The sequence below is a fragment of the Rhinopithecus roxellana genome, chromosome 14 (assembly GCF_007565055.1).
Source record: "Rhinopithecus roxellana isolate Shanxi Qingling chromosome 14, ASM756505v1, whole genome shotgun sequence".
Taxonomy (NCBI): domain Eukaryota; kingdom Metazoa; phylum Chordata; class Mammalia; order Primates; family Cercopithecidae; genus Rhinopithecus; species Rhinopithecus roxellana.
The window spans coordinates 21,823,407-21,967,585 of NC_044562.1; the positions used below are offsets into that span (position 1 = coordinate 21,823,407).

Here is a 144,179-nt window from a genome sequence, read left to right on the forward strand (position 1 = left end):
TCCTTCATGGTTTGGTGCTGTCCTTGTGACAGTGAGTGAGTTCTTGTGAGATCTAGTTGTTTAAATGTGTGTGGCACCTCCACCTCCAACTCTGCCTCTTGCTCCTGGTTTTTGCAATGTGATATGCCTGCTCCCACTTTGCCTACTGCCATGGGAAGCTTTCTGAGGACTCCCCAGAAGCCACACAGATGCCAGTGCCATGCTTGTACAGCCTGCAGAACTATGAGCCAGTTAAACTACTTTCCTTTATAAATTACCCAGTCTCAGGTTTTCTTGATAGCAATGCAAGAATAGCCTAAACAGGGCTCCAACCCTGTAATTCCCATCAGCACTGCCCTAGTAGAGCCTCTCTGTGAGGGCTCTGCCCCTGCAGCAGGCTTCTGCCTGGGGACTTAGGCTTTTTCATACATCCTCTGAAATCTAGGTGGAAGCTGCCAAACCTCTGCATTCTGCATGCCTGTGGGCTTAACACCACGTGAAAAACACTAAGGTTTATAGCTTGTGCCATTTGGAGTGGTGGCCAGAGCTGTATCAGTTACCCTTTGAGTTGAGGCTGGAGCCAGAGCTGCCAGGATTCTGTAAGCAGTGTCCCAAGGCTAAACAGGGCAGTGGAGCCCCAGGACTGACCCCTGAAACCATTCTTTCCTCCTAGCCTCTGGGCCTATGATGGGAGGAGCTGCCTCAAAGACTTCTGAAATGTTTTCAAGGCCTTTTTCTCATTGTCTTGGCTATTAGCACCTGGACCTGGCTACCATGAAAATCTAGCAAGTGGTTGCTCCATAGTCCACCTGCATTCCTCTCCTGAAAATCTGAAAATAATTTTTCCTTTTTTACCACACAGCTAGGCTGCAAATTTTCCAAAATTTTACACTCTGCTTCTCTTTTAGTTGTAAGTTCCAACTTTAAGTCATTCCTTTGTTTCCACATCTGATCATAGGTTGTTAGAAGCAGCCAGGCCACCTCTTGAGTGCTCTGCTGCTTAAAAATTAATTCCATCAGATACCCTATGCTATCACACCTAAGTTCAACCTCCCACGAATCATTAGGGCACGGATACAATGCAGCCAAGTGCTTTGCTAAGACATAACAAGGGTGATCTTTACTCCAGTCCCTAATGAATTCCTCATTTCCACCTGAGACCTCATCAGCATGGTCTTCACTATCCATATTTCCATCAGCATTTTGGTCACAACCACTTAACCAGTCTCTAAGAAGTTTCAAACTTTTCCTCATTTTCCTGCCTTTTTCTAAGCCCGCTAAATTCTTCCAAACTCTGCCCGTTACCAGTTCCAAAGCTTCTTGCACACCTTTAGGTAACTTTATTGCAACACCCCACTCTTGGTATCAATTTTCTGTGTTAGTCCATTTTGCATTGCTATAATAGAATACCTGAGACTGGGTAATTTATAAACAAAAGTATTTGGCTCACAGTTCTGTAGGCTGTACAAGCATGGCACCATCATCTGCTTCTCTTTTGGTGAGGTCTCAGCAAGTTTTACCCATGGTGGAAGGCACAGGGGGAGCAGTCCTGTCATATGGTGAGAGAGACAGCAAGAGAGAGAGGGAGGGCCCAGTCTCTCTCTCTCTCTCTCTCTCTCTTTTTGACAATTAGATCCTATCTGAACTCATTACCATGGGGAGGGCACCAAGCCATTTATGAGGGATCAGCCCACACATTCCAAACACCTCCCACTAGGCCCCATCTCCAACATTGGAGGTCACACTTTAACATGAGATTTGGAGAGGACAAATACCAAAACCATATCAGTTTGACAACCCCAATTTTTTTTAGCTTTCAGTGGAGTTAGGAAAGGACTATAGGCTCATATCTGAACACATAACATATATGCAATTTTAATATGAACAAATAATAACTCAGATCTCATTTTCTCAACTATAATGCCCAGTTTGGGGTTTGGAACTATGATTACTCTAACAATGCCAGGCATTGAACACTCTTCTAATGATGTCAGTCAATTATACAATAAGAAATGCAAGAACAATTCTTGGCTTCACAGCTGGTGGTGAATTGCGCACTGGTCCTATCCTCAATCATCAGTGTTGATAACCCCAAAATTACTTATCTTGTCATCAGTTCTTAAATTAATAAGTAAAAAAAAGTAAAGCATGTTCTTACAGTAAGTACATTCAGTACATTTTTTATAGAGAATGTAAAAAAGCTTAGAAAGATATATAGCTTGCATGAAAGTTCTCTGAGGCCAGCTGTCTCACTCTAGACACATCAGAAGAGCCAAAAATACCTAACTCAGAGAGTAGTGTGGCTGCCTGAAAAACAATAAAATCTCTTTCTCTAGAAACCATGGTCCCTCTTCCCCAACACACACAAACTCACAACGAACCACAACCAAATATCACAGGCTCCCATGGATGCAGAGGCATTCTAATCCTTACCCAGATGAAGATTCCACAAATTTAGGATTTGAATCATGTTTGAAAAATCACAATTTTGGGACTAGCAATTCTCTTAGTATTTTACATCCATAAAATTGTACAATCTTCCACCCAAGGAAAGTTTGAAAAAAAAAAAAAAAAGGAGAACTAAAAATGAACTACATACTAACAACAAACACACAGAAGCAAAGTTAAACTGATAATATTTACAATTGCTCCAAAATAATGAAACACTCAAGTGTAAATCTAAGAAAACAAGAACATAATCTGTATCCTAAAAACCATAAAACACAGAAGAAACAAATCAAAGAAGACCTCAATAAATGCAGAGTTGTATCACATTAATAGGTTGGGGAAGACTCAACATAGTGAAGACATCAGTCCTTCCCAGATGGATCTACAGGTTTAACGCAACTCCCAATTTCTAGCAAGAGTTTTTGTAGACACAGACAAGTTTATTCTAAAACTTGTATGGCAAGGCACAGGATCTATAATAGCTAAAACAATTTTTGAAAAACAAATAATAAAGTGAGAAGAATCACTCCACCTTAGTTCAGGATTATTATTCACATATAGTGATCAAGACAGCATGGATAAGAAGAGGGCCAGGCACAGGGATCAACGGAACAGAATAAAGGCTCTAGAAACAGACCAACATAAATGTGCCCAGATAATATTTTTTTAACAAAGGAACAAAAACAATTCAATAGAGGAAGGATTGTCTTTTCAACAGACAATGTTGGAGCAATTGGACATCCATAGGCAAAAAAACGAAACTCAACCTAAGTCTCACATTTATACAAAAATTAACTTAAAATTGATCATGGATTTAAATATCAAACTATAAAATATCTAGAAAAAAAAAACAAAGAAGAAAATATTTGGGATCTAGGGAGTGGTTCTTAGACTTAACACCAAAAGCAGGAACCACAACAGGAAAAATTGATAGAATGGATCTTACCCAAATTAAAAATGTTTATTTTGTGAAAGACTCTGTTGAGGGGATGAGAAGACAAACTACAGACTGTGACAAAATGATTACAAAGAGGACATATGGCTGGCAAATAAGCACATGAAAAGTTGTTCGACATCATTAGATGTTAGGGAAATGCAAAGTAAAACCACAATGAGATACCACCACACAGCTATCAGAAAGGCTAAAATTTAAAACATAGTGACCACACCAAATTCGGGTGAGGATGCAGGCAAACTGGGTCGATCACTCATACATTGTTAGTAGGAATGTAAAATGGTGTAGCTAATTTTCCTGCCACATTGACACTGTAACACACATGCCTATTTATAAGACCTTGAAGTTCTTGAGGGCAGAAACCACGTGTTTTTTTTGGTTTTGAATTCCCAGGTCCTTTCACAGTATATGGCATCAATAAATATTTGATGAGTGAATGACTTCACCCTCTTTCCAGAGGATGACACCAGATGGTCACATCACCAAGAATCCATTTAAAGCCATTTAAAAGGCCAGCGATGATGGGTATCGAACGGTGTATTATGTAAGGTATATGGGCCAGAGACAGAAGACCTAACACTTCCCTTCTGATTAAAGCATAAAATTCAGCTGTGTCACTAAGTTTATGGCCTAAGACATTCTACACAGAAAACTCACAAAACAAAGCAGCAAAGCTGCAAAGCTACAAACCAAAAGCACAATTGAATCTTACAGGAATACTTTGAGTTAAAACTTTTTTTAAAAAGGCACAACATCTAAAACATCAGAGAAAAGCAGGCCTCATAATAAGAATACAATGAATTTCATTCAAAATAAAATCAATGGTTTTCAAAAAGGATGTCTAAATGACCTCTGGGAGTCTACCAAGTTTCCAGTAGGTCAACAGAACAGGTGATGGAAACTCAAATCATAAAGTCATCTTAAAAGCAGATACTCCTTCTTGTAATTCCTGTGACTTCCCAATTCATTTAGAGTATTTGTTGTTACTGTGATTTTTATTGCTTGTTACCCAAAAAAAACTTTAATTAGATACAAGCAAAACTGAGTTACAAAACCAAACAGAAACCAGGCCAAATATGTGGGCAATGAAAAGAAAACCTTTGCAATGAAGTGCCTAAAATGTCTAATCTACTTCATAACTCCCTCCGTTTAACTGCCTCAATAGTTTTCAATAGTCTGGAAACTCAGCCTCCAGAGAGACTTGCCCACCGGTTGCCTCCCACCAAGCCAGCAGTGGCAAATGATGCCCATCCTGGGACCAGCCTGGAGCTCCTCTGTTCAGTTCAACCACCAGCCTCTTGATCCTGGTAAAAATGTTTCACCAGCAAGACCAAAGCAAGAACAAAGAGACACAGCTCTTTCCTGGGACCCAAGGTCTTCAAAATGGCTTTTGACTATTTTTCAAAGAGGACATTAATGGATATTCTTTTCTCTTTGAGTTATTCTGACACAAAATGGAATAAAGAATTAGAAACTAAGAGCCATTTAAGGGAACATAAAATACAGGTGTCTGGGCAACACTGCCAATCCACTGGGAGCCAGCACGTGGTACCAAAATCTTCATCAAACATTTCTCAGTGCGAGCCATGGGATATGGGGCTGAGCACTTTTGCCCAGAAATAACCAGCTCTGCAATTGTTCATAAGACTGTGGGAACACTGTGTGGGAGGCTATAATTACCACCGGAAGCTCTAAGAAGCCTTTTGAACTTGAGGTCAGAAAAGAGCCTGGGTGTTGTAAGGCCAATGAACCAGGATGGATCAGAAAGATATGAGATAGGTGATGTGTACTCGAGTGTGCAGAGAGGGCATTGAAGGGTCACATAATATAGAGCCTTAAGGGCAAGTGACCTGTTTCACCATTTGTCTTTTTCTTAATACGGAGTTAGTGCCTTGGAAAGAACATGGAATGGGAGTGGAAGGCAGTATGCTCTGGTTTTGTCCATATCACTGTGCAGCTATCTTCTTGTCAATAAGTCACTAAATCTCCATTTCTAATAAGTCTGAGCCTCCATTTCTTCCCTTGTAAACACTGGAGGTCAGACTCTCCCAAGGGTTCTTTCTAGTTCTCAAATTCTTAAGTGAGTTCAATAATAATACAGAATGATGCATTTTAACTAAAAAGTATTCCCTGGTTATATGCTTATTAAGATTTGTCTAAAGAGGGTAGAAGGGATTATTTTTACTTGATCTGGATTGAAATTTTCATTTTTATGCCCTTGATACATACAACTGATGTACAAAGTGGTTTTAGTCAAATTTCTTTTCATGGTGAGAGCTTAAACAGAAAATGCTAGAATTATAACGTCAATTAATATAAGCATATAGGCCCTAATCTTACTCTTAAAAGTTAGTCTAGACCTAAAAGAACTTTAGACTCTGAACTTGAAAATAAAGCCTATGTTGACAGGTACGAATAGTTAAATGGTTAATAATTGAATAATAGTTAACATTTATGGAGGGTATACATACATCAATCTAATTTAACTCTGATGATAATCATGAAATATCATTATCATGATCCAAATTTTACAAATAGAAAAACTGAAATTCAGGGAAACTAAACAAGCTGCCAAAAGTACAAGTCTTCAGAGGTATGGAGCTGGAATTTGAGTCAAGATTTGAGAGATTTTACAGCTCACAGTCTTTGTTCCTGTACTTTGTTCCTGGTGTGGTAAACACCAGCAGAGTCACAGAAACAGTGGGTTCCTGGATAAACAAGGGCAAATGACAGGGTGGGGACGACTAGGCACCTGTGTATATTTCAGCAGTAACTAGCTAGCATTGTTCATTCTTTTTGGATAAGGAGAATCAATTTGTCAGGAAATATCTGAAAGACAACTGAACTCTTAATTTGAGCTGTGTCAGCTTACTATTACATAAAAAGTAGCGGAGAAACAGACACCAGGTTCTAAACTAGGGGAGGATGATTTTCTATTTGTACCTTGGCTAGTCTTCGCCCCCTTTCTTTTCTCAGTGCCGTTTGTATCTTCTCTTCCTCCCCCGACCTGTGATATAAGACGTTGGATTCTTTCATGACAAAAACATTTCATCTGGTTTCTTGATCCATGTTATCCTGCTGTTCTATATGAAATCCTAGAATAATCATCAACAAAGTGCTGGAACATTATCCGTGATGACGAGGCTGCTCACATCACTTGAACAAGTGGATCATACTGGGTAAGTGGCTGATGGCAAAAGCCATTTCAGGAAGGAAAGCAGTAGAACCACCAGCAGGGAGAACAGACATCAGCACTGGGAAATGAGTCATAGGGACCCAATTTTATGATCCCTGGGAAGAGAGTCAAAGGAATTTTATTTAAGATACCTGCATTTAGTTCACTCATTCATTCACTTGTTAAATTGCTAAAAATAAGAAATAAAAAGAAAAGAAAAAAAAGGAGCGAGAGAGTGCCTACGGCCTGCTGGCTTTGTGCCAGAAGTTTAGATTAACCTGCATTGTTCAGTAAAGGAGAATAAGTATTTGAATATTTTTATCCACACATACGGTTCTTTAGTGTACAATTCAATGGTTTTTCATACATTTGCAAAATTCACTATTTAATTTCAGAATATTTCTACCATCCCATAAAGAAACCTTGTTCCCATTAGTAGTCATCTCCTATTCCTCCATCCCCACAGGCCCTGGAAACCACTGCTCTACATTTTGTCTGTTTGGGTTTGCCTATTCGGAACACTTTGTATAAATGGAAACATACATAAGTGGCCATTTGCATTTGGCTTCATTCATTCACTTGTTTTCAAGGTTCACCCATGGTGCAGCATCAGTTATAGGCTGAATGATATTCCATTGTGTGCCTACACCGTGTATCCCTGGATGGACATTTGGGTTGTTCCCACTTTTTGGCTCCTGTAAATGCAGCTAGGAACACTTGTACATACAAGTTTCTGTATCAACATGTGTTTTTATTCCTCTTGGGTATATACCTAACAGTGCAATTGCTGGGTCATATGGCAACTCTGTAACTTTTTGAGGAGCTGCCAGGCCATTCTCTAAAGCTGCTGCCTCATCTTGCATCCTCATCAGCAATGTATGAGGACTCCAGTTTCTCCACATCCTTGTTAATGCTTGTTGCCATCATCTTTTTGATGAGAGCCATCCCAGTTGGTGTGAAGTGGTATCTTGTTTTTGACTTGTACTTCACTAATGACTCATGATGCTGAATATTTCATCATGGGCTTATTGGCCATTTGTATATGTTTTTCAGGGAAATGTCTATTCATATCCTTTCCTCATTTTTTTTTTTTAAGTTTGGTTGTCTTTTTATTGTTAAGTGGTAGAAGTGGCTCCATACAAAGGTATAAGAAGGAATATATTACACATTATATTAACCCAAGTTTCAAATACAGACTTAAAACTAATATATAAGCATAACATCCTTGCTTACAATTTGGATAATTTATAAATTGGTATTTAGGAAATCGGGCACCATTCACAGTTATTATAAAAAAGAGAGACATAAGAAGTGCTAAAATCTCAGGCCAGGCGCAGTGGCTCATGGCTGTAATCCCAGCATTTTGGGAGATTGAGGTGGGTGGATCACTTGAAGTCAGGAGTTCGAGACCAGTCTGACCAACATGGTGAAACCCTGTCTCTACTAAAAATACAAAAATTAGCCAGGAGTAGTGGCACACACCTGTAATCCCAGCTACTCGGGAGGCTGAGGCAGGAGAATTGCTTGAACCCAGGAGGTAGATGTTGCAGTGAGCTGAGATTACGCCACTGTACTCCAGCCTAGGTGACAGAGCAAGACTCTGTCTCAAAAAAAAAGAAGTGCTAAAATCTCAACAAATAAAAAACAAGATAGATAGTAAAAAAAAAAAAAAAAGTGACAAATATATGTAGATTTCAATACAGGAGAATAAGCAATTTCTCAACAGCCATGACATTGAGTTATCTATTAAGCTCTTCGTAGACTGTCCACATAACTTTTCCAGTGATAAGCAATTAGATGTTTAGCAGTCATCAATACTTGATTAATGAGTCTTCATATAATATCACAAATCTTTGTCTAGTCAATTTCAATAACCCTATTTTCTCAAGATGCCAAGACAAATGCTATGTGTATTTATTACAATAGCTCATCAGGAAGGTAAACTATTTCATTTTTAAGATGGAACATCTTCCAGTATAGTCTTCAATCTTTGACATATTGAGCTATCTTGGAGTATTAGCAGAAATGATTTCAAAGTTTTAAAACGGTAGTTTTTCTCAATCATCTCAAATGGATTTTTATATTTAACCCTATAGATAATTCTTAATTACTCCAAATGATTGGGTGTTTCTGCATCATATATACTCTCCAGGTCTTGGCTCCCAAGTGAGGCCAGAACAGGTAAGACAGGGACTGCTCACTAGGATGAACAGGGACATTCATTGCAGGGCCTTGTCAGAGTGAGACGAGAGTCACCCCAAGAGTTCTTGAGAATGCACTAAACCAAGGACAACACGGCTAGATGGAGGCCAAGATCAAAGCCAAGAGAAACTAACTCGTGTGCTAAACTAAAGGCCATGGTGAAGATAATAGCGGATGGAAAACCCCTCCCTCACTAGGACTAAGTTCCATAAAGATAAGGGTCTTGCTTTTTGTCTTCACTGTTGTTTATCCTAGCCTGTGGCACAATATACCATGAAGAAATACATTGTATATCTTCAGCAAATATTCATTGAGTGAATAAATAAATGTAAAGTTGGAAGCCTGAAATGGGGTGGGGGCCAAGCTGAAAGAACAGAGCATTCTTACCTATGTGTACGGAGGGTCCTGGGGAGAAGTGGCCAAGAGCCCAGTCCCTGTGTGCTGGAACTCATGCAAGTAGAGCCCTTGGTAACATGTGGGAGCAGAATTCACCACTGAGCACACAAATCTACATTTGAAAGAGCAACTACCAATTATCCTACCACTGACATATAAACATGACTTCTCACTATACAGTAGTGCAGCCATAATTGACACAGCCTAAAAATTGTTTGTATAAACACATTTTTATGTTAGTTTATGTGTTCTCTTTTATTTCTTGTGAAAAACAAGAGGAAGAAGTAGGGTTGTTAGATTTAGCAAATAAAAATACAGGATGCCCAGTTAAATTCGAATTTCAAATAAACAATAAAGAAATTTTTGGTATAAGCATGTCCAGAATACTGTATGGAACATAATTCTGTTTATTGTTTTTCTGAAATTCAAAGTAAACTGGGTATTCCATATTTTATCATAAATTTGCCCAAAAGGAAAAGAAGGCTCTAGCCATGTATCGGCCCCTACCTCCTGGCAAACAGCAGCTACTAGGCTGTGCTTAGGATCTAGATGAGCTACAAACACCTAGAAGCGGGCTTGGGGCTGTTAGGGCAGAGATCCCTGGGTTTCTGGTTGCCTGGGGTGTGGTCTACAAGAAACACAAGCCAGAGAGCGGGTGATTTCATGGATTCCTTCCCCAATGTGGGCACATGAATTGAAGAAGAGGGTCAGAATTAAGCCCCTTAAAGCTCAGGACACATGGCAAGAGTCCCTCTTGCCAAAATCTGTGGGTTCTCTGCATGCAAACTAGGCCTTCTTTGGAAATGCAATCAATTTGGTCTTAGAGGAAAGGTCCTATCCTCTCCTGCCCCACCTGCCCCTCCCTGCTGGGACTCATTCTTTGGGAAATGTGGCCAGTTTCAACTATACCTCACAACACTGGATGAAAACTTCTCAAGTTATTCCACCTGTAATATTCTTATCTCCTTACTGTTCCAAGTGCTCCCTCCCAGACCTAACCTTGCACCACTTCTCTTTTGTTAAACCTTTATTGCTGACCTGTAGAATCTGCTTTCCAGGCTCAAGTTCATTACATGCTCAGGGACTTCAGGGATGCTCCCAGCCTATACATCAATATTCCATCTTCACACTGCCCTCCACCCACAACCCTCTGCAGAGTTCAAGTGAAATCTGACCCTACTGTCTTCTCCAGTGGAAAATGATCATGTCCTCACACTGCATATACTCCAAGATGGGTGCTCCTTTCCCCATTGCCCCTGCCAGATTTTATTCCTCATATAAAATTTCTACCTTCTCTCTCTTGTCATCTATTACCTCTGGTAATCCTCCAATTCAATGGTGATTATCACCTCTCACCACCACCACCATCACTGAGGCTGATGAGCAGTAGATCCCCTATATCTTTGCATAGAATCCATCAGGCACCCTAACCTTAATTCCTTAATATCCTTAACAGACCACACCTCCACTGAATTTTAGCTACCTAATTATCAAGGTCAGATCTTAAATTTGTCATCACTTAGAATTACATTACAATTTCAAGTCCAAACATACTCCTCCAGACAACTTTTATCCTTTTAAATACTTCCATTCAGATATTCATCTGTTCTTTAATACCATTAGAAGAGCTCCTATCCATTTGAACCTTCTATTTTTGGCTCAATGCATCCCTTTAGTTCTTTATTCTTTCCTCATTCATCTTTCATTCCTAGGACAATCATTTCCTTTCCAATATCCTCAGCTATCCATTTCTTGCACATACCCAGCAAAACTCCAAACCTAGATTAATCCAAGTTCTTGTCTTTTCTGCATGTACTATCAGAGAAAAATTACTCAAGGACTTAGTAGTGCTATACTTTATGGCCTTAAGTCTTAATTGCATAGGAATCTGTCCATCATTTTTTTGTATCATACTCTATAATACTTTTCCACTGTACAATTGCTTGTATCAAAAGACTAGAAAATAACCTGTGCCCTCGATTCATCCTTTTCCCCCAGGTAACTCCTGGCAACCACTGATCCTTTTCTTCTTTTTGGGATTCTGAGTCTTTTTGGACTCTATAGCTTTCAGGAGAGCAAATTTTTAGCCATTATTTCATCAAATAGCTTTTCTTCTCTCATCCCACTCTTTTTTCTTCCTAGAACTTAATCACATATAAATGAGATCTTTTGGTATTATTTCATGGGTAACTCAGGCTTTTTGTTTTAAATCTTTTTCCTTTCATGGATCATTTCTATTGATCTATCTTCAAGGTCTTTGTTATCTCAAATCTACTGTTAAATCCATCAAGCAGTGTTGTGTGTGTGTGTGTTTTTGTTGTTGTTGTTTTTTGTATTTCAGAGACTATTTTTCAGCTTAATCATTCCCATTTACCCCTCTGGTAGTTTCTCTAAAATTTCTTTTCTTTTTTTTTTCTTGAGACTGAGTCTCACTCTGTCGCCCAGGCTGGAGTGCAGTGGCGCAATCTCGGCTCACTGCAAGCTCCGCCTCCCGGTTTCACTCCATTCTCCTGCCTCAGCCTCCCGAGTAGCTGGGACTACAGGCGCCCACCACCACCCCGGCTAATTTTTTGTATTTTTAGTAGAGACGGGGTTTCACCGTGTTAGCCAGGATGGTCTCAATCTCCTGACGTCATGATCCGCCCGCCTTGGCCTCCCCCTATCCTTTTATTCATTGTTTATATTTCCTTTACATGCTTAAACAGTTATGTTTACTGCTTTAAAATCCTGTCTGGGTTATTTCTGTGTTGGTCTCTATTCATTACCTTGTCTCTTGAGTATGGCTCAAATTTGCCTATTTCTTCCTATACTTGAGGAGTTGGCAAACTGACCTGCTGGCCAAATCCAGTAATGTGGCTCATTTTAATAAAGTTTTATTGGGACACAGTCATGCCCATTTGTTTACATATTATACATGGCTGCATTTATTCTACAATGGCAGAGGTGAGCAATTGCACCAGAGGCCTAAAATACTTGTAACATCTAAAATACGTATCTGAACTTTTTTTGAGTGCAGCTATCAGCCTCTGGTACACCTAGTAGTTTTTTACTGAATCTTGAACATTGTGTTAATTTGTTGCCAAGACTCTGGATTCTATTATATTCCTCTGAAAACTATTGTTTTGTTTTACCAAGCAGTTAACTTTGCTGGACTCAAAGTCCAAACTCTATCATTCCTGAGATTAACATCAGGAGAAATCTGTGTTTCTTTCTTTCAGCCTTGGCTGGGCTGCTTGGAGTATGCCTTGTGTATACCAAATTCAGTCAAATATACAAGTAGAGTTCAACTACAGTTCTTTTTTGTCAAGCTTTAGTTGTTTCACGTGAAGTTAACTGGGGCCTGTGCTCAGGCAACAAGCTATAAAAACAGAACACTCAGTGCTCTTCCCTTTTTCCAGTGTCAACTCTCCCTCCAGTTTCTGCCTGTTATTTGTTGCTCTCCAGTGCTTTTGTTTTCAGTATTTTTCCAGAATTGAGAATGGGTTATGGGAGGCCTGGTCAGAAAGGAATTACTCCTCCATTACCTGAAGCTGGAAGTTCTTCTATAAACTAAGTGTCTCCTTGCCTCCAGTCTTATTCCTGCAGCAAATCCATTCTCCATTCTGCAGCAAGTCCAAAGTCATATTTCTAAGTTGCAAATCTGATCATATTCAACTGCTTCAACACTTCAGTGCTTAATCACTCTTTTCCTTCACTCTGCTCTAAAACAAGTCAAAACTCCTAAAAAGAAACAGCAGCCTTTCAAGACCTAGCTTCTATCTGTGCAGCCTGGTCTCTTTACCCCCAGTTTCCTTCCATTCTTCCCTCCTTTGAAATTCTTCTAAAGCCTCATTTCCTACAAGCCCTAGATTTTTGCACTAGGTGATTTCAATAATTCTTCCTCATTTTTCTAGCCTTAACTCTATTTCCTTTTATAGCAAACCTCTCTCAATGCTGTAGTTTGGGTTAAATGCCTCTCCTATGTGTATTCACAACGCCTGAGCTTCTATCAGTTATTTTATTGAGCACTTGTTTTCTCTCTCACTACACCATAATTTATAATTTCACATTTTCCATTAGAACTTGGGACAGGCACTGTGTATTATTTACTGTTAAATCCCAGGACCTAACCTGGTTCTTGGTTCATAGTATATACTTGATGTGCTGAAAATAACATTTTCAAAAGGTATGAAGTGATAACTCTTTACAGGACTGTTATATTACCAGTGCCAACTCTTATCTTGCCATGGGTTGATCCAAAAGCCATTCACTCATTCAACCTACATCTATTGAGTGTTTAGCACATGCCTAGCTAGCCCAGTGGTGGTCAGAGTAATCCAGAGGTAATCCAGAGCCACTGCCATGAAAGAGTTCACAGCCTGGTTTGGAAGCAAATGAATAAATGAATCATAAATATCATACTAAAGCAGAGGCATGAATAAGTAATTAGAAATAACAGTTGACGGTAATAAAATTACATTTGGAATTAACATTGGGGAATGAATAGTTTCCAAGCAGAAAAAATGTTGCATTTACACAAGCAATTAAATGTGCTCAGGACATAAATAGGCAAATCCAAAAAGTGCAACTAGAACAAGCAAATTAACATTTGGAAAAATAGCTTCTCTAGCAATTTAATGACAATGAGACACTTTTTGCTTAAAGTAATGCCTAAGGCTACTTAAAAAATCCATAACTGTAAAAATTGAGGAAAATGAACATTCACATTCTAATGGTGGGAGTATAAACTTAGTAAAATGTCTTTGGAGGGCAATTTGACATAAGGTAAAAAAATCTTGAAAATATTAATTCTAGTAAGTCCACACCTGAAAACCTTTCACAAAAAGCAACACTATATATACACATATGTATACACACACATTTATGCAGAACGGTATTTAATAAAATATCATGTGTAATAGTGCAGACTGGAAATAGTAATGTTTAAATTACTGCATATCCGTTATACTATTCAGGCATTAAAAATCTTTTCCCAATATTTAATGACACAGTGTGGTTAAAAATGTATATATAACCATATAAACCATTTTACATTTTGGTGCATAAGATATACATACATAAACTAACCAAAAGTGAAATTATGGACAATTTAAAATTTTTATACTTTCTGCATTTGCCTAATTATCTAAAGCAGAGGTCAGCAAAGTTTCTCTGTAAAGGCATACTTTAGATTTCGTGAGACATAGGTCTCCATCACAACTACACCTCGTTGTAAGGCAACAGCAACATAGACAATATGAGAAATGAGCGTGCCTATGTTCCAATAAAACTTTGTTAGGTGGCTAGCCAGATTTAGCCAGCAGACAGTACACTAGTTTACTGACCTCTGATCCAGCATGAAAGTGTATTAGTTTTACAATAAAACATGTCAGTATTCCTTTTAATGATTCCAGAATACTAGGAAAATGGAAAAAAAATGGAACCTATTTTTAATTATCCCTCCATGTGACGGCGTTTTACCATGTTGGCCAGGATGGTCTTGAACTCCTGACTTCAAGTGATCTGCCCGCCTCGGCCTCCCAAAGTGCTGGGATTACAGGCGTGAGCCACTGCACCTAGCATGTGTTATTCTTTTAAAACAAGTCATAATCTCCTTTTGGACAGGCCCTTTATGCTTCTCTTTATCCCTTATATGCTTTATGAGTTGTCTATTCTCAGGAAGTATTTGCTGCCTTTAAAAAATAAATAACTTCCTTAAGAATTTATGGTGAATCCAGGATCAAACCCTTGTAGCTAAGACACGACACCATGCATGGGATTGTAACACATTTTGAGGATTTTCTGAAGCAATCAAATGGGCAACTCTTTCTGGCTCTTTAAAACTTCCCACTAAACCATCAAGCTCATCCAGTGAATTAGCATTTTAATCCCTGCAGTTACCTCACATAGATGACTAAATTTCAGATTAGCAATAACAAAGTGCTTCTCCAGGAGAGGCTGCTTGGACAGTATAAGCATTCTAGAATACTGGCATTTTTGGTGTCTTGTCTGCCCACCAGGCTACTGCCCAACAGGCTACTCTTGGACTATGCCTTCCCCCTTCCCCCCCACCCAGTCTCCTATCTTCCACCCATCCTACTACCTCTATCAGCACCTCATTATAAGAGCTCCCCCTGTCGCTTTTAAAATACATACATCCATCTAACTTTCTTCTAGTTGTCCTTTATGTCTTTTGTGAACTTTTGAAACTCTGAAGCTGAAATCATTCTATGCGGCAAGAGATCATACCACTGTTGTTTAGCACCCCCAACTTTTTTTTAAAGACAGGGTCTCACTCTGTCACCCAGGCTGCAGTGCAGTGACGTGATCTCAGCTCACTGCAACCTCAGCCTCCTGGGCTCAAGAGACCCTCCCACCTCAGCCTCTCAAGTAGTTGGGACTACAGGTGTGTGCCACCATGACCAGCCTGTTTAGGCTTTTGAAATAAGCTTCATATCCCTGACTTCTAAATTTCCATGAGAAATGTGTATTATCCAATAAACACTGGACTTTCTCTCTAGTATTACTCCTAATAACTTTCCCCCAAAGTTAAAAAATTGTATCAACCTCCAATATTTACACAAAAACTAAACCTGAGAAATACTATGACAACACACAGGTTTCTATTTTCGTAACAGTGGTTTAGTAAAGGGTTTCTCAAGCATGAATTCCAAGTTGCAAATTACAGAAAAGATTGCCTTTGGTACCAAAAAAATGAAAAAAAAATTACAGAAAAGATGGACAGATGTGACTGCACAAATATAAAATTCATGTAAAAATAAATCAGAAAATTGAAATATGCAAAATATACAACGTGGTTTTCCTACAAAAAGGTCTAAAAACAATTTTTAAAACATGAGTATACGAGGAAAGAGTAAATCTCATGAAAAGGTAATTCACAAAGCATGAAAAGATGACCAACCTCACTAGAAACGCAAGCAACATGAAATACTCGGTAACACCTTCGACCTATCAAGTTGACAATTAAAAATAACCAGTGTTATCAATATTCCAGAAGAATAAACATCCTCAAAAACTTACAAGAACCCAAAGTTGGAAAAACTTTCTAGAGGACTATATGAATTAAAAAGAAATACCCACTGTAGGGATTTATTTATGTGGAAACTAGTGTTGGGCAAAGATACTAAAAGAATGGCTCATGACCAGAAACCACCTAAAGGTTCCATTAGACAGAGGAGGACAAACTATGACCTGCAGGCCTGGTTTTGTAAGAAAAATTTCACTGGGACAAAGCTGAGCTCACTTACATTTTGCTTACAGCTGCGGCTGCTTTTGTTCTAACAAAACAGAATCCAGTAGTCAGGAGAGAGACCGTATCACCTGCAAAGTCTGAAAATATATACTAGCTAGCCACTTAAAAAGTTCGCAGACCCCTGTACAGGACTAGTGAAGAGATGTATGCTCTGACCAGAGACAGTCATATACTGCAGTTACTACACATGCTCTTGCACACTATTTAATGATAGAAAAAGGTACTATTAAACTTTTAAAGCAGATAAGTTACACAAATTGTACACAAGAAAGCAATTATACAGAATGTATATACACACAAAAAATAGGGGAAAAAATATACACCAAATATTTTGATACCAGTGATCTCAGGGTGATGAGGTCAAGCATATTTTGGTGGCAGAGGGCTCTCTTTAAAAAGTTTTGTAAAAATGCAAAACAGACGTGCAAAGTGAATGCTTTAAAATTTCAAAGGTAAACAGGGTATAAGAAAAACAGCTTTAAACACCATTTCTTTAGTATCAGGAACCACTGCCACTCTTCAGCCAGTTTCCAACATCCGGGCCACACCTTGGCCAGCAGGGTGTATGATACATGTATCCTCCTCCTCATTGCTGCCACTCCTCTGAGCTACTGCTCAAATGTCGACCAGCACCAAGAAGTATTTCAGGTGTCCTCAGGTGCTTCTGTCATCTGCAGAGCCTCCTTCCTCTTCCAGTGACCGACTTCATGGTGATGGTGAAACCTGTGCTCTTTCCACATTCCTCTTTCAGTTTCTTCTAGAGGAAGTCTACTGCCTTTGCATTTATCTTCATTGCAGGGCACTGCCTAATGACTTCACGTGTGTGAGGTTTATAGCAGCATATTTCTCTACTACTTTTTAAATAAAACACTCTGCATAAACTCCTGACTCCTAGCAACACATGTATAAAACTGAACACACACAAGGAACTTAATTCAAATGTACTTTCACAGAATTTTTTTCTCAATCTCCTTTTTAAGATTTTGCAGATTGGTTTTAGTATAACAAATTAATAGCCATATACAAAAATGATTTGCCTAACATAGAACCTAAATCAGTGCCTCTTGTTCTTGAATTTGCATACAAATCACCTAGGGATTTTGTTAAAATGCAAATTCTGGTTTATTACCCTGGGATGGGGCCTGAGATTCTGCATGATTAACAAGCTTCCAGGTGACTACATCCAGGCTGTAGGTCCTCAGACCACATTTGGAGTAGCAAATGACTTTAATCATCTTTAATGCCTTAGGTGAAATAATATACACTATACAGAATTCCAATCTAATACTACTTCACACTAATTTTAAACACAACTATTATTAACTCTTATACCTTTTTCCATGTTCTTCAAGCCAGAGATCTGCAAAGGAAGTATTTTGTATTAAGTACTTACACCGACACACACACACACACACACACACACACACACACACACACACACACATCCCCACACCCACCATCCTTTAATCAAATGCCCTGAGGAGAAAACCTGTCCAATGTATTTTCAGATACCTGCTTGTCCACCGATACAGCAAAACCCCAATATACAGGCCTCTTTTCTTCTTGCCTCCTTCTCACTCTTCCCCCTTAGTCTTATGTCTACTGCTCCTTCATAAATCTGTATTAGGTCGGATTGAGATGTCTTTACTCTCCCACAGCCCCACTTCCCTGCCCTTGGTGTGGACTTACATATACATCACACCCCTCTTCTAGACGACCAGTTCCTTCAAGGCACTGTGGTGGAGTGGTTCTGCATACCTACTCTCCAGCTGGATTCAAAGCTCAGGTCTGCCACTTACTTTACTTCAGCAAGTAAACTATCATTTCTAAGCCTGTTTTGTCTGGTAAAAAAGAAATCGTACCTACATATAAGACTGTGAAAATTACAGGAAATACTATTTAAAAATCACTTAGCAAAGTAGCACCAAATATAAGACCTACTAAATGGAAGCTACTACGACAATGACATGCAGCATTTAGTGATTTACATGAGCAGTTCTCAAACATCACTGAAGTCAAAATTGTTCTGCATTTTCAAGTATTATTTCTTAATAAGAAAAAAAAAATTTAGTATCTCTGGCCTGCTAGAATTTGCAAGTTTCTCTAACATTTCTTAGTTTAGAATACTAGAAATCTTACCTGGAAGGCCTGGTAATTCCTCTCTTCTCTCCTTATTTGGGAGACCTACCTGTCAGGCCTCTGAGCCCAAGAAGAGCCATCGCATCCCCTGTGACTTGCACGTATACGCCCAGATGGCCTGAAGTAACTGAAGAATCACAAAAGAAGTGCAAATGCCCTGCCTTGCCTTAACCGATGACATTACACCACAAAAGAAGTGAAAATGGCCGGTCCTTGCCTTAAGCGATGATATTATCTTGTGAAACTCCTTTTCCTGGCTCAAAAAGCTCCCTCACTGAGCACCTTGTGACCCCCACTCCTGCCCGCCAGAGAACAACCCCCCTTTGACTGTAATTTTCCTTTACCTACCCAAATCCTATAAAACGGCCCCACCCTTATCTCCCTTCACTGACTCTTTTCGGACTCAGCCTGTCTGCACCCAGGTGAAATAAACAGCCATGTTGCTCACACAAAGCCTGTTTGGTGGTCTCTTCACATGGACACGCATGACACTACCCATATACAGTAAGCAACTAAAATAGAAAGGCTGAAAGAAACAGTACTGTTCTAAAATCACGTGTTCTAAATTTATATTCTTCTCTGGTAACTTTATAGAAATTTAGTCTGAATTGATACTGATAACCGTAAACATTTTAAATGTTTAAAATCCTTCAAGGATTCCAAATAATTTTACTTAGTTCTTTCTTCAAAACATTTATAAACCTTAAAAGTTAATGCAGAAAATAGGGCAAATAATACTTGAATACAGGATGGTTGAGAAACTTGCAGAGCTGGCAGCAACACACACCCCCACACCCCCACACCGCCAATACAGATTCAAGCATATCAAATCCCATGCAAAACACAAAAACAAAACATCCACATTCAGACACATCACAGTGAAACACACCAAAAAAAAAAAAAAAAAAATACAACAGTCATTTCTGTGTGTTTTACATACAGTGTAGGGTGAAGAAACAAGCTTTTAAGTCTGAATAACAACCAGTTCAACCGGAGAATCTGAATAAGTTATCCTTCACTGATTTGTAAAAAAAAATGCTACTAGATGGAAGTTTAGGAGTTATCCAGATTTTTCGATCTCTAGATTACAGATTAAGTTATTCAGCCTAAAAGTTAAATAACATCATTAGCAATAGAAATTCCAGTTTGTGCCTCTGTAATCCCAAAACAATGAGATATAATGAATAAAAATGCAAATTTAGTTAATCCAATGCCTTAAAATAAACTTTTAAGACAATTTACAAATGAGAAAATGCAAGTAGAAAATCACGAAAAAATCAAACTCACCAGTAATCAAAAAAAAAAAAAAAAGAAAGAAAAAGAAAAAAATAATCCCCTGAAATTAGCAGTCATTAAAAAGAACTGGAGTAAAAATGGCCCAAGTGCCCTTTTTGGTATTCCATAAATTAAAACAATCTCTTTAAATAGTAAGTTGAGAAAATGTTAATTCTTACAAGCCAATAGTGTAATTTACAAATAGTTAATTCCAAGACATAATCCAAATGAAAAGTTAAAGTGAGATATTCAATTAACATTATGAAAAATGACAAATGACCATAAAATCTACATTACAGTACAGGAGACATATCAATGTCCTTAAGATGTACACTGTTCACTCAGCAATTCAATTTCTAAGAAAACATGACTCCAAATCATGTGTACGGGTAAAATAAAAATAAAAACAGGTGAAATTCCTAATGCTGAAAATTGGAAATATCAACATCTGTCATGGAGATTATGAGAACTCCATACAATGCAACTTCATTGGAAGAGAATCTGCGTCTATATTTGACACTGAAAGAAAACCATGATATATTGAGGAAAAGGTTACGAAATAGAAAGCATGATATGCCATTCTGTAAGAAGTCTTTATACTTATCCATAAAACACAATCCAGACATACTTATACCTACATAAGATTATAAACTTTTCTCTATTTTCAAATTCCTTACAATAAGTATGTATTTTCACCATCAGAAAAAATAATAAATGAAAATGTATTTTGTTTGGAAGAAAACTGGTATGCAGGAAAAATTCAATATTAATCCATTTATGCCGGAAGCTGCAAAATTCTTTTTGTGAAAAATTAGACCTTGGCAATGACCTTGAGCAGTAGGATATATATAACTCCCACAAGCTTAGCGTTCCAATAATGGAACACTAGGCATAAATGGGTTAAAAATTAACTGGTTATGATTACAACAAAATATTTCACATTGGCAAGAAGCAAATGTGAAAGGAAAAAACCCCAAAGTTGGAACATTTGGTGTAGGAAGGCTGTGAGTAGTCCTTACAGTTTCCAATAGTGCTTGTGAAACAGGTGTTTTTTAAAAAGAATATCCATACTCATTAAAACTGCTAGAATGAGGAGTTTCAAAGTAGGAATACAATATTGACTGGGAAGATTAATTTTAAAGTCAGAATTCTACTCCTGCCACTTAGTAATTAGCTGTGCAATCCAGGCCAAGCGAACACTTGTGTTTTCTTCTGACAAATACTGCCTTAAAAGGTTTTTGTATCCATTAAATGGGATCAATTATATGGGATAAATGGCACAACTTGGTGATTTAAGAATCGTCAAAGTTGCTGACACTTGGCAATTTTTATCTATAAAAACGTTTCATATGTTCAATCTAACAGCTATTATTTTTTAATTATTTTTTTTTGAGACAGAATCTCACTCTTGCTGCCGAGGCTGGAAGTGCAGTGGCGCAATCTCAGCTTACTGCAACCTCCACCTCCCTGGTTCAAGCGATTCTCCTGCCTCAGCCTCCCAAGTAGCTGGGACAACGGGCACCCGCCAACCATGCCTAATTTTTGTATTTTTAATAGAGATGGGGTTTTAACATGTTGGCCAGGCTGGTCTCAAACTCCTGACCTCAGGTGATCCGCCCGCCTCGGCCTCCCAAAGTATTGGGATTACAGGCATGAGCCACTGAGCCCGGTCTAACAGCTATTATTCTGAAATGTTTAATTCCAATTTCCAAAGCATTACTAATTTAAACACATATTCCAAATGGCTGTGGAGAATCTTGTTTTGAAAGAGATCTCATTTTAAAGTTGGAAAAGTGGAATTATCTGAATTTCCCAACCCAAAGCCAGTTAACGGCAGAAAAGAACAGGGGCAATTTGACTCTGGTTATAGTACTTTTCACAGAGCCCCAAATCTGTGAAAAAAATACGAAGAAAAATAATTTGAGTACTTTCTCATTAACGAGGCTAAAACAAACACTAGTTCTCTCCTTCTTGTCCCCCACCCTCGGGTGGTGGAAATACTCACTGATTCTAAGGAAACAAAATTTTCTTCTGTGTTCTGGTGATGGTTAGTGAAAATAATTTAAACAAGATGTACAGAATAACCAAGATGGACTCATAACAAATAATAGTCAGTGACCACTACAGGGAAATAAGATTAGGGATGTGACAAACGCAGTTCAGTATTTACCTTCTAAATTTCAACAGTGGTAAGGTAAGTAAAATCCCATTACAATGTTTTCTTAAAACCAACTTACATCAATGTGTACTCAAGAAAAAAAAAATAAAAATCCACCTTTGAAGAAAAAAATATTGCAAATTAAATAACAAATAGATCCTGATTTTTAAAAAGGAAGACTTTTTAATAAAAAAAAAACAAAAAAATGGCAAAAGTTATTAATTAATGGAAAACAGGTTAAGCTGGAAGTAAATGCATGAGCTGCTTTACAGGAATGCATAATGTGAGTGATGAAAGGAAAAAATATTATTTCAATTTTCCAGATTTGACACTCATTTAAATGAAAGAGGCTATTTCCAAATGGTACACAAATTCAGAAGTCTTTATTTTGAAAAAAATTCTTCCAACAGTATTTCACAATGAACAAGAACTTAACCAAATTTATCTACCATACTAAAGTATTTCAGAAATGAATATTGAAATCAGCCTGTAAGTTTTCATCCAATATTTAAAACCACCTCCTGAACTAAAATTGGTCTTCAAAAATCATGGTGTATTAACATTTTCTAAACATGCCCTGCTGACTAGAAGGTCCTGTTACTCTTTCTTTTGAACTTCTCAGTAAGTTTCCTTGTTCGCTATTCCTAGGATTTAAAGTGCAAAGGTACTGTCTATCAGCTATTAGGACAAGTATTCTTCATTGAAAATAAACTTTTGCAGGAAACAAATCCTGTGCTTGACTAACAGCAAAGACATGTTAAGATATTTCTGGGCTCTAAACCATGAGGAATCAGAATCAGAACTTTCCGAGTAATAACTCACATTTTTTCTAAAGCACAGGAAGCTAATTTTGAATAATGAACAAACGTGGTTGTGCCAAAACAGATTTTGCCATAGTTAATTTCCACTTTCTCTTCTTAAAAATAAGGTATAGTCTAAGCTAATATAGATAAGGAAAGGCACATACCAACAAACCGCAAAACAAAATATAGCCCCAAGCCATGCACTTTATTTAGAGTCATGAGTAGGGACAATGAAAAAATTAAGGTGCACAATCTTTCAATGAACTGACTGCCTTAATCATTTAATTTAAGAGCATAGGATTTTTCATATATCTTCAGAGAGTCAATTAGAGAGATTTTTTTTCTTCTTTAAATGGAAGAATTTCTTAAATGGAAGCACAAGATCATACCTACTACCTACACAGCTGGTGAGCCTCAAAATAGAATGATGTCTACTTTATTAATAAAGTTTCCAGTCAGGCAGAATCAAGAGTAATCTTCACATATGCAAAAGGATATTGTCATTGTAACAATATATTTAGTAGAAAAGTCTATAAACAAATGTTCTCCCAAAGGGACATCCATATAATGGAATCCTGGAGACATTAAAATAATGAGAGCTGGATGTGGCAATATGGAAAGACAACCAAGTTCAATAAGAACCAAGTCACAAAATTGAACATTTAAAATAAGGAAGAACAGGAAGAGGCATATATATAGGGAACCATATATAAAATGAATAACATTTCTGAAAGACTATACAAGAATACAAGAAATTATATACCTCTGGGGTGTGAGAATAAGTCACAGAGGGAGACATACTTTTTGACTTTATGCCCTTTGTGTATACTGCATAATTTTTAGAAATCATAAGCATGTAACATACAAAAAACCTTTAAAGTCTTTAAAAAACCTGATTGTAACCAAAGCATTCTATGAAACATTGACTATATAAGATTAGTTTACAACCCCTTGCTGCCTTTAGTTAATGATCATATAGTCAAAATTAGAAGGCTCCTTGGCATTTGCTTCCTCTGTCTCTCCACTCAAGATTGAGGGAAGATGCTGAGAATTTAGAATTCAAATTTTATGCTCATTGCTTAAATTGTAACTTGGATAACATTTCGAGATTTCAGAGAACCAATAAAAAATTAATCTATGGGCATTTTAATCACCATCTAAAATATTTTATCCAGGATTACTGTATCTTTTTTTTAATAAAAGCTCAAATCACAACACTCTCTTTTCATCAGCCCCTACAGCCCTGTGTTGGACAAGCACAGATTTCAAAAATACACTTAAATATACACTGAATTTTTATCCACTAGAATAAAAGAAGCAGAATGATATGCATTCTTGGCAATAGTCTTCACTGGAAAATACCACTGTCAGCCCAACCTTATACAACTGACTTCAAAATCAGACTAAGATGTGGCATAACAAGAGCCATTTCCTACCTTCACTATATATTCAGGATTTGCCAACTCAAAGGCCTTGAAAAGCATGTGAATGTTTGAGACTAAGAAAAACTGTGAGTGGTAAGCTAGTGGTCACCTTAAGAGCACATGCCCCATTTTAAAAAGTTGGATTCGGAATGCAACATTTTAAAACACTGTGCTGGTCACACAAAATAGAACTGCAGACAGAATTCAGTGTAAGCCTTGAATGTGCAACCCCTATAAGAGCACAATAATTGGACTTTTTAAAACCAAGGTTCACAAAACTTGGGTCTTTGCAGATTAAATACCTCAGTGCCCAGTATATCTCTAAAAATAAACAAGTGTCCAAATGCTTGCCAAATGAATTAACAATATAAAAGCTCTTCAAATACTGGATATAATCATCAAATGACCAACACATTTAATTAATGAGTTGTGAAATTTTATGTCCTTTGCTGTGCTGAAGCTGGTTTGCAAAGGCTTGGGAGAGCCACTGGTTTGCTATCTCTTTCATCAAACTGCATTTAATGACATCAGATTGGCAGGAAAAATCACCATGAAGACAGTATTTATACTACAAATATTAGTAAACACTACAAAACAGGGCCTTTTATCTTTCATGAAAGATGGTTGTTAAACATTCAGCAGCAGCACAACACTGGATTACATCATGGTTATATATTCATTTGTTCACAACCAACCACATGAAAAGTTTAATGTCACCAAGTTTTAAAATATAAAAAGAAAAATTTAACTACTAATGAGGATGAATACAACAGGTTAATTTAATACAAAATTTAATACCACTTTTTAAAAACTAAATTTTAAAAGTGTATAGGCCACAAACTGTATCAATAAAGGTGGAATGCTTTACAAAATCGGAGTCTGTGATACTTCAGGTGAGTCTTCAATTTAAAGCACGTTCCACTAGTTACCATATTAATTTACTTCTAAAGTTAAAAAAAAAAAAAGAATAAACTATACTGATTTCATCAAATTATGAAAGGAATTCAAGTGATTAAAGTTTGTTTTAGATATACAAGATATAGAACATAACTTGTTCAGAATTTCAAAATATTAAGAATGCATTTGTATATAAATGTGACAGCATTTGAATCCAAATCTGTTCCCCAGAGTAAAAGCTGCCACTAGCTTAACCTCTCTATGCTTTGCTTCTTTCATCCTAAAAGTACGGGTCCACTTCAGGGATTGTAAGAGATGAAATATGAAAATCGTTTTGCAAATAACTATCTCATACACACCCCATAATACCACTGCTATTATTACCTTGAAGTAGCGTTAAAAAGTCTGCAATTTCAGTTTTTCTCACTAGCAAACAAACAAAAAAACCCAGGGAGTAGTATGTTTGCCCTACAAGTAAATATTGTTCTAGAAATACACAAAATTAAAGTATAGTGGTTCTCAAAGAGTCTGGAGACCCTTAAGGGCCCCTACAACACTTTCTTTGAAAGGGTGTGAAAGGTCAAACTATTTTCATTGTACTACTGAGACATTATATAGTTTTCATTCTCATGATCTCACAAGTGCACAGTGGAGGAGGGTGTGTATGCTGTGTAATTTTTAATTTAGAATGCAAAAGCAGTATGAAAATTTCACTGCTTTTATTAAGCCAGATTTTTTTAAATGCATAAAATGTAAAACAATGTTCCTGTTCTCATTAGTTTTTGTTCTGGAAAAGTCATTTTTATCAAAAATGTTATTTATGTTAGCAAGTTATTAGTTTATTACTGTTATATTAAAACAAATATGTTTTTAAAATATCTCAGTATTAATTTTAATACAGTAAATTCTCAGAGATATAAGCTACATCACCAAAGCTGTTTGGGGATCTTCATAAGCGTTATGGTCCTGAAACTTAGATGCTCCAGATATGTTGGTACCGTGGTAAAGCAGCAGCCAGGTCACCCTCTCCACGCTGCCAATTGAAGGAACTGTACTTAAGTGGGTGTGTGTGTAGGGGGCAGGGAATCTCACAGGTAAAGCATGAAATGTGCTTTTACAAATTAACAGAAGGAATTATTTTAAGGAAGAAAGTGATAACCAAAACTCTATTTTCACAAAAATAGTAAAATATTCTCTATTTCAAAAAATGAGGAAAAAATGTCTTTACATTATGTCAGAAGATTGCCATCCTGAAAAAAGATCTTTGCTGAACAGGGATACCTGCAGATACCTGAACAGGAAAAACGATCTGACTAAACCAGTAAGCCAGGAAATCTGAAGGTCTTCAGCCTTGTTACCTTCCAGGATTTTTTCTCCTTTTCAGTACTCAACATAATTTTGATGGTCTATATAAAACTAGAATAAATCTGAATGTAAAAGTCTAACGAAAGCTGATTTTCTTTAATAATAAACAGTGAATATCACGAGAAAAACCACTTTAAAGCTACCTCTCTTCTTTTTATTTTTTAGAGATAGGATCTCACTCTATCACCCAGGCTGGTGTGCAGTGGTGTGACCGTAGCTCACTGCAGCCTCCAACTCCTGGGCTCAAGTGATGTTCCCACCTCACCTCCAGGGTAGCTAGGAGTCACAGGCTCTTACACCAACATACCCAAGTTGGGTCTCTTCTTAAACTAAACATTTCTATTTTATAAGCGATAAAGTCAGTAAGAGCTCCCATTTCATTATAAACTTCAATAGTTACCCAGAAAAAGAAATAGTCTTTAAAATTATTTTGATAACAACCATTTAATTTACTACTCAGGTGGAAAGCCTGGTAGGTTATTCGGGTAATGGCCTGTAATTAGGTAGCATAACTTTGTACACATGAATCAACTGGAACCCGATACAATCTAAAACAGAAATTCAAATATATTTTCCCTCAATGAAAAGGGCTGAGGAAGTCCTCCAAAATGTAGAGACATTTCAAGTCTACATCAACACACACCTGGACCTGGGCAGCATTCATTTAATTCTAAAAGAAGAGGCATACCGCTCAGAAAAGGGGCAGAGATTTCCCAGTCATCCTGCTTATTAAAACGGTTCAGATAAACCACACTTTCAGCTAGATGTACACTAGACAGCAATGTTTTAACAAGTCTAAAACACTATACAGGTTTAAAAATACTATAACAACTCATTCATCATTGCAAAAAGGCATTCAACATGAATAAAATGTTTGAGGAAACTGATGTTTACCTCTTTTAATACCAAAGCTTTAAAAAAAGTTTTAATCAATTTAAGATAAAACTTTTAAAATATGTACTACATATCTGTGTATGCAATTTCACCTTTACTTAATTACCTAGAGGCATAATAAAGAACGATCATCAGATGATGTAGTATAGTGATGTCCTCTAGGCCTGCGAGTGGTCCTTACACTAATGGCCTTGGACAGTGTATGCTCCTCAGAGATTTTTTCAGTCTCCTTCCTTTCAAGCCATCCCTTCTAAACTGCCAACAGTCTGGACAAGCAAATAATCAAATTTATTAAAATCTCTCATATAAACAAATGCATAAGCTCTAACACACAGACTTTGTGACTTATATGGGTTGCTCAGAGGCATTTTTTTAAAAAAACGATTCCAAGTTTCTGAGTTGTGTTCGGTTTTCACGAGACTGCCAGATTACCTCTAGATGAAAGAGGCATTACTGTACATAGATACTTAAACAAGTTCATTTGAATATTAACAAAAAATAACTAAAATTATTATCTCTTCCTTTAAAACAAAGTATTCCATCACTTTTTTTTTTTTTTTTTTTTTTTTGAGACGGAGTCTCGCTCTGCCGCCCAGGCTGGAGTGCAGTGGCCGGATCTCAGCTCACTGCAAGCTCCACCTCCTGGGTTTACGCCATTCTCCTGCCTCAGCCTCCCAAGTAGCTGGGACTACAGGCGCCCGCTACGTCGCCCGGCTAGTTTTTTGTATTTTTTAGTAGAGACGGGGTTTCACCGTGTTAGCCAGGATGGTCTCGATCTCCTGACCTCATGATCCGCCCGTCTCAGCCTCCCAAAGTGCTGGGATTACAGGCTTGAGCCACCGCGCCCGGCCCAGTATTCCATCACTTTAAGGTAACACTGAGTTCCAGTTTCTTTCCCCCAAAAAACAAACATAAACAAATATCCTACAGATAGTATCAGTTTGCCCAAAAAAAGAAAGAAAAAAAACTGAGGTGCAATAATGTCACAGTTAATGCATGTCAACTTCCAATACATTCAAAGACAAGATTTTTTTTTTTTTTTAAAAATCAATAGTTAAAATAGGCTTTCTGCAGTCTGAGAATTCAAGATACTTAGAAAAATTTGTAAATACACATACATGCAAATTCTTCATATATACAAATTTCACAAAATTAATAAGCTGCAAAGAAATTAGAAGGATTATGGTAAATCTGACAAGCTACATTTAAATGCTTTACCACTGGCATATTCCTGAATGTAGCAGTCATAGTAGTTTTAATAAATTTTCTACATGGCCTTTTTATAAAAAGTCACTAAGAAGTCTTTTAAGAATTCAAGATGTTCTCAATTCACTACTCATATTTAAGGCCACTTTGGTAAAGGCATTGCAGCAAGAACACAAAAACAATAGCATATTTTATAATATTTATTTTTTTCACCTGCAAACTGTAGCAAAACATGATCAGCTTTATTATGCAGACAGGTATCCCTCTACATTTTAAAAGAATTTAGGCATGTATAAATAGAAGAGCTCTTTAGAAAGGAAAAATTCAAGAATGAATAAAACCTTCCAATTTTGACTCTGTAACTTTCCAGTAGCAATGGTTAAAATGATTTTAGGTCATTCATTCCAAGATATATGACAGCACCTTAAAAGTGGCTGATCTATTTCCCCAGTAACATTTCTCACATAACAATGTGTTAAAGTTACAAATACTGATATGCACAAATAGCTAATTTCTAAGAAAAATATATACAGTACTGCAGCATAATGAATGTGGTATCTGCAATAACTTAATATTAGCCAATTTTAATATACATGATACCGCTACCCTTTTCTGCCAATTCACAGGTTAAAAGGTGTTACTGGAGCCCTCGGTTTTGCACATATTACCTGGTGTTTAATACACAATGCAGGCTTTTTAAAGACTTCTCTTGTGTTTAAAGCTAAGATCAGTGAAACAAGACAACAGTGCAAGAGGTGGAGAGATGTAATGTGACCACATAAAAGTTCGTTCCAGTAAATTGTCTATATAAGGCTATAAGAAAGGATTGGTTGATGAGCTTCCTGTTGGAAATTGTCCTGTTGGTGCACCAGTCTAAAGGAAAACATAAGACAAATAAATAAAGAGACAAAACTGGTGCATGTACAAAATACAAAAACATTAAACTGAACTTAATTTTATTTAATTAGACTTTCTGGTTAAGTATTATTTTTTAAATTATTGGCAACAATATTTGTTATTGGCATTATGCTATATCAAACTACTATGTGTCTTTCATATCCATTATTTCACACAGTTCTTGTAATAGATTCTAAAAAGAACGTTAGAATGGTCTTAGAAAAGCACTTGTGATTCAAACAAAACTTCTGACTCTTAAGGCCTCTTTTTCATGTTCACTAATTCCTAGGGCCTTTCATAAAGTGTTATTTTGACAAGAAAGCAGGTAAGTTTCATATTATAAAATAGTTGATCTACTGTCAATGATTTGCAACTAATTTTTTTTAAAAGGTCAGAAAAGGATCACACATAATGGCTCTGTGTCAATTTGTACAATCTTATGATGTCACTCATATCAATAGAACACCAAATACCATCTAAAAGTATTAATATTCTGCTAATCCTTTTTTTATTTTTTTATTTTTTTTGAGACAGAGTCTCGCTCTGTTGCCCAGGCTGGAGTGCAGTGGTGCAATCTCAGCTCACTGCAAGCTCCACCTCCTGGGTTCATACCATTCTCCTGCCTCAGCCTCCCAAGTAGGTAGGACTACAGGCACCCGCCACTGTGCTCGGCTAATTTTTTGTATTTTTAGTAGAGACAGGGTTTCATCGTGTTAGCCAGGATGGTCTCAATCTCCTGACCTTGTGATCTGCCCGCCTCGGCCTCCCAAAGTGCTACGATTACAGGCGTAAGCCACCATGCCCGGCCTTACATCCTGCTATTCCTTATTTGAAAATAAGATTTAACAACTTATAAAGTACTTAATTTTAAGTTTTGCTTACCATAAAAGGATTACTAGATACTCCAGCAGCTGCAACTTGACCAAAAGGGGTTACCACTGGCTTTGTTTGTCCAAATGCTGCAAAACCTGCACCTTGTTAAAATAGAACCATCAATTACAACCTACATCTTCAAGAAACAATCTGATGCTTATAAAGCCTCATAATAACTTCCAGAGAAATTCCTACCAGAGCAGCAAAAATAAAACGTCAAAGTTAAGTTGTTAGGCCTCAAGCTCTTTCAGATACCAAAGACAAACTTACTGCAGCATGTCTTAAAATAACTTTTTTCTTTTTTTTGAGATAGGATCTCACTCTGCTGCCCAGGCCAGAGTCCAGTGGCACGATCATGGCTCACTGCAGCCTCAACCTCCAGAGCTCAGGTGATCCTTCCACCTCAGTCTCTTGAGTAGCTGGAACTACAGGCACATGCCACCATGCCCAGCTAATTTTTGTATTTTTTGTAGAGACAGGGTTTCACTAGGCTGTCCAGGCTGGTCTTCAATCTCCCGGACTCAAGCGATCCACCTGTGTTGGCCTCCCAAAGTGATGGGATTACAGACGTGAGCCACCACACTCGCCAACAGAACTTTCATTCAGCTCTTTCATTCTAACTTGTCTCAATAACTAAAATTTATAGGATTTTGTTACTAGATGAGCTTGTGACTATTTGGAACAGGCCGTGCAGACAACACAATGATTTCTACGTAAGTATCACAGTATTTGTAGGAAATATTTGTATTACTTAAGGCTCTTCCACAGTCCATATTTCAGAACTTTTTCTTTTTTTGAGACGGAGTTTTGCTCCTTTTGCTCAGGATGGAGTGCAATGGCAGTCTCAGCTCACTGCAACCTCCGCCTCCTGGGTTCAAGCGATTCTCCTGCCTCCTGAATAGCTGGGATTACAGGCATGCACCACCACGCCTGGCTAATTTTGTATTTTTAGTAGAGACGGGGTTTCTCTATGTTGGTCAGGCTAGTCTCGAATTCCCGAGCTCAGATCTGCCTGTCTCGGCCTCCCAAAGTGCTGGGATTACAGGCGTAAGCCACCACGCCTGGCCCATATTTCAGATTTTTAAATAACCACTTACTTTAAAAAAAAAAAAAAAGAAAAAAAGAAAACATGTAGTTGTGATTCAAGAATCCTCAAATCTATGTACTTCAAACTTGAGCAAATGACAGAAATAGGTAAAAATGGTTGAGTTAATCCTCTTGTCTCTTCCTAAAATCAAATAACAAACTCTAACTACAGTATAGTTATCAAATTAGAAAAGTAGTCTATTTCACACACAAAAAGGTACACATTTCTGTGAAGAAAGGAAAAAAAACCCCAACATTCTAGGTCTATAAATTCTCCTTTTAAAATCAACAGGCTTGTAAGACAAATTAATCAGAAAAAGGCAATAGAAATTCTGAGAATGACAGGATACTCTTTACATAGTCACTGATTTCCCATAAATTGTAACCTGCTCACAAAAACTTATAAAATCACTTAGCTTTCTGAGGTTCAAATCACCAAAAGCTTTTATTTTTGTGTAGTAAAACTCAGTAGATAATAGTATAGTATTCTTTAGAAAAGTCTTTCTGCCCAAGCACACAACATTATGATATAAAAAGGATACATATAATGAACTTACAGCTCGCCAAATGTTAGATCTTACCATTGGGCTGTTGAGAAAAAGCTGTCTGTTGAGGGAAAGCTGCTTGGGCTGGAAAGGCAGGCTGCTGGAAGCTGCCACTAAAGCTGGTGGGAAGACTGTAGGGAGCAGGAGTGCCGAATCCTGTGGGCATGCTCATGGATGCAGTGCCAAAGGTTGCCGCTGACAGAAGAGAAGGGCTGATCAGTTACATACAACAGGACATATTCAGTTTCTCACAACATTGTAAAAAAGACATCATTCACCTTGAAAAATACTAAGATGTACATTAAAGGCAGGGTTAATTCCAAAATTCCAACAAAGTTAACAACGAGTTTTAGCACTACACAGTTTAACATAACCTGTAGAAATTTTATTCTTCTAAAACACAATGACCAGAATGAAACTACCAAAGCTGTTGTTTGAAATCCCAAGAAAATTTCTCAAATTATAAATTCAAGTCTAAACAGTAGTCTGTTTTTTAAAGATTATGCAATTAATATGTAAACTAGTATACATTTTTGTTCTTAGTTTTGTTTTGCTATATGCAGTAAAATAACAGCCAAAATTTTATCTACTGAAGTATCTGCCATAAAGTAATATGTGTTCCCGGAAAAAAGTTTTTAAACCGCTGAAAAATAGTTCACTAAAAAGAACAGGACTTATAGGACAAACAGGGTTAGTTAGAGGCAGACCACTCAGAACCTATGCAGCTTTGTAACTACAGCCAGAGAAGGAGAGATATTCTCTTAACAACACTAACGCAATTAAGAGGACATGTTCCTATTAAATCAATTCCATATATATATACTCACACACATGGATTCCCACCCACTTCTGGAAGGTAAATGAAGACAGCTTTGGAAGACTGAAGGAAGGTTAGGGCAACTGAGCTATCGAAATTAGTGTGAAATCCGCAAAGATTAGAAATGAAATAAGCATTCTTAGAAAGAATGCAGAATAAATGGCCATAGTATTCACTACTACTGTATTCTTCCTTGGCTTGCCATGCCTAGCTGGTATTACTTGGTGGACAGAGTATTATCACGTTGGGGAAATGTGTGTGAACACCTGCTACATATGTGGAATGCTGCTATCATTTCCCTACTTACTATTCACTTACAGTATGTTATTTATTACTAGTGAATATTACAAACAGAATCTCCAACTATGTGTTCTAGGAAGGGTCTCAGTAAAATAAGAGCCAATAATGTTGCTTTAAATATAGACTACCAGTAATTACATAATGAAATATTCTAAGGATGATGCAATGAAAATACCATGAAAATTCACGAAATTTCCTGATTTTAAAAATTTACCAATTTGTTCATTGATTTAAGGCACAGAAATTAAACACTAAAAAATGTTACATGGAATGTCTTTTATTTTTAAAAAGCTGAAAATCAAGTTACAGATGTTGCCCAAAGTAATCCCTGTAGTTGTAATGTTTGTAACAATGCAATTCTGCTCAATGAACCTAATTAGAATATTAAAAAACTACTTTTTTATTATTGATGTGAAAAAAAGGAAAAACAGGCCATTGGGAAGCAGGTGAATTAAATAATAATAAGCACACTGCAAGGGTAATGGGAGGGCTTCATAACAGACAACAATGCACTGACATAACTGACAAATCACTTTAAAAGAGCACTAAAAAGCAAAACTTGGATACAGTTAAGCAAAACCAAACTCCATGGAATAATGCAGTAAAATGGTTTGGTGTATCAAAAAGGCATGACTCAAAGTACCATGAATTCAAACTCAAGAAAAAGAATCAAAACGGCTATTAACATTCTAATATGACCACGTAGGTAAGCAGTAATGCTTTTCAGCATTTACACATAAATCACTAAAAAATTTCCATGTAATTTTAAATACAATGTAATCCCAATGCCACACATCCATGCCCACTCTATTTTAAAACATGGAAAAAAACTTAATTCCACATGCAGGGATCCAGAACACTAGCAGAAGCTTCCACAAGCAGGTAGACAAATTGCCACACAAATCTAGATATTAATTGTGGCCACCTACCAAAATGAGCGTGAGGAAACACTTGAGAATGCATTGCTCCAGAAAGGCCTTATGGAAAGCCATAAAGAGACCAACGTCAATTAATGTATGGATAACTATTGTTAAAATAAAAGTATATTTGTTTCATTAAGAAGTTGTAAAATTCGAGCGTACTGTTGCTAAGGGGGTAGCATAATACATAACAAAAACACATTCACAAAATAAGCCTTTTAATTTCAACTATATTCATGACACTGTAATATTTATACTGTTTGAAATAAAGGGGAGATTAGAATAATAAATAAATTAAGAAACAGTGATGAAATTTTTTAAACAAATAAGCATCAACTTTTTCATAGTCATTAAAAAACACTTTGTAGGCATCATAAGCTACATCCAAATACGCTACTCATAGCATCATATGAGACTATCCAGCATCTACATTTAGGATCAAAACCAAGTCTTGGGGGAGAGCGCATGAACAATGCTAGATTGTTTTATTTACAAATCAGCACATTAACTAGAAATACACAAATAACTCAAATGAACTAATTAAGTATTACAAGGGAAAAATTATTAAATATTCTAGTTCAAGAGAAAGGTAAGCAGTATTTACAGGTTAAAATACAATGGCTGAAAGAGAGAGAGAAAAGAAAAATGCATCTTGTACAGATCTTACTCACCTGGTATGTTGAGAACAGACAGGTTATATATAAATTAACACAAAGTAAACTTAAATTGTTAAATAATAGAATCTTTTGTTTGTTCGTTTTAACAATCTGAAGTAAGATTGTACCGACAATGTATTTCCATTGATTTAAAATTAGAATACTTTTAAAACTGGCATAAGAATGATTAAAAAATTGAATGGTTCTGAGTTGTGGTTCTGTCATTTTCTGGTTGCATGATGTTTCTTTATTTTATAAGCTTCAGTTTCCTCATTTGCAAATGAGGTGGAGGAATAGAGATAATAGTATCTATACTTCACAAAGCTGCTGTGAATAAATGTAGCAACAAATTAAAGTGCTTTGCAATAAATACTCAATGAATGTAACTTTCTTGCTAACTTAAAGTGTCACTGTGTTCCAAATACAAAAAAAGGTTAACTGAGGGAGAAGGGCCTGTGAAAGATAAATGTGGCCCGTATATTTATCTACTTTCTTTTTTTCTTTTTGAGACGGAGTCTTGCTCTGTCGCCCAGACTGGAGTGCAGTGGCGCAATCTCAGCTCACTGCAAGCTCCACCTCCTAGGTTCACGCCATTCTCCTGCCTCAGCCTCCAGAGTAGCTGGGACTATAGGCGCCGGACAGCACGCCCAGCTACCTTTTTTGTATGTTTAGTAGAGACAGGGTTTCACCGTGTTAGCCAGGATGGTCTCGATCTGATCTCAGAATCTGCCTGCCTCGGCCTCCCAAAGTGCTGGGATTACAGGTGTGAGCCACTGCGCCAGGTCTTATCTACTTTCTTAAAGCACTTTACAGGCTGGCTTGCAGCAGTACTGCATTAATGACATTAAATTGTGTTTATTCCAGCATTTCTCATATGTGTTTAGACACAGAACACTTGTCCATAGAATTTTGTTAACAATGTTACAGGAGACATGTTTCACAAAATGCACTGGCAAAAACTGACTTTTAGCCAATAGTGACTGTTAACCAGTATTAATCACTATACCTCAGCCTGTAACAAAGATGCCCCCACAAGCTCTGGTCCTGAACTGCTCTAAACTTTTTTAAGACTTTTTATAGCTTTCTGAAATATAATTCACATACTACACACAACTCATTCACTTCAAGTATAGAATTCAATGTTTCTTTAAATATATTCACAGACTTGTACAACCACCATCACAATCTAATTTTAGAATATTTTCATGCCCCTCAAAAGAAACATGATACCTATCAGCTGTCACTTCCCATGCTGCCCCACCACTAAAACCCAGCCCTCGTCAATCATTGATCTACTTTTTCTTTCTAATTCTGGACATTTCATACAAATGGCACCACAAATATGTGGCCTTTTGTGACGAGTTTCTTTTGCTCAGCAGAATGTTTTCAAGGTCCATCCATATTGTAGCATCTATCAATGCTTCATCACTTTTTATTATCAAATACTTTGTCATAGTGTGACTATTCAACATTTGGCTTCATCAGCTGACGGGCACTTGGGTTGTTTCTACTTCTTAGCGATGATAAATATTGATGCTATGAACATTTGTGTACAAATTTTTGTGCAGATGTATGTTTTCATTCCTCGCTGGTATATTCCTAATAGTGGCACTCTGCTAGGTTATATGGTGACTCCATGATGACCATTTTGAGGAACTGCCAAAATGTTTTCCAAAGGGTTGTACCATTTTATATTCCCACAAGCAATATATGAGGTTTCCATTTCTCACCTCCTTACATTGTTCATTATTGTCTTTTCTTTTATTGACCATCTGTATGTCTTCTTAGGGAAATATCTATTCAAATATTTTGTTCACTTTTTAATTGGGTTGTCTTTTTATTTTTATTGTTTAGCTGTTACGAGTTCTTTATATATTCTGAATACAAGTCCTTTATCAGATGTAGGATTTACAAATATTTCCTCCAGACTGCTATCAAGTTTAATATTTCTATTGTGTTAATTTTTACAACTTTCCTGTCTTTCTTGTTTTAATTACCAAATTGGTAATTTTCATTTCTGGTTCCTTTTTAAAATACCAATTGTAGATTATTAAATATTAGAGATGTCCAAATATTAAGAGTTAACTGAGAGGCTGAAAGCACAGGGAGAGCAAATCAGCAGCAATTCTATAAACAAAATATGTCCTTCACAGCCCAAGGTAACTTTCCACTTAGGGTTTTTTCTTTGCTTTTGCTCAGCTACCTCCAACCCTTTTTTGTATTAATCCTCACTTCCAGAGTATGCTAGGCAAGTGAAGTGAGCCTTCTAAGTATTCAGATACAAGGAATAGTACATAATATTAATTTGGTATGTTTCATCCATGTGAAACTAAAGTATAAATATGGAGGCAATTGTACTGGAACAAAAATAGTGTTGGTGCAGAAGCATTCTGGGTATTAATTTAAGATCAGCCACTACGGAATTATGAAACTTTAAGGCAAATTCATTAATCTTAGCAAATCGGTTTCGACCTAGGTAATAAAACAAAGATATGAGGGCCAGATGCCATCCAACAAGCTCTGCATTTCGGTAAGTACCTTTCCTTGGGGAAAAAAATCTTTGAAACCATTCATTCATTAAAATAAATGCTAGGAAATAATAACTATTCATTCAGTGACAAAGGAGAGACCTAAGAGTTATAAAAATTTCCTACTATTTAAAAATTATTTTACCTCTATTAAGGGCTATGGGGGAAAAAAAAACTAAATATCATAGAATCGGAAAATTAAGCCATAACAGGCTAATCTCCTAATGAGAGTTACTATGCAATATTACAGTTTTGTAAAAAGCTAAAGCCCCAGAAGGGAGTTCCAAAATGGCCGAATAGGAACAGCTCCAGTCAATGGCTCCCAGCTTGAGCGACTCAGAAGACAGGTGGTTTCTGCATTTCCAACTGAGGTACTGGGCTCATCTCATTGGCACTGGTTGGACAGTGAGTGCAGCCCACAGAGTGTGAGCTGAAGCAGGGCAGGGCATCCCCTTACCCGAGAAGTGCAAGGCGTCAGGAAATTCCCTTTCCTAGCCAAGGGAAGTTGTGACAGACAGTACCTGGAAAATCAGGACACTCCTGCCCTAATACTGCGCTTTTCCAATGGTCTTAGCAAACGGCACACCAGAAGATTATATCCCATGCCTGGCTCGGCAAGTCCCACGCCCATGGAGCCTTGCGCACTACTAGCTCAGCAGTCCTAGATAGAACTGGGAGGCGACAACAAGGCTGTGGGAGGGGCGTCCGCTATTACTGAGGCTTGACTTGGTAAACAAACCAGCCAGGAAGCTTGAACTGGGCGGAGCCCACCGCAGCTCAATGAGGCCTGCCTGCCTCTATAGACTCCACCTCTAAGGACAGGGCATAGCTGAACAAAACGCAGCAGAAACTTCTGTAGACCTAAACGTCTCTGTCTGACAGCTTTGAAGAGAGCAGTGGTTCTCCCAGCATGGAGTGTGAGATCTGAGAATGGACAGACTGTCTCCTCAAGAGGGTCCTTGATCCCCTAGTAGCCTAACTGGTACACACCTCCCAGTAGGGGCCGACTGACACCTCATACAGCCTGGTGCCCCTTGAGACAAAGCTTCCAGAGGAAGGATCAGGCAGCAATATTTGCTATTTTGCAATATTTGCTATTCTGTAGCCTCTGCTAGTGATACCGAGGCAAACAGGGTCTGGAGTAGACCTCCAGCAAACTCCAACAGACCTGCAGCTGAGGGTCCTGACTGTTAGAAGGAAAAGTAACAAACAGAAAGGCATTGCATCAACATTAACAAAAAGGACATCCAAACCAAAACCCCATCTGTAGGTCACCATCATCAAAGACCAAAGGTAGATAAAACCACAAAGATGGGGAGAAACCAGAGCAGAAAAGCTGGAAATTCTAAAAACCAGAGTGCCTCTTCTCCTCCAAAGCATCACATCTCCTCACCAGCAATGAAACAAAGCAGGATGGAGAATGACTTTGACAAGCTGACTGAAGTAGGCTTCAGAAGATCGGTAATAACAAACTTCTCCGAGCTAAAGGAGGATGTTCGAACCCATCACAAGGAAGCTAAAAACCTTGAAAAAAGATTAGACGAATGGCAAACCATAATAAACAGCATAGGGAAGATCTTAAATGACCTGATGGAGCTGAAAACCATAGCACGAGAACTACATGACACATGCACAAGCTTCAGTAGCTGATTCAATCAAGTGGAAGACAGGGTATCAGTGATTGAAGATCAAATGAATGAAATGAAGAGAGAAGAGAAGTTTAGAGAAAAAGAGTAAAAAGAAACAAAGCCTCCAAGAAATACAGGACTATGTGAAAAGACCAAAACTACATCTGATTGGTATACCAGAAAGTGACAGGGAGAATGGAACCAAGCTGGAAAACACTCTTCAGGATAGTATCCAGGAGAACTTCCTCAACCTAGCAAGGCAGGCCAACATTCAAATTCGAGAAATACAGAGAAGGCCACAAAGATAATCCTCAAGAGGAGCAATGCCAAGATACATAATTGTCAGCTTTACCAAGCTTGAAATGAAGGAAAAAATGTTAAGGGCACCCAGAGAGAAAGGTTGGGCTACCCACAAAGGGAAGCCCATTAGATTAACAGCGGATCTCTCAGTAGAAACTCTACAAGCCAGAAGAGGGTGGGGGCCAATATTTAACATTCTTAAAGAAAAGAATTTTCAAACCACAATTTCATATCCATACAAACTAAGCTTCATTCCAAACTAAGCTTCATAAGCGAAGGAGAAATAAAATCTTTTATAGACAAGCAAATGCTGAGAGATTTTGTCACCACCAGGCCTGCCTTACAAGAGCTCCTGAAGGAAGCACTAAACATGGAAAGGAACAACCAGTACCAGTCACTGCAAAAACATGTCAAATTGTAAAGACCATCGATGCTAGGAAGAAACTGCATCAACTAACGAGCAAAATAACCAGCTAACATCATAATGACAGGATCAAATTCACACGTAAGAATATTAACCTTAAATGTAAATGGGCTAAATGCCCCAATTAAAAGAGACAGACTGACTTTGGGAGGCCGAGGCGGGCAGATCACGAAGTCAGGAGATCGACACCATCCTAGCTAACACGGTGAAACCCCGTTTCTACTAAAAATACAAAAAAATTAGCTGGGCATGGTGGTGGGTGCCTGCAGTCCCAGTTACTCGGGAGGCTGAGGCAGGAGAATGGTGTGAACCCAGGAGGCGGAGCCTGCAGTGAGCCAAGATCACGCCACAGCACTCCAGCCTGGGTGACAAAGTGAGACTCTGTCTCCAAAAAAAAAAAAAAAAAAAAAAAAAAAAAACACACAGACTGGCAAATTGGATAGAGTCAAGACCCATCAGTGTGCTGTATTCAGGAGACCCATCTCACATACAGAGACATACATAGGCTCAAAATAAAGGGATGGAGGAAGATCTACTAAGCAAATGGAAAACAAAAAAAAAAAAGCAGGGGTTCAATCCTAGTCTCTGATAAAACAGACTTTAAACCAACAAAGATCAAAAGAGACAAAGAAGGCCATTACATAATGATAAAGGGATCAATTCAACAAGAAGAGCTAATGATCCTAAATATATATGCACCCAATACAGGAGCACCCAGATTCAAAAAGTAAGTCCACAAAGAGACTTAGACTCCCACACAATAATAATGGGCGACTTTAACACCCCACTGTCAACATTAGACAGATCAATGAGACAGAAAGTTAACAAGGATATCGACAGAAAGGTAACAAGGATATCCAGGACTTGAACTCAGCTCTGCACCAAGAGGACCTAATAGACATCTACAGAACTCTCCACCCCAAATCAACAGAATATACATTCCTCTTAGTACCACACTGCACTTACACCAAAACTGACCACACAATTGGAAGTAAATTACTCCTCAGCAAATGTAAAAGAACAGAAACTGTAACAAACTGTCTCTCAGACCACAGTGCAATCAAATTAAAACTCAGGATTAAGAAACTCACTCAAACCAAACAACTACATGGAAACTGAACAACCTGCTACTGAATGACTACTGGGTACATAACGAAATGAAGGCAGAAATAAAGATGTTCTTTGAAACCAATGAGAACAAAGACATAACATACCAGAATCTCTGGGACACATTTAAAGCAGTGTGTAAAGGGAAATTTATAGCACTAAATGCCCGTAAGAGAAAGCAGGAAAGATCTAAAGTTGACACCCTAACATCACAATTAAAAGAACTAGAGAAGCAAGAGCAAACACATTCAAAAGCTAGCAGAAGGCAAGAAATAACTAAGATCACAGCAGAACTGAAGGAGATAGAGACACAAAACAAACACTTCAAAAAAAAAAATCAATGAATCCAGGAGCTGGTTTTTTGAAAAGATCAACAAAATTGATAGACCACTAGGCAAGACTAATAAAGAAGAAGAGAAAAGAATCAAACAGACACAATAAAAAATGATAAAGGGGATATCACCACTGATCCCACAGAAATACAAACTACCATCAGAGAATACTATAAACACCTCTACGCAAATAAACTAGAAAACTTGGAAGAAACTGATCAATTCCTGGACATATACACTCTCCCAAGACTAAACCAGGAAGAAGTTGAATCCCTGAATAGACCAATAACAGGCTCTGAAATTGATAATAGCCTACCAACCAAAAAAAAGTCCAGGACCAGACAGATTCACAGCCGAATTCTACCAGAGGTACAAAGAGGAGCTGGTACTATTCCTTCTGAAACTATTCCAATCAATAGAAAAAGAGGGAATCCTCCCTAACTCATTTTATGAGGCCAGCATCATCCTGATACCAAAGCCTGGAAGAGACACAACATAAAAAGAGAATTTCAGACCAATATCCTTGATGAACATCGATGCAAACATCCTCAATAAAATACTGGCAAACCGAATCCAGCAGCACATCAAAAAGCTTATCCACCGTGATCAAGTTGGCTTCATCCCTGGAATGCAAGGCTGGTTCAACATACACAAATCAATAAATGTAATCCAGCATATAAACAGAAACAAAGGCAAAAACCACATGATTATCTCAATAGATGCAGAAAAGGCCGTTGACAAAATTCAACAGCCCTTCAACCTAAAAACTCTCAATAAACTAGGTATTCATGGAATGTAGCTCAAAATGATAAGAGCTATTTACGACAAACCCACAGCCAATATCATACTGAATGGGCAAAAACTGGAAGTATTCCCTTTGAAAACTGGCATAAGACAGGGATGCCCTCACTTACCACTCCTATTCAACATAGTGTTGAAAGTTCTGGCCAGGGCAACCAGGCAGGAGAAAGAAATAAAGGCTATTTGAAAACTGGCATAAGACAGGGATGCCCTCACTTACCACTCCTATTCAACATAGTGTTGAAAGTTCTGGCCAGGGCAACCAGGCAGGAGAAAGAAATAAAGGCTATTCAATTAGGAAAAGAGGAAGTCAAATTGTCCCTGTTTGCAGATGACATGACTGTATATTTAGAAAACCCCATAGTCTCAGCCCAAAGCCTCAGGATACAAAATCAATGTGCAAAAATCACAAACATTCCTATACACCAATAGTAGACAGAGCGCCAAATCATGAGTGAACTCCCATTCACAACTGTTTCAAAGAGAATAAAATACCTACGAATCCAACTTACAAGGGATGTGAAGGACCTCTTCAAGGAGAACTACAAACCACTGCTCAATGAAATAAAAGAGGACACAAACAAATGGAAGAACATTCCATGCTCATGGATAGGAAGAATCAGTATTGTGAAAATGACCATACTGCCCAAGGTAATTTACAGATTGAATGCCATCCCCGACAAGCTTTCTTCACAGACCTGGTAAAAACTACTTTAAAGTTCATATGGAACCAAAAAAGAGCCCGCATTGCCAAGACAATCCTAAGCAAAAAGAACAAAGCTGGAGGCATCATGCTACCTGACTTTAAACTATACTGCAAGGCTACAGTAATCAAAACAGCATGGTACTGGTACCAAAACAGAACAGAGCCCTTAGAAATAATACCACACATCTACAACCATTTGATCTTTGACAAACCTGACAAACACAAGAAATGGGAAAAGGATTCCCTATTTAATAAATGGTGCTGGGAAAACTGGCTAGTCCATATGTAGAACGCGGAAACTGGATCCCTTCCTTACACCTTGTATTAAAATTAATTCAAGATGGATTAAAGACTTAAATGTTAGACCTAAAACCATAAAAACCCCAGAAGAAAACCTAGCCAATAACATTCAGGATGTAGGAATGGGCAAGGACTTCATGACTAAAACACCAAAAGCAATGGCCACAAAAGCCAAAATAGACAGATGGGATCTAATTAAACTAAAGAGCTTCTGCACAGCAAAAGAAACTACCATCATAGTGAACAGGCAACCTACAGAATGGGAGAAAATTTCTTCAATCTACTCATCTGACAAAGGGCTAATATCCAGAATCTACAAGGAACTTAAACAAATTCACAAGAAAAAATCAAACAACCCTATCAAAAAGTGGACAAAGGATATGAACAGACAGACACTTCTCAAAAGACAACATTTATTGCAGCCAACAGACACATGAAAAAATGCTCATTATCACCGGCCATCAGAGAAATGTAAATCAAAACTACAATGAGATACTATCTCACACCAGTTAGAATGGCAATCATTAAAAAGTCAGGAAATAGGTGCTGGAGAGAATGTGGAGAAATAGGAACACTTTTACACTGTTGGTGGGAATGTAAACTAGTTCAACCAGGCCGGGCGCGGTGGTTCAAGCCTGTAATCCCAGCACTTTGGGAGGCCGAGACGGGCGGATCACGAGGTCAGGAGATCGACACCATCCTGGCTAACACGGTGAAACCCCGTCTCTACTAAAAAATACAAAAAACTAGCCGGGCGAGGTGGTGGGCGCTTGTAGTCCCAGCTACTTGGGAGGCTGAGGCAGGAGAATGGCGTGAACCTGGGAGGCGGAGCTTGCAGTGAGCTGAGATCCGGCCACTGCACTCCAGCCTGGGCGACAGAGTGAGACTCCGTCTCAAAAAAAAAAAAAAAACTTTCATACTCTAAATAAAACAAGCAAAATAAGGCCCTTAACTCTAATGACAGAACCAACTCAGAGGTATAGTCATGAAAGGAAAATAACAGGTCTGATTTACGGAGCATATGCTGTAATGTGAAGACCATACAGGGTAAATGTGCATCATCTAATTTTACAACAAACCTGCCAGCAAGAGAATACTGTTCACATTCTATAGAGAGGGACAACATGAAGGCTCAAAGAAGTTAGGTCAACACGATTAGGCTCAGCCAAAGCGTAATTTGAGTTTCCATTCATCAGTTCTTAAATGAAGTTATAATATCTATAAATATCTCAATAGCATCTTGTGAGCAAGTTTATCACAATAAATGTTTGAACATTCCCCTATCATTCTTACCCCATTCAGTAAAAGAACAAAATTCAAAAGGCTTTCTTATGGTCAACCAGAAGTAACTATAAATCAGAATTCGAACACGAGTTTGGCTGGCTGTACTCAAAATATGTCCAATTAACTTTTTTGGGCCTGTTCCCTCAGCTGTCACACAATTAAAATATCTATTTAATACAGCTGAGTGGATTAAATGAGGCAATATACAAAAACCCATTGTATCATGAGACATTTTACAAACTCAGTCCACAAAATGAAAACAGTTTGCTAAGAAACAGAAACACTGCACATATCACACACCTAATGAAGATATTATACAAATGGAAATTTAAAACAATCATTTAATTCATTTGAATTAAAACAAACTATTTTTTTAAAGTTAAATTTTGTGTGAAATTCAAATACTTGTTATCAAATATCTATTATGTTAGTTACCAACAAAGTGAAGACATTTATGTGAAAATAGTTACAGCTCAAATTTCTAATACTGTGATTCTTAATCTTGTCAATGACAGAGAGATTTACTAAAAACTAGTAATTCTTAATGGTTTGATTTGATTTCAATGTTACAAGTACCTAATCTCTCAAGATTTCATATCAACATTGGCTGTAACTGGAATTTAGGCTTTAGTTCTAAATTACTGTGACATACACACAAAAAGCATACAAACTCTAGATTTAATGGATACCCAGCCATACGAAATGTATCCTGCTGACATTCTAAGATATTGGCAAATATCTCTGGTGTTTAAGGTAATATGACAAAAATCAAGAGGTATGATGTGAGAAAAATGTGACTGGCTTACAGTATGAATCAAAAAGAAAAAAATGGAGAAAATAAAGAGAATTAAGGGAAAAAATTATCAAAAGAGAAAATATTCAGTATTATACCCACAACTGAATCAAGTTTCCACAACTTAAAAAATATACACACTTGAAAGAGATATTCACTAGAAAAAGACCTAATAATTAAGAATTCACATAATAAAGTCATCTGATACAATCTCATAGGGAAAATAAAAACTTCTCGTAAAATGGTTCCATTAAGACTGCATGAATTACAACCAGTAATTCTGAAACTAGACCACCAAATATGTCTAAATTGCTCTGTTCAAGTCCCATCTCTGTCATAAACGTTCTGTGGAGTCTCATCTCCATGTCTGGGCTTCCCTACCTGAAAAATGAAAGCTTTAACTAGAAAGGGCAGACACTAGATAATTTCTAAGGTCCCTCTGAACTGTTAAATGCTAGGATTTTATGAACTTTCAGCTAGAATTTGTCTTTATGGACAAACTCCTCTATCCATCTGCCATTCACTTCACTAAGAAAGAGGCCCCATTTTCTGGTGTTCTTCACATGGTATCTTTGTTGATAAACACCTTCCCCAAAGCTTACTGTTCTACTGACTGTCTCTTTTTCTTACCTGTTGCTCCTCTGGCATTGGTCTGAAATGGATTTGTAGAAGATGCCACAGAAGGACCAGCAGCAGCAACAAATGGATTTGTGGAAGGCGTAGCTTTAAAAAAGTATAAAATACACTATAAAATCCTAATACATTTTATATTTAAGATTTAAATTATTTGTTCACTATATTTATCAAGACAGAAAACTCAAGGATTCTGGTAACAAATCATTGCTTTGACTCCTAAGAAAATGCTACACAATATATACTTGGGTTCTTTATAAAAAAAACACAGTATATATACCAGAAGCACATACCTCCAAATGGAGCAGGCACACTTGATGAAGCAGGCTGTGTCTGTGCAGAAGCACCCACTGGCACTGTTCCAAAAACATTGCTGAGAACAAATATTGAAAGAGTTCATTTATTTTTTTCTTAAAAAAAAGAGAAAGTAAGGATAATCGATCTACAGGGTAGCCATAAAATAATGAACATATCATGTATCATAGCATCAGTTATCAACACAAAGAAAAATTAAGACATTTAAGTGTAAAGATGTAATAAAATAAACAATTGTTACTGCTTCATTAAGAATTGTCATAAAAAAATAAAAAATACAAGTAAAACTGAATGCATAGTGGGGAGGAATATGATTACTGCAACGACTAGTACAGTTTGGTGCCACTATCTTAATATTCATGTTAAGACACCAGCAAAAACCATTATTCTAAGCAAACTATCACAAGGACAGAAAACCAAACACTGCACGTTCTCACTCATAGGTGGGAGTTGAACAACAAGAACACATGGACACACGGTGGGAAACATCACACATGGGGGCCTGTTGGGGGTAGGGGGGCTGGGGGAGGGATAGCATTAGGAGAAATACCTAATGTAAATGATGAGTTGATGAGTGCAGCAAGCCAACATGGCACATGTATACCTACGTAACAAACCCGCATGTTGTGTACATGTACCCTAGAACTTAAAGTACCAAAAAAAAAAAAAAAGACACCAGCAATAGCAAGTTTTACTTGCCATTGTTTTTGCACCATTAATGCAAATATCAATTAATGAAAAGGTAAACAATCTCTCAGAATTATTATAAAGAAAGTTTTAATCTCACAGACCCCATGAAAGGGTCTCAGGTACCCCAAACATTCCATGGATCACACTTTGTGAATCCCTGATGTACTGTAATGTAATATCAATAAATCATGTATTATATATCACGTATGTTTCCAGACTTTATGTTTCTAGAAGTGTTACAACCCTAAGGAAAATAAGCTACTAGGATAACAAAAGAAAGTAGTAAATACAATCCACAGGAATGGAAAACAGAGATGAATAAAACACTGTTACAGGTAAATCTCTTGTATTTCTGAGACTATTTTCGCAACTCTAAAATAAAGACTAGAAGAGTTTTTTACAAGTGTAATGTCCTTAAAATGTGTTAGGCTTCCTACTGCCAAGAATTCTAACAGATATATATGAACATAATAGCAGATGTGCTTATTTATAAATACAAGAATGACACTAAAGAGATATAGAATTGATTTTGGGCTTTGGTGCAAACACTTCTAAAAACCTGTATTTACGACTAAGCCTATAATATGGTACTTTCACTGTGTAATCTTCATGACTAAAAACTGTATTTTTAAAGTATATTATTTGACTACTAAATGGATTCTCTGCTGAGTACAATCTGTAAATAACTGTCCATTTTGAGATGTGTACATGCTCTCAAATACGGTTTAGTGTTCAAAGACAGAACATAACAAAACGTCTGATTCAATGAAAAGATAAAATTATGCCAATTATTCAAGGATTATATTTTAATTAGCAAATTAAATTCAAATTCCTCAAATTTACAGAAGTATTTAAGAACTTTAAAATTATACCTTGAAACAGTCATTTTTCAACTTGATTATTCAAAGTTGGAAAAAAAAGATAAAACACAAAGCAGGAGGGGCTAGCTAAGACAAGGTACCTGCTAGCATTACTTGTGGAAGTATACGCATTACTGGAGGTGGCTGCGGAACTGAAAACGCTGTCTAGTTCTGCCAGGGCTGCATACTTGTCTGAAGATGCACTTGACTGACTGGGAACTGAAACCACAGAACCAACAGGAGCTTTACCTGTGGTCCCAAAGCCACTTCCCTGATCACCACCTGGGAATGAACAAAATCAGGTTACACCAAAGATTTAGTTACACTTTCAACTTATCAACCACATTTGCCATGAAACACCAGTAAACTTAAAATGGATTTAGAGTTAAGCAGGATTCCAAATCATTAATCTAATAAATAACCTGGACCATACAGGACAGGATTAGTTGTTATACATACCACTGTGGTAAAGACAGAATATGTCTTTTAACAAAAATTAAGACTCTGTACCAAAAAAATTTGTCTACATTATGCATAAGCAAGAAACTCGCACAAGTGGATCTTGTTCACGTGACCATACAAATTCATATAATGCTGGACCTAATGTGAACAGTCTATCAATAGCATCATTTCCCTCAGTACTCTCCATGAAAAAATTAGAGACAGTAATAGGAAACATTTATTGAGCACTTACTATGTGCTAGGCACCGTTCTAAATGCCTTACATGCAATAATACTTAGAACACAACTCCATGAGTTTAATGCTTAGAATTATCCATTTTGGAGAGGAGAACAGGCCCAGAGATCAGAATGGAGAATTCCTTTTAGCAACACACACCTGCTATTCACCACTGCCATATGCATTTTTAGAGGCTACTAGCCTTAAGATAAAACTGGATACAAGACTATACTATAAAATTCATGAATTCCTCAAAAAAAAAATATAAAACCCACCAAGATGTTAACGGAAAATTGTTCAAAGTAAATACATCACAGAAACCACCAAATAACCCTCCATTCAGCTCTGCCAATGGGGTTTCTTGGCTCCTTATTGCCAAAGAAAAGTAAAGCATGCCTTCTAGGACAAAATAAAATTTTTCTCAACTAGTAAGACTGAAAGTTTACAAATCAGTTCCTATGTCTTCAGTTTTGTAGTTGATATTTCAGGTACAAAATGTGCCAAGTGAACATTTTACTCAAAATGACAGTGCAGACAAAATTTCTATACAACAACTGAGAAAAGTGTAACATGTTCAGATTTTAATAAATACAACCAAATTAAGAGCACAAATTTGTATTTGTTTTGCTTAAAGCTTGATACCTTGCCCGGCACTGAAGATATTGTCTAAATTAGCAAGTGCTGCATATTTGTCTGCTGTCTGTAAACCAGCTTTGTTCGTTGAAACTTTACTAACAGCTGATGCTGTTTGATGACTCTGGGAAGTATTGAAGGTTCCAAAATCAGCACTGGAGGATTTGGGGAAGTTATCAAAATGAGCAAAATTAGCATTTACTGATGCAGCACTTCCACCTGTAACAGAATAAACAGAGCACTTGAAATTTCTAAGCTTTTCGTAATACCCTCTCATAGACTGTATGATCATTTCTTCCTAAATTAAATGTCCTATAAGCAATCTTACAACATTAAAATCAATGACTGGCAATGGCTTTCAACTGCAAGTGATGTTTTCTAATTTGTAAAAGTAGAATTTTCAAAGGCCTTGGCAACATGTAAAATAACATGTTTCTGTTTATTACCTACCCTGGAATGAAGAATGTAATTCATGGCGGAGGTAACTCCACACTACCTGGTTTGAGATTCAGTTACTTTCTCATCCAAATATACTATGGCCTTTTACTAGTTCTCCCTAAACAGACTGCAAACAAGATGCAAAGTATCTTACTCGGAGGATTTCAAACTTTTGTGGCTCCATGGTGAAACAGTTTAAACAAATCCCAGTGGTAGCAATTAACAATATGTAAAATGTGTTAAGGTGATCCAGAATTTCTTAAAAGATGGTTATTGACATTTACACTTACTTCACTTGAAGAGCTACTATTTAATTCCATATAATAGTTAAATGTGTATACAATATCATGATGTCCACCATAAAATCATGCTGTACCATGTAGTTCAAGGCATTAAAACTACAGTACATAATACATTATAGCAATTTTTGACGTTATAAACCACAATTCACCTAATGGTCACTATTGTATATATCCTGTTAAATCTTTAAAATATGTTCTCTATTATAAAGACCTCCTTAAAGTACTATCAAAAGACTAAAACCAGTATATTTCATTCTATGCTTTTGATCCTACACTTTTGGGATATTAGTTCTTTATTTCTAAACTTTAGTTTCAGAAATCAAAATAGTATATATATACAGTTATATATTAAAGTGATAGAAAAGACAACTACAGATAGATAATTTTAAAACAGAATGTATGAACCTCTATTAAAAAAACACGAACACTTTCTATCAAGCAGGTTTTTATACATTCTAAAAGAAATATATACTGATCAAATTTCTTTCAGGAGTTAAACCATGGTGTTTTCAATTAAAGGTAAGTAATACATGTTTGTATGTAAAAGACTGTGACCTGTTACAAGGAGCTGGCAAACAAAGTGCATACTAAACTTTCAAAATTTATATAAGAATATTATTTCAAATTATTATTAAACCAAGTAACTCTCTGTCTACTATTGTGTTCTCTAACTCTGAGTTTAATAAATAGAGTTGGAAGAGATTTTTATGAAGGATTATCACTAAAGAATTATCAACGATCTATAACTGGAAAAACCCTTGAAGTATAGCAAAAATATGCAAATTAGTATAAGATGCCTATTTGACAACAGAACTTACTGTGGGTAGCCTGAAGAGGAAAAGCTGAAGTAAATTCACCAAAACTGCAGCTAGATGAAAGCATTCTAAATGCTGGACAGCCAGAAATTATGTAAATGATGAAAGTTAAAGGGAAAAAAAAAAAAACGAAAGAAAACTGAAAGAAAAGGCTTTAAGACAATACAGAGTTAAAAGTTGAAAGAAAACTAATCAGCCAAAAATCTAAATAAGGGTTCAATGAGTTTCCGGAAACAGCACAATTTATGGAAAGAGTATTCAATGTTTAAACACCAATTCCTGCACAGAAAACTATTTCCAAGTTTGACTGAAGTGATCATTAACGTACTCTTGTCTAATAAACATATAAACATTTTTCTCAGGCTTCTTGCTCTGAAAATTACTTACATTTTTAGTTCTACAGAAGCAATCAGCTTCCTTTATTAAGAAGTATAATGTCAGCCTAAATCAATGGATTCTATGAACCTTAAAAAACTTACAGTGCTGGCTGGGCACAGTGGCTCACATCTGTAATCCCAGCACTCTGGGAGGCCAAGGCAGGAGGATAACGTGAGGCCAGGAGTTCAAGACCAGCCTAGGCAACACAGTGACACCCAGTTGCTACCCCCACCCCCAAAAAAAATTTCAGCTGGGAGTGGTGACATGTGCCTGTATTCTATCCTGAGGCAGGCACATTGCCAAAAAACAAACAAACACAAAAAAAAAGAGAGAAAGAGAAATACTTATAGTAGTGTCATGCCTCTGTCCTCTGTGCATGGTAGATCTAAGGAAGATTCATGTGCAGGAAAAGGAGGAGAATGGATGTTGTCAAACAGACAATACACCAAATAATGCAGAAAAACAAATGAATATAGAAAAAAATAAGAGTTCAGGTTTCCCCAGAGCTTTTTAAGATAGAACCATTTTAAAGTCAGGTAATTACAGAATTTAAGTTTAGACTAATTTTTCAAAACTACACTTAAAGAGAGTTTTGTTTCGTGAAGTAAACATTTAAGCACAATGCTGGAGAAGCTCTACCTGTAGTTTGGGGCTGAAAAGGAGAGTGACTTGCTGTGGGGAAACCTCCAAAATTACTCGAACCACTAGACTGTCCAAATGCATCAAAGTTTGCAAAATCTGCATTTGCAGAATTCTGAGCTGTAAATGGTAAGGAACAACATATGTTAATGAATATGAAAACTATAAATGAAAATACATGACAAATGAGTTTAAGAATTATATGGAAAAGTTTCTATGTATCCAAACTCACTTTACAGAGAATTCACTTAGAAATCAGATTTTAAACCCTACCAGCATTTAACCCAATTACAGGTAATTTACTAAGTAGTAACCAGGAATTTCCAAAAACACTTCATGCAGTGATAAATTTGGACACAATACTCTGTATATGACCTCAAGCATAGTACTATAAAAGTGACTCCATTAACAAAGGAAACTATTTCAGAGTACTGAGTTACAGTACCGAGTTATAGGAAAGCAGACAAAGATGTAGAAAACATTCTGGAAAAATTCACTGATTAAAAATGGTAATCAACTATGTGAATCTGAACAATAATTGAAATACTTAAAATAATAACACAAAGATGGTTTAATTAAGAAATAAAACTTTTTTTAAGTTTACAAATGTCTCACCAGTCATATAAAAATCTAAAAAAAGCACAAGATCACCAAATAAATGGAAGATATTCATATTCTATTAGAAGCCTGCAATTTTAAACTCATTAAAATTTAAGGAACAATGAATGCTAGTATAGAAATTACAGCATATAATTCAGAGCCCCAAACATTAATCGAATACCTATTAAATATGGCAAGAGAGGACTTTGTAGTACTTGTATCCATTTTTACGTCTAGGTACTGATCTATTCACTATCTTCAACAATCGATTATAAATGCTGCAGAATAAAACTTTGGAAGACAAAACTTTGCAAATTCAACACTAAAATACAAAAATTACAATCTGGACACTCAAGCAATCTCTGTACAAAGAAATCCAAGCTAAGCAGAATGTAACACAATGGTAAAGCTGTTTCTTAAATAATCGTATTTCAAGAAGTCAACTTAGTGTGGAACTTAAGACCCCAAACTAATGAGCCTGAGTCTTGCTAAGAGTTGTCATTCCTCTTCAAATAAAAACACATATTCATGAGACAGGAAGACAGAGAGATCACAGGATGCAAACTACCAGCCCTCAGCAAATTCATCTGACAGATAAGCTTTGTTTCATCTGTACAGTACTTAACATTAAAAAAGAGGGCATTTCACAATAAACAAAAAGACTTCTAGCTTCTCTTATTTAAAAAAAAAAAAAAAAAAAATCAATATATCTAGTATCCTAAATCCCTATTTCCATGTGGTAACAGATTAGAACATCCCCTTTAAAAAGGGCACCATAGTTCCTTAAACACACATGATACTACTCATTTGTGTTACCTGAGTTGCAAGGCAGTTGGGTTTAGATCCTACAGCATAGAATGTGACAAAAATCAATTACTGTTTATAGTGCACAGGTTTTGTGATATGATGTTTATCATCAGGCAAAATAACTACTAAATTCAGTAGGTGAATTTTATTTCTAGCTTCATGCATATTTCCATAGAAGATGACTTTTACTGAACCCAATAATGACCCCACCCAGCAACACACATCCACAAATACTATACCTCAGCCTGAATGCTCACATGAAGAGTAAAGGCTTCCAGCTTTTAAGTCACTAAACTACCTACAAAAGAAAAAGTTTCCCTACAAAACAATGCTAATGAACCAGACTGGCATGTGTGAATAGTTATCATTTGCCATTAAAAGTTCCATCAGTCGTATCAAACTGTTCAGGATACAATTTTCACCTAATATTTTTTTAAAATTAACAAGAATATCAGGATGAGAAGAAATTGGCAATCAATGACTTTATTTGTAAACTATATATGGAAAAATAAAGATTCTGAATGCCTGGAAAGGCTCTGGAAAAAGACATTTCAGTTAAACCATGACCTAGTTTTTACACCTAAAAACTACTCCAAGGCAAAATGTCAAAAGATGTTATCAACCATACATATTAGAAGGAAAAATAAATGAGTAATTCAGTAGTTTCTTCTTGTAACAGGCATATATATTTTATTCTCCTGTAATGAAACCAAAAGTCAAATAAAGTAAAGAAAAAAAAAGGTAATCTGAGCCGTCATTTGTAAGTAAGAACTTCAGACTAAAAAGCAACTCCTCTCAGGCAGCCTGACTTGCAGCCTACAGGAGCTATTTCATTCTTTCTTCGCACAAGAAACAGAACAGTTAAGATCAGTTAACTGCTTTCTATCAATCTGATCAAAATATAAGATTCTTTTCCTTTACTGCATATCCTACGATTAAATGATGGCTATTGTTTTCAAAGTGCAATTTAAGGAAGTTGTTGAAAGTATTAGTGCAGCCATGGTACAAATTAGTCTGTAGAGTTGCAGTCTAACCATTTTTGGCTAACAGGGCTACAAAGAAAAGTCCAACATTACCTGTGAAGACTCACAAATTGCATTTCAAGAGAGAAAAACAAAGGGAACAAATAAGTTGCAATTTACAGAAGAATTTGGTGGTTATCAGTAATTTCGCATTATATTTCAATAATCCTAAAATGGAGATAAAACCAGAATATATTCACAAATTACAAAAGTTTTACTCTATTTACTGGTTCTCCCACCAACCCTTTTTACCAGCATTCAAATGCAAGAGGTGAAAAAAGAGAGTTGGGGTTCTTTTTGGTCAGAAGGGGAAATGGCTTCTTATCTGGAGGGTTATGGGGAAAGAGGTTCTCCATGTTTTCTGGGATTTTGCAGCTCAGGTTAACACAGGAGAAGGGAAATCTACCACAACTCCAACAACTTAAGCAAAAGAAAACCAAAATTTCTTATCTTTCTCAGTATAACCTTTCCTGAAAAAAGAGATCTATGTCATCCTCTCCTTTCTAAAGCAAATACACACGAGACATATAAAAATTACACCACAATTCCCTTCTAAAGCATATCCTTAGAAAATGTTTTAATTAACATTTAAAATGAAAGGTTCCCTTATTGCTTGCTAGAAAGAAATGTGGCTGGAGAGAAGTTTTTCTACAAAATTTCAAACTATCCCAAACAGCACACTTTGGAGTGTGATTATGTATAAAATGCTTCATATCATCATTATCCAAAAAGAAGCCAGGTCATCAAATTGAAAGAAAATGAAAAACCATCACAATCTCACAGGTTAAGTAAAATAAGGCAAAGTAAGTTCCAAAATACAAATATGAAATCAGTTCTATCAGCACTGGTTTCTGTTATGCTCATAAAATTGTGAAATACATCTTTTAGAAACATACAGTCTTGAGTTTTTCTTCTCCATAACTGAACCTATAGAAATCTATGAAAAAGAGTAAGCTTTAGCCAATACCTCATACACACATGCCAAAATAATATAAAGCAAAGTTTCAAATTATCAAAATAAAACTATAAAATGACTAAATTCCTAAATTAATGTTCTACATTTGGTCTGATATTTATTTAATCACTCAAAATGCAGACCGATAAACTTGCCATGATATAAACATCACAGCTTACTGACATCCAAAATAGATTCCATACATATTTCCAACACAAATACTATGTATGCTTTTACACTGTTTAAGCATAAAGAAGCAACTGTAAAGACTCAAGAAATTACCAAGCTGTTAGGAAATGAATCTAAACCATTTGTGGAATCGTAACAAAGATCGAAAGATTAAAACAGCACAAAAACTTGCCATAAAGTATGATCCTTTTTCTTAAATGCATGTAAACATACAAACTACATACATAAGTGTGTATGTGTATACATAGGTACATATATATGAAGTGTGTGTAAAAGAGAAAAGAAAAACAATATTTATTGTACCTTTTAGATGGTAAACCACTTAAATGCATCATCTCACTTGAACCTTGCCACTTATCAAAGTCAATTTACAGAATAGAAAGTTTAGAAATGTTAGGTAATTTGCCCAAAGTTACACACCATAATAAGCAAGAAAGCCAGCATCTGAACCCAGGCTGTCCCAACTCCAAAGTCCAGGTTCTTTTCACTACATTATGCCACTTCCCTATCAGACTATTGCTATTACAATTAAGGAGAGATACAAGTGACCAAATCTATACTTCAATAATAAATTTTTAAATATTACCTAAGTACCTCTTCAAGGCTTGCATATTTGTTAACAAAATAAAACTCCATAAATCCCAATTTCTGGTGACATGCATTAAACTGTAACAAATATGTTAAATCTGAGAATAAGCAGGGGAGAAAAGGCCAAAGACCACAAGAGTTCTATCAAAAAAGTATCTTTAGGGCTGGGTGCAGTGGCTCACACCTGTAATCCCAGTACTTTGGGAGGCCGAGGTGGGTGGATCACTTAAGGTCAGGAGTTTGAGACCAGCCTGGCCAACAAGGTGAAACCCCATCTCTACTAAAAATAAAAAAATTAGTATTTTTGTATTACTAAAATACAAACTTTTACATTTGTATATAATTTCAGGTATTGTGGCGCACACTTGTAATCCCAGCTACCTGGGAGGCTGAGGTGGGAGAACAGCTTGAACCCGGGAGGTAAAGGTTGCAGTGAGATTGTACCACTGCACTCTAGCCTGGGTGAGAGAGCGAGACTCCACCTCAAATAAATGAATGAATGAGTTGTATCTGTAGGAACCAACCTGAAAATGTTCCTACTCCTAAGGTGGGCTAATTTGAGCACTACTAAGGATAATGACAGCAAACTGAGAAGCAGCAAATGTTTAACTCTATGAAGTCATAATGATACTAAAGAAAAAAGTCACCATTATAAAATTATTTTATAATTTTAAACTTTCCATGATATAATTTCCACCATTATAAACTTTCCATGATATAAACATCACAGCTTACTGACATTCAAAATAGATTCCATACATATTTCCAACACAAATACTATGTATGCTTTTACACTGTTTAAGCATAAAGAAGCAACTGTAAAGACTCAAGAAATTACCAAGCTGTTAGGAAATGAATCTAGGAAATGACTAGGAAATCAACTCATTATTCTGATATCTGATGGAAAAGAATCATGTGTTCTGACTTTCCTAAACAAATCATGATAGATTTTTTAAAAAGTATTTCAGCTAATAAGTGAAGGAATAAATTCAGAACATCATTATTTTTACACAATGGACTCGGTTATTGAGCATCAACAGGTAACATTATAAAAACACAATCCAAAATTAAAAGCCTCTTAAATCCCAAGCAGTAACCATATCCCCAGCCACCCATCCTCCTAATAGGAAGAACCTGTAACTGATTAAGTCTCTGGATCCAACAACCTGATACAAGAAATAGAACATAGGAACTTGTTACAGGGCACCATAGTGGTGCAATCAACTAATTCAGACTACTGAAAACTGTATAGGACAAATGAGCAAATTTCTTTCACAAATTATAGAGGAGGAAAAAGAAGGAATGGAGGAAAAATCTTATGAACTAAGAAACCTAAGAGACATATCCCACAACTGCAGTCTGTAGACCTTGCTGGAAATCTGATTCAAACAAACTGTATGTATGCTTATATGTATGTATGTACGTATGTATGCATGTGTATGGAAAAATCTGAACTATAATGAACATTTGAATACTGATTAATGAATTATTACTCCTACTATTATTTAGGGAGTGATGCTACTAATGTGGTTATATCTAACAAAAAAAGTATGTTTTATAGATTGAAATACACAACATTTAAGGATAAACTATGTCTAAAATTTGCTTCAAAATAATATGACAGTGACAGTGGAATGACAAATGAAACAAGATTAGCTATGGGTGATTAGCACATAAAGGTTATAGTATCCAATTACTTTTGAATATTTGCAATTTTCATAAAGAATAAAAAACAGACATTATATCCTTTCCCCATTTTTCCACAGAAAGAGGTCATGCCAACCAACTGATATTAAATATAATCTCTTCAGTGATTAAAAAGCAACACAATTATATGATTACATATTACAGCTCAACAGTTACGAGTAACAAAACATTCTCAACAAAAAATGTTTACTGATCCTCAAAGTGTGATGAAGAATTGATGTTTCTTGGTGTTTTATATGCACCTCCAGCAAAAGCTGTCGGGAAAAACCACTTACCTGCATGACTGTTGAAATGTGCAAAGTTAGCAAAATTGGCTGTAGCTGTTGACTGAGGAGCTGGAGCAGCAAAGATGTCTGAGCCAAGATCACTTAAAAGGTCAAATTGCTTCTTCTCCTGCTGCTGCCCTTGAGAACGACCTACAACTGGGGACTATAAACCACATATTAACTATAAAGATATTCCAGTCAGATCTGCGAAATCTTTATACAAAACTATCTCCAAACTTAAAACACAGTTATACTTAAGAAGAGTTACAGTATGCTGAGTTAACCTTTCTCATTTTTCACTCAACCTTTTGTGAAAACAGAGAAATTTATCCAAGTGTCTTAGTATGTGTTACCAAAAAGGGCAGGATTTAAACCATAGTACTATGCCTCTGAACTATTCTTGTATAGGATAGAGACTGCAATGCCACACAGTAACAGATCTGTCACAGCCCCATCAACTATAATAAAGTGTAGAAGACAAACTTTAGGTAGCAACTTTGAAACGATTTCATTTTGTTCATTTCTAAGAATAAGATATAATGCAAAGTCCCTTGTGTTTCAATGACCAACATGCTTCACAACCACACATGTGGGAAAACTCTACTACTAAAGAAATCCCTTCCTAGAAAAGTATATCAAAGAGACTATATGTTCTAACTCTGATGGTCACCATAGATTCATGTTTTACTAATTGTATAACACATGATATATACATATATACATGTATACACACACACACACGTATATAGCTATAGCAACATTCCTGTATAACTTGCCTTTACAAAGTTGCAGAGAAGTCAAAGAAACTCATATTAGCAACAGCAAAAAGAACAAATACATATATATTTCAACCACTTAACAATTTCTTAATGTATAATAAACCACTAGAACACAATGCTACTGGCATACAAGGTTATGCTGCTGTCTTAAAGAATTCTCAAATTCTTGATACTCAAGCCCTCTTTAAGTCGAAGCTTCCTACAAAGATTCAAAGACTACTCACCTGACTAGGTGTGCCCTTATTTAAGTGCAGTGTTGGTGCAGAATCCCCTAAAAGAGATTTCAGTGGTTTGACCTCAGGTGTGCTGCTTGTGCTACTGGCAGAGGACCCGGAAATAGATGCATGAACTGATGCCACGACTTTGGCTTGTTCTGGCGGGACATACCTAAAACACATAAAAACCAGTTAACTAAAAAAAAAGTAGGTAATTCTATACCAAAAAATAAGCTTAATTCTAACTTCGTACAAGACTGTTTCACCATTAATCTTATCTGAAAACCCTCTCACACAGAACACCTTTGCATATTTTTTTAAAAGGAACGATAGCTTAAGACTACACCCATTAAATACTTGAAATACTCAGAGAAAGAGAAGACTAACCACAAAACTTGTTTCGATTACTTATTTATGGTTTTTCTAAGAATATATTAAGTACAACACAAGAAATAACTGCTTTTTTTTTTTTTTTTTTGAGACGGAGTCTTGCTCTGTCGCCCGGGCTGGAGTGCAGTGGCCGGATCTCAGCTCACTGCAAGCTCCGCCTCCCGGGTTTATGCCATTCTCCTGCCTCAGCCTCCGGAGTAGCTGGGACTACAGGCGCCCGCCACCTCGCCCGGCTATTTTTTTGTATTTTTAGTAGAGACGGGGTTTCACCGTGTTAGCCAGGATGGTCTCGATCTCCTGACCTCGTGATCCGCCCGTCTCGGCCTCCCAAAGTGCTGGGATTACAGGCTTGAGCCACCGCGCCCGGCCAAATAACTGCTTTTTTTAAACAGAGGACCTACAATTAATCATCACGATGAATAGTTCATACTACAATTTTAAAAATTATCTTAAGATCTAAATAACCTCTGAAGACAAATGAGGTAGGAAAACATTTGTAACATTACAGTTAACAGCCTAAAATATAAAGGCTTATTACAACTGTAAGAATAAGATCATCCCATTTTAAATGAACAAAAGAAGCAATTCACAGAAGACAGGAGACATAGAAATGAAAACACTTTTAACCTAACAAAAATGCAAATTAAGGTTTTATTCACCTATAAGCTAAGTGTGAACACTGCAATTTTTTTATTGCTACCTACTAAAATATATGAATAGGTGTACTTTGTGCACCAGAAGTACCACTTCTAGAAACATCCTTAAGAATTGGTAAGTGTATACAGATGCATGTACACAGAAATGTTAATCACAGTCCACTCTTTATAATTTCAAAAAAACTGGGAAACAAACCCAACATCTATCAAGAAAAAAATATTTACAATAATACAATACTCATAGCTACTCTGCTTTGACGTGGAAAGATAAAACCTCACAGATCCTTCAGATTTGATTCCAGTCATGTAAATACATGATTTATGTGAGGAGGTGAGTTGAGAAAGGAGAGGCAGCAAAGATATAATAAGGTCCAAACACTGGCAATCCTAACCTCTAGGTGTGGGATTATGTGAGAGCTTTTGCTCTTTGTAATTCTGGGTTTTGTCCTACCCTCCTTCTTATTCCCCATATGAAGTAGGTGAAGAAAGAAGGAAAACTATGCTTAAGAGCACCTGTTCCAGAGACAAGAGTTCAAATCCCATCTCTATCACCAAATGGCTGTGAAACCTTGGGCAAACTATTAATACTTCAACTCTTTGTGCTTCTATTTTTTTCATTTATAAAATGGAGAGACAGAGTTGCCTAGGTTTAAACAAGTTAACATTTGTAAAGCACTGAGAACAATTCCTGGTGTAGATATTAACTACATAAGTGTTCATTATCACCAAACCACTTAATAATCACAAACAATACAACCGGCTTTTTAAAAGTAAATGAGAGAGACAAAAGATATATGAGAATGAATACAAGAACTTGTACTTTCCCATAATTTAGCATACTACTAATATAAATTCTTGAGTATAGCCAAGTCTTATCAAAGGATAAAATCAAATGATAGTTACTGGTTCAAAAGACTTGCCTGACAAAGTAAAGAAACTAATCTTGTATAACACAGGAAGTGATTTTGAGAACTGGTCAAAAGAACAATTTCAAAATCCCTTTGGATAACAACAGCATCACTGTTTTAAGTATAGTTACAGTGAGTATTTTTAGGGAGGCTGCATCTGGATAGTGCTTATTCCATGTTAGAAACCAACTTCACTGCTCTCTAGCTATATGTTACAGGTGTGAGGGAGTCTGGATTAAAAACATACTGTTCCTGGCCCTCTTAATGATGGTCACCTGTCCCACCACTTGAAGTCTCTATTTTTATAACTCTTATTATCCTGTTTCTCAGGAAAAAACACACACACACACACACACACACACAAATTGTAATTATTTGAGGTTTCCAGGTATTTGTGTTACAGTTTGAATGAATAATACATTACTGTTATAAATGTGGAGGTAAGGATCTATGATTTTAATTCTACCATTACACTCACTTTTCTCTTGATAGCTAGAGCTGACCATAAGCTAATCCCTAACCAAACTCTCTTTCTGAATTGGTAAAAGTAACAGCTGAGAGAAAAAAAAAACTAGGTTAGGGCTACATAAGGAGAACAGTCTTTCCTACAGAGTAGAATGTCTAGGAAATTCAGAATAAAAAAGATAAAGGATAATTATACCTTTCGTTTTAAAAGAATCATTTATGCTACCATATTTTTACTATCAACCCACCTTCTAATATTTTCTTCTTTCCTGAGCTTAAATTTTACTGGTGTATTTTAATCTATTTTCATACCTGATGTCTTCTAGTATAGCTGAATATAGCCCTGATTAATCTAGCCTTGCAAAAAGGAGTCTATTTTAGGCAGGGTGCGGTGGCTCACACCTGTAATCCCAGCACTATGGGAGGCTGAGGCGGGTGGATCACCTGAGGTCAGGAGTTCGAGACCAGCCTGGCCAACATGGCGAAATCGCGTCTCTACTAAAAATACAAAAAATTAGCCAGGCGTGGTGGTGGGTGCCTGTAATCCCAGCTACTTGGGAGGCTGAGGCATGAGAATCGCTTGAACCCAGGAGGCGGAGGTTGCAGTGAGCCGAGATCGCGCCACTGCACTCCAGCCTAGGCAACAAAAGCAAAACTCAGTCTCCAAAAAGAAAAAGAAAAAAAGTAGTCTATTTTGGAAAGTAGTAAGAATACAAATTTTGATATAGCATGCAAGTCAGAGCTAACATGCTCCTGAATGAAGGTAAAGACCTCTGCTGTAAGCCACAGCAAATGTTCCCTCAGGACCAAAACAGGCTCTGAACATATTCTCTTGGGTTGAAACACAGCTCCTCAAGCAAACAAGAAGCTCATTACTTCCCCATTATTTATTGCCTCTATTTTGATTCTCTGTCCCATCTTTCTAACCTCCCAAGATGGAAATATCCACTATTCAATACTATTAAAGAAACAACCAAAAGAGTTCATAGTTAATGAGTCTTAGTAACTATACTTAAATTGTGCTCATATAGCTAAAAATGCAGAGCCCTCAATAGCTGAACACTAGCTTTATGGATATAGTCCCTATTCCATTGGAAGGGGCTTACTAGCTATATATGTACAACCTGTTGGAATTAATTTTTAAAAATTAACATCTGATAGATTTAGTTAGGCAAAAGTAAATGCTCCCTTCTTAACCAGAAAGTAAACTGATTTCTTAGGTGGAAAGAAAAAATATTTTGAGCAAAGGCTACAACAGACAATTAGGTGGATGGACTACCACACCAGAGCTTTATTTAACATAGTGCCTAGTATATAGAAGATGTTACTCAATAAATTAAAAAAAGATACGACTCAGTAAATACTTGCTAAATTAATGATTTTTAAGAATAGAGGCTTTGTAGGGCAAAACATATTTAAAGAAGCTAACAGCGATAGGGAATGATTAGAAGGAAGAATCCCTAACTTTCCTGGTAATTATTATAACAAAAAGGTTGCTGCCAGGAACAGATGAGTTAAGATCAAGTAGAAGTAAAGGTTTTCAGAAACCAAACCAACAAAAAGCCAAGGGATAATGAATTATATACCTATCTAAGCTCTCACTGTCTGTCTTTTATCCTTCATTGTGTCAGACTAACCTTACCCATAGTTAACATGTGATTTGGGGAGGCTTTAGTCTACATACAACTCTTCACTCACCATCTTTTCTTTTCATATTTTTCTTGTAGAAACTCTTTCACTTTTTGTGGATCCCTGAAGTCTGGAATTGCTGAAGATCTATCATCAAATAATCCTAGCCAAATCTGTTTACAGACCTTTGGAAAGAATCAAAAAAATATATGTTAAATTCAACATCTTCACTTAATGAAATTTTAAGGGGATATTGTGATTCTTTCAGGAAGCTAATCTACATAATAATTGTAATAATATGCTTTCAATGAGGATACTAATAAACAGAAATAAAGGAACTAAATTTCTTTTTAATATGTTGTAGTATGCAGTAAAATTTTAGCAACAAAATCATTAAAAAGGGGAAATGAACAGTGAAATGGGATTTGAGAGGACCTGGGGTCTTTTCAGTCCTGGCATAATCACAAACTTCACCATTAGCGAAGTCATGTAACCTGTGAATTCTCAGTTCCCTTACTCACAAAACAAAGGAACGAACCAATAGTAATTTTACAGGCCCTTTAGCAAGTCTAAAAAACCAAAAAGAACAAGCAAAAATACTAGGATCATAAACAATTTACTGTAAAACTGTAACAATAAACACAAACATAAGGCAAACACACTATTAGCTTTATAGTTGTCTCCTATGCATTTTTTGTCTGATAGCTAAAAAATGAGAATCTGAGAAATTTAACTTTCAGAAAAACCAAAAGAGAAATGAAATAAAACAGCACAAAAAGAACTATAAAGAGAAAAACTGATAAAGTAGACTTCATCAAAATAAAAAACTATTCTTCAAAAAACTTAAACACAAAAATCAAGATAACTGATAAAAAGTATTTGCAAAATGTATAAGAACTTGAAACTGGAATATATAAAGAACTCCCATAACTCAATTATAAAAGATAACCCAACGCGGGTTTCGGTTTTTGTTTTTGAGAAAAGGTCTGTCTCTACAGCACAGAATGGAGTGTAGTGGTGCAATCTCAGCTTATTGCAACCTCCGCCTCCCAGGCTCAAGCCATCCTCCCACCTCAGCCTCCTGAGTAAGCTGGGACTACAGGAGTGCAGCACCACAGGTGGCTAATTTTTTGTATTTTTTGAAGAGACAGTGTTTCACCATGTTGCCCATGCTGCTCTCGAATTCATGAGCTCAAGCGATCCACCCGTCTCAGCCTCCCAAAGTGCTGGGTTTATAGGAGTGAGCCACCACGCCCAGCCAACACTTGTTTAAAGAGGGGGCAAAAGGTCTGAACAAACACTTCAGCAAAGGTATCAGCAGCCCACTATCATCAGTCATGTATAAAATGCAAATTAAAATGACACTGAGGACGGTGCCGGTGGCTCACACCTGTAATCCCAGAACTTTGGGAGGCCGAGGCAGGCGAATCACCTGAGGTCAGGAGTTCGGGACTAGCCTGGCCAAAATGGTGAAACCCCATCTCTACTAAAAATACAAAAAAATTAGCCAGGCCACTAAGTAGTGGCACATGCCTGTAATCCCAGTTACTTGGGAGGCTGAGTCAGTAGAATCACTTGAACCCAGGATGGGGAGGTTGCAGTGAGTGGAGATCACGTCACTGCACTCTGGCCTGGGCGACAAGAACAAAACTCCATCTTTAAAAAAAAAAAAAAAAAAAAAAGACACTGAGACTCCACAAGATAGACATGCATAGATACTACTAGAAAAGCTGAAAACAAAGTGTGACCACACCATGTGTTGGTAACAATGTGGAACAACCAGAACGCTTTAGAATGTAAAATAGTATAAGCACTTTGGAAAACATTTGGCAGTTTCTCAAGAGTTAAACACAGACCTGGCATATGACGTAGCCATTCTACTTTTAGGTATTTATTCAAGAAAAATAAAAGCACTTTTCCACACTCAAACTGTACATAAATATTTATAGCAGCTTTACTAATAACCCCAAATGGAAACAATCCAATTGTCCATAAATAAGTGAATAAACAAATGGGAGAATAGCCAAAGAATATTATTCAGCAATTAAAAGGAGAAAACCATTAATAAGAGAAACACAAATAACCTCAAGATTATGCTGAAAGTAACCTGTGCACGCCCCCCACCAAAACGTATATACTGCATATTTCCATTCATTTAAATTTTCAACGTAAACCAGTCTACAGCGAAGAAAAGCAGACCAGTGGATTCATCGCAAAGGGTTGCACAATGAAAATATATACTATCTTGTTACTGTGGTAGTGGTTTCACAGTATATACAAACGTCAAAACTCATCAAATTGTACACTTTAAGTATGTACACGTTATCAATTTAAATATCCAAAAGTTATCAATTATTCCTCAGCAAAATTATCAAGAACAAGTCAACAAGTTTCCAAAATTACATTATTTTAAAGAATAAGCAATTACGACACTATGAAAAGAACATGGTATCTGGTTTCAAAAACGCTGACAAATATTTAAGAAATCAGCGAAGGAAAAGCATACTTCTCAATCTTACCTGCTCACTGAACTGGGTACGGAATAAATAAGAGAAAGGATAGGAAAAAGGGCTTGCCCTTCTCCTCTCCTATCATGTCCCCAAGTGTGTTTCAAAATATTTTTGTAGGGTAAGCGCGGTGGCTCACAACTATAATCCCAGCACTATGGGAGGCCCAGGCGGGCGGATCATGAGGTCAGGAGATCGAGACCATCCTGGCCAACATGCTGAAACCCCATCTCTACTAAATATTTAAAAAAAAAACAAAAAAATTAGCTGGGCATGGCGGCACGTGCCTATAATCCCAGAGGCTGAAGCAGGAGAATCGCTTGAACCCGGGAGTCAGAAGTTGCAGTGAGCCGAGATCGCACCACTGCATTCCAGACTGGCGACAGAGCGAGATTCCGTGTCTGTCTGTCTATACAAATATTTCTTGTGGTTCCTTCCTATTCCAGGCTCAGTACAGATAGTATAAAGTCATTTAGGAAGTGACAGTTGACAAGAGTGAGGACCAGAATGAGGTACAATCCATTACGAAAACATTTCACTGACAACGCCTGAGAAGTACAGACACCCAGGAATAGTAGTGCAACTTATTGCCAGAAATACTACAAACCTTTAAGAGACCCAGCTTGTCCAATAATATTTAGCCAGTTAAAAAGAACTACATGGGACTCTCCTCAGGCAGAAACCTAACTAATGATTCTCCCAAAATGTAATTCTTTAAGATTTTTAAAGATTTATCAGTTACATTCATAAAGGGAGGCCTGGAAGTTTTTCTTTTAAAATAGAAGATTTTAAAATAGAAGATTTTAAAACTTCCCAAATGAGAAAACAAGAGACAGGGTAGTTATTTACCCAAAGCCATGAAACTATTGACTGTACTTGATGGACACTTTATTCTCTACATTCTAAAACCTCTGCCATATATAACTTTTTAAAATTAAAATCAATAAATGAATAAATAATAAGCATACAAATAAATAAAATGAAGCAGATGAGCTAAGGGCAGACAGATCATAGAGCTGCCATCTTGGCACTCATAATGGTAATGCAAAGCAAAGATGGAGTGCTTGATGATAAAATATTTGACATAAGCAGCCTGTAGAATTCCCTCAAAATTGTATATACTAACTGCTGTGGTTCTGTTCCTGCTCTCTGAAAGGTCACATTGCTGGAGAAAAAGTCATTAAAAATAGTTGCTGAGTCCCCTACAAATTCAAACCATCTCACTGTCAAAGTCCCTCAAAGTTATTAATCAGCTCTAATTTCCCACTATATTGTCCCACAGCAGCTATTTCCTATATTTATAGATCAAAATCCTAACCATTCTTGACACTCTTGGCAGTTGAATTCTTACTCAAATGAAGTAACTCTCAATATACGATTCCCAATTCCGTAAATCAGCAAGCAGCATCAGTGTCAACTAAGAACTTGATGGAAATGCAGGTTTTCAGGAGCCACTCAAGACATGTGAAATCAGTCCCTCTAGGTAGAACCCAGCAATCTGTTTTATCAAGTCCTCCAGGTTATTCTGAAGTGGGTGAAAGTTTGAAAACCAATGCTTTAGTAACATCTAGGCCAGCAGATGGAAACTTACTTTCTACCTGTAATTTTATTCATCTTTCCTCGCTTCTGTATCAGCACATCAGAGAGAGAGGGAAACAGAAATTCAAACTATACATAGCTTTCAGCATTTCCCAAATATAGCCAGTAAACCTATTATGGGGCAAGATTCATTTAACACAGACAGCGTTTCAGTGACACACCTGGGAAAACATCAATCTCTTAACTCCTTATGACCTACTCATAGTTCAGTCCCTGAAAGGCTGCCTTCTGCTCCTAACATTGCTATTTCAGGCATCTAGACTTGCTGATAAAGTCTCTTTTCTGCTTGTTTTGGTTTTTTAGTAAAATAAACACCATCAACGGAAAAAAGGGGATTTCAAGGTTGGGAAAAAAGGGAGAGAATGAATTGACTAGGAAGCACTAAAGACTTGTGGCCATCAATATCTAAAGTGAAACTAGTCAGAAGGCTGTGTTTTTCTCCAGCTTTATCTGGCTATTTAGGTAAAAGTAGGTAGAATACTGGTTTAATTGAGCAGAATAGGACAGATGGTGGAAAAAGGTGATTATATTAACAGACCATGGAATCTAAGCTAAGAAAAATAAAGACATCATGAGGAAGATAGATAACAAAGGGATTTAGTGAAATGAAGGAAAAAAGGTGCTGATGACTGTCCCAAAATTTCTGTGGCTCCAGTATTAGAGGGAGTAAGCCGGAAAGAGAGAATCAGTGGTGGTCAGAGAACTGGATGCTTGAAACTGAAATCTGGAAGGTGATACAGTTAACAATCAATAAAAGGTCTAAAGTAGTATGGAGGATCACTGGAGGTCAAGGAATTCAGGAGGCTATGTAGATATCCATGTGGATACTGGAACTGCAAAAATGATTAACACTAGTGGGAATAAAAACAGTATTTAAAATGAATGAGGGGGCTGGGTACGATGGCTCACGCCTGTAATCCCAGCACTTTGGGAGGCCAAAACGGATGGACTGCTTGAGCCCAGGAGTTCAAGACCAGCCTGAGCAACATGGCAAAACTCAGTCTCTACAAAAAATACAAAAATTCGCTGAGCATGGTGGTGCACGTGTAGTCCCAACTACTAGGGAGGCTGAGGTGAGAGAATCACCTGAGCCCGGCAAGTCACCCTTGATCACCCTTGATCACCCTTGATCATACCACTCTACTCCATTCTGGGTGTCAGAGTGAGATCCTGTCTCTAAATAAATAAATAAATAAATACTGAATAAGGAAGACTGACTGGTATGATTGCAACAAGAAGATGCAGCAAGTGATAAAATCTATTGACATGAAAAGTGGGGGTGAGGGACTAAAAACAGCACTGAGGAGCAAGAATGACACCTAAAAAAAGGAATTATATGGAACAATGGAATTACTTTTGATGGTCCCTTTTTGGGGAGGTGAATAATCAATTCTAATTATAGAATAATGTGGTGTTTATGGTAGTTAATGAGCTTGGACAAGGGAATCAGACTGCATGAGTTTGAATTCCAACTCTGTTTGCTACTATTTGACTTGAGAAAATTAACTTTTCTTTATTTGTAAAATGCAAATAATAATAGAACCTATTTCATAAGGAGGTTTAGAGAGTTAAATAAATTAATATATGTTTTGTACTGAGAACAGGTATATAAACTTTAAATAGTTTGGCCAGGCGCAGTGGCTCACACCTATAATCCCAGCGCTTTGGGGGGTCAGTAGGTAAAGACTAGCCTGGCCAAAATGGTGAAACCCCGTCTCTACTAAGAACACACACAAAAAATTAGCCGGGCGTGGTGGCATGCACCTGTAATTCCAGCTACTCAGGAGGCTGAGGCAGAAGAACTGCTTGAACCTGGGAGACAGAAGCTGCAGTGAGCTGAGATCATGCCACTGTACTCCAGCCTGGGTGACAGAGCAAGACTGCCTCAAAAAAAGAAATCATATTAGTTATATTACTTTTGGGCCTAGCCTCTTTAAGTGGTTTGCAGTAACAGACTATGGAGTGATGAGACAGGCAACGACTGGGAAGGGTGGTCTTACCAGGAAAATACAGGAAATTGTAGATCTCCCTTCATTCCTGCCGCAGACACAATCAAAGCCGTCTTGACAGAGTAACCTCCCTCCTCTGAACTTCTAGCATTTTGTAGCTCTCACAAGAAACTCATTCCAAACTGCCTACTAGTAGAATCATGGAGCATGTGTCTCATTTACTTTTGGATTCCCCATAATGCTTCAAACAATGGGCTGTGCCATATTAAGTGTTCAATAAACTGGTAGTACTCAAAGCCAGATCTTATGGAAGAACTAAAAATCACACCAGACAACAGAATAAATTCATAAAATTGTTAATTTTTTCCCTTAATAGTCCTAATCCACTCTATAATTGGAATCATAATAGCCACTGACAGAATCTAAAATATGTTAAAGCATATTTTATCAGTCAGTTACCATAGAAACAGACGGCACGGTCAATTTGGATAATTTGAAGAAAGTTTAATAAGGAGACTATTACGAAGCATAGGTGGGTTGTAAGGAAATCACAAGGGAGAGTGTTATATCCCAGGGTTAGTAACAGCAGGGCCTACCACTACCCATTGGCATAAAGCAGGAGAGGAAAGAAAAATGTCAGCTGCCTGACAGGAACTATCAGCCCTGATAGGAACTGCAAACTTTAATGGAAAGATGTAGCCAGGCTGCAGAAATCCCACAGGAAGAAGTCAGAAAAATAAAATGTTCCCCACCAGCTGAACCCAACTAGAAACCAGGGAAAAGAAGCTGACTTGTATATCCAGACAGACCAGCTGCTTGGAGCCAGAGCAAGGAAAAGACCAGAGTGAGAAGTGCAGATAGCAGGTATCCAGCACAGCAGCCAAATCATGATAATAAATATATACAGGGCTAGCAATTTAACAAACTCAGTTATGAATACCAGAAATAGGAAACCTTCATACTCATTCCCAATTACTCATATATAAAAGGAAAGGTAAGAAACAGTGTTATATCAGTAATCCTTGAGGGGGACAGCAAATTGGAGTGGAAACTTGTTGAAATGGATATTCACCTTTATTTGGAGAAAAACTTATTTTCACAAAAGATAAAAAGAATAAACCACATGGCATGACTCTGCTTGTAACCTCTATATAGAAAGATACAAGAATAAGGAAAGGACAGAGGATCTGAAATTTAAAGGATCTTTTTTCACTCAGCCAATCTACATACATCCAACAAGATTTCATACTTCCTTTTTTGTCCTTTCTCTACTTAGTAGAGATGGAGCAATCCTCTAAGTACTCCTGCCTCCTTCTGGATATAAGATAGAATCACAGCACTTAATAATACCACCCATAAAACACAGGAACAAATAACAAAATAGTTTAACAACTGAAAATTTGATGAACAAGTAATCAATATCTACTTTTTGGAAGCGGACAGAAAAACTGAACAAAAATAAATATTAACAAACAGAAAATACCATTAGAAGCTCTCTAGACAGGTACCATGGACCTATACAAAATTCTATCACCAACATATTATTATGCCCTAAAAGGAAGAAACGAGGGAGAAAAAGTCCATACTCAGAGAAATAATCTCAAATATATGCCATGACTCAAGTAAAATACTGGAAAAACAAGTACATTATTAATGTTAAGTATATTATTAACATTTCCTACACTGAACCAGCCTACATTACTTTATTTCTAGACCACCAGCTGATTTGTATTTCTCAATGACATATCTCTAAACAATACATAAACTAAATGATGCCTACACAAACAAAAACACTATCCGCATGTGCTTTATGCAAGAGAAACTGATGGTTTTGCATTTACATATACCTTTTTTAGGAACTTTATGGTATATCCTATCTTAACATTTGGTTTTATAAAATGTGCTGGCAAGAATTAGAACTTATGCAACTGAGTAACTAACTAAAAATAGGCGCACACAAGCTATATGTGAGATCTCGGAGACAAAGTGCCTTTGTAAACCAGCCACATAAATTGACAGGTAAGGGAGTATCGATCGGACTTACGAGATATCAAATCCAACTTGTTTCTTTTGTCCTAGGGTTTCTTTAAAAAGAATTTATTTAAGCACAAACTACCTGATAACAGCTTCCTTAACGTAAAATTCAAATTCTTCATCATAGCCTATTAGGCTCAACAGAATGTGACCCCTGATTAGCCCTCCAAACTAATTTTAAACTCTTTCCAGCCCACTGGCTTCCTCAGAAAGTCTTCCCTAACCACCCAATCCAAAGGGACAATAATCCCTGTACCAAATCACAGATACACACTCTCACATTATTTTCACAACCTTTATCTCATAATTTTGAAATGCAAATTTCATAAGGCAGGAACCTCCTCTCTGATTCAACACTATCTGTATGCTCGGTACCTGACACACAGTAAGCACTTAATACCTGGTAGATGAGTGAAAGCAACTTCCTTAACAGTCCTCAAATATATGCACAATAGAAATTATCTTTTTTCTTTTGTTCCATCTAAAATATACACGCTGACCTAGAACAGTTAGCTCCCCAACTTATTTAGGTAGAAATAATAAATTCACTGATCCAAATTCTCACGTCATATATAGCCAGGGATCAGCAAACTGGGCTAAATCTGGGGCCTATTTGTATAGATAAAAATCTTCTTAGAACACAGTCACACCCACTTGCTTACCTTTTGTCTATGACTACTTACAGCTACAACATCAGCATTAATTGCAACAAAGACCTTATGGCACCCATAAAGCCTAAAATATTTACTATCTGACTCTTCAAAGAAAAAGTTTGGCAACCCCGAACATACCTGTAACCATGGACTATGCTACCATCCCAGCATCCAAGACTAGTAACAATTTAAATAGGATAATAAAAACCTGTTTCAGAGACAGGTATTAGAATGTGCACAGGGAATAACATAGAGAGGTGGGCAAAAATTTTTCCCTGGAGGAAGAACTTCCCAACAGCAAGGTCTATCTAAGAGCCAATTTATTATACATACTGATTCACTTGACAATACAGGAGAAAAAGTACCAGAATAAGTTTTGGTGAAAGATTAATAGGTATTTAATACTTGTTTTCTAAATAACTACTAAGTACAAAGAAACAGAAATGATAAAACACTTGGAAAGGGATTAGGAAATCTCACAAAGGAAAGAAAGAAGCAAATACTTAGAATACTAGAGAGAAATAAAATGCAATGGATAGTAAGAAAACTTACTTGCAAGTATCTGCATTGTGAAGGAGAGCAACAACTCTAATTCAGACATCTACTGTAAGGACTTAGTAAAGGGCAGCACACACAACTCACAAACCCATACCTTATTTCACTTCACACACAACTCACATACCCATACCTTATTTCACTTAAGGTCTCTAACATCAGAACTGTGTTCCAGATAGGATGAAAAGAAGCAAAACCCAGCTATACTAGCTTAGAGAAAAACAGACTTGCAGACAGCATACACCAAAGCACTCCACCAAAATAAAACAAATACTTCATGAGAACCAGGAATGCAAACAGGAAACCATCTGGGACCTGGGCAGTCTGAGTGCCTATCTCCTAAGCCCTCTCTCAACCAACCCCTCCACCAAGACAGAGTTTATCATTTTGCTTCACATACTATGTCTTGTCCCCACTCTTGCTTCTCTAAGTACAACTTTTTGTTTGTTTACTTGTTAGCCTGCACAGAGCCCACTACATACAATTTTTCAGTTCAGATGACTAATTGTTTGAATACAGCCCTGTGAACCTTAATTCAATTTCTGAAGAAACAGGACCTGATAAGTCACTAGCCTCAGGGTTAGGTGTCCATCCCTGGTACAATCAGGGGTGTGGATGTGTGTGTGTGGATGTGTGGTGCTGTGTTTTGTGGTTTTCTCATGGCAATAAGCCTTTTCTTCTTTCAGTAAGGAATATGAGTATGGTAAGCACCCCTCCCTACCCCCTCAACACACAGGTTATTTATGAATGTGCTTTGTAAATTACAAAGAGATTTATAAATTTAAGACATAATTAGTCAAGTCATAGTAGTTTCAAGGAAGATTATCATCTGCCCAACTCTCTCAAACTAAGATAACATAAGTAAATTACCCTGTATGGTATGGTGCCTGGCACAGAACAATGGCTCTGCCTTTTAATTTTATTTACTCTGCCTTTCACGAGTTTCCTTGTTTTATCTAGTTAAATGTATCAGTTTTTACTTTGTGACTTCTTCCATTGCTTTCAGTCTATAAAGTCCTTCTGCATTCAAATGCTAAATATGTAGTTGGCTATTTGGCTGTATTTTCTATAGTAATCACTCTTAGTGTTTTACTATTACCCACGCCTCCGCCATGTATACATCCTTAAACATTACAATTTAGTTTTGCTTATTTTTTTAATTACAAAATAATTTATTTTACAGAAAATTTTGATAATAGAAACACATCCCACATACCCTTTACCAAGTCTCCAATGGTTAACATTTGCTTTACCATTCTGAGAAAAAGAATTTTTGTAACCATTTAAATTGGTGACATAACAAGCCTTTTACCCCTAAATGTGTATTTCCTAAAAATAAGTATATTCTTTTACATAACCATAGCACAATGATCAAAGCCAAGACATTAATATTTTATATTATCTGATCTACAGATTAGTCAGTAATCTTAATAATGGCCTTTACAGTAAAAAGAAAAGGTTTTCCTTGTCCAGAATCCATTAACTGTCTTGTCTCTTTTAATCTGGAACATTCTTTACTCTTTCTGTCTTTCATGGCTATGACATCTTTGAAGAGTACAGGCCAGCTGTTTGGTGGAATGACCCTTACTTTGGGCTTCCTCATGATTAAACTAATGTTACGTATTTTGGGGAAGATACTACATAAGTGACATGTCCTTCCCAGTGCATCATTATCAAGAAAGACACACAACATCAATTTGTCCCAGTACTGCTGTATGCTTGGATTATTTGGTTATAATGTATCTTTATCCATTTTAAAGTCACTGTTTGTCTCCCTTGGGATTAATAAAAATTTGCAGGTAGATCTTTTGAGACTATTTTCTACATGTTTATGGCTTCCTTTACGACTTAAATTTTAATGCTAAAATTTTTCTGAAATTTTGGTGTATCATGTCAGGTAACATTCCAGTTAATTTTCCATTTATTAAATAACCAACTTCCACAAGGAATGCTGAAATTCATTTGTTTTACAAGATCATTCACATTTATAATTATAAGAAGGTTACAGTATATCTCAGTATCTAATATACAGATCTGTGCCTATCCTTCCACTAGTTTTAGGTTGCTGTAATTATTGCAAGTTTATATCACAAATTACTGTGTACATAAAAGACAGAGATAAACTTAGTATTTAATAGGACAAATCCTATTTACTGTTTGTTTTACATTTACATTGTCTATTTACTGTTTTACAAACAGTAAATAATTATTCCCAACTAATTTTACTTTTTTGTTCTTTTGGATGAGCATTAGAATTATTTCCTAAAAAGAAAACAAATCCCAACAGTGTTTCCATTCCAATTGTTCTAAACTTATTTTGTGACGCCACTTAAAGCAAAGCATTCTCACTCCCAAAGATACTACGAATCTGATAAGCAAAGTTGCAGAGGAAAAATTAACCAAAGGTGTGTTCTTGCCTTCCTCCCTCACATATAGATGTACACACAGAATAAGCTTTACATATTTTTACATTTTCCAGAATACACCTGGAACAAACAAGGAGTTTTAGCAAGGGAGTAGCAGAAGAGGGCTAGCTTGTTTGGTCATTTAACCTTCAGAAATGATTAAGAACACAACTTTATATTTTATTTTGTCCTGATATGAAGAACTGTTTGTGGATTATCTATGGTTTAAGGATATCATTAATACTAGCCACCTCTTAACACAAATATACTCATCTATTATTTAGTTCAATCTAGGACTCAATGATAGTGACCTATTTGTACTGACACTCTATTGTCTTGTTGTCCTGGTGACTGGAGGCATGCATTTGTAAGGCAGCTGACCCAGGTTTGGAATGTAGTCATTGGCCAAGGAACAGAAAGAAGCTCGCCCAAATTCAAAGCAAGCCTCTGAAGTAAACCGCATTTGTACCATATTCTATGTAAATAAAACAAGAGGTGGGGAAGAAACAGTTTTCTTTCAACATTTCTGAATATACTGGTGGCTCACGGGTTTTTTTTTTTTAAAAAAAGGAACATTCAGGCAAAGCTCTTCAGTAAAAACAAGATTTGCAGAAGTTTTAAACTGGTTTCAAAAACAGATTATCTCATTGAACAAAGGGGAAAATTTGGGCATCGGTAAGAATAACTGAATTTGAGTGAAACATATCAAATAAATAAATTCATAGTAATTTAAAAAAACCTAATTGGTAGATGTTGGAAATGTTATGAAACTATTTTAAAGAGTTCAATATTGAAGACCACAAATGGTGGTGTACCATATCTACTGATATTTATAAATAGTTGTAATGTTCTTAAAGAAGAATAAGACTATTGCATCTTAATGTAAGTAACTTATTTATAAAAACGACTATTTTTTCCCAAAACAAAAAAATTAGTGAAAAGGTATTGTTTTTATTTTTTTTTTTTTTTTTTGAGATGGAGTCTCGCTCTGTCCTTCAGGCTGGAGTACAGTGACGCAATCTCAGCTCACTGCAAGCTCCACCTCCTGGGTTCACACCATTCTCCTGCCTTGGCCTCTGAAGTAGCTGGGACTACAGGGCGTGCCACCACGCCTGGCTAATTTGTTTGTATTTTTAGTAGAGACGGGGTTTCACCATGTTAGCCAGGATGGTCTCGATCTCCTGACCTTGTGGATCCACCCGCCTCGGCCTCCCAAAGTGCTGGGATTACCGTTGTAATTTTTGTAAACTTCATTAATGCCTTGTTAGGTAGCAGCTGATTTCTCATCTGCTTCTGCATTTTTATGTTACGTAGCTTCTGGCAAACTCTGTATACCCATGAAAACAGAAGTAAAAAAACAGCCAACTGAGTCTCAGTACTATTAAACTTGTTTTTTTTTTTTTTTTTAAACTTTAAAGAACTTCTGAAAAGGTCTCAAGGATCCCCTACAAGTCTCAAACTGTACTTGGAAAACTACTGAGTTAGAATATCACCATTTTACAATTCCTAATTAATGGATGTAGGCACTGAGCATTAGCTGCTAACATGACCAAAAATTAAAACTTTTAAAGTGGTTCTTGAAAAAAGAACACAACACACAACCTATGAAATAGTGGTTCCTGAAATTAAGCCCTGAATCTTAAGAAACTACAACAGCCAACCACCGGTTTACAGGTAACTGGGAGAACAGAGGAACACTAACATTATGTGGATGGCATTAGCAAAATCCAGTAGGTGGAATAAGTGGCTTCGTTAGCAGGAGGGCAGAGAATAAGAATGAGTGACTGGAGAGGAAACTTAGAGGATGAAAAAAGACTTAAAGGGCAAGCAGTGTAGATTCCTTCCAGTAGTTACAAAAAGGCTCATGTTAAAACCCCAACTCTCCAGCAGATAACAACTATAAACTCTGGACAAGGTTTATAAAGACGCTAAAGGGCAACCACAAACAAGCTGAAGAGGAAAGAAACAGCACTAGGTATGTGCTTATGTGCTTTTTTTTTTTTTTTAAAGGATCATCACTTGAAAGCAGTCATGCAGGGTTGCTAAAACTCAAACAGAAATACACAAGTCTTAAAGCTTAAAGTACAAGAAGACAAGAGTTTCACCACAGCCACAGCAACTGGAAAGCGAGGGGTAAATCCCAGAAGAGAGATGGCTAGAGAAAGAAAATAGGTACCACAAAACTTGTGTATCAACTCTTCCCAAGTCTCTGGCTCACTCCTGACCTATGTGTGCGTGGGGCTGACTTCAAACAGTTCAAATAAAGAACTGAGCAGAGATTTCAGCTGCCACTCACCATGGGAGAAGCAGAATTTGCTGAAGTAAAAACCAAAACAATTTAACAAAACCAACAGTTTTTGAAGGAACAAAACAGAATCCAGAGGCACTACATATACAAAGAAACAGGAAATTATGACCCATAATCCAAAGAAAAATCAATCAGCAACAGATTCTGCAATGATAAAGATTTTAGAATAAGCAGGCAATGACTTAAAATAGCTAGTACACTTATATTCAAAAACATATTACAGGCTGGATGCAGTGGCTCACGCCTGTAATCCCAGCACTTTGTAAGGCCAAGGCCGGTGGATCATGAGGTCAGTTCAACACCAGCCTGGCCAAGATGGTGAAACTGAAACTCTGTCTCCACTAAAAATACAAAACTTAGCTGGGCATGGTGGTGGGCGCCTGTAATCCCAGTTACTCAGGTGGCTGAGGCAGAGAATCGCTTGAACCTGGGAGGCGGAGGTTGCACTGAGCCAAGATTGTGCCACTGCACTCCAGCCTGGATGACAGAATAAGACTCCGTCTCAAAAAAATAAATAAATAAAAGATCATATTAAAAGAGAAAACATCCTTACAATAATTAAAAATGAACAAAATCTGAGCAGAGAAATGGAAACTCTAGAAATAACAAAAGATGTAAATACTAGAGATGGAAAATACAGTATCTAAAGTTAAAAATCAGAGCTTAAAGATAACAGAAGAGTAAGTTGAGGATAAGAGAGAAATTGTCCAATCTGTAAAGTAAAAAGATGGAGGGGAAAAAATTAAGAGAGCCTCTGGAAACTGCAGAACAGTATCAAAATGCCTAACATCCATGGAATTGGAATCTCAGAAGGAGAGCTGAGAGAGAATGAGGCAGAAAAAATATTTGGTGGGAAAATGTTGAAATTTTCCCAATTTGGTAAATGAAAAATGTATAGATTCAAGAGCATCATCAACCACAAGTAGGATAAATACATACATATACATAAAGCATATCCAGGTGCATCACAGTCACATTCTGAAAACAAAAAGTGTTTCACAACAACCCATCACTACAAAGAAAAAACAATATGAGATAAAGTAAATTTCAAAAAAGAGTATTATCAAACATAAAAAAAGATATTACATAATGATGGCGTAATCAAGATGACATAATAATTATATACCAGCACCAATTATAAAGTTTCAAAATACATGCAGCAAAAAATTATAGAAAAAAATAGGTAAATACACACCAGCTGTGAAAATTGTTCTATCTGCAGTTACTTAACTAGACTAAAATCAGTAAGGTGGATCCACATCATCTAAACACCACCATCAATCACAGAGCTATAATTGTCATTTATCGAACACTACACCCAACAACTTCAGAAAACACACTCCTTTCAAGTACATATTGTACACTCACCAAGAGAGAACATGTGCTGGACCATAAAAGAGGTCTCAATAAAAAGGAAAGCAGTGAAAATATATTAAAAATGTTCACTGATGATATAGAATTAACTCAACAATCAACTAGTAAAGGACCTAGGAAAATCCCAAATATGAAAAAATTAAACCACTACTAAATAAATCAATGGGTCAAAGAAGGCCCACAAGGGCAATCAGAAAACATTTTGAACCAAATGATAAAATACATCAACACTTGTATAACACAGCTAAAGTAGAGCTTAAAGGGAAAATGATCACATTAAAAAGTTAATAGTTGGCAATATGAGTTTGAAGTGTGCATGTCCGCTTGAGTTTGAAGTGTGCATGTCCGCTTAAACACAAATTTTTTTCAACAAAAGTTACACCGAGTTGGCTGGGCACAGTGGCTCAAGCCCATAACCCCAGCACTTTGGGAGGCCAAGGTGGGCGGATCCTTTGGGCCCAGAAGTTAGAGACCAGCCTGGGCAACACAGTGAGGCTCTGTCTGTACTAAAAATACAAAAATGAGCCAGACATGGTGGCGTATGCCTGTGGTCACAGGTGCTTGGGAGGCTGAGGTGGGAGAATCACCTGAGCCCAGGATGTCAAGGCTGCAGTAAGCCATGATCCAGCCACTGCATTCCAGCCTGGGAGTGAGGGAACTTGTGACCCTGTCTCAAAAAACAAAAAACAAAAAATTTACACCAAGTGTCCCTGCCTCTTCGGCCTCCCCTCCACCTCTCCTGCCTCTGTTACCTCCAAGACAGCAAGACCAGTCCCTCCACCTCTTCCTCCTCCTCAGCCTACTGATGCCAACAATGGAGGGAGAAATGAGGAAGGAAGGGAGAGAAAACCCAGCTTGGTCTCCATGTCTCACAATGGTAGCTCAATCAGGTAGACCATATAAAAACAGGCAACAGGCCAAATTTCGCCCACAGGCTTTAGTCAGTCAACCCCTGACCCTGAATATCTAATGCAATCTTTAAAACGGAAAACTGAAGGATTTGTACTACCTGACTTCAAGACTTACTAGAAAAAGGCAGAGTAACCAAAAGACAGTGTTGTATGGCATAAAGGTTAACAAATAAATGACACTAAATAGAGAACATATAACCCATAATTAATTACGTGGTCTTTTTTTTTTTTTTTTTTTGGAGAAACAACATCTCATTCTGACGTCCAGGCTGGAGTGCAGTGGTGCAATCACAGCTCACTGCAGCCTAAAACCTCCCCAAGCTCAGGTGATCCTCCCACCTCAGCCTCCCAACTAACTGGGAATACAGATGCACACCACCATGCCAGGCTAATTTTTGTATTTTTTGTAGAGGCAGGGTCTCACCATGTTGCCCAGGTTGGTCTTGAACTCCTGGGCTCAAGCCATCTGCCCAACTCTGCCACCCAAAGTGCCAGGATTACAGTCGTGAACCACCATGCCCGGCCTGGTCATTTCATTTTTGACAAAGACTCCAAAGCCAACACTGAGGAAAGAAAAGTGTTTTCAACAATAGAGCTAGAAGTGTATATATTCATGTAAAAATACGAACCTCAATCCCTATCACACCATCCACTAAAATTAATTTGAGATGGATCACAGATGTAAATGTAAAGCTTCTAAAATATATAAAATTATCCTCATGATTTAAGAGGAAGCAGATTTTTTAAGACAGGGAAGAGAATCATTCTCTATAAAACAAAAAACTGATAAATTGTATTACATCAAAATGACAAAACTCCTACTTGCCAAAGATACCAGTAAGAAAATAAATGAGGGCCAGGCATGGTGGTTCATGCCTGTAATCCCAGCACGTTGGGAGGCCGAGGCAGGTTAATCACCTGAGGTCAGGAGTTCCAGACCAGCCTGGCCTACATGGCAAAACCTCATCTCTACTAAAATACAAAAAATTGGCTGGGAGTGGTGGTGTGAGCTTGTGGTTCCAGCTATTTGGGAGGCTGGGGCACAAGAACCAACTGAACCTGGGAGGCGGAAGTTGCAGTGAGCTGAGATTGCACCACTGTACTCCAGTCTAGGCCTGTAATCCTAGCACTTTGGGAGGCCGAGACAGGTAGATCGCTTAGTCAGGAGCTTGAGACCAACTTGGGCAACACAGTAAGATCTCGTCTCTACAAAAATAAACAATATTAGCCAGGTATGGTGGCACGCACCTGTGGTCCCAGCTGCTCGAGGGCTAAAGTGGGAGGACTGCTTAAGCACAGGAGGTCAAGGTTGCAGTGAGCTGTAATTGCACCACTGCACTCCAGCCTGGACAACAGAATAAGACCCTACCTCAAAAAAAAAAAAAAAAAAAGGAAGAAGGGTTATTTTTAAAATCACACTTTAACTTACTTTATATGAATGTGAATAAAAAAAAACAAAACAGTGCCTCAGGAGTAGGCTCCGTCTCCACCAAAAAAAAAAAAAGAAACAAAAAATGAGCCAGGCATGGAGGCATATGCCTGTGGTCCCAGCTGCTTGGGAGGCTGAGGTGGGAGAATCACCTGAGCCCAGGAAGTCAAGGCTGCAGTAGGCTGTGACCCAGCCACTGCACTTCAGCCTGGGAGGGACAGAAGTTGAGACCCTGTCTCAAAAAATTCAGGGAAGGACTGAATAGGAAGAAGTGTCCAGTGACTGTCTGTAATGATGCTTATGTGCTATATCTGTACAAGTCTTTTTTTTTTTTTTTTTTTGAGACGGAGTCTTGCTCTGCCACCCAGGCTGGAGTGCAGTGGCCGGATCTCAGCTCACTGCAAGCTCCGCCTCCCGGGTTCACGCCATTCTCCTGTCTCAGCCTCCCGAGTAGCTGGGACTACAGGCGCCCGCCTCATCGCCCGGCTAGTTTTTTGTATTTTTTAGTAGAGACGGGGTTTCACCGTATTAGCCAGGATGGTCTCGATCTCCTGACCTCATGATCCGCCCGTCTCGGCCTCCCAAAGTGCTGGGATTACAGGCTTGAGCCACCGCGCCCGGCCTGTACAAGTCTTTAGGTTACCAAATTGGAAGCAATGATCAAAACTCATCCAAAAGTACACTTAAGATTCTTAAGCTCCACTGTATGTAAATTATACCTAAAAAATTGAATGAATACTGAATTCTAATTAATGATAGATATACTGGGCTAGGCCCAATGGCTCACGCCTATAATCCCAACACTTTAGGAAGCCAAGGTGGATGGATCACCTGAGGTCAGGAGTTCAAGACCATCCTGGTCAACATGGCAAAACCCCATCTCTACTAAAGATACAAAAACTAGCCCAGCGAGGTGGTGGGCACCTGTAGCACCAAATCCTCCAGAGACTGAAGCAGGACAATCTCTTGAACCCAGGAGGTGGAAGCTGCAGTGAGCCAAGATCACACCACTCTAGCCTGAGCGACAAGAGCAGGACGCCGCCTCAAAAAAAAAAACTAGGCCAGGCGCGATGGCTCACGCCTGTAATCCCAGCACTTTGGGAGGCTGAAGCAGGTGGATCACCTGAGGTCAGGAGTTCAAGATCAGCCTGGCCAATATGATGAAACCCCGTCTCTACTAAAAATACAAAAAATTAGCTGGGCATGGTGGCAATCACCTGTAATCCCAGCTACTCAGGAGGCTACGGCAAGAGAATCACGTGAACCTGGGAGGCGGTGGTTGCAGTGAGCCACGATCATGCCACTGCACTCCAGTCTGGGCAACAAGAGCGAAACTCTGTCTCAAAAAAAAAAAATTTTTTTTAAATTTAATTTAAAAATAAAAGATATACTGCAGTTTATAGAAGGGATGTGAACTAATGTTTTGAACTTACTTTGAAATATAAGATGGACTGATGAACGAGTACAGATATCTGCTGAGGCAAATACAGCACAATGTTTATTTTACCTGTATAATTTTTCAACTTTTATATGTATTTGGAATTTTTCACAATAACGTTGGAGGAGGGGAGGAAAACAGGTAGATCTGGCCATTGTGCTATGGCTCTGAGCATTCTCTGCCCAAGTCCAGAGTCTTGCTGTAGCTATCTAGGAGAGCAGGTTTCTGAGAGACAATGTAGCAGATAGCCAAATCAGGCTCCCTGCAGGCAGAGCAGCTCACCTGCCGTAAGACCTACGACACTATGCTGCCATTAGATGGCACAAAGCAGGACAAGTTCTATCAAAAGATAACTGCTCATAGCCACTCCATCCTTGGAAAGAACCTAGGATCACAGGCCAGTATGAGACTGTCCTTGGGGAAGTGGTGGGAAACATGGTCCAGTAGGAGACTGACCAAAAAATATCACCCAAATCAACAAGAAGTTATTGCAGGCATGGCCTTTGGCTACTACTACCCAAACCTTAAACATCATTACCAATTCCTCAAAAACCTATGAGGCTGGAGGGCCTGTTTATTTTCTTCTTACCAGCTCATAACATACCCCATAATCAGATGGCATACTCTGTTGCCAAAATGAATGTCAGTTGCTGTCCTGACAAACAAACAGGCTTCTTTTCCTGCAGTAAGAACCCAGTATCAATTTTAAGGAGACTAAGTAGTAGCTGATGTCAGAGCAATGGAAAAGACACAGGAAAAGGACTACAACTCAGATGTGTACCAGGTAGCACTCGTGCTGCGTGTCTCACAAGGCACTGGAAGTCACCTGAGCTGCTATGTTTCCCAGGGACTTCAAGCTGGCAGAGGCCGCAGGTTACAGATTATCCAGCCCCAGAATAACTACCTGGCCTGAGGCCCCCACTGTCTTAACACAAACCTCAGGGTGAATCTATGCCACATACCACTAATACACACCCGTTACAGTCCAATCTTTGCAGATGTCACTGTGAACCATTTAGCCTCCAATCCTTCTTTTTTTTTTTTTTTTTTGTGAGACAGAGTCATCTTGGCAGACTGCAGCCTCTGCCTGCTGGGTTCAAGCGATTCTTGTGCCTCGGCCTCCAGAGTAGCTGGGATTACAGGCACACGCCACCACATCCAGCAAATTTTTGCATTTTTAGTAGAGATAGGGTTTTGTCACATTGCCCAAGCTAGTCTCAAACTCCTGGCCTCAAGTGATCCACCTGCCTCAGCCTCCCAAAGTGCTGGGATTACAAGCATGAGGCATGGTGCCCAGCCAAGCCTCCAATCCTTTACAAGCAGTACAAAGTTTTAAAGCCCATTTTAACCACTCAATGTGCGGATCTTGCCTGGATCCTCATTCAAACAGACCATTAAGAAAAAAAAGAAAAGTAGGATACTTATAAACAACAGAAAACTTAAACACTGACCAGATGACTAGATCACTGTTAATTGTCATAGGGACAAAAATAACACTGTTGCTATATATATTTTAAAGCCCTTGAAGTTTACCGATAACATGAGAGTTGAGTTTACGGATGAAATTTTATGTCTCACATTTGCTTAAAAATAATAAAAAGACAGCCATGTGTTGATGGAAGTTTATTATATTATCTACTTGTGTAAATGCATTAATACCTCCACAAAAAAAAGTCTTTTAAAAAGAAACAAAAACGTTTAATGATTTATATTGTTTTAGTTAGAGTCAAATAAGATTTTTTAGAAGATAACACACAATGGCAAGAAAAAAACAAGCTAAGAGATTACAGGAAGCTAGAATGGTAAGGCAAACAGTTAGAAATAAACACTGTAACCTGGAATATGTAATGTAAAAAACAATTAAACTCTCAGAGTAGTTACAAACTAACAACATAACATCTAGCTTCTTCTATAAAGCTTTGGGTTTTCTGTCATCATTCAAAAAGACCCACAGGTTATGATATGTTCAAAATAAAGACATGTCTACATTTTCTACATTTTTGTTAATTAGTATATTTCTCTGAAAGCCAACAGTTAATTATCAAAGAATACACTCTAAATATTTTCAACTTTACTAAGTTACTACTGACTAGATTCAGCTAATATTTAGAAGAGCTATGGTGCCATACCTTTCTTTCAAAATGCTTAAGAGGCCAGACATGTGCATAAATACGCAGACACTAAATAAATATCCCTTAAATAATACAATAGTGTGCTTTAATATTTTAATTGGATGGTTTTAAAACTCAAATATCCCTCTAGGAAGCTATTCCCTCAATTAATTAATTTTGTAGTTTAAAATGTTTTCCAACGTATTATTAGTGAGTGTTTTCATTTATTGATACCATCATACTGACTGAAATTCTGCAAAAATTTATCTCCACCCTAAATTCAATTCAAAGCATGCCATGTTCCTATGTGATACTTATTTTCTGCGTTTAGGAATCAACTGGAAAAGTATCTTTGCCCATAAAAGCACGATCTTGGGCAAGTTACTAAACCTGGGGAAAAAAAATTTTTTTTTAATTTTAAAAAATAAAATAAAACCATGATCTTACATCTATATAACACATCAACTTTCAAAATGTTTTCCTATATACTATCTTCAAATCAAGCTCATGAAATAGGCAAAACAGACACTTCTCACAGATTACAAGGGAAAATGAAGCTCAGGGAAGTGGTTTGCCCAAGGTGACAAGGTTCATAAATTGGTGGTAATCAAACTAAACCATGGATTTTTTTGAGTCCTAGTAAATTAGCCAGGCATGGTGTTACATGCCTGTAATCCCAGCTACCTGGGAGGCTGAGGCAGGAGAATCACTTGAATCCGGGAGGTGGAGGTTGCAGTGAGCCAAGATGGCACCACTACACTCCAGCCTAGGCAACAGAGTAAGACTCCATCCTCCCGCTCCCCCCAAAAAAGAAACTCACTTGGATATATATGCTTGTGCATTTTCACTGCTTTAGGTATAATTAAGAAATATGCAAGATTATACCACAGAGATGTCCATAACGTCTCGAGGTCAGTAAGACCAATACAGAAGAAACTAAGAGCAATAACAAAAAAAAAATTTTTTTTTTTGTAAATCTTTTAGTGCATGCTATTTTTTAAACAGTTTAAAATACTTATGGGGGTGTTAGAATCTGAGGGATAAAAACTCCTGAAAGACTGATAGGATTAGAAGAGAAAAGTCAAGCAAAAATAAAAGCCAGCATTGGTAAAATGGTAAAAAATTAGAATACAGATAGCACATATGGGAAACAAAACAAAGATCATTGTAGTTAAAACATTTCTGCTGGCAATAAGGTTAAGAAGCCAGGTCATAAAAAGATTTACATTGCAAGCTGAAAAATAAGAGTTCTATACATCTTCAATCAACAGATCTTCAATGTGCAGACCAAATTGGGTCATCACTGGCTTGTTTTTATATTGCCTTAATCTAAAGATGGTTTTTACACTAAAGAATTGTGTGTGTGTTAGGGAGGAGAAGTGGATTTCAAACAAAGTTATGCAACAGAGAATACAGGTGGCCCACAAAGCCTACAATATTTACTATCTGGCCATTAGAAACAGTTTGCCAACCCCAGATGTGAGCAACAGAATAATTGTAAATCCCGAATTACTGAGTATGTAACTTAACTCTGCCACTCTACAATGACAACATATTGTTACTAAAATAACTATCAATTTTCATTATTATAAAACTCAGCAGAAAATTGAAGTTAAAATGCTCCAAGAGTTTAAACACATAACCCAAATATTAATGTAAATGACATGACAGTATGCTATGAAAACTGACAAATTCCCCTAAAGAAACCATCCAAACCAAGAATGAAAATGAAAATTGATAATTCTTCTTATAACTTCTACCACTTTAGATTCAGGTTCAATAAATAAATACTATCTGAAAAGAAATATGCTGGGAATTTTCACAAGCTGGCCTAATTTTAAAAATCCTAGCATTTTTATACACAGGTATTCTATTTACTAATAATAGAAAGTAAGGCTCAGAAGCTTCTTGCCCAAGGTTCATAACCTGCATAGTCCAAATCTGAGCTTTCAGCACAAGACCACTGTACTTTTATTATGTCTCGGCCCTAAAAAACTGCAAGGGGAGGGCAGTAATCATCTCAGTTTTTGTATCCCTAGGACCTAAGGGCAGTTCCTGGCACACAGCAGGCAATTTAGTTATTTATTTTTATTTTATTTTACTTTTTTGAGACGGAGTCTCACTCTGTCGCCCAGGCTGGAGTGCAGTGGCACGATCTTGGCTCACTGCAAGCTCCGCCTCCCGGGTTCACGCCATTCTCCCACAGCAGGTAATTTATTAGTAAATTTCCGCTTCAAAAATGAATCAATCATGAACGTTAACGGGAAAAGTGTACGTTATTGCATGGGTTTTCAAAGCAATCATTTGGTTTTGTTTTTAATCTAGTAAAAGATAATCAAATACTGGCATGCAATGCGTGATTTTACTCCTACACATAGACCATGCCTGTGGAGCATCAATGCTTTTTCTTTTTTAGAGACAGTCTCGCTCTGTTGCCCAGGATGGAGTGCAGTGGCACAATCTCACTGTAACCTCCACCTCCCAGGTTCAAGTGATTCTCCCACCTCAGCCTCCCAAGTACCTGGGATTACAGGTGCACACCACCAAGGCTGGCTATTTTTTTTTTTCAAATACACACATATTTTTAGTAGAGACAGAGTTTTGTCATGTTGGCCAGGCTGGTCTTGAACTCCTGGCCTCAACTGATTGGTTCGCCTCAGCCTCTCAAACTGCTGGGATTACAAGCATGAGCCACCACACTTGGCCAGTAGTAATGTTTTTACTTTTAGTCTTCAAACATAATTAGGAAGGTTAACTTACTACTAGAAAACATAAACTATACATATTTCAAAATAAAATTATTTCTACATTTTCTTTTCTATTGAATTATCTATCCGTAGCAGCGTTCACCAGTCCACCTTCCATTAACTTTATATCAGAAGTTAATCCACCTTCCTTTAACTGGAAAACCATGATTTGCCCATGACATCACAAATGAGGATATACAGAAAATCACTACAGAATTTCTTTTTTTTTGAGACAGTATCTCTCTTGGTCACCCAGGCTGATGTGCAGTCAGTCATATGATCATGACTCACTGAAGCCTTGAACTCCAGGGCTCAAGCAATGCTCCCACCACAGCCTCCTGGGTACCTGGGACTACAGATACATATCACCATGCTTGGCTAATTTTTGAATTTTTGTAGAGATGGGATCTCGCTTTGTTGCCCAGGTTGGTCTCAAATTCCTGGTCTCAAGGAATCCTCTCACCTCCACTTCCCAAAGTGCTGGGATTATAGGGGAGCTACAGTGCCAAGATCACTACAGGTTTTTTGTTTTATTTTGTTTTTAAAGTTTGATACAAAAGAAAGCATTACAAAAGAAATACATGGAAACTTTTTGTGAAATATTTTGGTTCTGAAAAAATGACAAAAATTACTTCAGCAAATAAATACAAAGTGCTCCAATGCAAAATATTTTACTAGCATCTGGCATATTATGTTCTGTAACTTAACAATGTACATATCTGCTCCACCAAACACACTGTAGAAGTCTATAAACACTAAAGTAATAGTCAAGAAATTTGTAAACCACATCTGTAGAAACTAATGATACACTCTGTAAAAAGTATGGTCTCTATGCATATCTATAAACAGTAATAACATTATTTGCTTACCACAGCTACTAATACAGACCAATACAGATATACTTTATTGATGACTAAAATATAATTAGTATTGCCATCAGTTGTGCGATTGTATGCATGCCCTTTGCCCTGTAACTTGGTAGCCCACCTCACTCTGATTCTGGGCTTGGAGCACGACTTTCTTTGGCAATAGGATGTTTAACTATAATGCAAGTATTAAAACAGAATTAAATTATATATGCAGAAGACCATACACAGATGTTTCCCACATATAAATGTCTGGAGGAACATTCATAGCATATGGCACGCAGGTTTATTCTGTTCAACACATTACAAGTCATTCACCATTCATGGTGCTTGCCTGCTTAAGCCAGCAACATCCTCCAATAGTGACAACAACCAAACATGCCCTCCAGCACACTAAAACTCCCTGGTAGGGATCAAAGATCCAAGGCTGCTCCCGAAGCCAATAAACTTTCTGATCTTTTAATTTTGGAAATACTCATCTTCAGGCATGAACTCATTCACGCACAAGATGTATGATAGAGCCTTTTTAATCCAAAACTTAATGTGACTGAATACGGTCCTTTCCAAACTATTAAAAGGTGACAAGAGAAACATGGCAACTTATTTTGAAATGTAAACTCACGTTCTGGTACTATTCCCTATGCAAGTGATACTTATGATTTAAAGGTTTAAAAAAGATGAACTGATAATAAAATACTTGCACTTGAAATCCATAAATATTTGGTTATAAAGCTGTACCAACTGTCCCACACTTCGTATCTTCACCCTCTACACACCTCTCAAAATTTTAAGATACTGTTAATACTGCAAAGAACCAAACACACCTGTCCATTATTTTGGTTCTAAGATGTTCTTTGGTACACTATGAGAAGATATGTGTGTCTTTCTTAACAAGCATTTACAAGGTTAGTATATTTCCTAGCAACCTATTGCAAGTTTCCCTTCTTTTTTTTTCTACTGTTTGCTCCATCTTCAGTGACTTTCACTACCAGCTTAGGTTCTAGTTACCCTCAAAACCCAATAAATGTGTTACCTGTTCTGTGGGGTCTTCCCAATCCTCTCCTTCCCACCAAAATACTGAGTCCCTTTTTCATACTACTGCTGATACTTCTTATTCTTATCATTATTTATCTAACACCATGTTGCAATTATCTGTTATGTATCTGTTGCACCAACTGTGAGCCCTTTGTCCACTAAGCCAGTGTAACACATCTATAACCACATCCATAATACCCAGCATAGTGACAGTGATCGTCATGGTTAAGTACTTTGAGTGGTCTACCAACTTGCATACCTCTTTGTAGGACTTAAGATTCATGAATACATTTCAGTCACTTCTAACATTTACATTTTGCTTCTACTTTTTGATACAGTGAGTTCCTCAAAATCAACTAATTTTTATATACTCTAAATTTACCTTAACGCTACAGCGTTAAAAAATATTCCTTCAGAAATCCTGCCATACATGACAATAAGGATGAATCTTGAGGATATTACACGAAGTGAAATATCCAATCACAGAAGGACAAATATTGTATAATTCAATTTATACGAAGTATCTAAAATAGTCAAACCCAGAGAAGCAGAGAGTACAATCAGGGGCACCAGGGGCAGAAGATAAAATGAAGGAGCTGTAATTCAACTGGTATAAAGTTAAATGATTAATTTCTAGAGATCTGCTATACAATACTATGCCTGTAATTAACCATACATATTGCACACCTAAAAATTTGTTAAGAGAGTAGATCAATGTTCCCACCACATTTAAAAAAATGTATACGCCTTCAATCTTGGTATTTTTTTGGACCAGTCTCCACCTAATTGTATCTCACATGTTGTTAAATGGACTGCTGTTATCACAGTTTTGTTACTCTGGTTTTACCTACTGTCATATTTTTAATCTAAAGATAGAATAATATTTATTTCTGATTCCATTCTAATTTCCAAAATTTTGCACACGAAGCCAACATCCTAAGAAAGTAACTTCAAGTGTGCACTGTTAATCCCACTTGTAAACTTTACACAAACAGTTCAAATTGTATTTTAATCAACACATATATTCTTCTTCTTTTTTTTTTTTTTTGAGATGGAGTCTCGCTCTGTCGCCCAGGCTGGAGTGCAGTGGCTGGATCTCAGCTCACTGCAAGCTCCGCCTCCCGGGTTTACGCCATTCTCCTGCCTCAGCCTTCCGAGTAGCTGAGACTACAGGCGCCCGCCACCTCACTCAATTAGTTTTTTTGTTTTGTTTTGTTTTGTTTTTTGTATTTTTTAGTAGAGACGGGGTTTCACCATGTTAGCCAGGATGGTCTCATCTCCTGACCTCGTGATCCGCCCGTCTCGGCCTCCCAAAGTGCTGGGATTACAGGCTTGAGCCACCGCACCCGGCCCATATATATTATTCTATGCTTACTGTCATTAAAAGCCTCCTACCCTTTCATCCAACTTTACATGTTCTTATAATATAGTCACATTAGTCTGGAATCTGAATACTCAAAATAATTTGTCATTGGCAAAATTTGGAGACTTCAAAATGTGCTCTCTTCTTTAAATCATGTATTTAAAAATATTTCATAGCTGTGAATTTATATTTCCTCACTATTTTAGAACCAAAAGCACATGGACATCACAAGCAGGCAAACAATTTTAAGATATTACTTTCAAAATATTAGAAAGGCAGAGTGTAAAACGCTTGCATATATTTTCTAAGGGTCAAACAGAAGATTAAAACTAATCAAATCTTAATATTTAACTTATGTTTATTAAGGATATCAAAGATGCAACCAGAAGAGTACCACTAAAGTACTACTTATCCTTTCTAGAAAATGAGACTTTTCTGTCAAATAATAATAGCTATTATTAATCAACTTGGGTTAACTGGTTCATCCTTACCCCAGGATTATAAAAAAATGCCCACTCTCTTTAATTTTATTAATTTTAAAAATATTAGAAAAATTTAAAACCTTTTACTAATAGCAAAACATAGAGCTAAAAGCAAACAAGCAAACAGAATGGAATTACTGGAAGCCCATTAAAGGCAAGAAGAAAAAAAGCTTCCATCCAAATATACCATCTGACTCCCGAGGACACTAGGCTGCCACTGAGAACTACTAACCTCCTCGCTACTGAACACTTGCTAAACATTACACATCACATACACATCCAAAGTTAAAAATTTAGGAAAAATAGAGGACTTCAACCCCTAACAAGTTTAACATAACATCACAAAATGAACTCTCTTCCTCTTTTTTGACTTTTAAAGCAAAGACTAACAGTAACTGCAATAATGGGTGTCCTCCGAAACACCTTTTATATTCAAGACTGATGACTTTTAAATACACACATGTCAACCTCAGATGTACGGTAAAGTGTTTATGTAGTGAACAATTCCAAATACATTATTAATTGAGTACATTTTAAAATATCTAAATATAAAATCCAAAAATAACTTTTTTAGACTGCGAAATTCAACATTTTAAATAACTTATTAAATCTTATTAAAATGACTGCCAACAAAAAAGTTGAAAATTGAAAAAAAAAAAAAAAAAAAAAAAACACTTACTTCATTTCCATGTTTTTGTAAGAATTCAATCTCCTGTTGTGTGAATGTTGTCATGGAGATAGATTTCACCCTGTGTGGTGGATTTAATCCTCGTCTGAAAGATAAAATATATCACAAAATTTACTAGTACATACCACATGTTTAAAATGACACATCTAGTGATTCAAAACATTTTTAACCAACATATAAACTTGAAACAGTGTTTTCATTCCATAAACTCAAAGTATTTTTAAATTATTTTAAACTATTAAACTTCATAACAGATGTTCAAGTTTGGTTAGACTCATTAAATAATAGACCTAACAATAAATTCAAGTAACTACCTAGTTAAAAACACAAAGTAACTGTGACACACGAGTTTCTAGGAACTGCAAATAGTGCTTTAGTGTGTCTCTGATGAAAAGGCTATACATGTGAAGAGCGCTATGGTAAAGAATTTTAATTCTTTAAATATTTCACATCTCCTAAGAAACAATGATATAAGACCGGAGCCATACAAATATCCTTATCAAACAGTTGTTACCTTTAAATAAGTTTAAGACTAATTTAGAAAACTATATTAAAAGTAATGTCATGAATTGAGGTAATAAGCCAATTAGTAAAGTCCTATCTTGCCATCAATTCAAGTAAGAATTTATAATAAAGAACATTTTCAGTCACCTCAGAAGGCAGTGAGTGTACAAGAGGAAACCGCAAGGACACATGGAAGAGATTCAAAAAATTGCTGGATGCATGATTAAACAATTTTTAAGGTCCTTTACAACCCTGAAGCCTTTTCTGTATGGATGGCCTTAAAAGGACTTTATCTTGATGTTTGAACACGCACATGAAAAACTGAGTGGAACAGATTTAATAATTATTTACATGTCCAACTATCTTGTGGGCAGGTCCACCCACAAGAATAATGGCCAAATAATCTATGCAAAGCAACAAGTAACCTATGCAAAGTTCCATAAAACTACTTTGGGGTCATGCTCTCTGACAAATGTCTCATTTGAATGCTCGGTTCTACAGCAATTACTGTAGTAATATTTTTAAAGAATTTGTCAATTTGTAATCATTCACACTAATTAAATAGGATATTTAACAATGACGTAAAATAATAAATGTACCAAAAGTGTTTAAAAAATATTTGAGAACATTTTGAATAATTAAATATAGTGCGTAACATTCTAAAAATTCACCGTATTTTGGGGCCGGGTGCTGTGGCTCACGTCTGTAACTCCAGCACTTTGGGAGGCTGAGACGAGGAGCTCACTTGAGGTCAGGAGTTCAAGACCAGCCTGGCCAGCATGGCAAAACCCTGTCTCTATTAAAAATACAAAAATAAGCAGGAGAGTGGTGGCATGCACCTGTAATTTCAGCTACTCGGGAGGCTGAGACATGAAAATTGCTTGAACCCAGAAGGCAGAGGTTGCAGTGAGCCAAGATCGCGCCACTGCACTCCAGCCTGCATGACAGAGCAAGATTGTCTCAAAAACTAATAATAAAATTTAAAAACTAATAAAAACAGTATTTTTGTCAAAACACAAAGGAAAAGCTCCTCAACTGACTGCTTCTTTTTCTCCCTCTTGTCACAGATAAATGTCATCTTTCAGATCATGATCTGAATGAAGACCAGTTACACTTCATTTGTTTCGAATTTCAAGGTAAGGAAAAGTTAACCTGGGTTTGGCTATTGTTTTGTTTTGCTTTGTTTAAATTTTATACTAATTTTTTCCTTCTGTTGTCATAAAATAGGGAAATAATGACTGAACAAGAAGAACTAAGTAACCGAAATTTTATTCTGGTAAACTCTCAAACTTGGCCAGGCACGGTGGCTCACACCTGTAATCTCAGCACTTTGGGAGGCCAAGATGGGCGTATCACTTGAGGTTAGAAGTTCGAGACCAGCCTGACCAACATGGTGAAACTCCATCTCTACTAAAAATACAAAAATTAGGCGGTGTGGTGGCACTTGCCAGCTACACAAGACTATCTCTACTAAGAATACAAACATTAGGTGGGCGTGGTGGCGCTTGCCAACTACACAGGAGGCTGAGGCAGGAGAATCGCTTGAACCCGGGAGGCGGAGGTTGCAGTGAGCCGAGATCGCACCACTGCATTCCATCCTGGGCAGCAGACTGAGAACCGGTCTCAAAAAAAAAAAAAAAAAAAAAAAAAAACTCTCAAACTTGATTCTGAAGAAACAACCTCAGTAGTAACTTGCAAGTACCTTTACAGCTTGCAATCACAAAATAAGGCTCTAAAGACTAGTTCCAAATTTCTAAAAGTGGCCAGGAGTGGTGGCTCATGCTTGTAATCCCAGTACTTTGGGAGGCCAAGGTGGGAGGATCACTCGAGGTCAAGAGTTCGAGACCCACCTGGCCAACATGATGAAACCCTGTCTCTACTAAAAACTACAAAAATTATCTGGGTGTGGTGTCACACACCTGTAGTTCCAGCTACTCCCAAGGCTGAGGCAGGAGAATCGCCTGAACCCGGGAGGTAGAGGTTGCAGTGAGCCGAGATTGCGCCACTGCACTCCAGCCTGGGCAACATAGCGAGACTCCATCTCAAACAAACAAACAAATTAATTAATTAATTAATTTTCAAAAGTGAAAATTTAGAAAAGTCATTATTACTTAGGGCACAACACTTTGATTCCAACTCATCCTCCATGAGAACAACACTTAATTCACCCCTTTCAGGGAGATTTAATCATTTATGATATAATACTTACATTCTACCTTGCCCCAAAACAATTTAAAAAGGAATTAACATATTATTGTTCTCTCAAATGCCTCTTACTCCCTTCTTACCTTGCAACTTTGTCTCTCCTTATTCTGTAATATCTCCTCGTTGTTTCAGACAAGCCTTTACCTTTCTACCTACTGGCAATATTTCCTTTTTAAAAATGGAAAAGGCAAAGGAGTAACTTTCTGATGACGAAATATCAAACACTATTAAAAGGATGTATGTTTTGGAAATTTTGGAGCGAACAACTATACCTGTATACTTCTCAAATTGTTCAATGAGGAAACAACAATTCATAAAGCTAACCCTAAATCTTTAAGTTACATCACACATATGTAATCTCACAAATGCAGTACAGTGTGTAAATATATCCCAGGCCCCACCATATCACAAGGTCTACTAATGCGCAAAGAAGGTATTCATATTAACTAAATAAGTGAACAAAATTTTAAACTTATGAAACAAGTACAACCAGAATGTACTCACAACCAAATGAGGAAAGGACATTTTTTCCAAGTGAAATCTGTTACAGGATTTGTTACCCGTTACAGGATTTACTCAAATGAACTTTCTCAGTACACTCACAATAGTATTCAATTTACAAAACGGCAGACAATTTTACAAGGCTACACTTATTACATAAATTGAGTAACCAAGAGGAAATTTTATGCGTTCATGTTGCTTTCTCTAATTGCTCTTTTATATTCCATTTATTCAGGGATATTAACTATATTCTCAATGCAAGGCTGTACACAGATTTTTCATTTTTTTAGCCTTCAAAAGCTTTGTACATGGATTTTATATGTTTATATAAGAGTCTGAAAAAAAGCTGAAGACTGATTCCATCAATGTCTTAATCTCGGAGTGATGAGCTGCAACAAAAATGAGTAGTCTCGCCCCCACACCACCCACACCCCACCCTACCCACCCCTACGCCAAAAAATGAGTAGTCTCAAACACTGATAGTGGGATAAACTCACCAACTTTTATTAAGAACCTCATTATTCCCATTTGACCCAGCTATGCCACTTTTGGGAATCAATTCTAAAAAAAGAATTGGATATACAGCTGACCACCTATGTACAAGATGTTCACCAAACATTATTCATAATAGGAAAACATCAGAAACATTTCACACCAAAAAGGAAATGGTTAAATAAGTGACAATTTTAAAAAGTATGACATTATGCACTTACAATTGTGCTTTAACTTTTTAAGATAAAAATTATATAGTATTCTCAGAACTAATTTTTTTAAATCAGCAAAAAAAAAAGACAAACCAAATACTCCAAAATGTTAACAGTTCTTGTACATGTGATGAGATCGAATCAATTTTTCTCTATTCATAATTTTCTATTCTCTCCAAATTTTCTATAATAAATACTACTTATTCTGCAGTAGGAAAAAAGGGGTGAGAAATAATGGAAAGTCCAATTGACTAGTAGCAGTATTCAAAAAATTTAGATTTTTAGTCTTGGCTTTATGAATGTGAACGTCTATGCTGAAGAATTAGAAAAAGCAATTAAGAGAAGGAGGGAACGGTTTTCCAATCTAGGTTTTCCAATCTAAGACTTTCTTCCAATTGTTCTAAAACCTGGAAAACCTTTCCTCGCATATCCTATGATACCCACCAACATCAACACCTTATCTTCATTTCTCTAAATCAAGGCTTCTTAACTTTGGCATTATTGACATTTTGGGTTGGATAATTCTTTATTGTGGAGGGGTGTCCTATGCATTGTAGGATGTTGAGCAGCACCTGCATTCCTAGTTCTACTCACTAAATGTCAGTAGCACCCTTCATCAGATACTGACAATCAAAACTGTTTCCAGACATTGCCAAATATCCCCCACGGGGTAAAACCCCTTCAGTTGAGAACCACTGCTCTAAATGTAATAAATACGTAAATTACCAAGCAAAAGAAATTAATGGAATTTCTTTGGCTCTCTATTAAGATATAAACTCTACCAAGGTTCAATCATCTTGCATAACTTTCTTTTCAGAGTAACAGAAACCAGAATAAATATTTCTCTCTCTGAAACAATAAGCAACAAAGTAAACATACATGTTTAAAATTCATATAGAAAATATATTAAGATTTAAATTAGAAAACAGACTAAGGAAAGTGTCCACAACAAATAACCAAGAATAAACTATACCATATTAAGCACTCTTATATGAACTGGTCGGCAAAATGTAACTTAATAAGGTAGTAGGAAATTAATATATATACAGTATCTAGACTGGCACTGTTACATATTTAATCTCATTAATTTCTACTTCCAACAGTACGGCAAAATGAAAAGCCTCCTCTACTACAATATGATAGTCCATAAATTACCTCCCAAAAACCCTACGACTATTAACATACTATTGAACTTTTTAGAAAGGGAAATCTCTAAGGATCCCCCACCCCACAGAAAAGAAAGACACAAAATTAAAAATTAAGCTGAAACCAGAAATGTGCCCCACATTATGCACAAGATGCAATGTTGCTCAGAAGGCAAGTGCCAACAATAGCCAAGGCGAGATGAGAGAGCTCAACCTCAGATATCTCTGTGAAGTTAAACCTAAGACCCTGGATGGAAAATAAAATACCTTCAGGTTACACAGGATCCTAGGATCCCATGAACATGCAAATTCTCTCTAAAGGAATGCATTTTCAATTTAAGCTATCAAGATTTCCAAATATTAAGTTCAATACAATATGAGGCTGCAATAAAAATTATCACACAAAAATGAAACAAACCAATGTGCTTGAGTCAGTAAATGCAAAAGATTAACAGCACCTCCCTCCACGACTTTAGTTATCAGAATTACCAGTTGCAAAATATAGTATATAGGGAACATTAAAATAAATGAAAGATGGAGTAAAAATGAACAGGAAATATGTAATTGTCAGAACGAGGCAAATTTAAAAATCAGAATTTTCAGAAATGAAAAACTATAAATGTGGAAATTAAAAATTCACCAAATAAGAAAGCAGACTAGACATACCTAAAGAGACAATTAATGAACTGGAAGGTAACACTGAAGTGATAATGACTGAGATTTTTCAGATCCAATAAAAGTCATGCATCTACAGATATAAAAAGCCCATCAAAATATAGATAAATAAAATCCAATTTGAAAACAATTCGGGCTGGGTGCAATGGCTCACACCTGTAATCCCAGTACTCTGGGAGGCCAAGGCAGGTGGATCACCTGAGGTCAGGAGTTCCAGATCAGCCTGGCCAACCTAGTGAAACCCCATCTCTACTGGAAAAAAAAAAAAAAAAAAAAAATTAGCTGGGCGTGATACCTGATTACAGGTACCTGTAATCCTAGCTACTCAGGAGGCTGAGGCAGGGAGAATCACTTGAACCTGGCAGGCGAAGGTTGCAGTGAGCCAAGATCACGCCATTGCACTCTAGCCTGGGCGACAGAGCAAGACTCCGTCTCAAAAAAAAAAAAAAGGAACAATTCAGTGAAACTTCAAAGACAGAGAAGATCTTAAAAGCAACTGGAAAGAAAATATAGGGAACAAAATTTGGCTAGCAGTAGACTTCTCAATGGAAAGGAGAAGACCACGGAATATTATCTTCAAGTGGTAAGAAAAAATAACTTGTGAATCCAGCAAAGCTGTATTTGAAGTATAAGATCAAAATAACAATATCTTCAGATAAAACAAACAAACAAACAAACAAAAAAAAAACCACTAGGCCAGGCACGGTGGCTTATGTGTGTAATCCCAGCACTTCAGGAGGCCGAGGTGGGCAGATCACTTGAGTTCAGGAGTTTGAGACCAGCCTGGCCAACATGGTGAAATCCCATCTCAATTAACAACGACAACGAAAAAATACAAAAATTAACTGGGCATGGTGGTGCACACTTATAATCCCAGCTATTGGGGAGGCTGAGGCAGGAAGATCGCTTGAATCCAGGAGACAGAGGTTACAGTGAGCCAAGATCATGCCACTGCACTCCAGCCTGGCTAACAGAGTGAGACTCCATCTCAAAAACAAAACAAAACTAAGAGATCTTCGTTAAAGAAGCTTACACTGTATATACTGTAAGAAGAAAAATGACCCAAGAAAGTCTAGAGATGCAAAAGGGTAAGCAAAGAAAACTGTAACTGGCAAATCTAAACAAATATCTTATTACGGTAACATCCAATTTACAGAAGGAAAAAAGGGACAAATAATATGTTTACCAACAATAACACTTAAATGAGCCAGGCACGGTGGCTCACGCCTGTAATCCCAGCAGGCAGGTGGATCACCTGTGGTCAGGAGTTCGCGACAGCCTGGCCAACATGGTTAAAACCCCATCTCTACTAAAAATACAAAACTTAGCTGGTGTGGTGGCAATCCTCAATCCCAGCTACTCAGGAGTCTGAGGCAGGAGAATCACTTGAACCTGGGAGGTGGAGGTTGCAGTAAGCCGAGATCATGCCACTGTGCCTGGGCCACAGAGTAAAACTCCATCTCAAAAAACAAAAAAACCCCACTTAAATGAAACTACTTTGTATTTTTAAAGACCTTGTATTAATAGAAGACTAAAATACTGATTAACTCTGGAATGTTAATATCAATAGTACAATTTCAATTGTGACTATAAAAGAAAATGGAATTCCACAAGTAAAAGGGAAAATCAAAACAATGCCAAAAAAAGTCAATTTTTAATAAAATTAAACATGCATGTGCCATACAACCTAGCCCTTGATATTTACCCAAGTGAAATGAAAACTTATGTTCGCCCAAAAACCTGTGCATAAACATTTACAGCATTTCCATTTATATATATCAAAAACTAGAAACTCCTCAAACAAGCAATGGAATACTACTTAGCAACAAGGAGGAACAAACTATTAAGATAAACAACAACAAACTTGGATTAATCTTAAAGATATTATGCTGAGTGAAAAAAGGCAATCTAGAAAAGTTATGAGTCCATTTACACAACATTCTTGGAAAGACAAACCTGCAGTGTTGGAGAACAGATCAGTAATCGCCAGGAGTACAGTAAAAACAAGGGCTGAAAGTTTTTTGGGGTGATGGAAAACTTGCATGTTCTAATTTTAGTAGTGGCTATATGAATCTATACATATGTTAAGATTCACGGAACTGTGCATCAAAAAATGATAATATATGTTAAGAAATAAAAAAAACTGTAGTCCTGATTTCATGTTACTATCTATAGTAACCACAATTTTTAGACTAATTAAAATAAATATATCATTAGCAGACTATCTTCACCTACTAAATTTGATCATTTAAGTGAATAAAATCCTGTAGTGAATCAAAACAAGTATTTTTAAGATGTATTCCTGGAACCTGGTGTCACCTCCCTTCTTTGCCAAAGTTCTTCTAGCCGCAGGGTGAATTCAGTGTTTATAAAACACCTTTCTGTAATGATATTAGTCATAACTATTGGATCAAAGTGTTGGGTAAGTAAACCACATTACTTTTATAGGGCCAATACTGAAGTATCACCCATTCCAGATCCTCAAATACACATTTTAAGTCTTCAGTTTTGTGCAAAAAAAAAAAAAGACTGACTTAATAACTGCAGTTTTCATATCTTGAAAACATGTTTCCAAGTTAATTGGTTTCAAGAAGTTCAAAGTAGCCCACTGGAGCAGCCCAATACATCTTTGTAGTATAATTAAGCCATTTGCAGATCCCCAGGAGATTTAGTTTTAATGACCACCACCCAGGTACGACTGTAACCAGATGGTGTGACTCATTCCATATGTCCATCAGTACGGTGCACTTAACTAGGCCTCAAACCATCTTGCAAATAGCCATTTGTTCAATTCAAATAACAATCTGTGCTGGATGAGTAAGTAGGAAAGCTTATTTAGTTAGTTTTATTCATTGTTTTTACCCTGCTGGGGTAGAAGCTGGTTAAAATATTTTTAATAACCTGTGGAAGTTTATGTAGTTGCTAATAATATTGGCAGAAAGCAATAAAGTTGACATTTAGATCTAGCCCATCCTAGTTATTTACTAAAAATATTATATATGTTTCATAGTATAAAATTATACATTTAAAATCTAGAACAGATGGAAGGTGCCTTTAGCAGGTTATCAAATCTACAAACTATTGATGCCAAGACATCGTATAGGTTGGCTAGTCCAAAATATTCACCTATCCAGAGTCCAATATTAAAAAACTGAATATATTGAGCTTTCCATACAATAATAAGTGTGATATAAATCCTAATTGTTATTCCGAGTTTCTGGGAAAGCCACAAATACTACACCATAAGGTCCTTGTAACACTTAGAGGAAGCATCTAAAAAATAATACTCAAGTTATGATTTAAACCTAATTAAGGCATTCTAGTTAAGAGTAGCGGACAAAATCTCAATGTCTTCACATCTCCAAACCCCCAATGAAATGACAGTAAAGGAATAAGAAGGTATTAACCCACAAGAGACAGAGGGTTACCATGATGTGTTTATCTCACACTGAATGCCTACATCAGAACATCTTGTGTACCTCATACATACACCTACTATGTGCCCACAAAAATTAAAATAACTAGACAGAGAGTCAGAGAACAAGAGAGGAGCCCAAGAGCACACGACAGTTCTCTAAACAAAATTTGGAAGATTTAAAAACAAAATACCAGCAGTAACTGACTTTATGGAGAAAGCCAAAACAAAAGCTTCTGCAAAGGTGGGAGAAGCCAACTGGAAACTTCATAGCCACAGGACCTATGAAGATTTACTGAAGGAACTGGATACAGGTGAAGCTTAAAGTAGGGTCAGAAATCATTAGACTCTCCAGCTCCTCAACAGCCAAAAGCATACTCCCACCAGCCCTAGGCAGAAGTCTGAAGCAAAGTTTTAAATTAAAGATGTTATACCACAGAGACTTCAAACTCAGACACTGCTGAAGATTCTTGTTAGGCACCATGTTAAAAGCTGGAGGATTATCTAAGATCGTACATACAGAATAACAGTCACCTCCCTCAACTTGGCTCCCAGAACAGTGGCATCACAGGCTTTTATATTCCCCAAAAAAGAAGACTGGAGAAAATATGTCTCAACTATAAAAAGCGTGAGTTTCCAAACAGAGTCCAAAAAAAAAAAAAAAAAAAGCCTAAAACACTGCACAAAAGACCTACACCAAAATACTTCAATATGAGGTTCTGAACAGCAGGAAGAAAAGAAGATCTCTTATCTCCCAAAGAGGGAAGAAAAAAAGTGGGTCAGAAAGACTCAGTAATAAGAACAGCATCAGACTTCTCAACAGTAACACTGAAGGTCTGAAGACAACTAAGCAATATATTAAAAGTTTCAAGGGTAAAGTATTTTCACCTTTGTGAATGTAGACAAAGTAATTTTTAAAATGAGAGCAAAATAAAACATTTTCAGCTTTGTGCCTTTCAAAAATGACCTCTCATTCACCTTTCATCAGGAGGCTAATGGAAATGTGGGGGTCCTGGAAAGAGAGCATTTAACATAGGTTACAGGTGAAAGGAATTTCCAGAATGAAGACAGAAGAAAAGTTCCGGTATGAGAGGCGCACAGCAGGCCTAGACAGCAGCATTTCCAGAGCAGAAGATTACAAAAGTACCCAGAAACGGTGAAAAAATAAAAATAAAAAAAAAGGTAGCTGATGCGTCTGATCATAATGAAGGAAGTTCATTACAGCCCATGCCTGTAATCCCAGCCACCAGGGAGGCTGAGGCAGGAGAATCACTTGAACCTGAGAGATGAAGGTTGCAGTGAGCTGAGATGGCGCCACTGCACTCCAGCCTGGGAGATGGAGTGAGTCTCCGTCTCAAAAATAAAATAAAATAAAATAAGAAATACGGAAAGACAAGAATTTTTGGAATCTGACAATTACAAGGAAAATTCCTCTTTCCTTTTCTAAACATATACTGTTTCTCCATAACTTACAAACGCTGGTGTTGCATCTCCCCCTAGAGTCATAAAAACAAATCTATTACCTCTCCCAATGCCTTAGATTACCCAACGACAGTGATCATGTGTACAGCTCCTAATATTTTCTTCTTTAAGCTAGTAGCATTTTTGGTTCCTGCAAATGTTCCTCTAATACATAGTTTCAAACTTCCTCACCATCTTGATCAGATTCCTTGGAGCATGCTCCAGTTTGTTAACATTCCTCTTAAAATAAGCAACCAGAATAAAAGCAAGGTATAATTATGACCTCTACAAAACATGTATGGTGTCAATCAAAAAGATTGCTATCTTAGTCAGAAGTCTTTGAGCAAAGTATGTTCTAACTCAAACAAAAATTAATTCTCTGCATTTCAGATAATTCAAATAAGTTTCCTGTCCCCACTGTATAGTTCATGAATTTTATTCTAATGTGCAATCAGGTGTCTTTAGCAATGGTTCTCATGTGTAAGGTTGTAAAAGATGTCACAAGGAACATGCTATTAATCTAAGTACTCAAAGTTATAAATGATTTAAAACCGTTTTTTACATACATTAAAGGTATCCAAGTTGTATTTCCCTAGACAATCATCACTTTGATTTGAATTAGAAAACACATTACGGAGTGGGGGAAAAAATGAGGAGGGTAATAACACCTAGTCCTGAATATTTCCATGGGAGTTTCTCACAAATGTGAACATCATGTATGCTGCATAGAAAAGAAGGAAAATATCAAATAAGGAGATCTGCCTGTTTTCCAAAGAATGCTACTGGAACAGATACAGAGGTTTCTAAAGAGACAATAATTTTCAAATTGAGATCCAGAGGTCACCAAGTTCTTTTAAAACAAAGTCTTAATTCTTTTCATTTACAATGCACTAATATTATAATATTTAATATAAATTTAATCTAAACTGTATTTTACCCACTTTGAAACTAAAAGCCAGTGTTTAAAAATCACATGCCAAAAACGATGGATGAATGAATAAGGAACAGAAAAAGGCTTAACAAGGCAATGATACCTTTATATGCGGTTATGGTCAAATGATGCCACCACACCCTGAACGCTGGACTTTTCCCAGTAATAAAAGGTACCCCACAGCACCATAAAGAAGAGTCCTTCTTATCCAATTTGCTGGTTAAATCTATGTTCCTCCTTCCCTCTGAAAAACCTAAAGTTAATGCCTACTGCACAATGAACGTTCATGGCTAAAAGGCCACTCTCTCCTGCTCCTCTCTCAGGAGTGAGTGAGTTTTACGCTTATCAAAATTTGTCTGGTATAGTACTTGGTAATATAGTTGGTATGATACTTGGTAAGTATATAGTTTAAGTGAATGTCACGTAAAACAATGGCAGAAGTGAGAAGAATTATTTCCATGTAAACTAAGTATTTTCAGAGACTAAAACAAGTCACTAGGATAAGCTGTTATTTGACCACGGAAAAGAACTGTAAAAGACTGAGAGAAAAATCATAAAAATCTAGAAGAATTCAGCATTCAAACTGTTTTATAAGTACATTAAAATGCTAAAAATCATAAATAGCATATTAGTGGGCAATAATATATAATTGGACATAAATTATATATAAGTGGACATAAATTATATTAGTGGACAAAGAATCTAACCAGTGGACCCATATTCAAAGTCTTATGTGCCAGGAAATGAAGAGTTGTATGTTAAAATTTAAAAACCTAAGCTTGAGGCAGGGCATGATAACTCACGCTTATAATCCCCACAATTTGGAAGACTAAGGTGGGAGGATTGCTTGAGCCAGGAGTTGGAGACCAGCCTGGACAACATGGCGAAACCCCATCTCTACAAAAATCAGCTGGGCATGGTAGCACACACCTGTAGTCTCAGGTACCTGGGAAGCTGAGGTCGGAGGATCACCTAAGCCCGGGAGGTCAGGGCTGCAGTGAACCATGATAATGTTACTGCACTCCAGCCTGACCGACAGAGACCCTGTCTCAAAATAACAACAAATCCAAAAAAATAAAAAAACCTATGCTTGCTAAATATATATTACATATGTATATATAATAGATACACATATGTATGTGTGCATGTATGTATTTTTTTTCTTTTTTTTTTTTTTTTTTTACTGATTGGTTACTTTAACTGAATTTTTTGATAAACTTATCCACTAGCAATCCTGATTGCACAGAATGAGGGGCTCTAATTAGAATTCAAATATAAAAAAAAGCACGAGAATTACAGCACATGGTAGTATGGACATGCCAAATTCAAAAGAATTGCTGCTGGAATGGCACCATCTTTCCCATTGAATTCAGAATACACAACAGTATTTTCTCAATAAAACTCAAAGATAAGAACACATATTTTGGAGCTAAGAAGTTCCTTAAAAATAATAAAAAGCATGACACAGCCATAAACAAACATTTATGATACATCATAAAATACCTATTCTGGGCTAGGCATGGTGGCTCATGCTTGTAAACCCAGCACTTTGGGAGGTCGAGGGAGGTGGATCACCTGAGGTCCAGAAGTTCAAGACCAGCTGGTGAAACCCCATCCCTAAATTTTTAATACAAAAAAATTTAGCCAGGCATGGTGGTGCATGCCTGTAATCCCAGCTGCTTGGGAGGCTGAGGCAGGAGAGTTGCTTGAACCTGGGATGCAGAGGTTGCAGTGAGCTGAGATCACGCCACTGCACTCCAGCCTGGGCAATGAGCGAAACTCCATCTCAAAAAAAAAAAAAAGAAGTAAGTCTATTCTGCCATTTAAAACACAATGAAGTAAAGTCTACCATTTAAATACCCAAAATATAGAATTCACAACAATTTATGGTAACCGTGGTAACCATACATTCTTCGGTGGTGGAATCAGCATCAGTTCCAGATCCCAACTTCCAGCAGGTTGCAATAGCGAAACACTGAGAGTGTGCACTAATTTTACATCTTAAAGTTGAGCGGGGATAACAGTACCTTCCTCATATCACTGTTACTAGAATGTCTGTCACACAGCTAGCACTCGATGGTTTTTATTTTTTTCAATAAATATTTTCACTGTTGTATCTCCAGCACATGGGCTAGTATCTGGCACTTAATAAATATTTGCTTAAAATAAAAAATCTGTCCTTCACAAACGAAAAAGTATGTAGACCAGGCGAGGTGGCTCATGCCTGTAATTCCACCAGCACTTTGAGAGGCCAAGGCAGCGGATCAACTGAGGTCAGGAGTTCAAGACCAGCCAGGTCAACATGGTGAAACCCTGTCTCTACTAAAAATACAAAAACTAGCCAGGCATGGTGATGGGTGCCTGTAATCCCAGCTACTAGGGAGGCTGAGGCAGGAGAATGGCTCGAACCCGGGAGGCAGAGGTTGCAGTGAGCCGAGATCGCAGACTCCATCTCAAAAAAATACAAAGAAAATGTGTAAAATATTTTGGCCACTTACTATAAATACTTAACTGAATGTGGCCATATCAGAGTATCCAAAAAAAGTAAAAAAGGAATTAAGAATATAAATCCCTGCTCACTGTGACCTCATAAGGTCCTGAATATTATACAGAGCTCCAAAAGAGCATCTGATTTGCAATCCATCCTAATGTACTAATTGTATAAAAACATTAAATACCTCCTTTCATCTGTCATCTAAAAAAAATTAAAATTTTTGTAATATTCATCTCAAGAGTCAAAATGTACACAGACTCAATGGAATATAAGTTACTATCCAGCTACATTTATTACCTGTGAAATTTCAAGCTTAAATGCACTGTCTACATAAAATAGATGGTATTAAGAGCAGTAACCCCTTTCTCAAATGTTATTATTTTATCTAAACCCTCACTGAAAAATGTATGGATCACTTTTTAAGGACAGGACAATCTTTTATACTACATATCAATTACACTAATATTTATAGTATCTATAAAACAAATAATTTAATCTAAAACTAGTCTTTAAATCAACTAGAAGTTCTTTAACATAAAAGCCAATTTTACCGTTGGCTATACTCTAAATGTTTGAAGTGTCCATTGATAATTTTAGGGATTTCCATAAATACAATCAGAAAGATAATAAAAGATACTGGCCGGGCGCAGTGGCTCAAGCCTGTAATTTCAGCACTTTGGGAGGCTGAGGCGGGCGGATCACGAGGTCAGGAGATCGAGACCATCCTGGCTAACACGGTGAAACCCCGTCTCTACTAAAAAACACAAAAAACTAGCAGGGTGAGGTGGCGGGCACCTGTAGTCCCAGCTACTGGGGAGGCTGAGGCAGGAGAATGGTGTGAACCCAGGAGGCGGAGCTTGCAGCGAGCTGAGATCCAGCCACTGCACTCCAGCCTGGGCTACAGAGCGAGACTGCATCTCAAAAATAAAATAAAGTAAAATAAAATAAAAATAAAAAAATAAAAGATAGTGACAAACCAATCAGGATGCCTTCATCATTCTGCCTCAGTAACAAATAGTTTAACTGCATCTAACTCTGAAGTTCATTTTAAAGTTTCACAATCTAAATTCAGTTATATACTCTAAATGAACATCATTCAAGCATATACGACAGTCATCTGGAAAACAAGAAACAGGACAGATTAGCTCCAACTCTAGTAACATTAACAAGATGCTAGTTCAATTTATTTTTTAAAAAAGTATTAGTATAAACGATAGAAGGTATGTCACTATCCTAACATTCAGAATTCATGATGGTGGATACTATTTGCTACGTATCATATTTTCCAGGTAAATCAAGGAATGGCAGCTAGCATGCCTTATTTCAATATTTGTAACTCCAGTGCTTAGCCCTATCCTCAAATACAGTATGTGCTCAATAAGTAAATACAGTAAGTATGTGTATCATTGAATCCTCTTAACAACCCTGAGCTACATGTTATCTTCTTATCACAAATAAAGAAACTGAGGCTAAGAGGGTGGATCTGGGCCAAGCTGCATGTAGTGGCCTAGTTTAATACCTAGACCTAAGCCACGAAGCACTGTCAAAATCTGACTTCAAATTCATACTTTCAATTATACCATGTCATCTAAACAGCAAACACATAATTATTAAACCCGAGTTATATTATTCTTCCTAAATTATTTTCCTGCACTATTGCTTGTCAAAGAAAAAAATCTTCAGAAGCTATTGTCCCTCCAACGTTCTGCAGTAGACATCTGATGGTTGCCACTCCAGTCTTCATTCCCTACATCCCAGGAATTCTAGATTTCAGATTTGGGAACTCTGTTTGGGGATCCTTGTGACAATGAAGTCAGGGTAGAACATGTGTCCAGTTGTGGCATGATCTAAGCTAACCCAATTAGAGGGAAATGCAGAACTTTTGAAAGTATTGGACCAACGACATAATTAAGGCAGTACACCCAGGAGCTGGGGACAACCATACTTGAATGAGGAAAATCTAGGCAATATTATTAAGCCACTGGATAGTTTTACTTTAAAATCAATCAATAAACCCTTCATATTTTTCAACCAATTTGATTCCGGTTTTGAGTTACAACCATAAAATCCAAAGTGACAGATTTTTATTAGGATACTTCTTATTTAATATCTTTCATATACAGTATTGTTCCCTTACTCATGGAATAGGACGTCCTCTCCCTTGACGCTTCTCGTCTATGGGGCACTTGCTATATATCAGGCAATACGTGAGATGTTTAACATACATTATTTTTAATACTGAAAACAAATCTACATCCAAAACCTACAAGGGAAATCTTATCCTCACTGTTTCATATATGAGAAAACTCAAGCTCAAATAGATTGAGTGGCATTCTCAATACTGCATAACTAATACTTGGAGTCAGGATTCAAAGTTATGTGTACCTAGCTCATAAGTACTTGATCTTTCAACTACATAAAGCAGAATTTGTCCTTAAAGGTCTTTGCTCAGGTTATCAATTCCCAGAGAAGCTACATCATTTACATATTTCATGACTATCTCATTCACAGAGAGGAAATACTAGAATATATTGTAACTCTATGTTTACATACTTAAAAGGCACGCTCCACAGAACAGTTAAGATCCAAGTAACTTATGACACAGGACAAGTGGGCAATAAATATTTGTGGAATGACTCAACAGGGAAATGAAGTCCTATCTGCCACAGATTAAATTCCATTAAGATAAATAATTGTCATTATGCTGAGACACCCTTTTACATAAGAATGTTTCCGAAATGTGTTATCTAGGAAGAAATTTGAAAATATTTCCTTGATATTACATATTTGCTGCTGTACTTACAAGGACTACACAGAAATGTCAGAAATCCGGAAGTGTAAATATATGGATTTTTTTCAAACCGAATACTTCACACGAATTAAAGGACCTGTGTTTAGTAAAAGCAGGACATACATCTTAACCATGTAATAAAAATCAAATACAATTACAATTGTTCTATTGGCTTCATTTTGGAACCAATATTGTCCAACGTAAGTAACAACTTTCCAGCTTTACTCCTTTTTCTGTAAATGAAATGCATGAACCAGGCTACCTACCTGATATCACCTAGCTCTGTGATTCTGTAGTAATTCAAGAATATCATTAACTGGCAACTTCTCAGAGTGTTTCCCTGGTTACACAGCCTAAAAGTAACCGTGAGGACTTTCATATCAAACAATTTTAAAGTTCAGCATAGTACTTGCCCATGACATTTTTCTTACTTTGCATTCCCACTAGACTGTAAGAACCAAGAGAACAAGACTTCGCTATCTTTATTAGCACACCCCAGGGCCTTTACACAACCTAATAGGCACCAAAAAAAAAGTCTGCTGAAGAAGTAACTCATGTAACACTAATAATGCCTCTTTGCCCAACTTTAAAAAGCAAATAGTACATTACTAGACATGTTCTGTATTTTCTAAGTTTTAAGAAAGCAATTTTCCCACATAAAGTATTATGTGCTTTGTCTCAGTATTAATCTCACAAGCAAAGGTTTTAAGAATACTTAGTAACCGCTACGTTGTTAGTAACTTTAAATACAAGATAATAATATAAAAGCATTTTATCAATTCCAAAACCACCTGCACATTTTCCATATGAAATCACACGGCAATAAAAATCTTTATCAAATAAAGCTTAATGAAGCAAAGAACAACAAACACAAATCATCCCAGTAACTCAGGAAGGTAGTGTCTTTCTGAAATCATGCTGACTTGCTAGCTCTCCTCATTTCTGTGTACAGCCAAGGCACTCGGGTATTGATAACGAGATACAGATAAGTTTCACAAACAACTCCATCATATTTAGAACCACATAGCTCCTAGTCGGTACTTCATTGCCATTAAAACTTTCCCCAAACTCCTCAACACTCTCTTTGGACCATAAAACTAAAATCCCACAGCTTCAAATCTGCTCCTCTGCCTCCCTCTCCCGCAATTAATCCTTTCGAACTTTTCCCTGGTGATTCACATCTGCCACCAAGATGCTTTCATCCTGCTACTATTCCTAAGTGCCTGCTTTCTCCCAGTTACCTAGGTACTCTCGACCCAGGAAAAAAGGCACCGGCGAGGCAGGCGTCCCTCCTCCCTCCCACCCCAGCTTCTCCCCGACCCCCCGCACAGGCGCCCAGCAGGTGCCTCGCTCCGCACCGCCGCGCCCGGGCCGCTGAGAGGCGGGGCACACAAAGGACCCGCATGGACCTCCCCGGCCTCCTAGCGTCTTCCCCCCCGCCACAGCCCGGCGCCCCGGGGAGCTGGAGAGCAAGGGCGGCGGCCGCAGGCTAGGCAGACACTAGGGAGGCTCGCCCCGGCCGCCCCCTCCTGGACCCCAACCCCGCCCACGTCCTACCCACGAAGGCAGCCCAGAACGTAAACCCTCACCCGGCGAAACCGAAAGCGCATCCCCAGCCCGGCTGCTCCGACCCAGCGCATCCAGCCAGCAGCCTCCCACGCCGCGCCCGCCGGCCGGCGCCCAACGGCCGCCTCCGACAGCCACCCACGCCGCCCAGCGTTTCCCCGGCCCCGGCAGGGTCCTGGTCTCGCCGCCCGCTCCCCCACCTCCCGGGAAGGGCCCGACACCAGCCCGGTCGCCCCGCACTCACAGGCTGCCGGAGCAGGAGGTACACACGAAGGAGCCGACCGTCATGTTCACGTAGGTGGGGCCACGCTGGTCGCAGTCGAAGCACTTTCGGTTGTGCGGGAGGCCGGTCATGTCCCGCAGCATCTTCAGGTGCTTCTCCTCCTGCTTCCGCTTCGCGCTGGCCGCCATGGCCGCGGCGCCAAGGGAGGAGGCCGGCAGGGCCGGGAGTCGGGCGGCGCTGCGCCGGGGGCCCGCGGTCCCACGGGCCTCCCTGGCCGCGGCCGCCGCCCTCCGTCAGCGCGCGCCGCCCGCGCCGGACCCGGCCGCAGCGGCTCGGCTCTACTGGGCTCGACGCGGCGCGGGCGCTGCGGTACGCGGGCTGACGGGAGACACCAACCGGCGCGGCCGGGACAACCGCCGCCGCCGCCGCCACCTTCCCGACTTCTCCTGAGGGGAAAAGACGAGGAAGGGGACGGCAAGAGGAGGCCCGCCCCAGGCGGCCGGTAGCCAAGTGTCGGCTGGCGCCCTCTGCTGGCCAGGAGGAGTCACTGCGGCTGCGCTGAGGCATGGGCTGGGTCTGGAGCAGAGTAGGGAAGACACAATGATGATAACAGTATTAATAATAGACAGTATTTATTAAGCGCTTATATATACAAAGCGTTTCATATGGGTTACCTTCCCCTTCTGTTTAAAACTGTTGAAGGGTTTTCCACTGCTTTGAGGATAATTCCAAATTCCTCACCGTAGCCTGAAAAGTGCTCCATAGTCTAGCCCAGTCTACCTCATTCTTCATCGTCCTTACTCATCCACATTGGATTTTGAGTTTTCTGAACACAGCAAGCTCTTTTCTGACTCTTGCAGGACCCTTGCCTTTGCTCTTCTCTCTTTATCTTTTGGACCAGCTAATTTGGGGGCCTTAGGGTGTCCTGTCTGTAGGATACTGGACGGTGTTCCTAGCCTATACCCACTAGATGATACTAGAACAAACTCCCAATCCCCAGTGGTGGCAACCAAAAATCCCCAGACATTGCCAAAAGTGGAGGGAGGTTTAGGGCGGTGCAGTCACCTGGCTTGAGAATCACTGTTGCGTATGGAAACCCGGATCATCCATAGCTGATGTCCTCTAAGTCAGGTGGGGCTCAGATGTCACCTCCACCAGGCTGTCCCAGATCAGCCTAGTTAATGTTGCAGCTCACCTTTCTCGAAGTTGCTCTCCATCAAATTGCTGCGTTGTATTTTCGTCTCAGTTCTAGCTATTTGAAATACTGCATCTTATTTCGTGTTTACCAAGGGTGCTCTGGGATCTCCCTTTAGGCGCTAAACAGACTGGCACCTGTATTTTCTTTGCCACTCCATCCCATTCCCCTCCCAGAGCTGGAGACTAGGTGTTCAATGTTGATGGAATGAATGCACAAAATCATTTATGTAATCTTCACAACAACACTTTGAGGTCAGTGTTATTTACATTTTACAAAACAGGAAGATGAAACCCTGAGGGATAAAGTAAATTTACCCAAGGGTACCTATGGGGAAGCTCGATTCCAACCCAGACAGTCAGACTGCAGGACTCAAATCTCTTAGTCACTGCAGCAGTCAACTTCGTCTCTGATTTTCCAAAGGAGTACAGAGAGACCCAAAAAGCTGACGTTCCCAAATCACTGGGCTGGTGAATGGATTAGAATCTACGTTCCCTAACAGCCAAGGCCAACCTCCACATCTCTCATGAAAAGGACTGGGTGAATCGACGAAGTGAGACTTCATATTAATATAATACTACTACTAATAATGTTTTTAATATTAAAAGAAATGAACAGATACATTGGCCAATGAATGTTTTTAAACTTTTCTATTATGGAAAATATCAAACTACTATGAGCCCATGGACCACTTTCAACAATTATTAGCTCATGGCTAATCTTGCTTTATGAATACCTCAACCCATCCCTCCATCCGCTCTTCTATTATTTTAAAGCAAATTCTAGATTTCGTACCATTCATCTAACGGTACATAGTTCCATTTGTATCCCTAAAAAAGAAAAACTTTCTCTCTTTCAAACTTAGCCATGATACCGTTAGCATATCTAAAAGTTAACAATAGGCCGGGCACGATGGCTAACACCTGTAATCCCAGCACTGTAGGAGGCCAAGGCAGGTGGATTACCTGAGGTCAGGAGTTCAAGACCAGCCTGGCCTACATGGCAAACTCGGTCTCTACTAAAAATACAAAAATTAGCCAGGCATGGTGACACGCACTTGTAGTCCCAGCTACTCGGGAAGCTGAGGCAGGAGACTCACTTGAACTTGGGAGGCGGAGGTGGCAGTGAGCCAAGATTGTGCCACTGCATTCCAGCCTGGGCAACAGAGTGAGCCTCCACCTCGAAAAAAATAAAAATAAAGTTAATAATTCCTAAAGATCATCAAATATCGCACTAGTGTTTAAGTTGGCAATTATCAATATTTTAATAAGATTGTTACAGTTTGTTTGAACCCACTCCTTGCAACTGGGTAATATGTCTCATAAAGTTTCTTTGGGTTTCTCCACCATCTCTTTTTTTTAATTACAATTCATTTGTTTTAGTAATTGGGCACTTTATTCTGTAGAATTTCTCATAATCTGTATCATTTAACATGTTCCTCGGTTCTATTTGCTAAAAATTGGTAGTTACATATAGTTCACTTGTATCCAGTTCAGTTTTTTTGCAGGGCAGGCATTCATTTCATTGTGTTCTTCCATCAGGAGGCACATAATTGAGGAGAGGGTATCTTTTTCATGATGTTAGTAACCATTGATGATTAATGTCTAGATTCATTAATTCACTAATGATTAGAAGAAAATAGCGATATTCTAATTCTGTCATTCTGGTGGGGTGCGATGGCTCACGCCTATAATCCCAGCACTTTGGGAGGCTGGGGCAGGAGGATCATCCGAGGTCAGGAGTTCGAGACCAGCCTGGCCAACGTGACGAAACCTCGTCTCTACTAAAAATACAAAAATTATCTGAGCGTGGTGGCGGACATCTGTAATCCCAGCTACTCAGGAGGCGGTGGCAGGAGAATCGCTTGAACCCAGGAGGTGGAGGTTGCAGTGAGCCGAGATCCCACCACTGCACTCCAGCCTGGACATGAGAATGAAGACTCTCTCAAAAAAATAAAAAATAAAAATAAATAAATAAATAAAACTAATTCTACCATTCCTTCATTTATCAGCTCAAATTTTCTATAAAGAAAAAATTTCCACTTATCTACCATTTTATTTGGTATAGTACATGTCAGAAAGGCAGGATAAATATTTGATTCCTTTCCTTTATTCACAAATTTTCAAAATAATGTATTGGTTTCATTTCACCTTCCAGTGGTGATCAATATATATAGACAGATATATAGATATATCTATATCTACATTTTGGAGACAGAGTCTCACTCAGTCACCCAGGCTAGAATACAATGGTACAATCAAAGCTCACTACAGCCTCGAACTTCTGGGCTCAAGTGATCCTCCTGCCTCAGCACAGCCCCTCAAGAAGCTAGGACCACCGCACCCTGGCTAACTTTTGTATTTGTTGTAGAGACAAGTTGTCGCTATGTGCCCAGGCTAGGTGATGAATATTTTTAAAGTGCTATTACAAACTCAAGGATTTAAATGTATTTTATATATTTTATGTCCCCGATGCTTACATTGTCTCATCATTGGCCAGTGGGAACCACTGAAAGCTGGCTCTTGAGTATTTTGACAAGACCCTTGACTTATGGTCAACTGAAGTTTTTGTTGTTGTTGTTGAGATGGAGTCTCACTGTGTTGCCCAAGCTGGAGTGCAGTGGTGCCATCTCAGCCCTGTCTCCTGGGTTCAAGTGATTCTCCTGCCTCAGCCTCCCAAGCAGCTGGGATTACAGGTACCCTGACACCACACCCGGCTAATTTTTGTATTTTTAGTAGAGATGAGGTTTTCAGCATGTTGGCCAGGCTGGTCTCCAACTTTTGGCCTCAAGTGATCCACCAGCCTCGGCCTCCCAAAGCGCTGGGATTATAGGCAGGAGCCGCTGCAACTGGCCCTGGAGTTATATTCTGACAGGGCCCCGGGCCATTCAACAGATGAAAGCAATGTTGAATTCTTGACTGGTCCAAACAGAAGGCTTACTGACCAGCCCCACGCTGGCTAAATATGACACCCAGCAGTGTCTTACTCATAACCAACAAGTGCCCTCATGCCACAGCCAGTGACTTACTTGTTTCTATATTTGCAGTGCTCTTTTGTCATTTGTTTGTTCTCTGGTTGCTCATCTCTCCATGGTCTATCATCTGATAAATTCCAAAATCCCAAGGCATGGCTGTAGCACCTAATGCAAACAGTTAAATGAGTGCTTGGTTGATTATTGTGTTTTTGTTGTTTTAAAGAGACAGGAGTAAGGCTGGGCACAGTGGCTCCTGCCTGTAATCCCAGCACTTTGGGAGGCCAAGGCAGGAGGATCGCTTGAGCGCAGGAGTTTAAGACCAGCCTGGCAACATAGTAAGACCTTGCCTCCACAAAAAAAAAAAAAAAAATTGATTAGCTGAGTATGGTGGCGTGTACCTATAGTTCCAGCTACTCAGGTGGCTAAAGCCAGAGGATTGCCTGAGCCCAGCAGGTTGAGGCTGCTGTGAGCTGTTATCGTGCTACTGCACTGCAGGCTGAGTGACAGAGCAAGACCCTGTCTCAAAAAAAAAAAAAGAGAGAGAGAGAGAGAGAGAGAGATAAGAGTAGGTGCAGTATTTCCAAACTATGGACCTGTAGGAAGGTGAAGTTTAGGTCCAACATGTTTTCCTCAAGCTGAAAGTTTATACATCCCTTTTGGATGTTAGCTGTTTTATGCCATACATAGTATCAAAGTCAGTTTCTACTTTAAAATATCCCAAGGAGAGTTTGCTGTGTATCAAGCAAGACTATTTATTTGCTTTAATTTCCCTAACTCTCACAACAATGCAGAAAGAGGTATTACTACCGCTATTTTATATATGAGGAAACTAAGGCTCTGAAAGGCTGGCCTGCCCAAGGCCATGTCAGAAGTGAGGCATGAAGCCAGGATTCAAACCCAGATCTGGCTGCAAGGCCCCAGCTTCTGCTTCCAGTGACTGAAGACTGATCCTGCTTATTGGACTTGCAAAGCAGAAATTACCTTTAGAGATGTTAACACTGCAGCCAGAGTAATCTTTTCAAAATCCAAATGTGATTCAGATGTCCCCAGTCCCCCTCCCCCTACTTAAGCTTTTGCTTTGCTCTTAGGATGAAAGAAAACCTCTTAGGCTCAGAAGCCCTGCACGGGCAGCCTCTTTCCTACCCATGCTAGGTCTCTCCCAGCCTGGCCCAGCACAACCCCAGCAGCACACACACCCCCGGCCCCCGCCGCACCCTGGCCTCTGCCCCATGCCCCAATGCCCTGGGCACCATCCTAAGTCCCCACCACTCTGCTCCAGCCCTACTTGGTCTCAGTTTTTTTACATTCTCCTGGCTCCCACCACAGGGCCTTTGCACACACTATTTTTGTTGGTAAAAAATGGTCTTCCATCTCCTCTTTCCTTTCTCAACCATAACAGATCCAGCTTAATATCCGTTTTTCAGAGATCCTTTCCTGACATGCCTAACCATGTCAGACCTCATTATATGTACTCATAGCCCCACGTGCCTCTCCTTTATAGCATTTGCTGCTGTGGCTACTTACATTGCTCTGTGATTTTCAATTAGGGTCCCTCTTCCTTCCCCCAGCCCCACACACTGCAGACCTCCTCCGGGAAGGGACCAAGTCTGTGTTTGCCCACTATTATTTCTCCAGCACTCACTGTGAGACTTGGCTCAGTAGAGACTTAGAAAGGGCTCAGTAAATATTGGTTGAATGAATAAATAGATGCAGCAATGAGGAGGCAGAGATGAAGCTTCCCTCACTTTCATGCAGCAGGTTCAGCATTCCGTGTATTGTTGTCTCTGCTGTTTTGGCTCCCAGGATGACTACAGTTCTGTCAAAGCTACAACAGTTTTGTTAAGGAACTTGCAAATTCTGGAATCAGACTTCCAGTGGTAAGAATCTAAAACCTCCCTGAATGCTGTCTGACTTGCTTAAAGGTTCTTGGCCTGTCTTATCACTACTGGTGAGTCAGAGAATATATCCCCGACAAACCCTGGTGTTTGAAGAGGCCCCAGGGAGCCAGCAGCAAGCTGCCAGCTCATCTTAGGCTGCTCCACCCTCCATGCCTGCAGGCAAGGCCCCAAGAGGAGGCCCCCTGTTTACTTGAGAACAAAGCAGGACTAGCAGTAAGAAACACCATGGGATGGCCAGTGCTGGTTTTGTCCCTGAAGGGCTTTCCATTCATAAAGGTCATCAGTTTAGACTTTTTTTTTTTTTTTTTTGAGACAGAGTCTTGCTCTATTGCCCAGGCTGGAGTGCAGTGGCACGATCTTGCCTTGCTACAACCTCCGCCTCCTGGGTTCAAGTGATTCTCCTGCCTCAGCCTCCCAAGTAACTTGGATTGCAGGTGTGAGTCACCATGCCTGGCTAATTGTTTTTTTAGTAGAGACGGGGTTTCGCCATGTTGGCCAGGCTGGTCTCAAACTCCTAACCTCCCGTGATCCTGTCACCTCAGCCTCCCAAAGTGCTGGGATTACAGGCATGAGCTGCCACGCTTGACTTAGGTTTAGACTCTTGACAATATCTCTGAGTTACTGCAGTGTCAGAAAGATCCATTGACAGAATAGAAAAAAAGATGTTTCCAGTCATGTCCCACATCGTTCTTGCCACCTGCAGTGCACTCATACTTTTAGTAAGTCTTGGACCTACATTGTGAATAGTATGATTGCTGTATTTTCTTTGTTTACCTCTATATTAAGTTTAATGTTGTCTTAATAAACTTACTATTTAATATTAATAAAATTAATATTTAATATTTAATTAATATTAAACAATATATTGGTTAAGTTTAATTATTTTAGAATATGCCACAGTTTTGGGAGGCCCTGTTTCTGGGACCCTCAAAAAAATTGAGCTGGTCATAAAACAAGCTACCTTCTTCCCCAAGCCCCCACATTTCTGATCGACTTTCCCTAGCCCCAAGTCTTAGAGCACAGAGCCTCTCTCAGAAGCCCCCAAATCCTCTCTTAAACACCCAGTTTCAGTCAGGTAGCTCTGGGTGGCTGGGGACCCTCAATATTGTTTTTTGTTGTTTGTTTGTTTGTTTGAGACAAGATCTCGCTATGTCACCCCGGCTGGAGTACAGTACAGCAGCCTAATCATGGCTCATTGCAGCCTCCAACTCCTGAGCTCAAGTGGTCCTCCAGAGTAGCCAGGACTACAGGCATGCATCAACACACCCAGCTAATTATGGTTTTTAATATTTTTTGCAGAGACCGGGGTCTCGCTATGTTGCCCAGGCTGATCTTGGACTCCTGGCCTCAAGCGATCTTGTTGCCTTGGCTTCCCAAAGTGCTGCGATTACAGGTGTGAGCCACTGTGTCTGGCCTCAATATTGTCCATACTTAGGGTTTTCACATCTTCCTTTCCTCTGCTCCTGTGGTGCCCGGAGCTGCTTTGGATTACAGAGAGGAGTTACCTGATAGCAATAAGCATTTACAATGTAGGAAAACTAGAGCTGTAGGTTTTACATTTTGATTAACATTCTTCCCTCCCCATGACGTGACATTTTCTACTTTTGGCCATGGAGCCAGTGCTCATTTTTACGGCCCACGTAAGTAATGCAAAAGAAAAGTAACATTGGCCCCATTAACTCCCCCAGGCTCCGCTGGGTTTCACAGAGTGAATAATCACAGGGCCTCAAGTATAAAGCACTGTGGAATAAAAGTCCACTCAGTTTTTTCCCCCGTTTCTTCTTTTGAAGGTACCTTCCTTTAGCTGTGGCTTGATTATTTTTAACCTTGCTTCCTGACTTCTTTTTAATTTGTAAGAGGCAGCATGACAGAAAAGAAAGAAGGGGCAAAACCTACAGGGAACAGTACTTGGTGTATACTTCCTGGAAATATTAGTGTAGTTTCTGGGTATACACTACAGAGAGCACCAGGGATGCAGAAGCTAGACACCTGTAGGGCACGTATCCCTTACCACCAGTGGCTATGGCACTGACAGATGGGTACCTGGCTTCTCTTTCCTTAGAGATGCCAGGGAAAACAGAGAAGCTGCAGACCTGCCCTCCAGCTGTCCATGTTGTTGGAGACCTTTTCTTTTACCTCAGTTCATTTTCCACAGTCATTTGTGAGCTTTGTCTCACCAGCTGAATTTTGTGCACTCAGAGAGCAGGGACCAAGTCATATCCTTCTGTGTCCCTACTTTGCTGGGCCATAAAAGATCTCCCATAAATTGCACCCGTTGACTGATCCAAACTCAGGCCATTCTAAAAGCCCAAAACCACTGCAACCTGACTTTAGTTATCCATTTATCAGAAAGACTTTTTTTTTTTTTTTTTGGATTTTAGAGGGAAACCAGAAGTAGCTTTCAGCCTGCCTTCATTCATTCAATGAATATTTACTGAGCATCTACTCTTTACCAGGCACTGTGCCAGACACTGGGGATTCAGCAATGAACAAGACAACATCTACTTTCCTGGAGTTTATGTTCCACTGGGAGGGAGAACAGACAAACACATTAATATAATGGACCAGGTGATGCTAAGTGCTCCAATGGAAAGTTGGAGCAGGGTATGGTAATAGCATGTGAAAGGAGAGGATGCTACTGGGTGGTTAGGGGAGGCCCAGAGTAGGTGAAGTAGGGGAAATTCTCGGGGTTGCACCTATCAGAAGTCACAGGTAAAATGACCCGGCACGGAGGCTCTGCAACCAAGCAGCCTCCCTCTCTTGGTCAGTTCGTGCCAGAATCAGGATTCCTGGGCTGCTCTAGTCGCCTGTAGAGGGCTTGAATCATAATCTTCAGAAGCCAAGGGGGAGAGAAAAGGTCCCTGCCTCTGCAGTGCGAAGAGAGTCCAGGGTAAGAAATGCTCCATTCACGTTGTCAATGGAACTTTGTTCTTGCCCATTACTGAAAAGAGAAAGGGGATCTTCCCTTCTGGTTCAGGGGAAAGAAAGGGGCCCCTGTGGGGACAGAAACCTGCTTTAGTTATCAGAAAAGAAACACCAGGGGGGCTTGCTGGGCCTACAGAAAAGGAAAATGGACCCTACCCATCGGCCCTCCATTTTGAAGGGGTCAGATGGGGGTATTTTAAAAGTGGGTCTCCAAAAAAACCTCCTCTCCTTCTTTTTGTATTTCTCAACAAATGCTGGCAGATAGGCAATGTCTCATTAGACAGCATGTGGTGAACTGAGCACAAAGTAACTCTCTTGAGCCCAGTTGACTGATGTCGCCATCATACCCCATCCCCTGAGAAGGGAATCGATGACATAGAGCTCCACTGTTGATCCCCCAATAGCAATGACTAAAGTTACCTGGTTGACCAAGCTTCCAGTTAATACTCACAGCAGCCTTTGGACATAGATTTTATTGTTATATCCATTTTACAGATGAAGAAACTAAGCCTCCCGAGTTGAGCTTGCCAAGGTCACATAGCTGGGAAGTGATGGAGCTGGGACTGGAAGGCCAGTGGTTGGACTTTCGAGGCCACAATTTAACCGGTACAGTCAGCACTGTACTCTGTTGCATCCTCTTCTTGTGAATCCAAACCAAGGCCACAGGAGAACAGGAAAACCTAGGAGGCACTTCCTAGTCTTGAGCTGGGGTCTAGGAATACAAACATCCCAGGACATAACTGGGCTCTGTTAGCCTGAGGATTCTGCTTCATAAGGATGCTATGCCAGCCCCAGGGCTCCAGGATGTGCACTTGAAGGACCTGTGTTCATTCAAGAAGTTATTCAAATGAGGGAAATTACCTGAACATTTACGCACACCAAGTTCCCAGAGTGAAAACAGCCTGAATATTCATTTAGGTAACTGATGCTACACAGAGGTGTCCCTGTTGAATGTGCATAAAACTTACAGCGAAAAATCCAAGTCTGCTTATGAGTGGGGAAGTCCCTGGAGCAACTTTACAGGAACAAGGCCGTGGCCATTTTTACCTTAAGGGTACCCTTATCGGTTTATCATTAGTCACCACCCCACCTCTGTCTAGGGCATTAATGATTCAGAAAGTTACAGTAAGTACAGAGTAAGAAAATATACTCAGCGCAGCACCTAGCATAAATGTAAGCACCGCTCTCATTATTCTCATCGTTTCAGATATGGCATACCAATTCCTTCTCCATTCAGTGTGTGCTGTTTGTAAGTTGCCAAGTCAACCGGAACTGCAGTTTAGCTGCCATTTGCCAGAAGCTGCCGTAAATGAACCACCTTGTGTGTGGCTACCCTTTGCCCAGAGCATTGCTGCACTTTGGCTGGTTGAAATCCATTGTGCTCTAAGTGATCTGAACAGCAGTCAGTGATATGCAGGAACAACTATTTTTTACTCAGTTCACGGAAGTTTTTATTTCTTCTAAGTAAATACCAGACAATGTCCAGTTCAGAAGATTCTGCAGATAAAATTCTCCAAACACTTCTAACCACAGAAACAACTTTCATTTATAGATGCTTTATTTGGGGAGAAAAAGGAGAGTGTGTATGTGTTTAGGAAGTGATGTCAAATTTTCTTGACTCAGACCTGTATCACCTATGTGTGCCCATACATGAAGGACAGTACAGCGTGGTGGTTACCAGCAAAGTTTCTGAATCAGACTGTCCAATCCTGGATCTCCACTGGCAGCTTGAACAAGCAACTTAACTTTTCTGTGCCTCAGTTTCTTCACCTATAAAATAGAAATGATCGTACCACCTACTTCATAAGGTTCCTATGAGGATTAAGTGATTTAATATATGAAAAGCACTTAAAACAATGTGTGGCAGAGAGTAATCATTCTACAAGTGTTAGCAATCATTGTGTTTCCCTCTTTTCCCATCAACAACCTCCTCTACAACTGAGACAGAATAGGCAAGTGTATACATGTATAATTTAGCTTCCCATAGTACCCTTTCCTTGTTTCATGTTGTTGTTTAATATCCTAAGTAGGGCCGGGCACGGTGATTCACACCTCTAATCCCAACACTTTGGGAGGCTGAGGCGGGCAGATCACCTGAAGTCGGGAGTTCGAGACCAGCCCGACTAACATGGAGAAACCTCATCTCTACTAAAAATACAAAATTAGCCAGGCATGGTGGCACATGCCTGTAATCCCAGCTACTCGGGAGGCTGAGGCTGGAGAATCACTTGAACCAGGGAGGCGGAGGTTGCGGTGAGCCGAGATTGTGCCATTGCACTCCAGCCTGGGCGACAGAGTGAAACTCTGTCTTAAAAGCAATAAAATACCCTAAGTAATACATGAATATAATCTCGTTTTAAAAAGAAAGCAAAACAAAACAAAACAATGCTGGTATAGTGAGTTGAAGCATCTCGTAAAACTTCACATTCAACCAGAACCTCAGGATGTGACCCTATTTAGAAATAAGACCTTTGAAGATGTGATTCATTGGAGAACTCAAGATGAAATCATTCTAATTTAGAGTGGGCCCTAAATCCAATGACTAGGGTCTCTATAAGAAAAAGAGAGGACACACACAGACATACGGGGAGGAAGGCCATGTGATGATGGAGGCAGAGGTGAGAGTCATGCTGCCACTAGCCGAGGAACACCTAAGATCACCAGAAACTGGAAGAGGTAAGGAAGGATTCTTCCCTGGAGCCTTTGGAGGGAGCATGGACCTACTGATTCCTTGACTGCTCACCTGTAGCTTACAGAATTGTGAGCATAAATCCCTGTCGTTTTCAACCACCTAGCTTGTGCCAGTTTGTTCCAGAAGCCATCACAGCCAATAAAGCCAAAAGTTTCCCTGCCCACAGCTCATACTCTCCCATTCACATCCCCTTGTCCAGCAGTAGTGGCACATCGTTACCTTTCCAGACCTTTTTTCTGTGCTTTTTAACCTATCCAATACTATGGATTGGCTAAGTAATATTTGAAATGCTATTACTATCCAAGTACATAGAATGCTTACTATCTCCCAGACACTGTTTTCAGTGCTTTTTGTATATTTAAATCACTTAATCCTCAGGGGAACTTTATGAAGTAGGTGATCTGATTATTTCTGTTTTACAGGTGAAGAAACTGAAGCACAGAAAAATTAAGTTGCTTGCTCAGGCTCCCAGGGGAGATCCAGGATTGGACAGTCTGATTCAGAAACTGTGCTCATAACCACTGTCCTATACTTTATCTAGTTGACAATAACCACATTTGACAAATGTGGCAAAACCACAGAACAGCAACCCAACGTTCTGCAGCCTTGGTTGCAGCCAGTCGCCGTACCACAGCCAGGACAAGGGTGCTGCTGCCGCCACCCCCAGGAGACCCGGGGAGCGTGGCCTTGTCTCCCATGAGCATTGCTTCTGATTTACAGCCCTTAAAAGGCAGAAAACCCTCTAGAATAATGACTCATTTTTATTACACATGGGCTTTCAGGGAAATTTTAACAACCCCTATTTCTCCTTTCTTATACAGGTTACATTTTGGGTCTATTTTAAACATCTTAAATCTGATAAATATGGGTCCGTTCTCCATAAGATCTGGAAGTTGCCATTTGAAGAATATTTTGCTACATCTTCCAGCTGTGAGCATGATACCTAGGGTATATGATTGCGTGAAAAGGGATCTTCTTTTTTTTGTTTGTTTTTTTCTTGAGATGGAGTCTCACTCTACCGCCCAGGCTGGAGTGCAGTGGTGCGATCGCAGCTCACTGTGGCCTCTGCTTCCTGGGTTCAAGCTATCCTCCCACCTCAGCCTCCTGAGTAGCTGGGATTACAGGCATGCACCACCACACCCAGCTAATTTTTGTATTTTTAGTAGAGACCGGGTTTCACCCTGTTGGTCAGGCTGGTCTCAAACTCCTGACCTCAAGTGACCCACCTGCCTTGGCCTCCCAAAGTGCTGGGATTACAGGCGTGAGCCATGGTGCCCAGTGAAAACGGATCTTCGCATACAAAGTTTCAAATTGAAAGAATGTTAGAAATCACTGAGACCAATGACTCAACAGGTTTGGGGTTAGAGCCCCTTTTGAGAATCAGATAGACGATACCACCTCCCCTTTCTTAACTATGCACCAGACATGTAAAATATCATCTCAGGCTGATCCCGTGCCCAAGATTAAAATCCCCCTCATTCTACTGAGGAAAACAAGGGATCTGATGGCAGGAACCCAGTTTCTCCTCAATGCATCATCTCCCTGAGGTTCCCTCTGTCTGAATCTGAAGTCCCCAGTTTGTCTACAGGGACAAAAAAGGTCGGGGGGTGGGGAACAGAGGGAGGGGAACCCTGGATTTAAGTAGGAGGATGGGCCAGAGGAAGGAGAGTGTCTAATATCTAGACTAAGCTTGTCCGACACACCGCCTATAGGCCACACGTGGCACAGGACAGCTTTAAACGCGGCCCAACACAAATTCGTAAACTTTCTTTAAACACTATGAGGTTTTCTGCTTTTTTTTTTTTTTAGCTCATCAACTATCGTTAGTGTTAGTGTATTTTATGTGTGGCCCAAGACAATTCTTCCAGTGTGACCCAGGGAAGCCAAAATATTGGACCCCCTCCCCCAATCTAGACCAAAGACACAGATGGATTCCTGGACATGGCACTCTTCCATTCTCCGCAAAGGCCAGGACAACAAAAACCAGCTGTCTGTTAAAGCAGTCCCACCTCCGGTAAAACAAGAAGAACTCATTTTAAGAATTCTTTTTTGGCCGGGCGCGGTGGCTCAAGCCTTTAATCCCAGCACTTTGGGAGGCCGAGACGGGCGGATCACTAGGTCAGGAGATTGAGACCATCCTGGCTAACATGGTGAAACCCCGTCTCTACTAAAAAATACAAAAAACTAGCCAGGCGAGGTGGTGGGCCCCTGTAGTCCCAGCTACTTGGGAGGCTGAGGCAGGAGAATGGCATAAACTCGGGAGGTGGAGCTTGCAGTGAGCTGAGATCCGGCCACTGCACTCCAGCCTGGGCGACAGAGCGAGACTCCGTCTCAAAAAAAAAAAAGAATTTTAAGAATTCATTTTAATCTTTGCATTTCTGAAAGGATTATACATCATGTCCTCTTCAGGCTTCTTCTTCTTGTTGTTTGAGACAGTGTCTCACTCTGTTTCCCAGGCTGGCCTGCAGTGGTGCAATCTCGGCTCACTGCAACCTCCTCCTCCTGGATTCAAATGATTCTTCTGCCTCAGCCTCCCAGGTAGCTGGGAATACAGGCATGCACCACCATACCTGGCTGATTTTTGTATTTTTAATAGGGACACGGTTTTCCCATGTTGGCCAGGCTGGTCTCGAAATCCTGACCTCAGGTGATCTGTCCACCTTGGCCTCCCAAAGTATTGGGATTACAGGCCATGAGCCTCCGTGCCCGACCAAAGCTTCTTAAAAATAGAATTAGTATCTCATCTTTCTAAGATGGTCTGAATGTAGATAGATAAGAAGGCAAGAGAACCGACCCATCAGGAATGTTAACTATGTGGTCTCTGTACGCCACTCCTGCTTCTTTAGCAGGGAGCAGGCATCACTCATGCTCATTACACCATTTCTAGCCAATACCACGTGTAGCCTTGGAATCCCTTGCAACTAACTCTCTGCTCAGAAGATACTGCTAATGATCCCAGTTGCTGTGAGATCTGCACCCTGCTTGCCACTCTATGGCTAGATGACCTTCCCACATTGCTTCCAGTCCCTTGTGATATCTCCCTGTAGTCTCATTTAAACTTTCTGATGGCTTTACTTGGTTCAGCAGAGGCCCAGAGACCTCTCTTTCTAGGGCAGTAATCTCTCCCAGGATTTCTTCTAATAGCTGTGCTCCTACATTCTCAGTCATGTGAAATAATTAAGAGGGCCCCAAGTATTCTTGCTTCTAACTTATGTTTACACAGACTATGAAGACAGGTCCTCAGAAGCATGAAGTTCAATCTCATTTTTGCCCTTCGATCTTAGGTCTCAATTTTGTGATGCCCTTTTATGTATCAGTGATTGTTCTCTTACTGGACTATATCCCTAATATTAGACTTTGGAAAAGGGAAAAAAAAAGGCCAGGCATGGTGGCTCACTCCTGTAATCTTAGCAGGTTGGTAGGCCAAGGGTGGGCAGATCACTTGAGGTCAGGAGTTCAAGACCAGCCTGGCCAACATAGTGAAACCTCATCTTACTAAAATATAGATATATACATATATATATATATATATACACACACACACACACACACACACAAATGAGCCAGGTGTGGTGGCTCACTCCTGTCATCCCACCTACTCGGGAGGCTGAGGCAGGAGAATCGCTTGAACCTGGGAAGCAGAGGTTGTTGCAGTGAATGGAGATCGCACCACTCACTGCTCTCAAGCCTACACGACAGAGCAAGACTCCATCTCAAAAAAAAAGAAAAGAAAAGAAAATAGACTGATACAAGTCTAAGCTGCATCATGACAGTTCAAAAGCAAAAACAGAGTGAGGTAAGGTGTGCTATTTTGCATCTTGTTACTCTAAATATCAAAGAACATGCACTCTGTATCTGTAGCATCAGTGAGACACAGTGAGGATAGAGCACCTGCTGGCCCCCTTCCCTGATTCTGTTCCTGGCTTGCATCACCAAGCAAGCATTCCGGAACTACTTCTGGAACTTCCCACCCTTGTGTTTGCCTCAGTGCCCCTTGACTTGATGATGGTCTTCTGTGATGTAATTGCACCGCCCCCACAGGGCACTACCAAGTTAGCTTAAGCGGATCTAATGCTCCTCCAGCGCAGAAAAGCCAGGGGGCTAAGAATGCTGTACCTTCCTCCAGGAGGGTGCTGAAGTTTCTATGCAAGGGTTGTAGTCCAAGAAGGTGACTGAACAGAGGGGTTTTTTGTTTGTTTGTTTCTAGTTCTAAGTCTGGTTTACAACAATGTAAACCAAAAAGGGTTTTTAATATTTTCTAATGTGACTGTAGAATATAGTAATTTGGTTTTCCTGCTTCCACACTGAGCTCCCTCCACTGTCCATTCTCAACCCTGTGCTAGCGGGATCCTTTATTTGTTTGTTTGTTTGTTTGTTTATGTAGAGACAGGGGTCTTACTGTGTTGCCTGGGCTGGTCTCGATTCCTGGGCTCAAGCAATCCTCCTACCTTGGCCTCCCCAAAGTGCTGGGATTACAGGCATGAGCCACCATGCCCTAAAAGGCCCTAAAGGGGAATCCTTTTAAACACTGAGTCAGATCATGTTGCTACTCAAACTCCTGCAGTGTCCACCCTGTGCCCCAGCACCCCTGACCTCCTGTCCCACAGAGCTCTTTCTTCTCTCCCATTCATTCCAGCCACTCTGACTTTATTGCCACATTGGGAACATGCCAAGCTCCTGCCTGGGGCCTTTCCTCTAGCTGTTACCTTTGCTTTAAGCCAGGTATTGGCTTGTTTAACTCCTTCACTTCTCTCCATCTCTATTTCTCAACCAGGCCTGTCCGTGATTACCCTATTACATATGGCAGTCTGTCCCTTCCTCCCTGCTGCATATACCAGTTCTCCACTCCGCTGGTGCCATTTTTTAATTTTTTCCAGATCACTTGTGAACTTTCAATATACTCTATAGTTCTTGTATTTGTTATGTTTATTATTTATTATCTAACTATCCCTTATGAGACTTTAAGCTCCAGGAGAACAGGAATCTCTTCTGCTTTTTCGTTAATGTATTCCAAGTGCCTTGAATAGTGCTAGGCATGTAATAGGTGCTCAATTAGTATTTGATGAATAAATGGTTGAATGAATAAATAAAGCCATTGTTCTGGTTAACTGCTGATTAGTAGCAAGAACATCACCTCTAGAGGGTTTCTGAAGTAAGGAAATGGGAGGGAAACAGACTAGAAAGTGTGAACACATAATAGATGTCATTTAACTCTCTCAGTATAAATTCATGGATGTCATGTACCCATTTTAATGGGAGAAAAATTGACAAAACCACAAGCAGAGTTTACACAGTAATTTATTTTCAGAGTAGTAATTTTTTAAATACAAAAAAATTTTAACAAAAGAAGATTATAGCAGTTCCTTGGGTCTTCCTAGCAACAGAACAAACAGTTGCCTAGATTATTATTAGGTTTTGCCTCATTGGATAACGAGTATAAGAAGCAAAAATGCATGTACGAGGAAGTTACTTAAAAGTCAGAAACATTTTGCCAAAAGAAAGATGCTTTTGTGGTTGAGTGATAAGGTAATTTATGCTAACTACCTTTGAGGGACTCATTTTGCATGCAGAGGTGACCTCATGTGTTTAGGAGCCAAAAAGCCTTAGTGAGGCATGCTCTCTGGACTGTTAATGAAATGACAGGCCCAGGGGTCACACTAAGACAGTGTAATGTATTATCATTGAATAACCATCATCCCATCCAATTAACTTTTGCAGAGGAAGTAACCTTGAATCTAAATGCTAACAATATTTGGCCATATAAAGACATCATGATTCCATCGAAGAGGAAGTCTGACACTTCTGGCCTGATGAAATTGTCTATAAAACTGAATTTGAGAGAGAGGAGGAAATTTCATGCAACATAACATGCAAACTTGGCATCCATTGAGTCTTCATGATTCTTAAGGAAAGTGTTCGTTTTTGTTGCAGTTTGTGTTTTAAAGACTGAAGGATGTTTATTATTTTCTTCAAGGTGCTTTGCAGACTTGCTTTTCACAGTCTAGATGCCAGCTTGATTAATTAAACATGCACACAATGGCATTCTACTGTGTGAGCTTGAAAAATTGCTAGTCTAACCTTTTTAAGAAATATACGTAATTGCCAGGACCTGGTGAGAGGTGACACCAGATGAAAGCTTTTCTGGCAAAAGTCAAAGGTCAGCAGCCTTTTTTTTATTTTTATTTTTTGAGATGGAGTCTCGCTCTGCCGCCCGGGCTGGAGTGCAGTGGCCGGATCTCAGCTCACTTCAGCTCACTGCAAGCTCCGCCTCCAGGGTTCACGCCATTCTCCTGCCTCAGCCTCCCGAGTAGCTGGGACTACAGGCGCCCGCCACCACGCCTGGCTAGTTTTTTGTATTTTTTTTTTTTTTTTTTTTAGTAGAGACGGGGTTTCACCGTGTTAGCCAGGATAGTCTCGATCTCCTGACCTCGTGATCCACCCGTCTCGGCCTCCCAAAGTGCTGGGATTACAGGCTTGAGCCTCCGCGCCCGGCCAAAGGTCAGCAGCATTTTGTGGACAGAGGAGGGGATTACCTTGCCCTCTTAGACCAGGTAGCCTCCTAAGAAAACACAGGCCCTATGTTTAAATCTGGCCTGGACTTGCAAAATCTGGAACTCTCCTTCTTGCTGCCTTCATAATCAATAGATACGAACTGGGCTCAATGGTGAGGCCACCTCTCTGCAACTCAGTGACAACACTCTCCCTCTGACCTTTTGTCTCCCCAGTTTTTCCATCACATGGGGCTCCTTTCTCACTGTGCCTCTGACCTGTTCACAGTGCTTTCTCTTATAGGAGGAAGACCCTAGGTTTTTCTTTCATCATCTCTGTGCCTGCAGTGCTTTTTGTTGCCTGTCTCCCCCATCCCTCTCACCCTCCAGCTCCCTGTTCCATTCTGTTTATTTATTTTTACTTTTTTGTAGACAGAGTCTTGCTCTGTCGCCCAAGCTGGAATGCAGGGGTGCCATCATAGCTCACTGTAGCCTTGATCTCCTGGGCATAAGCCATCCTCTCACCTCCGTCTCCCTAGTAGCTAGGACTAAAGGCTCACACCCTCACACCCAGCTATTTTTTTTTTTTTTTTTTAAGAAATGGAGTCTTGCTGTGTTGCCCAGGCTGGTCTTGAATTCCTGGGCTCGGGCCGGGTGCGGTGGCTCAAGCCTGTAATCCCAGCACTTTGGGAGGCTGAGACGGGCGGATCACAAGGTCAGGAAATCAAGACCATCCTGGCTAACACGGTGAAACCCTGTCTCTACTAAAAACTACAAAAAACTAGCCGGGCGAGGTGGCAGACGCCTGTAGTCCCAGCTACTCGGGAGGCTGAGGCAGGAGAATGGCGTGAGCCCGGGAAGCGGAGCTTGCAGTGAGCTGAGATCCGGCCACTGCACTCCAGCCTGGGCGACAGAGCGAGACTCCGTCTCAAAAAAAAAAAAAAAAAAAAAGAATTCCTGGGCTCAAGCAGTTCTCCTGCCTCCACCTCCCAAAGTACTGGGATTATAGGCATGAGCCACTGCACTGGCCCCCACTGCCCCTCCTAAGTAGTGGTTATGAGCTGAGGCTTAGGAACCAGACTGCTTGGGTCTAGTCCTTGCTCTGCTCCAAACCATCTGTGAGACTGTGGGTTAGTCTCTTCAACTCTGGTACCTCAGTCTTCTCATTTGCAAAACGGGGATGAAAATACCAGCTGTGTTTTGGTATTAAATGAGTTAATACATGTAAAGTGATTTGAACAGTGTGTGGCAAACATTGGCCATTGCTGCTATTATCTTCAAATGCAGAAATCTGTTTGTACTTTGAGCCTCTGCTCAGATTCTAAATCTTCTATAAAGCCTTTCCAGACTTTTCCAACTAAATATAGTGGTTCTTACTTATTCATTTGAACCCTTATAATACTAGGTGGGCACTTTTCTTTTTCTTTGGAAAGGTACCATTTACTGAGAAACTAGATGTGACAGGTACTATGCCAATGCTTCATGTGTATTACCTCCTTTGTTCTTGAAAAATGGCTATTACTACTTCCATTTTACAGATGAGGAAACCAATACTCAGAAAAGATAAGCCACTTTTTCAGATTCACAAAGCAAACAAAATTAAACTAATTTTTAAACATAACTTAAAAGGCCGGGTGCAGTGGCTCACACCTGTAATCCCAGCACTTTGGGAAGCCAAGGCTGGCAGATCACTTGAGGTCAGGAGTTCAAGACCAACCTGGCCAACGTGGTGAAACCTCGTCTCTACTAAAAATACAAAAATTAGCCGGGCATGATGGCATGTGCCTGTAATCCCAGCTGCTTGGGAGGCTGAGGCAGGAGAATCACTTGAATCCTAGGAGCAGAGGTTGCAGTGAGCTGAGATTGCACCACTGCACTCCAGCCTGGGTGACACACGACACAGTGAGTCTCTGTCTGGAAAAAAAAAAAAGAAGAAGGAAGGAAGGAAGAAAGGAAGGAAAGAAGGAAACTTAAAGGTTAAGGCCTGGTGTGGTGGCTCATGCCTGTAATCCCAGCATTTTGGGAGGCTGAGGCAGGTGGATCACTTGAGGTCAAGAGTTCAAGACCAGCCTGGCCAACATGGTAAAACCCTGTCTCTACTAAATATGGAAAAATTAGCCGGGCATAGTGGCAGGTGCCTGTAATCCCAGCTACTCAGGAGGCTGAGGCAGGAGAATCACTTGAGCCGGGGAGGCAGAGTTTGCAGTGAGCCAAGACTGCACCATTGCACTCCATGCACTGCAGCCTAGGTGACAGAGCAAGACTCCATCTCAAAAAAAAAAAAAAAAAAAAAAAAAAGGTTAAATACTCTGCAAAGGCAAAGGCAAGGTCAGCATCTCTTTACTTTCTGTCCTCTGCATCTCATATGGAGAAGATGTTCATAAACACCAAGTGCTGATTTGAAAGAATGTGGTAGAGTCTGGTGATATAGGAAGAAGCGTTGGTATTTGTATAGTATTGTATACGATGCATTTTCTCATGCATTAGCTCATTAAAATCTCACAAAAATTCTGAGAAATATGTATTGTTATTGTCTCCATTTTTCAGATAGGAGACAGAGGCGAAGATTTGGCTTTCCCCAAACCAAACTGCCAGTAGTTGCATAGCCCAAACTCAAATGCCATCTTCTTCCACAAGCTGTCCAGTGGACCACCATTGCCTTTCCCCCCATACCAGCTGAGACTCAAAAATTGGCATACGGTCTTGGTGACAAAATAAATTTCATATAAGATTCAAATCCTGCAAGAAGACAACAACCACAAATTAGCAGAAAATATGACATTGTTTTGCCAGAGTTTCAGATCTTCAAAAAAAGGAAGACAGAGAAACCCTAAGCCAGGCCAAGTTAAAGAAATCTAATTCCCATTCTGTGGGAGAAAATATTCAGTTCAAATAGTTCCTTTAATCAAAATTCATATTTACATAAAATAACAAACCAATAGGGGTTTCTTTAAAACAAAACAAAACAAAAAAACTCTGAATGTTGGCCAGGCACAGCGGCTCACGCCTGTAATCCCAGTACTTTGGGTGGCCAAGGCAGGTGGATCGCCTGAGATCAAGAGTTCAAGACCAGCCTGGCCAACATGGTGAAACCCCATCTCTACTAAAAATACAAAAAATTAGCTGGGCATGGTGGCAGGCACCTGTAATCCCAGCTGCTCAGGAGGCTGAGGCAGGACAATTGCTTGAACCTGGGAGGCGGAGGTTGCAGTGAGCCAAGATCACGCCATTGCACTCAAGCCTGGGCGACAGAGCAAGACTCCAAAAAAAAAAAAAATCTCCAAATGTTGTCCATCCTCATTTGCAAGAATTTACTTCTGGAGCATTATCCTTTTCAGAAAGGTCAGGTGTAGTGTCATTTTAATATCTCTCTGGCAGTGATCCCTACAAAGGGATTGGACTTACATAATGTAATCATTTTTGTATTTCTGAACGTGCAAGTGGAGGATGGTGTGTTATGCAGCAGAGAAGGGGGATAAAAAGAATGCTGTATAGTATTTAGTAACATGCTCCATTTCAATAAGCAGCCAGTGTTTCTTAGGGAGTTTGTTCTCTGCAGATATGTGGAAAGATATGGAAGCAGAAATGCTGACACATGTTTGCAAAGAGAATGATTGCAACATTAGTTCAGGGAGTTGATCTACAACAGGCCTTGCCTTTCTTCACCTAGGACTGCTGATGGGGTTGGAGAGGAGCTGAACTACGTTATCTCACCGTCCAGATGGACTCACTCTGGGTAGAACAAATATCAGACACCAACATGATATCTAATGGGTCATTCATTTAAATTGTTATCTGCTAAACAGTGTACAAAGTCCCAAGCCATGTGGTGGGGGGAATGGAACAAGGAACCTGAGGCAAGTCCTTTCCACAAAGAGCTTTTTATGTAATAAAAAAAGGAAACACAAAAGATCTTAAAACAAGACAGAAAGTGAAGTGTCACAAGAGCGGTGAGATAATCCACTAAGGCAGTTCATAGGAAGGCATGAGTGCCTTGGTCTTGAAGGATAAGGGAAGGGAGACTTCTTGGAGGAAGTAGCAGTTAAGCTGGGCAGGATTTGGAGGCCACATGGCTCTGAGAGGAAAGAACATCTCAGGCAGAGGAAGCAACCTGGGCTAGAGCTGGTAGTGGAAAATGCGGTAGCCAGAAAATAGAGAGTTCAGTTTATAGTAGAGCATGCTTGAAGGTCAGATTATTACTAGTTTTTAACTTTTAACACTAATTTATGTTAATGGGGTTTAGAAAGCACTAATAAGGGTGTCTTTCAATAAAGTGAAATCCTTACAAATTAGCCAGTCATTGGTCTGACCCCCTCTTAACTCTCCTTGTAGAAGATGTTTTCTGACCTGTAAAGCCACGTGGGCAGTGCAGCCAGGGAGCCAAAGTCACCTACTAGGAAGCCGTCCATGGAATAATGTTTAGCTTTTACAAGTGAAGACCTGACCTTCGTTGGTACAATCTGAATTTTTTTCCAAGCTATGGAGAAGCTAGTAAAATCTACACTCTCTTCTTTATAGCACTTGCTAAGTCAACCTTTTGATTTCCAATGTTTAATTAAACATTAACAGTATGCAATACTTGCACTGTCTGTCCACACCTTATGCTTTATTTCACAATCCAGATGTGTCGAATCAACTTTTCTTCTATGTGTGAACGCTGTCAGAAAAAAAAGGAAGGGAAGAAGAAAGGAAACGGGGGTTGGGGGGAGGGAGGAAAAATAGTATACTTTTTATACCCATCTCGATTTCTGCATTTCATAGTTCAGTTGAATCTAGGAAGGATAGTGTGGTATTTTTCCCAAACAGGAAATAAGTAACGTGTTTTACTGCCAAGTTGACCGTATAGATTCAGCTGTGATTATTAAGCCACCTGGCAGCATATTTCAGGCTTTCTCCTTTTGTCACTATATCTTAACTCCATCCATGTATGGATGTATATTGGACTTGAATACAATAAAAAGAATGATTTTTACTTCTCCTTGAATCACTGGAGTTTTCTGCCTTATGAAAAAAATACACTGCAGTGTTATGTCTGGTCCATGCTACTAAAAAAGAATCTTTCTTCAGGAGGATTTGACCCTGTTCCCACTGTTTTCTCAGCATGTTTTCAGCATCAGCACATTGATTATGCTGTCATTATCCAGAATACTAAGATAGAAAAAAAGATCTATTAGATCATCAAAGTTCACTCCTGGAGCAGGCCCAGGTCTCCAGGGAGAGCCTGTGACATGCTGTCTTAGGCAAATGACCAAGGAAAATTTAGAGCCACGTAAAATTTTACTCTGTCCCAGTTTTTAATTTTTGAAAGTCTCTGAAATAAATCTCAGAGAGACAGTGTTCATAAAACAGTTTCACTGCTGAATTTAGGTTAGTAGTTCTCAACTGGGGGCAATTTTGATGCCCTGGGGATATTTGGCAATATCTGGAGACTTTTTTTGGTTGTCACGTATCAAAGAAAGGGGTTGCTACTGCCTGGGTAGAGGCCAGCAAGACTGCTAAACCTCCTACAGTTCACAGTACAACCGCACGACAAAGAGTTATCCAGCCTGAAACGTCAATGGTGCCAAGGTTAAAAAAAACCCCAATTTAGGTCTTTTCCTAAGCTTGCTTTTTTTTTTCTTTTTTTTCCCCTGCTGCTTATCTATTCACTGCCCCAAACAAAGCAGATTACTTGACTGATTAAATGACTCTGAAGAGCACACACTATTTTGAAATAAGCCATATGAAACAAAGTTTTTACTAATTCTCTTTCTTTCTTTCTTTCTTTCTTTCTTTCTTTCTTTCTTTCTTTCTTTCTTTCTTTCTTTCTTTCTTTTTTTTTTTTTGAGATGGAGTCTCCCTCTGTTGCTCAGACTAGAGTACAGTGGCACTGATCTTGGCTCACTGCAACCTCCACCTCCCAGGTTCAAGCAATTCTTCTGCCTCAGCCTCCTAAGTAGCTGGGACTACAGGCATGTGCCACCACCACGCCCGGCTAATTTTTGTATTTTTAGTTGAGACATGTTTTCACCACGTTGGCCAGGCTGGTCTCAAACTCCTGACCTCAGGTGATCCACCCACCTCAGCCTCCCAAAGTGCTGGGATTACAGGCGCGAGCCACCGTGTCCAGCCTATTAATTATATTTCTTTTTTTTTTTTTTTTTTTTTTTTGAGACAGAGTTTCGCTCTTTTTGCCCAGGCTGGAGTGCAATGGCACGATCTCGGCTCACCGCAACCTCCACCTCCGGGGTTCAAGCGATTCTCCTGCCTCAGCCTCCCGAGTAGCAGGGATTACAGGCACGCACCACCATGCCTGGCTAATTTTGTATTTTTAGTAGAGACGGGGTTTCTCCATGTTGGTCAGGCTGGTCTTGAACTCCCGACCTCAGGTGATCCACCCGCCTCAGCCTCCCAAAGTGCTGGGATTACAGGTGTGAGCCACCACGCCCGGCAATTATATTTCTTAGTCCCAAGATAGGCAAGCATTAGCAATCACACGGAGAAACAAAATTACATTTTCTAGTTATTCTAAAATTAGGATTGTGTTGAGTTTAGTAAGACTCCAGATTAACCAAATCACTTGAGAAACCCAAGGAGAAAAGCCATTAAATGTAGAAGGGAAAAAAAACCCTTGCCTCAATCATTAGGGCCTTGTTGTTAATCAGAAGCTTGTATTCTTGTTTCTACATATTCAAGTTTATATAGGCAGAGCAGAGTCAAGCAAAGTCAAAGACTTAAAAGTGAAAAACTTTTCATAGCAAACAAATATCTCAAGAATATTCAGCCGGGCACGGTGGCTCACGCCTGTAATCCCAGCACTTTGGGAGGCTGAGGCAGGCAGATCATGAGGTCAGGCGATCGAGACCACCCTGGCTAACACGGTGAAACCCCATCTCTACTAAAAATACAAAAAATTAGCCGGGCGTGGTGGCGTGCGCCTGTGGTCCCAGCTACTCGGGAGGCTGAGGCAGGAGAATGGTGTGAACCCAGATGGCGGACCTTGCAGTGAGCCGAGATTGTGCCACTGCACTCCAGCCTGGCCAACAGAGCAAGACTCTGTCTCAAAAAAAAAAAAAGAAAAGAATATTAAAGAGGTACCCCCCCAAAATTATATTCTCCATTCATTTTTTAAAAGGGAGAATTCAGTTTCTTAAGAATATAAGGTGAATGAAGTGATACAATAAGGGAAGGGAAAAGAAAAAAGGAAGGGGAGGGAGAAAGAAAGGGAAGGGAGGAGGGGAAAGGAAGGGAAGAGAAAAGGGAAGGCTAGGACACTTTCTTTTTTTTTTTCCTGCAGGTTTGGAAGGACTTTAGCTAACAGAAGCTTCTGATTGTTTGTTCCATCCCCAACTTTTTGTGGAATTTGGCACTGGTCTTGGTGTCATCTATAATACAGATTTCAATGCTAAATGTCAGGAGGAAAATGAATAAGGCAGTGTGCTTTATGAAATGTTACCAAAATACTAGGATCAAAAAAGCAAGTAGCAATTACAAACGATAGGCTTAAGATTATCACGTCATCATATTTTTGCTTGCTTCAAGTTTCTAGTTTTGTGAATCTCACCTAAATTAATATTTTCAAAGACCAAAAGAGTTGTTACCAATTCCAGGTTAGAGCAGACATTTTGAAAGTATGGGAAGCAAGCCGGATCCACTGATAATCCTTGTTAAATATGGTTTTTTAATAATGTGTTGATATCATTATAGGGATAATGCTTGTATACTTGAAACATTAAATACATTTACTCTTTAGCCTGTTGGAGAGTTATCCCTTCCCTGAAATCTGGCCTTGATTATGATATTCTTTTGTTTCTGCTCCCTACCCACCCCCGACAGAATCAAGATTGGACTATTCTGCACTGTTGAGCTAATTTGAATTAAAATCTGTCACTTGTGTTCAGTCACAACTCCGTTACGTTTCCTAATGAGCCATGTCTGATCTTTGGGCATTTCTCGGGGTATTTATGAGAAGGGTGCAGCTAAACTTAGTGGAGACTCCGTGGTGATATTTAGTGTGTGAAGCATCCGTACAAAGCATACAGTTGAGAATGTTCGTCGTTTATTGTTGTTAAACTCAGTCACTCACATTCCTTCCCTACTGAGTGAGGCTTCCAAGGACATCTCAAACACGAATTCATCCCAGGGAAGACAGTTGCACTGAACATTAGCAGAACTAAGAATCGATGCATCAGGTACTAACTGGAGATATATTTAATACACTTTTTCCTTAATTTTATTTTACTTGTAAAGATTACACTAGTCTGCTGGGCACAGTGGTGAACACCTGTAATCCCAGCAATTTGGGAGGCTGAGGCGGGCAGATCGCCTGAGGTCAGAAGTTCGAGACCAGCCTAACATGGTGAAATCCCATCTCTACTAAATATAAGAAATTAGCTGGGGGTCGTGGTACATGCCTGTAATCCCAGCTACTTGGGAGGCTGAGGCAGGAGAATCGCTTGAACCCGGGAAGTGGAGGTTGTAGTGAACCAAGATCCCAAGATCGCAGCATTGCACCCCAGCCTGGGCAACAAGAGCGAAACCCCGTCTAAAAAAAAAAAAAAAATTACAGTAGTTATATGAGCTCATGATGTATGAAAAAAATGCCTACCACACAGACTACTGGTACAAGTAAGACTTCCTTTCCCTACCTGTTCAACCCAAAGTCCCATTGCTCAGAAGTAGGCACTATTAATAGTCCCTCATGTGTTCTCCTAGAATTTTTCAGAAAGGGGAAGAGAGGAAAATTATTTTTTTCTGTGCTCCAATTTCTTTTTTTTCCCTCTCTCTCCCCAGAGCTCACAGTACTATCTATCATCACTAAATCTTTACCAGGCCAGACCCAGAAATATCTCAAAAATGATTCCAAATAAGTGAGAGGGATGATTAGAGAAAGAAATTGTGATTACCACTAGTGGCAGATTTTAAATAACGTTTTTCCCAGACTTCAGTGGTTTCTTTTTATGTTTATGTGCTTTTAATCCAAGTTCTTGAGTTCATTTTGAATTTTGAGGCTTTTTTTTAATTTTAAAAAAATAGCCTTCATTTACTGAAATTAACTGGGGGCTTAAACTAACATTGATCCTGTAAATCCACGGAAGCTGTAGGACTAGCATATTCATTAGTGGACCATAGAGCTGAATGTGGTGGTCCTGTATCCTTGAATACCTTGTTGCTTCAAGATACTGTGCCCTCACTATTCCCTCTAAATCCCAAAATGGAATGGAGCAGTCCCCCGGCCTGTCTTCCTGGCTCATCTCCTGTTCTTCCTAGACATAGCTTTAATCTTTGTTTTTTAAACACATACTGGGAACACACTCATGTATCTGGGTGTGCCCCCCAGGTTCTCTGTGGGTTTATTCTGGCCTTCAGTCTTCTTTTAGGGAGACCTACCACATCACCCAAGCCACTGAGGGGCCTGACAACAGGCCCCTGTCATCCTGTCACCTACTGGGCACTGTCTGTCTTTCCATCCACCTGGACTTAGAAATCCGCCTGGGTCATCTCTCCCCAGGCGTGTACATCTCTCCTTGTAACATAAGCCCAGGATTTTTTTTAATAAGTCACATTCCCCACCTGGCTCTGGCCTGAGGCCTTATAGCATATATTATTATCATGGACAGAAAACATGTGGAAGAAAGTTTCTCTTTTCTCTCTGTCTTTGTCTGTTTTGTCTGTTTGTTTTTGAGACAGGGTCTTGTTCTGTTGCCCAGGCTAGAGTGCAGTGGTGCTGTCTTGGCTCACTGCAACCTCCACTTCCGGGGCTCAAGCAATCCTCCCATCTCAGCCTCCGGAGTAGCTGGGACTACAGACATGGGCCATCCTGCTGGCTAAGTTTCTCTGTTCAAGTCAGTCAGGAATATTAAACCCCAGTACCACCTGATTCACAGAAACAAAGCCAAACAAATTTGCAGAAAGAGAGAGACATGAATAAAAGCCATAGCTTGACCTAGGGCTGACAGGGAGATTAGGATGGACTTTCTTGTTAGGCTCTGTCACCCCTCAAGAACCCCAAGCCTGTTTCTCAGAGGCGTTCAAACCAGAGCAACCCCATTTTGAGTGAGGGCTGGAAAATGAGGCTGGGACCTGCTGGGCTGCATTCCCAGATATTTAAGCATTCCGGGCCTCTAGATGTTTACGGTTAAGGGAACAAATTAATAACGTTTACTCACCAGACCCAGACTTGGGAGTATCCAGATATCCCAATAGCTGGAGAACAAAGGCATTCCTAATTTTGCTTTAAAGATAATATCAATTCTTGCAAAATGTAATAATTAAGAAAATTAATCCCTTATCAGAAACCCTCATAGTAGAGCCCATCTCCCCGAGATCTTTTTTTACCCTGTATATAAACAAGCATTGTACCTAGGGTGGGCACTTTCCTTCTCTTACTTTCGGGAACGTCCTACTCTGTCTATGGAGTAGCTATGCTTTCACTGCTTTACTTTCTTAATAAACTTGCTCTCACTTTGCACTGAGGACTCGCCCTGAATTCTTTCTTGCGCGAGATCCAAGAACCCTCTCTTGGGGTCTGGATCGGGACCCCTTTCCTGTAACATGTTCAGGTAACCACCCTTCTCCCAGACAGCCCTCAGGTCCTCCAGGGCATGGAGCCTTCAGGATGGGCAAGAGGCCTGGCTGGTCTGGGGCGATTCCATCCTCACTGCCAGCAACTGGCTCAGCAGTGGGCATGTGAGCCAATGCAAGGAGAAGTTTCCTGGGGCACCCTGGGGGCGTCTCCTCAGGCTAAGGAGAAAGCAAGATGAAGAGAGGGTCTTTCTCTTCCTCTGGATATCATCATGTGAGGATATGAGGCCTAGAACTTGCCAATATTAGGCTACAAATGAAATCAGCCCACAGGGGAATGCAAAGCCCCAGGAAGCGGAACTGGAGCCTCTGGATTCTGATGACCCTGATCGTGCCCTATCAACACTCTCGCCCTCTGAGAGCCAAGACAGTTACTCAGCGTTTCAGCCAGCGAAGTTCAATGTCTGTTACTCGAAACCAAAAGCATTCTGAACAACACAAAGATAGAGAAGTGGGCATCAAAGGAACTAAAACAAAATTTCCACTCCACAAAAGACATTTTGTCCCCTTGGGCAAAAGACCTGCTTTGGAAAACAGCACACTGTGGGTCCTTTTCAATACCCTTCCTTATGATTTCTTTGAATTGCTGTAACTTATGATGCATTTATTTTGGCTGGATTTTTTCTTTATGGAATGAAGACTCAAATTGTGTGGGCTTTTTTGGTTTCTTTCTAATTTAGATCCCTTAGACACAGCTAAATGCACAAAAATAATGGTGTATCAGTAAGAATAACCATTGCATTCAAGGCACTGCATTAAATATGGGGAGTTACGGGAAGCGGTGTAAAGAAAGACAAATGACAAGATGCTCTTATTCTGATTTTACCCCCATGGAATCATGGAGGAAGAGCAGCTAATGTCATTCTATCTGACAACAGCCTTGAGTGGAGGAGACATTTGACCTAAGTCTTGAAGTATTTAAAAAATTTTTTTTAATTTTTAGTTTTTCATTTTTTAAGATGGATTCTCACTTTGTTGCCCAGGCTGGAGTGCAGTGGCGTGATCTCAGCTCACTGCAACCTCCATCTCCCAGGTTCAAGCGATTCTCCTGCCTCAGCCTCCCGAGTAACTGGGATTACAGGCACCATGCTCGACTAATTTTTGTATTTTTAGTAGAGACAAGGTTTTGCCATGTTAGTCAGACTGGTCTCAAACTTCTGACCTCAGGTGATCTGCCTGATTCTGCCTCCCAAAGTTCTGGGGTTACAAGCATAAGCCACCAAGCCTGGCCAAGGTATTTTTTTTTAATAAAATAACTTCTAAACATAAAAAGTACAGAAAATTATATAATACACACTAATGTACCCACCAACTGCTTTTATAAATACTAGCATTTTTGTTTCAGTTCCATTTTTAAATTAAACTTTTCATTTTGAAATAACTGTAGATTAACATGTATTGTAAGTGTTAAAAGATGAACTGAAGCACATTAAAATTTTAAAGTGTATTTGAGCAGACTGTGATACAGGAATTGGGCAACGGTGGTGGGGTTCCACCAAGGGGGCCAAGGGGAAAACTTCTATAAGGTAGTCTTGGGAGCAAGACAAAATACAGCCATGCGTCACTTAACAACAGGAGTATATTCTGAGAAATGCATGGTTAGGTGATTTCGTCGTTGTGTGACCATGATAGAGTGCTTCTACACAAACCTAGATGTTGCAGTCTACTACACACCTAGGCTAAACAGTATAGCCTATTGCTCATAAGCTACAAACCTATGCAGTATGTTACTGCACAGAATAACTGTAGGCAATTGTAACACAATGGTACGTGTTTGTGCACCTAAACATAGAAAAGATACAGTAAAAATACAGTATCATACTCTTTGGGACCACTATCATATATGCGGTCTGTTGTTGACCAAAATGTTGTTACGCAGTACATGACTGTATTTGGCTGGTTAAAGTGAAACAGTAGCTTTAATGTCCCTGTTCTGGCCAGGTTCAGTGGCTCACACCTGTAATCCCAGCACCTTGGGAAGCAGAGGCGGGTGGGTCTCTTGAGCCCAGGAGTTTGAGACCAGCCTGGCCAACGTGGGGAAACCCTGTCTCTACTAAAAAGACAAAAATTTGCCAGGCGTGATGGCACATGCCTGTAGTCCCAGCTACTTGGGAGACTGAAGCAAGAGGATCGTTTGAGCCCAGGATGTGCAGGTTGTAGTGAGTCAAGACCCTGTCTCGAAAAAAGAAAAAATACGTAGCTTTATGCTTTACAGTTATGTCCATGATTCAATTTGGGTTAATGTTTTTGTAAGATTTGCGACTTAGGTTAGGACCCATATTTTCACCAATGGATGGTTGTTGCACACTCTAGCGCCATTTGTTAAAAAGGCTATATGTACCCATGGGTTCCTTATGCTTAGACTCAGCTGAATATATATATATAAAAAATACAGTATTTGTGGGATGCAAAATTCATGGATACAGTTCGGTCGTGGTGGCTCACTCCTGTAATTGCAGCACATTGGGAGGCAGAGGTGGGCAAATCACCTGAGGTCGGGAGTTCAAGACCAGCCTGGCCAACATGGTAAAACCCTGCCTCTACTAAAAATACAAAAATTAGTCGTGTGTGGTAGCACACACCAATAGTCTCAGCTACTCGGGAGGCTGAGGCAGGAGAATCACTTGAATCCAGGAGGTGGAGGTTGCAGTGAGCTGAGATCGTGCCACTGTACTCCAGCCTGGGTGACAGAGTAAGACTCTGTCTCAGAAAAACAAAACAAACCAAAAAAAAAAAAAAAAAAAACTGGTAGATACCGAAGGCCAACTTTTTGCACCCGTGGAATCCTCAGGGCCTGCTGTGGGACTTGAGCATCACGGATTTTGGTATCTCCAGGGTTCCTGGAACCAGTCCCCTGCCAGTGCCTGCAGATGACTATATTTTCTCCATCGCACTGTTTTTGCACCTTTGTCAAAAATTAGTTAGGGATATTTGTGTGGTTCTATTCCAGAGTTCTCTATTCTGTTATATTGATCTATGTTTCTATCCCTCCACCAATACCACACAGTCATGGCTATAGAATAAGTCTTGAAATCAGGCAGACTGATTCCTTCCACTTGATTCTTCTTTTTCAAAATTGTTTTGGCTATTCTAGTTCCTTTCCCTTTCCATAGAAATTTTAGAATAATCTTGCCTACATCTAAAAAATCTTGCATGGGTTTTTTTTTTTTTTTTTTTTCTGAGACAGAGCCTAGCTCTCTCACACAGGCTGGAGTGCAGTGGTGCAATCTCAGCTCACTGCAAGCTCCGCCTCCTGGGTTCACACCATTCTCCTGCCTCAGCCTCCCATGTAGCTGGGATTACAGGCACCCGCCACCATGCCCAGCTAATTTTTTGTATTTTTAGTAGAGATGGGGTTTCACCGTGTTAGCCAGGATGATCTCAATCTCCTGACCTCATGATCCACCCACCTCAGCCTCCCAAAGTGCGGGGATTACAGGCATGAGACACCACACCTGGCCCTTGCATGGGTTTTGATAAAAATTGTGTTAAAATTGTATTTAAATTTGGCGAGTATTGACATCATCATTACATTGAGTATTCCAATCCACGAACATAACGTGTCTCTCAATTTATTTAGATTGTCTTTGATTCTTTTAATTAGCATGGTACAGCTTTCAACATACAAGTCCTGTATATATTTTGTTAGGTTTACATCTAAATATTTTATTTTTAAGGCAACTGTGAATAGTATTCTATGCTAAATCTCAGTGTTTGTTCATTGCTAGTATGTGGAAATATAAATGATTGCTGTTAAGTTTATTATGTATCCTATGACTTCACTGAACTCACTTATTCCAGAAATTTTTTTGTTGCTGTTGTTTCTTCCTTGCTATTTTTTATGTAGACAATTATGCCATGGTCATGGGAACACATTTTAATATGTTATATCTTCATTTTAATTAATCTCAATGCATTTTTAATTTATTTCCTCTGATTCATCCTCTTTGACCCATGGATTATTTAAAAGTGTGTTACTTGGTTTCCAAGTGTTTGGAGATTTCTGTATTATCTTTTTATTTTTGATTTCTAACTTTATTCCATTGTGGTCAGAAAATACACTCTATGACTTCAACTATTTTACATTTTTTGAGGCCTCTTTTGTGGCTTAGAATGCAATCTATTTTGGCATATATTCCATGGGCACTCAGAAAGAATGTGTATTCTAATGTTCTTAAGTGGGGTATTCTCTAAATGATTAGATCCTGTTGGTTATCAGTGCTGTTTAGTTCTCCATCTGCTGATTTTCATATTATGTTATGAGACTCTGGATATTTATTGAAACCTTCTTTTTCTGGCTGGGTGCAGTGGCTCACACCTGTAATCCCAGCACTTTGGGAGGCCAAGGAGGGTGGATCACCTGAGGTCAGGAATTCAAGACCAGCATGGCCAACATGGTGAAATCCCATCCCTACTAAAAATACAAAACTTAGCTAGGCGTGGTGGCAGGTGCCTGTAATCCCAGCTACTTAGGAGGCTGAGGCAGGAAAATTGCTTGAACCCGGGAGGCAGATGTTCAGTGAGTCAATATGGTGCCATTGCACTCCATCCTTGGTGACAAAAGCCAAACTCTGTCTCAAAAAAAAAACCTTTTTCAGCTGGCTGGCTGTGTAAGGGGAAGGTGCTGCCTCATTACTGCCAGGTAATAGTAGCAGTCCAGGTTCCCAACACTTGCCTAAGCTGACACCTGAAAAGGTGATTCCTTGTTACTGCTGGTCAAGGGTGGGAGTTCTGGCTCCTCATGGGGTCTCCAATGACACATCACGGGATGGGGGCCTATTACCAACTGCCTGGTATGCAAGTCCTGGCTCCTTGCTTGGCCTTCTCTTGACACCATTGCAGTGGGGTGCTGACACACATTGTTACAGTCTCACAAGAGTAGAAGTCTCAGCTCCCAACTTGTCTTAGTCCATTCAGGCTGCCATAACACAAATACCGTGAACTGGGCTGAGTGGCTTATAAATGGCAAACATTTATTTCTCACAGTTCTGGAGGCTGGAAAGTCCAAATTAAAGCACTATGGGATTCAGTGTCAGAGAAGGACCTCTTCCTCATAGATGGCTCCTCCTCACCATGTCCTCACCTAGTGGAGGAGGGAAGACAGCTGTCTGAGGTCTCTTTCATAAGGGCACTAATCCCATCCACGAAGAGTCTGCACTCATGATTTAATCATCTCATAAAGGCCCCCACCTCTTAATATCATCACCTTGAGATTTCAACATATGAATTTTAAGGGGCTACAAACATTCAGACCGAAGCACTATTGAATCTTTGCTGACATGGGTGAAGTTGGGGGCTACTTTTTTTTTTTTTTTCTGTGGATTTTGACTGGAGTATAGCAGGTATTGTCTGTAAGTATTTTGTCTTTCTACACTGTCTCCTTCCTCATCCTTTGGCTGGAGTGAGAAGGCTTGTCAAGGATTTTTTCCATATGCATCATTTGGAGTTTCTGGGCTACCAGCTTCCTCAATTCCAAGTCTGGAATATAAATGAGACAGAAAGAAGACCCAGGGAACTCACCATTGTGTCATTCCTTAGGCCCCTAAATCCCTAGTTAATATGCCTTTTTCTCTCCACCTCTCTCAGAGTTTATGTCTTACATATAATATCCAGGCTTTTTAGTTGTACTTAGCAAAAAGAATAGAAGATATTACTTGTATATCATCTTCCCATAACTCTAAGATTGATTATTTTAAAGGGAATAAAATGTTATCGTTGCTGTTGAAGATTTCTTGGTCAATTTTACCCAAACTCATGGGTAATCTCTCCCACCCCGTGTATCCATCGTCCATGTTTGTTTTAAATTTAATTGCACACATACATGACTGTACATTATATATAGTGATTTTTGTGGCTTCAAATTGGCATATCACATCTTATGCAAAAATTAATCCAAAATGGACCATTAGCCTAAACGTAAAACATAAAACTGTAAAATTTTTATTTTGAGAC

At 38.8% G+C, this 144,179-nt stretch overlaps 1 protein-coding gene across 6 annotated transcripts; it reads right to left on the reverse strand.

The window, feature by feature from the left end:
* Positions 1-28,750: 28,750 nt before the first annotated feature.
* AGFG1 (ArfGAP with FG repeats 1) lies at positions 28,751-109,965 on the reverse strand. 6 transcript variants are annotated; one of them, XM_010375608.2, is made up of 14 exons: positions 109,514-109,965; positions 90,869-90,962; positions 62,493-62,608; positions 58,385-58,547; positions 57,391-57,544; positions 51,248-51,367; positions 48,685-48,894; positions 47,465-47,645; positions 45,792-45,871; positions 45,496-45,588; positions 34,016-34,063; positions 32,006-32,164; positions 30,348-30,439; positions 28,751-29,441 (listed from the first exon to the last, which is right to left on the reverse strand). In XM_010375608.2, exons 1-14 carry the CDS (start codon positions 109,678-109,680, stop codon positions 29,382-29,384), a joined length of 1,737 nt encoding a protein of 578 aa, XP_010373910.2. In that variant the 5' UTR covers positions 109,681-109,965; the 3' UTR covers positions 28,751-29,381. The 6 variants fall into 6 exon arrangements, with proteins under 6 accessions (XP_010373910.2, XP_030772140.1, XP_010373914.2 ...); XM_030916280.1 differs by having other exon boundaries at positions 30,348-30,433; positions 109,514-109,940; XM_010375612.2 differs by lacking the exon at positions 51,248-51,367 and having other exon boundaries at positions 109,514-109,940.
* Positions 109,966-144,179: the final 34,214 nt, after the last annotated feature.

Coding starts and splice junctions, on each gene's coding strand:
- AGFG1 (XM_010375608.2), bottom strand. CDS start 109,680: ATGGCGGCCAGCGCGAAGCGGAAGCAGGAGGAGAAGCACCTGAAGATG. Junction 90,963..109,513: donor ACCTCCTGCTCCGGCAGCCT/GTGAGTGCGGGG, acceptor TTTATCTTTCAG/ACGAGGATTAAATCCACCAC. Junction 45,589..45,791: donor TGTGCCTGCTCCATTTGGAG/GTATGTGCTTCT, acceptor ACTTTTTTAAAG/CTACGCCTTCCACAAATCCA.